Source organism: Sapajus apella, unplaced genomic scaffold (genome assembly GCF_009761245.1).
Source record: "Sapajus apella isolate SASKATOON/1434 unplaced genomic scaffold, GSC_monkey_1.0 scaffold12, whole genome shotgun sequence".
Taxonomy (NCBI): domain Eukaryota; kingdom Metazoa; phylum Chordata; class Mammalia; order Primates; family Cebidae; genus Sapajus; species Sapajus apella.
In genome coordinates this window covers 30,047,938-30,192,116 of record NW_022436952.1, presented here as the reverse complement: position 1 = coordinate 30,192,116, position 144,179 = coordinate 30,047,938, and the positions used below count along the sequence as shown (strand labels likewise).

The window sequence follows — 144,179 nt, the reverse complement described above, 5'->3', positions numbered from 1 at the left end:
GAGAAGTGCTCCTGCCTCATTCCTCAGACAATCTTCCTTTGGATGTCCACAAAGTCTGCTCCATCATCTCCGTCTGATTTTGGCTTAAATGTCATCCTTTTTGCTCCTCTCTGACCATTCTATTTTTATTTATTTTATTATTTTATTTTTTTAGATAGGGTCTTGCTCTGTCATCCAGGCTGGAGTGCAGTGGCAGCTCACCACAATCTCTGCCTCCCAGGTTCAAGCAATTCTCCCACCTCAGCCTCCCGAGTAGCTGGGATTACAGGTGTGTGCCACCACACCTGGCTAATTTTTGTATTTTTAATAGAAACAAGGTTTCCCCATGTTGGCCAGGCTGGTCTCAAACTCCTGACCTCAGGTGATCTGCCTGCCTCAGTCTCCCAAAGTGCTGAGATTACAGGCGTGAGCCACAGTGCCGGCCTGTCATCCATTTTGAAAGGGTATCTCTGACTACTGCGTTGAAAGTGAACTGGAATGAGGGGAGAAGGAACAAAAAGGCAAACACAGGGAGACCAACTGGGGGTAACTGCATTAATCGAGGCAGTGAAGGGTAAGGGGTGAGAGGTTGGGTCCCAGGTATTATTTTGAAAGAACAGCCAACAGGATTAGATTGGGATGGATGAGAAAATATTTAAAGATAACTCCAAACTTAGTGACCTATGTAACCAGTTCAGAATTGCTACTCATTGAGATGAGGAAGACAATAGGAGGAGGAGGTTTGTGGGTCAAGATCAAAATCAGAGCTTTGGACATTTACATTTGAGATGTCAATTAGACATCCAAGTGGAGAGGTTAAATAGTTAGATTATTTAAGTCTGAAGTTAGAAAAGGTACAGGCTGGAGACACAGGTTGAGGAGTCATTAGAGATTGATGGTATTGCAAGCTGTAAGACCATGATGGGTGCAGTAGCTCGTGCCTGTAATCCCAGCTCTTTGGGATGCTGAGGCGGGAGGATCACTTGTGGCCAGGGGTTTAAGACCAGCCTGGGCAACATAGGTAGACCTAGTCTCTACAAGAAATAAAAGTTTAAGCCGGGCGCAGTGGCTCACACCTGTAGTCCCAGCACTTTGGGAGGTTGAAGTGGGTGGATCACCTGAGGTCGGGAGTTCGAGATCAGCCTGACAAACATGGAGAAGCCCCATCTCTACTAAAAATACCAAATTAGCCAGGCATGGTAGTGCATGCCTGTATTCCCAGCTACTTGGAAGGTTGAGGCAGGAGAACTGCTTGAACCTGGGAGGCAGAAGTTGCAGTGAGCCGAGATGGCTCCAGCCTGGGCAACAAGAGCGAAACCCCATCTCAAAAAAAAAAATAAAAAAAAGAAGAAGAAGTAAAAGTTTACAAATTAGCTTAATAAGGTATACACCCACCTGCGATCCCAGCTCTTTGGGATGCTTAGGCAGGAGGATTTCTTTTCTTTTTTTCTTTTTTTCTTTTTTTTTTTTTTTTTTTTTTTTTTTTTTTTTTTTTTTTTTTGAGACGGAGTTTCGCTCCCGTTACCCAGGCTGGAGTGCAATGGCACGATCTCGGCTCACCGCAGCCTCCGCCTCCTGGGTTCTGGCAATTCTCCTGCCTCAGCCTCCTGAGTCGCTGGGATTACAGGCACGTGCCACCATGCCCAGCTGATTTTTTGTATTTTTAGTAGAGACGGGGTTTCACCATGTTGACCAGGATGGTCTCGATCTCTTGACCTTGTGATCCACCCGCCTCGGCCTCCCAAAGTGCTGGGATTACAGGCGTGAGCCACTGCGCCCGGCCCTCTTTTTTTCTTTTTAAATACAGGGTTTCACCATGTTGGTCAGGCTGGTCTTGAACTACTGACCTCAGGTGATCCGCCTGCCTTGGCCTCCAAAGTGCTTGGATTACAGGCATGAGCCACCACGCCCAGCCTGTCAGGAGGATTTCTTGAGCCCAGGAGTTCAAGACCAGCCTGGCCAACATAGCAAAACCTCATCTCTACAAAAACATTTTAAAAAGCCGGCGTGGTGGTATGTTCCTATAGTCCCAGCTACTTGGGAGGCTGTGGTGGGAGGATGACTTGAACCTGGGAGGTGGAGGCTGCAGTGAGCTGAGATCGCACCACTGCACTTTAGCCTGGATGACAGAAACAGAGCCAGACCTTGTCAAAAAAAAATGGAGGGAGGGAAGGAAGAAAGGAAGGAAAGGAGGAAGGAGGAGGGAGAAAGGGAGGGAGAGAAGGATTATAAGCAGTTGACAAATGCTTTCAGGTAGATTTTAAGAGATTTATTGGTTTTTGTCAGCTTTCTGTTTTACTGCAATTTGGGGGCTATCAATGTGCAATACTTGACAGGAAGTTCTAAGCAACCTCAAAATTTGTTCTAAAATAATGTGTTTGGTTAAAGTAAGATAATCAAGGGTTAAAAGTAGATCTCTGTGGGCTGGGTGCAGTGGTTCACACTGGTAGTAATCCCAGCACTTTGGGAGGCTGAGGCAGGTAGATCACTTTACATCAGGAGTTTGAGACCAGCCTGGCCAACACGGTGAAACCCCATTTTTATAAAAGAAAGAAAGAAAGAAAGTAGATCTCTGCCTATGCATGAACTTCAGCCTGGGTGTCACTCAGAGATTATTGGGGCCCAAACTTTTATGCACATTAGTAGATAATATTAACAAATCAATTTCATGCAAAAATCTAAGGAATTAGCCAGTAGATACAAAGTTGTCCCCAGAAAATCCATAGAGAATGAGTTCAAATTTCCCCCACTGAGACTAACTCTCCCCTATTATAGTAGCTCAGACTGTGTGCTAGTCTCATGGGCAGCTTTCTGGAAAAGGGTGCTAACTTATCCCAAATCTTCTAGTTTTTTTCTGAGTGAAATGAAAATGAAGGTGGGCAAGGTAAAATTCTAGTTAATAGGTCACTGTGTGCATTTATTAGCTGCACCCAATTTTGTATTGTACAAACACTAATATAAGGATCTTCCATTCTAGTGACTTTCTCAAAAGAGAAAGCCTAGGAGGGGAACAGCATTTTCTCCATCCTCAATATTCCCTCCCTCACGGATTTTTTTTTTTATATATATATACAGGGTCTCACTCTGTTGTCCAGGCTGGAGTGCAGTGGTGCAGTCATAGCTTACAACAGCCTCGACCTCCCAGGCTCAAGTGATTCTCCCACCTCAGCCTCCCAAGTAGCTGGGACCACAGGTGCACACCACCACACCTGGCTAATTTGTTTATTTTTTTTGTAGAGACAGGGTTTTACCATGTTACCCAGACTGGTCTTGAACTTCTGGGCTCAAGTGATCCTCCATCTTTGGCCTCCCAAAGTGCTGGGATTACAGCCATGAGTCACTGTGCCTTATTGATCAGTTATTCTTCTGAAATGCTAAATTAGTAATCAGAATCACTTTCTAGCTACAGTATGCATCGTTTTGCTTACACGAGTGTACCTGTGCTACTATGATTCTGGGTTGTCATTGCTTCATAAGAAATTACTGCAAACACTGAGTGGCACAAAACAATGACAACATTTATTTTGCTTATGAACTGCAATAAGCAAGGCTCAGTAGGAAGAGCTAATCTGTGCTACATTTAGTGTCAGCTGCAGTGGCCTGAAAGCTAGGGATTGGAATCCTCTGAAAGCTTCCTCGCTCACATGTCTGCCAGTCGGCTAAGACTTTAACTGGAGCTGTCAGTAAAAACAGCTAAGCCCACTGTGCTTCCTGTTTCCTCACCTAACCAAAGGTGAGCATCCTGAAAAGAGACGAGGGGAGAGAAGGGGGCTGGTGTAGGGGCAGGTAAGCTGTATCTCTTTTCTGACCTAGCCTCAGATATAACACAGTGTCACTTCTGCTGCATTTTAGTCATTGAAGTAGCCACAAAGTTCTGCCCAGTTTTTTTTTTTTTTTTTTTTTTTTTTTTGAGACGGAGTTTCGCTCTTGTTACCCAGGCAGGAGTGCGATGGCGCGATCTTGGCTCACCGCAACCTCCGCCTCCTGGGTTCAGGCAATTCTCCTGCCTCAGCCTCCCGAGTAGCCAGGACTACAGGCACGTGCCACCATGCCCAGCTAATTTTTTTTTGTATTTTTAGTAGAGACGGGATTTCACCATGTTGACCAGGATGGTCTTGATCTCTTGACCTCGTGATCCACCTGCCTCGGCCTCCCAAAGTGCTGGGATTACAAGCGTGAGCCACCGCGCCCGGCCTTCTGCCCAGTTTTAATGGGCAGCGAAATAATCTCCAGAAATGTCACGCCACACAGTCTGCCCTCTGGTTACAATTTAGAGTCCTCCCACTTGTCAGATGCATACACCGTTTCCTCTGAAACCGCCTTGAGGTCTAGGATTTCATCATCTAGATCAGGTCCAGGAGGACTAAGGCTCCTCAGGTGTGGTTCCTAAAATACAGTGCCTTTTGACTTGAACACCTGCTCTTAGTTAGTATACACTGAGTGTATTAAAGGAAAGGGGTTCATGGCCAGGTGCAGTGGCTCACGCCTATAATTCCAGCACTTTGGGAGGCCGAGGCGGCTGGATCACCTGAGGTCAGGAGTTGAAGACCAGCCTGGCCAACGTGGGGAAATCCCATCTCTACTAAAAATACAAAAATTAGCTGGACATGGTGGTGTGAGCCTGTAGTCCCAACTACTTGGGAGGCTGAGGCAGAAGAATCACTTGAATGGAGGCGGAAGTTGCAGTGAGCCAAGACTATGCCACGCAGTACAGCCTGGGTGACAGAGCGAGACTTGTCTCAAAAAAAAAAAAAAAAAAAAAAAGCAAAGGTGGTCATAATGTATTGAACTTACTTTTAAATGGTTCAGGGACAAACTATATATTTTTTCACACATATATATTTGAAGACTATATATACCTATAGAAACATGGGCTGGGAGCAGTGGCTCCCACCTGTAATCCCGGCACTTTGGGAGGCCAAGGTGGGAGTATCGATTGAGCCCAGGAGTTCAAGACCAGCCTGGGTAACATAGTGAGACTCTGTCTCTACAAAAAATGAAAAAATTAGCCAGGCATGGTGGCACATGCCTGTGGTCCCGGCTACTTGGGCAGCTGAAGTCAGAGGATTGCTTGAGCCTGGGAGATCAAGGCCATAGTGAGCCACGATCACATCACTGCACTCCAGCCTGGCTGACAGGGTGAGACCCTGCCTCAAAAAAAAAAAATGAGATAAAAAAAAAGAAAGAAAGAAAATAAAAGAAAAAAATATGCACACACACACACACACATATTTCTGGAGATTATTTCCCATTCCTTGAGCCTGGGCAGAACTGTGTGACTGCTTCAATGATGGAATGCAGCAGAAGTGACACTGTTACATTTGAGACTAAGTTTATATATGGAGAGAGGTGGAGGAGAGGGAGAGACAATGCAAGTAATAAAGCAAATTGAACAAATGTTAATAGGTGAATCTAAATAAAGGGTATTTGCAAGTGTTCTTTATACTATTCTTGTTTTTGTAACTTTCCTGTAAGCTTGAAATTATTTCCAAATAAAAGTTTTTTTAATGTGATGCATATGGAATAGGTCCTGAGCTTTAAATATTTTGATGTTTTTAATTCCAGAGCAAATCCCAACTTGATTTTTGTACTAACTCTTTAGTTCCTCCTTTGCCCAGATGTCTACAAGAAGACAGATCTCATTTCCTGAAAGAACTAGTTCTAGGAGAAACCCTATTTGAGAGAGGAGATTTGGCATAATGAGACTCAGCTTTTCAATGATCTTCGTATAACCTACCACACTAAAGGCATTTTGAAGCTATGTATGGTTTATAGGGAAATTGTAAAAGAATGCACCTCAGCCCCCTTGTAACAAAAGAGACTGGGATGAGCTGCCTTAAAGAATCATCATTGTGTTCCCAGAGTACAAATTCTAAAAATAGTGCCTGCTGAGAAACAACCTTCTCATCTTTCCTGTATGAAAAGTTCACTTAAATAGAAGGCAGGTCTTTTACTTACAGTGTCACAGTCTCCAAACAAATAAGGAGTAATCACGACTAAATGTCCCATTTTAGAAGCTGTTTGGATGGGCGTGATGACTCCTTGCCTGTAATTCTAGCACTTTGGGAGGCCAAGGCAGGCAGATCACTTGAGGTGAGGAATTGGAGACCAGGCTGGCCAAGATGGTGAAACCCTCATTTCTACTGAAAACACAAAAGTTAGCTGGTATGGTGGTGTGCATCTGTAGTCCAGCTACTCAGGAGGCTGAGGCACGAGAATTGCTTGAACCAGGGAGGTAGAGGTTGCAGTGAGCCAAGATATTGCACCACTGCACTCCAGCCTAGGCAACAGACCAAAACTCTGTCTTAGAAAAAATAAAATAAAAAAAAAAAGAAACTTTTTTTTTTTTTTAGACAGTCTTGTTGTGTTGCCCAGGCTGGAGTGCAATGGCGCAATCTCTGCTCACTGCAACCTCCTCTTCCTGGGTTCAAGCAACTCTCCTGTCTCAGCCTCCTGAGTACTGGGATTACAGGCACACACCACCATGCCCAGCTAATTTTTTGTATTTTAGTAGAGATAGGGTTTCACCATGTTGCCCACACTGGTCTCAAACCCCTGAGCACAAATAATCCACCCACCTCGACCCCTCAAAGTGCTAGGATTACAGGCATGAGCCACTGCACCCAGCTGAAGCTGTTAGTGTTTTTAAAATCATGTGGTTGAATTGATTGAGCCCAAGAATTCGAGACCAGCATAGGCAACATATCAAAACCCCATCTCTACAAAAATACAAAAATTAGCCAGGCACGGTGGCATGTGCCTGTAGGCCCAGCTGCTCAAGAGGGTAAGGTGGAAGGATCACCTGAGCCTGGGATGGTGGAGGCTGCAGTGAATCGTGATCACACCACTGCATTCCAGCCTGGGCAGCAGAGTGAGACCCTGTCTCAAAAAATAAAATAAATATTCTACTTGTGAACCCAAAAATAAATAAATAAATAAATAAAATAAGAGGCACCTTGGGGCCATTTAATAAATTCATTCATAACCATTGTGTATAGAATTTTATTCTTTCAAAGTTTATTATTTGGCTGGGCACAGAAGCTCACTCCTGTAATCCAGCACTTTAGGAGGCTAACATGGGAGGATTACTTGAGCCCAGGAGTTGAGACTAGCCTGGGCAACACGGTTAGACCTCCACCTCTCCAAAATTTCTTTTTAAAATTTAGCCATGTGTAGTGGTGCACACCCGTATTCTCAGCTACTTAGGAGGCTGAGGTGGGAGGATCACTTGAGCCCAGGAGGTCAAGGCTACAGAGAGCTGTGATGGTACCACTGTACTCCAGATAGTGCAAGGCCTTGTTAAAAAAAAAAAAAAAACTTATTATTCTGAAAAAAAAAAAATTTTTTTTTTGAGATGGAGTTTCGCTCTTGTTGCCCAAGCTGGAGTGCAAATGTGCAATCTTGGCTCACCACAATCTCGGCTCACCGCAACCTCTGCCTCCTGGGTTCAAGCGATTCCCCTGCCTCAGCCTCCTGAGTAGCTGGGACTACAGGCACGCGCCACCACGCCCAGCTAATTTTTGTATTTTTAGTAGAGACAGGGTTTCACCATGTTGACCCGGATGTTCTCGATCTCTTGACCTCGTGATCCACCCGCCTCGGCCTCCCAAAGTGCTGGGATTAGAGGTGTGAGCCACTGTGCCCAGCCAAAAAAAATTTTTTTTGAGACAGAGTCTTGCTCTTGTCGTCCAGGCGGAAGTGCAGTGGTGCCATCTTGGTGCTGAAGTGCAGTGGTGCCTCCACCTCCCAGGTTCAAGCAATTCTCCTGCCTCAGCCTCCCAAAGAGCTGAAACTATAGGCCCATGCCACCATGCCCGGCTAATTTTTGCAATTTTAGTAGCGATGGGAATTTACCATGTTGGTCAGTCTGGTCTCGAACTCCTGACCTCATGATCTGCCCTCCTCAGCCTCCCAAAGTGCTGGGATTACAGATGTGAGTCACCATGCCCAGCTTTTCTTTCTTTCTTTTCTTTTTTTTTGGTCAGGTTGATCAGTTGCTCAAAGACTAACATGCTAATCAAATTTCAGTGAAACAGAGGACTTTTGTTTCTGATAATGATGGAGTTTAAAGGGACCAGATTAACCCTCTGCCATACACCTAGGAAGCTAGAAAAAACATACAGAACAACTGTTTTCAGACATTGAATAACTGGCAGTGCAGAACTGACATCATTGAGAGAAAGAAAACAAATGAGATAAGTTCTGTGATCATCCTAGCTTTTTGCCTAGGGGTGCAATCTGGATCATAAAATCAGAACGTGTCAGAACGTGGCTCTCACTAAGGACAAACAGACTGGAGTTCCTGGAACTTAAGGCAGCTGGAAGTTGTTGTGCAAAATTCCCAAAAGGAAGAAGGTATGCAAAAACCTTGAGAAATCTGTATAGCATCTTGAGTCTTTGCTGAATATTAATATTTTTTAATTTTATTTATTTATTTATTTATTAAGATGGGGTTTCACCATGTTGGTCAGGCTGGTCTTGAACTCCCGACCTCAGGTGATCTGCCCGCCTTGGCCTCCAAAGTGCTTGGATTGCTGAATATTAAGGTAGGCGTAAGTAGAACTAAGTTTCTAGGAGGCTGAGCAAAGAACAATTGAAGAGATGTAACTGAACAATTCCCAGAGCTCATATAGAGCTAGGAAATATTCAAATTGGCCCAATTGGAGTAGAAATAACTTAGTGACCTCCCAAGATGTTCAGGAGAGACTGCAGCAGAGATAAACCTTACTAAAAGGTCTAAACTTAGTCTAGAGTAAAATATACTCTAGAACTGCTTAACGAGCTTAAAAACTGGACTCAAAAATATCAAACTAATCCAAAAGTAAGTTAACAACCTGGTACAACAAAGACCTATACTCTTTAAGGAAAGACTACAAAACACAGACGTTCAACAATGTGACATCCATATTAACCGGATGTGGTGGCATATGCTTGTAATCCCAGCTACTCGGGAGGTTGAAGCAGGAGAAGTGCTTGAACCCAGGAGGTGGAGGTTGCAGTGAGCTGAGATCGAGCCACTGCACTCCAGCCTGGGTGACAGAGCAAGATTTTGTCTGGAAAGAAAGAAAGAAAGAGGGAAAGAGAGAGAGAAAGAAACAGAGAGAGAGAGAGAGAGAGAGCAAGAGATGCCAGGCATACTGGCTCATGCCTGTAATCCCAGCACTTTGGGAGGCCGAGGAAGGCAGATCACCCAAGGTCAGGAGTTCAAGACCAGCCTGGCCAACATGGTGAAACCCTGTCTCTACTATAAATACAAAAATTAGCTGGGCATAGTGGTAGGTGCCTGTAGTCCCAGCTACTGGGAAGGCTGAGGCAGGAGACCTGCTTGAACCTGGGAGGCAGAGGTTGCAGTGAACCAAGATGGTGCCACTGCACTCCAGCCTGAGACACAGAGCAAGATTTCACCTCAAAATAAAAAAGAAAGAAAGAAAAAACAATACGACATCCTATGATCCAATCAAAAATTACTATTGATACCAAGAAGCGGGGGTGGGGGGGTGGAAACAAGAGAAAAATCAGGCAACAGAAATGGACGCAGAAATGACAGAGATGATGGAATTAGCAGACAAAAATGATAAAACAGGTATTATAACTGTATTTAAAGAAAAATATGATCATGAGGAAAGAAGATATAAAAAAAGAACCAAATGGAACTTCTAGTGGTGAAAAATACAGTATCTGAACTTGTAACCACATCATATCAATCTGACTCAACTTTTTTTTTTGAGACAGAGTCTCACTATGTCACCCAGACTGGAGTGTAGTGGCATGATCTTGGCTCACTGTAACCTCTGCCTCCCAGTTTCAAGCAATTTTCCTGCCTCAGCCTCCCAAGTAGCTGGGATTACAGGTGCATGCCACCATGCCTGGCTAGTGTTTGTATTTTTAGTAGAGATGGGTTTTCATGATGTTGGCCAGGCTGATCTCAAACTCTTGACCTCAAATGATCTGCCTGCCTTGGCCTCCCAAAGTGCTGGGATTATAGGCATGAGCCACTATGCCCAGCCAATCTGGCTCAAATTTTTTTTTTTTTTTTTTTTGAGATGGAGTTTCGCTCTTGTTACCCAGGCTGGAGTGCAATGGTGCAATCTCAGCTCACTGCAACCTCCGCCTCCTGGGTTCAAGCAATTCTCCTGCCTCAGCCTCCTGAGTAGCTGGGACTACAGGCTGTGCCACCATGCCCAGCCAATTTTTGTATTTTTAGTAGAGATGGGGCTTCACCATGTTGACCCGGATGGTCTCGATCTCTTGACCTCTGACCCACCTGCCTTGGCCTCCCAAAGTGCTGGGATTCTAGGCGTGAGCCACCGCACCCTTGGCTCAACTTTTATATAACAAAGTTGTGACTTTTCAGTTGCTATGGACTCCCCAGGTTGAAGGTTATGTAACCTGAGCATGCCCAGATGAAGCAAGCATGCAATGATAGAGGGAATCTAAGTGCTCAGATCAAGGAGCAGAGACTGAACTAAGTGGACACCACTTAGTTTGATCTAGGATACAATCAGAGAAAACTCTGGCATTACCCCATGCCGGGATCCAGTCAGATCATGCCTTCTGGTATCACCTCACTGCAAGATCCAATCAGATCCAACCTCATTACCCTATGCTTTTAAAACATGACCCAAGCCCCTGCTTGGGGAGACAGAGTTGAGCATTTCCTCCTGTTTATTTGCCAGTTGACTCACAGTAAAACTGTTCTCAAAAACCAGTACCATAGTACTGGCCTCTATGCACATCAGGCAGTAACAAAATGAAAAATTCAACATGGCAGCTGGCTTACCCCAGAGCAAGCAGAGGGAAAAAAAAGAGGATAACCTAATGTATTAGTTTTCTATTGCAGTAATAAATTACCACAAGCTTAGTGGCTTTGAAACCACCTTTGCAAAAATTATGAGTGAGATAAATCTGACATAGAAAAACTATGACAGTGAAAAAAAGAAATCTGACCTAACTGACTCCATTTTGCTTCCTATCTCCAAGCTGCCCTTGCTCATTTCTGGGCATAAGCCAAACTAACCGTGGGAGGAATTTATAGTTTGAAAGAGGGGTGTCCAATCTTTTGGCTTCCCTGGGTCACATTGGAAGAAGAATTGTCTTGGACCACACATAAAATACACTAACACTAACAATAGCTCGTGAGCTTAAAAGAGAGTCCCAAAAAAATCCTCAATATTTTAAGAAAGTTTATGAATTTGTGTTGGACCGCATTCAAAGCTGTTCTGGGCTATATGCAGCCCTGTGGGTCACAGGTTGGACAAGCTTGGCTTAAAACAAAGATGATAGCCCCTTCCCAAAACTAACAGTCTCCTTGTTCAGGGACTAAAACTGCCTTTGAAAAACTAACAAACTAGCTACCAAGTTAAAATTATGGGTTAGATGTCATGTAGCCAGAGGGTACAAGATTTGTAATCTTCCCAATTGCTCCTATAGATAACATCACTATTATAAAATCTAAGATTGATGTTTGATGTATTTTCCAGACCTGCATTCTGATGGGCTATTTGGTCTTGTAACTCCCATTAACATATATGAAGAAACTGGCTTATCTGGTTTTGTAACCCCCACCCAGAAACCGACTCAGGGCAGGAAGACAGCTTTGACCACCTATGATTTCATCCCTGACCCAACGAATCAGCATTCCCCATTCCCTAATCTCCTGCCCGCCAAACTATCCTTTAAAACCCTAGACTCTGAGCTCTAGGGAAGGCCGATTGGAGCAGTCATTCCTGTCCTTCTTGGCTAACCCTACGATGATTAAACTCTTTCTCTACTGCAATACCACTGTCTCAGAGAATTTTTATCTGTGCAACAGACAAAAAGACCCTGGGGTGGGCTTAAAACAACACAAATTTTTTATTATTATTACTTTAGAAACAGAGTCTCACTCTGTAACCTAGGCTGAGTACAGTGGTGCAATCATAGCTTACTGTAGCCTCAATCTCCTGGGCTCAAGTAGCCCTCCTACCTCAGCCTCCTGAGAACTGGGACTACAAGTATGTGTCACCATGCCTAGCTAATTTTTAAAAAATTTGTGTAGAGACATGGTCTTATTATGTTGCACAGGCTAGTCGTGAACTCCTGGCCTCAAGCAATCTTCCTGCCTTGGCCTCCCAAAGTGTTGGGAATATAGGTGTGAAACACTGCATCCAGCCCAAACTTATCATCTTATACTTCTGTACGTCAGAAGTCTGACATGACCATTACGTTGTAAGGAGACTCAAGAAACCCTATGGAGAGGTCCAGTTCATGAATAACTGAAGCCTTCTGCAGACAACCAGCACTAAATTGCCAGACTTGCAAATGAACCATGCTGGAAGTGGATCTCCCAGCCTCAGTCCAGTCTTCAGATGACTGCAGCCCTGGCTGACATCTTGACTGCAGGTTCATAAGAAATATTGAGTCAGAATCACCAAGCTAAGCCACTGCTGGATTCATTTGTCCCACCGAAATTGTGTGAGATAATAAATATTTATTGTCTTAAACCATTAAGTTTAAAACAATATCTCTCTTAGCAGTAGATAACTAACACAAGTCTCTTCAGCAAATACTGCTAGAACAGCTGGATAGCCATATGTTAAAAAACAAAACTGAAGGCCGGGCGCGGTGGCTCACGCCTGTAATCCCAGCACTTTGGGAGGCCAAGGCAGGTGGGTCACGAGGTCAAGAGATCGAGACCATCCTGGTCAACATGGTGAAACCCCGTCTCTACTAAAAATACAAAAAAATTAGCTGGGCATGGTGGCGCATGCCTGTAATCCCAGCTACTCAGGAGGCTGAGGCAGGAGAATTGCCTGAACCCAGGAGGCGGAGGTTGTGGTGAGCCGAGATCGCGCCATTGCACTCCAGCCTGGGTAACAAGAGCGAAACTCCGTCTCAAAAAAAAAAAAAAAGAAAGAATGAATATACAACATCATGGAGGAATCTCAAATACACTATGCTCAGCAAAAGAAGTTAAATAGGAAACAGTCCATCCTGTATGATCTGTTCATATGAAACTGTAGAAAAGATTACTCCAGTCCAGGGTGATGAAAGCAGACCAATGGTTGCCTGGGGCTGGGGTTGGGGTGGGGGTCAGGAGGGTGAGTGGGAGGAGTGAAGATTGGGAAAGGACAAATGGAACTTGCAGGGTATGACAGAAATGTTCTGTATATCGATTGTGGTTATATAAGGGTGTATTTGTTAAAACTCAACTTTACACTTAAAATGAGTTATCATTATTATTATTTGAGACAGGGTCTTGCTCTGACACCCAGGCTGGAGTGCAGCGGCGTGATCTTGGCTCACTGTAACCTCTGCCTCCCAGGTTTAGGCGATTTTTCCACCTCAGTCTCCTGAGTAGCTGGGATTACAGGCATACGCTATGACATTCGGATAATTTTTGTATTTGTATTTGTATTTTTTAAATTTATTTATTTTTGAGACAGTCTCACTCTGTCGCCCAGGCTAGAGTGCAATGGTGGGATCTCGACTCACTGCAACTTCTGCCTCCTGAGCTCAAGTGATTCTTGTACCTCAGCCTCCCCAGTAGCTAGAATTATAGTCGCTCACCACCATACCCGCTAATTTTTAATTTTTACTAGAAAAGGTTTACGCCATGTTGGCCAGGCTGGTCTCCAACTCCTGACCTCAGGTGATCCACCTGCCTCAGCCTCCCAAAGTGCTGGGATTACAGGTATGAGCCACTGCGCCTGCCCAATATTTGTATTTTTAGTAGAGACGGGATTTCTCCATGTTGGCCAGGCAGGTCTCAAATTCCTGATGTCAAGTGATCCATCTGCCTCAGCATCCCAAAGTGCTGGGATTACAGGCATGAGCCACCATGCTTGGCCTTTTTTCTTCTTTTCTTTTGAGATGGTCAGTCGCTGTCACTCAGGCTGGAATGCAGTGGCCCAATCACAGCTCACTGCAGCCTTGATCTCAGCCTTTCATGTAGCTAGGACTACAGGCACATGCCACCATGCGCAGCTAATTTTTTAAGATTTTGTAGACACAAGGTCTTGCATTTAATGTAATTTAATATTTAATAATGCCTGTGTTTAGCAACAGCTGGCAAAATTGCAAAAACTTAATAATCAGCTCTGACGAGCCAGTTAGAGCCAGCTCCAGCACAATGTCGGAGAGTCTGTAGTTTACCTGACTGGACCCAACAAGCCCAACCTGGAATTCAAGCTCACCACACCAGTATTTTCCAAATTTGCCTGATAATGATAATTACGAAACTACTGATTCCCACGCCAGGTGTGGTGGCTCATGCCTGTAATCCCAGCACTTTAGGAGGCCAAGACAGAGCATATTGCTTGAACCCAGGAGTTCGAGACCAGCCTGGGCAACATGGTGAAATCCCATCTCTACAAAAAATACAAAAATTAGCCAGGTATGCAATGTGAATCTATAGTCCAGTCCCAGCTACTGGTGGAGAATGGGGGAGGTGAGGGAATAGGGGCAGGTGGCTGAGGCAGGAAGATCACTTGAGTCCGAGAGGTCAAGGCTTCAGTAAGCTATGATTGCACCACTGCACCCCAGCTTGGGTGACAGAGTGATACTCTGTCTTCAAAAAAATAATTATTATTATTTTCAGACCTTCTTGGGATATTCTGATTCTGAAGGTCTAATGCAAGGTGATTTTTCTCAGTCTGAAAAACTCTGATACTAGTCTCCACTCCCACCAAATCTGGGACTGAAGGGAGGGAGTCGGGTATAAACACGGTACCCTAGAAGAAAGGTGGTGAGATTGAGTCCTTTGGGGAGAAATTGCTGCAAAATTTGAAATGCATTTTTTTGCTCTCCAAAATAATTCCCAGCTCCAACATTCATTGACTCTACAGTTCTTTCCTGCTCATCTCCCTGAATTCTGTCTTAGCAAAGAAAACTTTCCAGAAAGAGCCAAGAGGAAATCATTAGGCCCAGCAATCTGACATGATCACAGACGCTTGCATATCATTAGACTATTTAGAAACATGCTCTAAAGTTCTGAGGTTGCCATTCTGCAGTGTTATTTTGATACCCTGACAAGATATTTTTAGAGCACATGAAGCCCAAATTAAAACATTGCTACAGGGAAAAAAAAGTGAAATCCAACCAGGGGTCTAATAAATGGAAAACTACAGTAAATATCAGAAAAGAGTGAAGAAAACAATACAAAACAGTTTTGAGAACTATTTTTGGAGAAGCAGGAGTTGGAGAGCTGCTCATGACCTACGCGCAGAGATGTGTCTGTATCCTGCCGGTGGGGGAGGGAAAAGCCTTATCCCTGTGTTATAGAACTGAACTGGGGTCCACTCACCTAGCCCAGCAAAAAGAATGCTGATGTCAGGACAGCAGTGAAACAAAGTGAGGACTTTATTGCGAGGTGCCAAGCAAGGAGAGTTGGAAGCTCATGCTTTAAGACCTGACCTCCCTTGGCCGGGTGCGGTAGCTCAAGCCTGTAATCCCAGCACTTTGGGAGGCCGAGGCGGGTGGATCACGAGGTTCAGAGATCGAGACCATCCTGGTCAACATGGTGAAACCCCGTCTCTACTAAAAATACAAAAAATTAGCTGGGCATGGTGGCACGTGCCTGTAATCCTAGCTACTCAGGAGGTTGAGGCAGGAGAATTGCCTGAACCCAGGAGGCGGAGGTTGCGGTGAGCTGAGATCGCGCCATTGCACTCCAGCCTGGGTAACAAGGGCGAAACTCCGTCCCCCCCACCAAAAAAAAAAAAAAAAAAAAGACCTGACCTCCCAGATGGCTTACAGGTAAGGGGTTTTAAAGGCAGACAGACGGATGTTATAGGCAAAGCCATAAATCAGTATAAGGAGGCTATATGTTACTTTGCTTTAAAAAGGAAGGGAGGACAGGTGGACTCAAAAAATTTTTGATTTGTGATTGGTTAAGAAGGCAAAGCGTTTGTCTAAAACCTTGGGATCAGCAGAAAAGAATGTTACCTCTGGTTCATGAGTGTGACCTTCTCCAGGACCTTCAGGAAGAGATTTTAAACAAAGAATGGGTGGTTGAAGTTCAGTTCTCTGTTCCCCCTTATCTGAGGTCTCTGTGCCAGCAGAGCTGGATGGGGGTCTGGGTTTCTGAAAAACAACTCAGGGACATATATTAAGATGTTATCGGCCAGGCACAGTGGCTCATGCTTGTAATCCCAGCACTTTGGGAGGCCAAGGTGGGCAGATCACTTGAAGTGAGGAGTTCGAGATCAGCCTGGCTAACATGGCAAAACCTCATCTCTACTAAAAATACAAAAATTAGCCAAGCATGGTGGTGTGTGCCTGTATTACCAGCTACTTGGGTGGCTGAGGCAGGAGAATCACTTGAACCTGAGAGGCAGAGGTTATAGTGAGCTGAGATCATGCCACTGCACTCTGGCTGGGGTGACAGAGCAAGACAAGATGTTATCTTTAGTTTCTATAGGGAATAAAATATCTCCTCACTCTAACTTCCTTCGTTATTATTTTAAACTACTATTACCCTTTTGTTCATCAAGTTGTTCATCTACTTCTATGGGCTAGCTAGGTGCCTCCTGGAATTTCCCTTGAAGGAACTCCAGATTTTTCTTTGTCTTTTCTTTTTTTTTTCTTTTGAGATGGAGTCTTGCTCTGTCCCCCAGGCTGGAGTGCAGTGGTGCAATCTTGGCTTACAGCAACCTCCTCCTCCTGGGTTCAAGCAATAATTCTCCTGCCTCAGCCTCCTGAGTAGCTGGGATTACAGGAATAAATTTAAAACAAAGAATGGGTGGTTGGAGTTCATTTCTCTGTGTATAGTCCTCTAGAAAAAAAAATACATTTTTCTTCATTTTCACGCCTGGGGAGGAGGGTGACCAGCAGGTCCCTAAGAAGGGTCCTTGCTCAGTCTCACCTGCAGCCTGTCTTGGCAGGTCCTGATGCCTGGTATTCGTACAAGAGAAGACTCCTGTCTACTGGTAAGGGTTGGATGTAGGCTGCTGGCAGTGAAGACAGGACTTCACTGTACACTGTCAAAGATCTTACTGGCCTTCTGTTTACTCCCTGGTTCCTTGGCTTGGGCCTGGAATATGGGTAGGTGGGCTTTAAGCCCCCTTGCCTTCTTCGTCTGCCTTTTTTCTCTCAAGACCAGCCCTGTTTCTGGTGTTTGTCACAGTGTTTCCATTTGAAGGCTTCCATGGGTTAAACATCCATCTAACCTCCAAAATCACTGCTGAGAAGGTCCAAATGCTTAGGTTATCCTTGTTAGATCCTTAGTTCCTAACATCTTTGGGGCGAGATCTCTTTGATGAGTCTTTGCATACAATTCACTGGATAGCGCTTCAAGAGTTTCTTAATCACCTTGGTGGATTAAGACAGTGTTTTAGGGCCGGGCGCGGTGGCTCAAGCCTGTAATCCCAGCACTTTGGGAGGCCGAGGCGGGTGGATCACAAGGTCAAGAGATCAAGACCATCCTGGTCAACAACTATTCTTAGATCATACGGAGACCTATAGGCTTCTCATCCTTCTATGTTGTTCCAACCGATTAGCCCCATGGTAGCCTCTCTGGTCTAATCTCCCTTTTCCTTCCTTCTCTAGTCTGATTTCCATGGTTTATCATTTCAACTGCTCACTCAGGAGCATGTTGACCTCCCTTGCATCCCTTCCTTCATCAACCTGGATATGGAAAGTAGAAAAGTTTCTTTTCAAAGTTTCCTTGTTAAAAAATAAATTTGCTAGGCCGGGCACGGTGGCTCACGCCTGTAATCCCAGCACTTTGGGAGGCCGAGGCGGGTGGATCACAAGGTCAAGAGATCGCGATCATCCTGGTCAAAATGGTGAAACCCCGTCTCTACTAAAAATACAAAAAATTAGCTGGGCATGGTGGCGCGTGCCTGTAGTCCCAGCTGCTCAGGAGGCTGAGGCAGGAGAATTGCCTGAACCCAGGAGGCGGAGGTTGTGGTGAGCCAAGATCGCGCCATTGCACTCCAGCCTGGGTAACAAGAGCGAAACTCCGTCTCAAAAAAAAAAAAAAAAAAAAAAAAAGACAGTGTCTTAGGTATGATTCAGATCCAGGTGGCCTTGGAGTAGGGACACCTTGCCTCAGCTGGGAGCTGCTGGCATGCTCTGCAGACCCAGCAGTCTGGCTATGACAGGGATTTCCATGGCCTTCCTTTTCTTGGAGTCTTTATACAATTCTAATTGGATAATTTAGAGCAAGATCGAAAAGCCTCTTTCAGCAATTTTAAGATATGCTTGGGTTTCTTATCAAGAAAAGAGGGTAGAGGAGAGAGCTCTTTATACAAGAATTCTGTATCACTGTTTAACCCAGAGAAAGAGATGGGCAGATTTCATATCTATGAGGGGAAGTGTAAGCAGTAGATGCTAAGAGTTATATCCTATGTATGCTTAATTCAGGACATACAATAAGAATTTCGTGAGTTCCATCACATGTACTGTGAGATGGGGGTAAAGCATGATGATTATGAAATGGGTCTTTGCCATCAAAGACCATGCCAGCCTGCATAAAGTAGAGGATGGACAAATTAACAACCCACAAACCCCCACCTGCCAGATGCCTAAAGTACATGGCACATATTTGGATTTTTTTTTAAAATGTGGTAGAGGGATGACTTTGCTGAATGACTTGACTTGCCCTATAGAGTCACTTTATGCTAACCAATGGAATTTTGAAGAATGCTCCCAAAGGCAATAGATTTTTGTTTTTTCTTAGCTAATGTTGAGCCATTATTCCTGGCTGCTGTTAGGTTCAGTTATCTCTTCAGCTACTCCCCATGGTTGATAATAAAACCATTATGGGAATAGGGCAGTCATCCAAAGCCTAGGGCTTGCTGAAAGCTCTGGCAGGGAAAATGGTAGCTTGGGATGAGGGAACAGAAAGGCACCTCTAAGCTTTGAGGTTCTAACACTTATTTCTTCCTTCTGAATTGAATCGGGGAGATATATATACACACATGCACACATACACATATATTCATGCATTATATATCTATGTATGTATCCAATTCCTTTTTTTTTTTTGAGATAGAGTCTCAATCTGTTGCCCAGGTTGGCGTACGGTGGCTCGATCTCAGCTCACTGCAACCTCCCACTCCTGGGTTCAAATTTTCCTGCCTCGGTCTCCTGAGTAGCTGTGATTACAGGCTTGTACCACCATGCCCAGCTAATTTTTAAATTTTTTATTTTTAGTAGAGACGGGGTTTCACCACATTGGCCAGGATGGTCTCGATCTCCTGACCTCTTCTTCCACCCAACTTGGCCTCCCAAAGTACTGGGATTATAGGTGTGAACCTTTCTTTTTTTTTTTCTTTTTTTACTATTAACTTTATCTTTTTTGAATGCTACTCCGTCTTCTCAGAATTGTGTTCTGTCACCAAAAGCAGTTTCAACAAAAGCAAAAACTGACAAATGGGATCTAATGAAAGAGCTTTTGCAGAGCAAAATAAATGATCAATAAACAGACAACCTACAGAATGGGAGAAAATTTTTGCAAACTATGCATTCTACAAAGATCTAATATCCAGCATCTATAAGGAAGTTAAACAAATTTACAAGAAAAAAAAACCCAAAACAGGCCGGGTGCTGTGGCTCACACGTGTAATCTCAGCTCTTGGGGAGGCAGAGGCGGGAGGATAGCTTGAGCCCAGGAGTTCGAGACCTGCCTGGGCAATACAGTGAGACCCCGTTCTCCACAAAAAGGAAAAAAAAAACATTAAAAAGTCATCAAAGGACATGAACAGACACTTTTCAAAAGAAAACATACATGCAACCAATAAGCATATGAAATAAAAGCTCAACATCACTGGTCATTAAAGAAATGCAAACCAAAACCACAATGAGATACCACCTCACGCCAGTCAGAATGGTGATTATTAAAAAGTCAAAAAATAACAAACGCTGGCAAGGTTGCAAAGAAAAAGAAACACTTCTGTGCTCGCTTCAGCAGCACATATACTAAAAATTGGAATGATACAGAGAAGATTAGCATGGCCCCTGCGCAAGGATGACACGCAAATTCGTGAAGCGTTCCATATTTAAATTTAAAAAAAAAAGAAAGAAAGAAACACTTCTACCCTGTTGGTGGAAGTGTAAATTAGTTCAACCATGACGGAAAGCAGTGTGGTGAATCCTCAGAGCTAAAAAGAGAACTACCATTTAACTCAGTAATCCTGTTCCTGGATATATATACCCAAGGAATATAAATCATTCTACCATAAAGACACATGCACTTGTATGTTCGTTGCAGCATTATTCACAATAGCAAAGACATGGAATCAACCTAAATGCTCATCAATGGTAGACTGGATAAAGAAAGTGTGGTATATATCCATCATGGAATACTATGCAGCCATAAAAAAGAATGAGATAAGGCCGGGCGTGGTGGCTCAAGCCTGTAATCCCAGCACTTTGGGAGGCGAAGGCAGGTGGATCACGAGGTCAAGAGATCGAGACCATCCTGGTCAACATGGTGAAACCCCGTCTCTACTAAAACTACAAAACATTAGCTGGGCATGGTGGTGCGTGCCTGTAATCCCAGATACTCAGGAGGCTGAGGCAGGAGAATTGCCTGAACCCGGGAGGCGGAGGTTGCGGTGAGCCGAGATCGCGCCATTGCACTCCAGCCTGGGTAACAAGAGTGAAACTCCATCTCAAAAAAAAAAAAAATGAGATAATGCCGTTTGCAGGAACACTAATGGAGCTGAAGGCCATTATCCTTAGAAAACTAACAAAGGAGGCCGGACATGGTGGCTCACACCTGTAATCCCAGCACTTTGGGAGGCCAAGACCGGTGGATCATGAGATCAGTATTCGAGACCAGCCTGACCAACATGGTGAAACCCCATATCTAAAAAAAAAAAGTAAAAATGCTAACATAGGAACAGAAAACCAAATACTGCATGTTCTCAGTTATAAGTGGGAGCTAAATGATGAGAACACATCAACACATACAGGGGAACAACACACACCAGGGCCTATCGGAGGGTGGAGGGCGAGAGGAGGGAGAGGATCAGGAAAAATAACTAATGGGTACTAGGCTTAATATCTGGGTGACAAAATAATCTGTGCAATAAACCCCTATGACACAAGTTTATCTATATAAAACCGCAAGTGTAGCCTTGAATTTAAGCTTAAAAAATTATTATTATTATTATTATTTTGAGACAGAGTCTTTCTGTTGCCCAGGCTGGAGTGTAGTGGCATGATCTCAGCTCACTGCAACCTCCGCCTCCTAGGTTCAAGTGATTCTCCTGCCTCAGCCTCCTGAGTAGTTGGGACTACAGGCACGTGCCACCACACCTGGCTAATTTTTGTATTTTTAGTAGAGACAGGGTTTAGCCATATTGGCCAGGCTGATCTCGAACTCCTAACCTCAGGTGATTCACCCTGGCCTGGTGAGGTTGAACTCCTAACCTCAAAGCGCCTGGCCGAATTATGTTGTTTTTAAACTTAGCATTATATAATGTTTTTAATGATGTTATTTCATCCTTATGAATATATTTTTTTAAAAAGATTCTTTCCTGACTGTAAAAGTGAAGCATATTTATTATTTTTAAAATACAGATAATACATGAAGAAAGTGAAAAATTACCTTTGATATTTTGAAGTGTATCCTTCAAGATTTTTTCTATGCATACATAAATATATATGTACAAAAATGTAATCATACCATACATGGTTTTAGTCCCTGTTTTCCATGTCAATAAACGGATATTTAGCAGCATATTTAATGTTTTTATGAATATATAGCATTTTTATATATTCTATTAGTGACGTTGCAATTGTTTCCAAAAGTCACTATTCTGTCTTCATCATCTTCTCTCCTTAGGACTAACTCCTACAAGTAGAATTGGTGAGTCACAGAGAATGCACATTTAAATACTTTAAAATACACTGTTTACCAATCTCACTCCCAGTAGAAATGTATGTAAGGTTCCTTTCCCCTTGCTCTAGCCAATATAATTATCCTTCTTAATACTCACAAAATAATCCAGAATTAATGCTCTGCAAACAGACCTTCCAGTTTGGAGGCAGAGAAGTGGAAGGTTTATTCCTCCTCTCAAAAAAAAAAAAAAAAAAAAAAAGGTTGCTGAACATGCTAGAGTAGAGAACAAGTTAAAAAGTTTCGGGACTCAAAGGGCTCCTCCAAAGCCCCGGGCCTCCCGGCTACCCGCCCTGAAGCCGCTACGCCCCGGTCCTGGGCCCGGGGTGGCCGCTGGGTGGCAAGGGGAAGCCCGGGCCGACGGCGGTTCCAGCGCACTGCCGCCCAGGCAGGCGAAGAAGAGGGCCACACTGGGTGGGGACAACAGGGCCCCGGTCCCAGAGGGCACGAAGGAAGGTCAGGGAGAGGGAATTCAGAGTTAGAAGGGGTGGATCGAGTGAGAAACTGCGGCGGCAACGGTCTCTCGCCGCCAGGACCCCGCCGTGCGCCGCCAGGGACGCGAGCGGGCGCTGCTGCCGCGTCAGGGGCAAAGGTCCCGGGGTCCCCCGAGCGCCTCCCGGCGGACTCAGGCGGCATCCGGACTCCTCCCACCGCGTTTCCCCCGTCCGCCTCGGGTCCCTGGAGGGTTGGCCGGTGGGAAGAGCCTGGGTGACGGGACTTTCGCCGACACCCCGCGCCCAGCCTGGTGGCTGCGCACCGAGGGCGTCGACGGGACCGTCCGCGTCTCAGCCCGTCCTCTGTGAGGCGGGGCCGCGGCGGTACCTGCCCCAGGGAAGGCCGCGCGGAGGGTTAATGAGTCCCTAGGCGCTGGCAGGGATCTCTGTACACCCTCAAAACACACCCCATCCGGTACCTAGCACCCAGTACCGAGGGCCTATTAACAACTTCCCGGAGGCCGCAGGGGCAGTGCGGTCTCGCTGTGTCCTCCTCCCTCTCAGCGCTCCCGAGGCCTCTGTCCCGAATCAGAAAAGCATCTTACAAACCCTGTGCCTCCTCTCGGGGAGCCCCCCCACGGCGTAACCCAGCAGGGAGGAATGGCACACGTGAAGGAAAATGCGTTCAAAAGCCTTACCAGGAGGTGTCAGAATCAGCAGCATCTGACAGCACTCTTGGGAGAAAGGACGCCAGCCCCTCCTGGCCAGCTGTGCGCTCTGCCAAAGCCCTGGCTCGACCCCGCACATCTCTGTTGCCTACTCCAGATCCCAGTTGGAGGAGCCGGCTGTGGCCACCCCTAAGAATGAGGTGATGGGAGCGGTGGGGGGCTGGGCTCTGTGTTGGTAGTTGCCATGGTTTTGCTCCGAGTTCTGAGCCAACCTGCCCACTCCCTGAGACGCCCAGGTCACAGAAGCAGTAGGTCAGAAGCCAGAGGGGACGTGAGGAGTGCCACTCTGGAGCCTACCGGCACACCTGTTGAGATGGAGGCCTCAGATGGGCAAGGGGGTGAAGGGGACAAGCCACTGGAGAAGGTGAAGTGGGGTGTGAGGGAGGGAGGGAAGGAAGGAAGGAGGGTCCCGGAGGGGCTGGTTTTGGAAAGCAGAGAACATGAAATTCAGGAAAGAAGACAACAATGGTAGGGTACCTGAGGCAGCAAGAGGCCTAAAGCACAAGAATGTTCATTCATTTAGACGTTTGTGCCTAAACTGCCTTCCTGGTGAGATGATGGGGAAGAGGTGGCATCTCATTGTTGGTTATGAAGACTTGAGAGTATGTATGCGTATGTACACGTGGCCTGTGTGTGTGGCTGTGTGGTGTGTGTGCTGTGTTTGGGGGAGTTGACCTGTCAAGAGTCCTGTGTCTCTAGGACCTGGAGAAGCCTGTGTCACATCTCCTCTCCCTGCACTCTTTCCCTTTCCCCTGGCCTTTCCCTTCAGACTGGTCTGGACATGGATCTTCCTTGTTCTCCCCGAACACAGACCAGAATTCATACTTTTCTGAGCGGCTTTTGAAAGGTGAGGCGCAAATCCAGTTCTGACTCCTAGTGTTATTTCACCAGTCACTTTGTCCATTGCTTTTCAGCTTGCTTGCTTTCTCTCTCTGTCTGTCTCTCTCTCTCTCTTTCTTTCCAGGGTCTTGCTCTGTCACCCAGGCTGGAGTGCAGTGGCTCAACCTTGGCTCACCACAGCCTCTGCCTCCTGGGTTCCAGCAATTCTCCCGCTCCAGCCTCCCAAGTAGATGGGATTACAGGCACGCACGACCACGCTTAGCTGATTTTTTTGTATTTTTGGTAGAAATTGGGTTTTGCCATGTTGGCCATGCTGGTCTTGAATTTCTGGGCTGAAGTAATCCCCCCAGCTCAGCCTTCCAGAGTGCTGGGATTACAGGAATGAGCCACCGCGCCCGGCCTAATTCCCAGCTTTGTTTGTCGCACTTTTGCAGTCAAAGGTTCTTTCTGGTCATCACCAGCGTCCACTTTTTTTGAATGCTCATTAGAAGCACGGTTTATTAGTCCATTTTGCATTCTTATAGAGGAATACCTGAGAGCAGACAATTTATAAAGAAAAAAGGTTTATTTGGCTCACAGTTCTGCAGGCAATACACAAAGCATGGTACCAGAATCTGCTTCTGGTGAAGGCCTCAGGAAGCTTACAAGTATGGCAGATGAAGGGGGAGCAGGCTTGTCACTTGGTAAGAGAGCAAGCAAGAGAGAGAGGAGGACGTAGCAGGCTTGTTACCACTCAGCTCTCACATTAACTGACAGAGTGAAAATTTGCCTAGTTAGGGCAGGGAGGGAACCAAGCCCATTCATGAAGGATCCACCCCCATAACCCAAACACCTCCCACCAGACCCCACCTCCAACACTGGGGATCGCATTTCAATATGAGATTTGGAGGGGACACACATCAGGCTGGGCCCATTTCTTTGCATCCCTAGCCTTTAGCATTATGTCACGTGATATGCTAAAGGTGGGCAGATCACTTGATGTCAGGAGTTTGAGACCAGCCTGGCCAACAGGGTGAAATCCCGTCTCTACTAAAAATACAAAAATTAGCCAGATGTGGTAGTGCACGCCTGTAATCCCAGCTGTGCAGGAGGCTGAGGCAGGAGAATTACTTGAACCCAGGAGGCGAGGTTGCAGTGAGCTGAGATCCCACTACTATACTCCAGCCTGAGTGATAGAGTGAAACTCTGTCTCATAAAAAAAAATAAAGAATTCCACAGACCCTGTTACAAAATGATATTCCTTTAACTGCTCTGTAGATAACAGCTCAAACATTATAAAGCATTAAGTTTTCTCTTTAAAATACTATGTCTGCTCCTACACACCAGTAAAACTACAGATGCCACATGGTCTAAAGAACCCTTCAAAAACCTAATTCACCAAAGAATACAGTTTCCACATCCTCATAATTTCATCCCCCTGATGTTGAACTATCAATGACCCCAGTTTTTTCAGTCCCTCCCTCTCCATGATCTCCTTAAAAACCCCAGTTCAGAACTCCTTCAGGAGGGGTCTCTTTCCATCTCCTCACTGAGCACCCAACGATCAATAATATCTCTCTCACAGTGATGTGATCTTGGCTCACTACAACCTTCACCTCCTGGGCACAAGCAATCCTCCCACCTCAGCCTCTTGAGTAGCTGGGACCACAGTGCACGCCACCATGGCCGGTAATTTTTATATATTTTTTGTAGAGACAAGGTCTCACTATATTGCCCAGGCTGGTCTGCTGCAACTTTTGTTGTCTTCATATATTGGACTGTGACTGTCCAGCAGGCATATAAACCTGTTGGTCATATAACATCTAACCTGACAGAATTTGTGGGACAATAAAGTGCGCTAATGTTTACCAGGTGCTTTGCAAAGTTACCTAGTAGAATATGCTATGATTATTATAAAAGAAAGAGGTAGAATATTCTAGGTTTTCTAAGCAGAGATTTTCAGAGATGAGTTTCTTTGCCCAAGCCTCACTCACATCAGTGCTGGGTCCAGAAGGTCAGAGGGCGATGGAGAAGGGCTTTGGCTGCCATTTGGGCCAGTCATTGCCCAGAACCGCCCCCAGGAGTAACGGTCCAAGCCCCTGGCTGAGTGTCCCCTGCCTCCTCCCAGGTGACAAATGCACCCTGCCTAGAGACGAGCTCCAGCGCCAGCCCGGCCAGAGACTCACTCCTGCGCCATGCCAAGGGCCTGGATCAGGACACCTTCAAAATTGTGAGTAAAGGGCCTGCCTGGAACCCTGTCCCCTTTACCCCATTGGCCAGGAAGGCTGAGTCAAGAAATGGCGGGCCTCAGACCCACAGTGCATTGCTCCACTTTCTTACTCTTGGGAAGGACGTGGGGTGAGAGGTGCACCGGAGCCACCTCCTGAAACGCGCAGCACCTTGCCACTGAAGGCTGTGGCCACACGGGTCTGCTGGATACCTGGGACGGCCCATCTGCCTCTTCTTTTCTCCCACGGCCCCTCACCTCACCTGTTGCCTCCTCAGTGTAAAGAATACCTAAGACCACTGAAGAAGTTCCTGCGAAAGTTGCACCTGCCCGGGGACCTTCCCCAGAAGAAGAAGCTCAAGTACATGAAGCAGAGCCTTGTGGTCCTAGGGGACCACATCAACACCTTTCTGCAGCATTACTGCCGAGCCTGGGAAATCAAACACTGGAGAAAGTAGGGCAGCCTCTTTGCTCCCCATACTACTCCTGGGAAACCCCCGCTCCATTCAAGGGGACACCTTAGTCGATCCCCCAGTCCTTCATCTTTATGTGGAGGAGTCAGGAGCATGGAGGAGTGGAGAGAGCTCCTAGTCATTCAGGGCAGGCCTGATGGCATCTTGGCTCTGATTGAGTAACTGGCTGCAGGTGCTGAACACCAGGACAGGATATTCAAGTTCCGGCAGATCTCCACCCCTCCATCCCCCCAACCCCAAACCCTGAAGGGGCATGTGGCCCATATTCTCCTGGGTGGGTCCTGCCCCAGAGACAGATGCTGGAGGGAGAAAGCACTGTGCTCCACCTCCCCAGCCTGGGGCCTCTCTCTTGCAGGATGCTCTGGCGGTTCGTCTCCCTCTTCTCAGAGCTGGAAGCAAAGCAGCTTTGCCGACTTTACAAATACACCAAGAACAACCAGCCGGCCAAGTTCCTGGTAAGGCACAGGACAGTTCTGCCTGGACACAGCTGAGGATTGGTTGGTATGTCCTTAGACTTTGGGGAAGGCCTGGGACTGACACATCCAGAGCCTCTCTGCTCCTTCCCAGGGCACACTGCCAGGGCAAGACTCTGCTGCTCAACCTTTACCCCTGCCCTGGGCAGAGTGAGCTGAAGAGGCTGAGGCTCAGCATCAAGCTCTCCGTATGTATTTGATCCAAGGCAGGCGAGCCTTCAAACTGGGGCTTAGCCCGGAAGAGTTCTTGGTTTTGCCCAGGAAAGAATCCAAGGGTGAGCCAGAGGTATTAAACAGCAGCTTGTACGGCAGCGGCCATGTAGAGGAGCAGCAGAGGTACTGCTCCTGGCGGAGCGCGGCTGCCCTGCAGGCAGTGTGCCCAGAGTAGCAGCTCAGGGGCAGTTCTCTGCTCAGACTTAGCCCCACTTTTAATTACATGCAAATTATGGGGTGGTTATTCAGAATTTATTAGAAAAAGGGTGGTACTTCTGGGTTGTTGCCATGGAAAGGGGTCGCAACTTCCAAGTGTTACTATGGCAGTGCCAAACTGACCTGGCATTGGTAGGCACGTCTTAGAGAGGTGCTTTCACCTCTTCCCTGTTTCAGCTAGTCTTTTTTTTCCCCCCAGCCTAGACTTTTTTCTTTTAATAGCAGTTTAAAGTTTACAGAAAAACTAAGCGGAAAGAAGCCGGGTGCGGTGGCTCACGCCTGTAATCCCAGCACTTTGGGAGGCCGAGGCAGGCAGATCACCAGGTCAAGAGATTGAGACCATCCTGGCCAACATGGTGAAACCCCTGTCTCTACTAAAAATACAAAAATTAGCTGGGTGTAGTGGCGCATGCCTGTAGTCCCAGCTACTCAGGAGGCTGAGGCAGGAGAATCGCTTGAACCCGGGAATCAGAGGTTGCAGTGAGGTGAGATTGCACCACTGCACTCCAGCCTGGGCAACAGAGTGAGATTCCATCTCAAAAAAAAAAAAAAAAAAGAAAGTATAGAGTTCTCATCTACTCTTCCCTTCTCCCCATTTTCCTAAACATTAGCATCTTGCATTAGAGTGGTACCTTTGTTATAACTGATGATCTAATATTGATACACTATTATTAGCTAAAGTCCACAGTTCACAGTAGGGCACACGCTTCATGTTGTATAGGCTATATATAGGTTTTGCCAAATGTATGATGACACGTATCTACCATTACAGTATAATATGGAAGAGTTCCATATACATGTCCTCATACACTGTATCATATGGTCCTAAAACCCCCTATGCTCCATCTATTTGTCCCTGCCCTCCTGCTCCCACCCCCCTGGCAACCACTGATCTTAGGTTCACTGTCTCTGTAGTTTTGCTTTCTCAGAATGTCATATAGTTGGGGTCATACAATATGTAGCCTTTTCAGATTCATATCAATGAACTTTTCATACTAGGTTTCATCAGAATCCATTGGCTTTAGGAGGTCCCTGAGGTCAAAATATTGCAGGGACTCCTGGGGGTTTACAAAGCACATTTTGAGAACCACCGGTCCAGAGTAATAATCATAGATAAAACAGTTATAAAGGCATTCTATGTGCCAGGCACTTTGTGTTCCTTCAAGTAATATTCAAAAGTAACCATAAGTGGTAATTAGAATTATTGTCTGCAGCAAGTAAGGTAATTTGTCGCAGTCCTTATACCAAGTAGGAAGGAAGAGGCCAGGTTCAGCCTCCAACAGCTGGGATGAGAGCTGAGCTCTAACCACTCCTTCCTGTCACATTCAGGCAGGGTGGCTGGAACCAGGCCCCCGCCTCTGCATCTACTTCTTCCTCTGAGCATGTAATGACTGGATCATTTCAGTGATCTCTTTTCTGATTGCAAGGAGCTGCCACTCAACTGATTTCTAGATTCCTGAATTTCACTGCCCTGAATTTTTTTTTTTCCAAGACAGTTGTGCTCTTGTCCCCCAGGTTGGAGTGCAGTAGCGTGATCTCAGCTCACTGCAACCTCCACTTCCCAGGTTCAAGCGATTCTCCTGCCTCAGCCTGAGTAGCTGGGATTACAGGCAAGCACCACCACACCAGGCTAATTTTTGTGTTTTTAGTAGAGACAGGATTTCACCATGTTGGCCAGGCTGGTCTCAAACTCCTGACCTCAAGTGATCTGCCCACCTCAGCCTCCCGAAGGACTACAGGCATGAGCCACTGTGCCCGGCTGAAAAATTTATATTATATATATATACACATATAGTCTTTGAATTTTAATGTCAAAATTCAGGCTCTCAATTTTATGAAAATTTTATTTTTTTAAACAGACTCAAAGCTTACAAAGGCTCCCAATTTAATTTTTGCTAAGTTAGGTCTTTAAAACAAATGTTTCGCTGCAAACAAACCTGTAAGACACTGCAATTCCAAAAAGAGATGGAAGATTTGATCTCAAAATAAAGGACAACCCAAGAAGACACCATTGGCAGCTTGCCTCCATGTCCTCAAGGTCCTTTCTCTTCCACATCTGTGATTCCTACCCCATCCTTTTGGTTAGGGAAGTGTGAGGGGCAGCCAGATCTCAGGATTTCTCAACAAATGCAGGGCCGGGACTCTAAGGTTCAGGTCCCCCTCTCCTAACACTCTCCTTAACACGGAGGCTCCATGGCAGGTGGCATTGTACCCCTTGGATGCACCAGAGAGATCCTTGCTGGCTGACCAGGAAGACAGTCTGCCCAAGCTCTGTGATGCCTGGGGGCTGCGTGGCGACATCAGCAGCGTGAAGGAGCGGCTGTCCAAGATGCAGGCCCCAGCTCAAGGGAGTTCCCTGCCTGGGGAGCAGACATCCCAGGACCATGTCGAGAGAGGTAATGCCCATTTGCTGTTGGGGTGATGCCAGGGCCCACGGATTTGTGAGTGGTGTCTGGGTGTTTCCCAAGAGTAGACTCAAGCAGCCAGGAGCCTCTGCCTGGAGCCTGACAAGTTCCTCTTCCCTCCTTTCTATCTTCACCCTGCCTTTTCCTTCCGGTCCATCTTTTCTTCTCCTTCTCCACTTTCTCTTTTCTTTTTAGTTCTCCTCTTCACCAGGTGTGCTCATTATAGAAAGGTTTTTATTTTATTTTATTTTATTTATTTACTTGAGATGAAGTCTCGCTCTGTCGCCAGGGCTGGAGTACAGTGGTGAAATCTCGGCTCACTGCAACCTCTGACTCCTGGGTTCAAGCGATTCTCCTGCCTCAGACTCCTGAGTAGCTGGGATTACAGGTGCCTGCCACCTCGCCCAGCTAATTTTTGTATTTTTAGTAGAGACGGGGTTTCACTGTGTTGCCCAGGCTGGTCTTAACTCCTAAGCTCAGGCAATCCACACACCTCAGCCTCCCAAACTGCTGGGATTACCAGGTGTGAGGCACTGCACCTGGCCTTTATTTTATTATTATTTTTTAGGTTTGGCTTGTTTGTTTGTTTGAGATGAAGTCTCACTGTCACCCAGGCTGGAGTGCAGTAGCTCGATCTTGGCTCACTGCAACCTCCGCCTTCCAGGTTCAAGTGAGTACTGGGTACTGCCTCAGCCTCCCAAGTAGCTGGTATTACAGGTGTGTACCACCATGCCCAGCTTTTGTACTTTTAGTAGTGGGTGGGGGGTCTTGCCATGTTGGCCCAAACTCCTGACCTCAAGTGATCTGCCCACCTTGGCCTCCCGAAGTGCTGGGATTACAGATGTGAGCCACTAAGTCCGGCCGGTCCTGTTTAAATTGAGGATGTAAACATACAAGAGAATGAAGACCAATCCACAACTAAGATGCTCTGGGCCAAGCAGTTCATGACTCAGATGAGGAATGTGAGCTCTGGGCTTCTGGAATGGTTTCTCTTTGTACCAGGGACTTTGTATCTATTAATTTCACTCAACCCCTTTATCATCCTGATGAGATAGGTGGTATTACCTCCCTTTTACAAACAGCTGTCTGAGGCCACAGGGCAAAGGATGTATCAACCAAGACAAGCTGCCTGGAGGGGGTAAATTTGGGACAGGCTTTAAAGAAAAGGATAAGGATGTGGATGAAGGAAAGGAGGGAAGTGGAAAGAAAGTGCAGAGGTGAAGGGCAGCCAGTAGATGACCTGGGTTTGGTGGTGAATGGAAGAGCAGGTTGGAGAGATGCAAGGAGGGAAGTAACAGGAGAAAGCCTTGGACGATGGGTTTTCATGCACTTATTAAAATTAATAACGTTTTTATTAGTATAAATATAAACAGAAAATTTGATTATACAGATAAGCAAAAATAAGGAAATATAAACATCACATTGTCATCATCACTATTAAATTTCCAAATCTTTTAAATGTGTGTGTGTATATATATATGTATGTATGTATATACATATATATATATATATATATTTTTTTTTTTTTTTTTTTTTGAGACAGAGTCTCGCTGTGTCTCCAGGCTGGAGTGCAGTAGTGTGATCTGGGCTCACTGCAACCTCCACCTCCCAGGTTCAAGCGATTCTTCTGCCTCAGCCACCCCAGTAGCTAGGACTACAGGCTCACACCACCATGCCCAGGTAATTTTTGTATTTTTAGTAGAGACAGGGGTTTCACCATGTTGGCCAGGATAGCCTTGACCTCGTGATCCACCTGCCTTGGCCTCCCAAAGTGCTGGGATTACAAGCATGAGCCATTGCGCCCAGTCATAAATATATATATATATATATATATATATTTTATTTTCTATTGAGATGGAGTTTTGCTCTTGTTGCCCAGACAGGAGTGTAAGGGCATGATCTTGGCTCGCAGAACCTCCGCCTCCCAGGTTCAGGCAATTTTCCTGCCTCAGCCTCTCAAGTAGCTAGGATTACAGGCACCTGCCACCATGCCTGGCTAATTTTGTACTTCTAGTAGAGACGGGTTTCGCCATGTTGGTCAGGCTGGTCTCAAACTCATGACCTCAAGTGAGCCGCCCATCTTGGTCTCCCAAAGTGCTGTGATTACAGGCTTGAGCCACCACTCCTGGCCTAAATATATATATTTTAAATAAAATGAGATCATGCTGTACATGAGATTTTGATTTGGAGTTGCTTTTTTTTTTGAAATGGAGTTTCACTCTTGTTGCCAGGTTGGAGTGCAATGGCACAATCTCAGCTCACTGCAACCTCTGCCTCCTGGGTTCAAGTGATTCTCCTGTCTCAGTCTCCTGAGTAGCTAGGATTGGGGCACATGCTACCATGCCTGGCTAAGTTTTGTATTTTTAGTAGAGACAAGGTTTCATCATATTGGTCAGGCTGGTCTCGAACTCCTGACCTCAGGTAATCCATCTGCCTCGGCCTCCCAGAATGCTGGGGTTACAAAGCCACAGTGCCCCGCCTGGAGTTGCTTAGAGTTAATGGTATCAACCTTTCTTTTTTCTTTTTCTTTTTTTTTGAGATGGGTTTTTCAGTCCTGGCACCTACGCTGGAGTGCAGTGGCTTGATCTCAGCTCACTGCAACCTCCACCTGCTGGTTCAAGCGATTCACTTGCCTCAGGCTCCCAAGTAACTGGGACTACAGATGCACACCACCGTGCCTGGGTAATTTTTTTTATTTTTTGTAGAGACGGAGTTTTGCCATGTTGCCCAGCCTGCTCTCGGACACCTGGGTTCAAGAGATCCACCCGCCTCTGCCTCTCAAAGTGCAGGGATTACAGGCATGAGCCACCATGCCTTGTCCCAGATCAGCATTTCCACATCAATATTTTCATTTCGTCTAATAGGCGGACCAAATACTTTGTATTCAAATTTTCCCAACAGCCAAAGATAACTTTTGCACTGGCTTCTCAAACTATGCATTTCACCTGGTCAAGTCTCTTAAATCTTTAAACCTAAGCTAAGAAAGTTCTTTTTTTTCCATCCCTGACCTGCTGAAAAGATGAGGCCATTATCCAGCAGTTCTCCTTCCTGATTTATTCCCTGTTGCTTCTTTTGACATCTTTTAGCTTTTTCCTCTATAAACAGGACTTGAAAGTCTTCATGGGTTCATGTTTTTGGCTAGGCTACATAAGAGATGAGGTTATGTTCTTCCCATTATTACCTGACAAAGCACAAAAGATCTCATTGACCCACAGGAATGGGCTAAGATGAGTCACCAAGTCCGTCCTTGTAATGAAAATAAATACGTGGTGTTTCTTTGGCACTATGTTCATAAAGTCAGTTATTTAATTATTTATTTTTATTTATTTTTTTGAGACAGAGTCTCACTCTGTGGCCCAGGCTGGAGTGCAGTGCTGCGATCTCAGCTCACTGCAACCTTGGCCTCCCTGGTTCAAGCGATTCTGCTGCCTCAGCCTCCCAAGTAGCTGAGATTACAGGCGTGTGCCAACACGCCTGGCTAGTTTTTGTATTTTTAGTAGAGATGGGGTTTCACCATGTTGGCCAGGTGGGTCTTGAACTCCTGACCTCAAGTGATCCACCTACCTCAGCTTCCCAAAGTGCTGGAATTACAGGCATGAGCCACTGTGCCTGACCATAAAGTTAATTTTTTTTTTTTGGAACGGAGTTTCGCTCTTGTTACCCAGGCTGGAGTGCAGTGGCGCGATCTCGGCTCACCGCAACCTCCGCCTCTTGGGCTGAGGCAATTCTCCTGTCTCAGCCTCCTGAGTAGCTGGGATTACAGGCACGCGCCACCATGCCCGGCTAATTTTTTGTATTTTTAGTAGAGACGGGGTTTCACCGTGTTGACCAGGATGGTCTCAATCTCTTGACCTCGTGATCCACCCGCCTCGGCCTCCCAAAGTGCTGGGATTACAGGCTTGAGCCACCACGCCCGGCCCAAAGTTAATTTTTAATTAAAACTTGGCAGTGGGGTTTGTAAACAGTATTGGGAATTGGGTCATGAGGCCTGAGACAGGAGTAAGGAAGAATCAGAGACTGGACCCAGAGGTCAAGGAAACTTGGGTTTTGCCCTGACTCTTCCCCTAACTTTCTGTAAGATCTGGGCAGGTTGTTGTTTTACACTATACCTAAACTGGGGACAATGCCATCTCTCTACAGGGTTTCTGTGAGAAAAGACCAAGTGATATATAGGTTGGAAATAATATAAGATTTTGCTATTCTTCCTCTCTGCCCCTACCACACCCCCCATATATTACAGACTGAAATACCTACTATTTGTGATGTCATTGGGACTGTCTCTGACCTTCCATTTTTCAGATTCTTTAAGGAAACTTTCTCAAACATCAAAACTCAAGAGAAGGAGGATGACGGAAGTCCCAGAAACTCCAGAGACTAACCCATAAGAAGATCTGCTGGGACAAAAGGCCAGTTCACCCTGGCTCTCAGAGCATGGGGAATGGGGACCAAAAAGGGGAAAGAAGAAAATTATCCTTATCAAAAGGATGCTCAGGTCTTAATTAGAAATCAATGAGGTGGGAAATAAACATTCTTATGACAGTTCTACTTTACTTGACTAACAGTCATTATTTTTAATTTGTTTAAAAAATACTTGCCAGCCACCTTCTAAGCGGCAGGTGCCCACATAAGCATAGATGAAGAAGATATGGTCACTTATGTCAAGGACCACCACAGTCGAGTGGGGCAGACACAGAAAAGACATGACGGCAGGGTAAATACAGGTGACTGGGGCAGGCCTCAGAGGAGGTAACAAAGCAGCTGGGTGTTTGCCAGGGGAGCACACAGGTGGGGAGGGAGGGAGCCTGGGGTCAGAGAATGGCAAGCCTGGCAGCCTACCTGCAACGTCTGGGCTTCATTCTGTCGGTAGCTTGGGATGGGTAGTAGCAAAGGAGGTATCGAGCGGTGGAATAAATGGGTTGATGAGGGCATTGGGGAGATGCTGTGGTCACTGTGAGCAAGGTGCATGGAAGACAGCGAGGCTAGAGGCAGGAGACCAAAGAGGAAACAACACCGACTGTCTTAGCTAACATGGTGGCTCGAGCCAGCAGTCACAAATCCGCAACCTGTGCACTAAAGTAAGGCCACCAATGTGTTTTGTTTGTCCCTGGTCATGTTCTACTTGTTTAAACATTTTAAGGCCAGGCATGGTGGCTGATGCCTGTAATCCCGGCACTTTGGGAGGCTGAGGTGGGAGGATCCTTTGAATGCAGGAGTTTCAGACTGGCCAGGGCGACATGGCAAAACCCCATCTCTACAAAAAAATTAGCTGGTCACAGTGGCACACATCTGTAGTTCCAGCTACTCAGGATGCTGAGGTGGGAGAATCACTTGAAGCCATGTGTTAGTCTTTTCTCACACTGCTGATACATACCCCAGACTGGGTAATTTATAAAGGAAAGAGGTTTAATTGACTCACAGTTCCACGTGGCTGGGGAGGCCTCATAATCTTGGCAGAAGGCAAATGAGGGCAAAGTCACATCTTACATGGCAACAGGCAAGACAACGTGTGGAGGGGAACTCCCCTTTGTAAAACCAACCAATCTCATGAGACTTATTCACTACCATGAAAATGGCACAGAAAAAAACCTACCCCTATTGATTCAGTTACCGCCCACTGGGTCCCTCCTACAGCATGTGGGGATTATTACAATTAGAGGTGAGATTTGGGTGGGGACACAGAACCAGACTATATCATTTGGCCCCAGCCCTTTCCAAATCTCATGTCTTCACATTTCAAAACCAATCATGCCTTCACAATAGTTCCCCAAAGTCTTAACTCATTTCAGCATTAACCCAAAAGTCCAAGTCCAAAGTCTCATCTGAGACAAGGCAAGTCTCTTTCACCTATGAACCTGTAAAATCAAAAGCAAGTTAGTTACTTCCTAGATACAATGGGGTGCAGGCATTGGGTAAATAAACCCATTCCCAGTGGGAGAAACTGGGCAAAATGAAGAGGCTACACGCCCCATGCAAGTCTGAAATCCTATAGGACAGTCAAATATTAAAGTTCCAAAATGATCTCCTTTGACTCTACGTCTCACATCCGGGTTATGCTGATGTAACAGGTAGGTTCCCATGGTCTTAGGCAGCTCTGGCCCTGTGGCTTTGCAGGATACAGCCTCACTCTTGGCTGCTTTCACAGGCATTGAATTTATGCAGCTTTTCTAGGTGCACAGTGAGCTGTTGGTGGATCTACCATTCTGGGGTCTGGAGGGCAGTGGCCCTCTTCTGACAGCTCCACTTGGCAGTGCCCCAGTGGGAATTCTGTGTGGAGTCTCCCATCCTACATTTCCCCTCCACACTGCCCTAGCAGAGGTTCCCCATGAAGGCTCCACCCCTGCTGCACACCTCTGCCTGGACATTCAAGCATTTCCATACATCCTCTGAAATCTAAGTGGAAGTTTCCAAACCTCAACTCTTGACTTCTGGTACCTACAGGCTTAACACCATGTGGAAGCCGCCAAGGCCTGGGGCTTGTACCTTCTGAAGCTATGGCCCAAGCTGTACCCTTTAGCCACACTGGAGCAACTGGGATGCAGGGCATCAAATCCTGAGGCTGCACACAGCAGGGGAGCCCCAGACCTGTCTCAGGAAAACATGTTTTTCTCCTAGACCTCTGGGCCTGAGAAGGGAGGGCTTCCAAGAAGGTCTCTGACATGCCCTGGAGACATTTTCCCCATTGTCTTGGGGGTTAGCATTTGGCTCCTCCTTACTTATGCCAATTTCTGCTGCCAGCTTGAATTTCTCCCCAGAAAATGAGTTTTTCTTTTCTATCACACAATCAGGCTTCAAATTTTGTGAACTTTTATGCTCTGCTTCCCTTTTACATGTAAGTTCTAATTCCAAACCATATTGTTGTGAATACATTAAAACTGAATGCTTTTAACAGCACCCAAATTACCTTCTGAATGCTTTACAGCTTAGAAATTTCTTCTGCCAGATGCCCTAAATCATCTCTCTCAAGTTCAAAGTTCCACAAATCTCTAGGGCAGGGGCATTTGCCGCAGGGGAAAATGTCTCTTTGCTGAAGCATAACAAGAGTCACCTTGCTCCAGTTCCCAACAAGTTGCTCATCTCCATCTGAGACTACCTCAATCTGGACTTCATTTTCCATACCACTATCAGCATTTTGGTCAAAGTCATTCAAAAGTATCTAGGAAGTTCTAAACTCTCTCACATTTTTCTATCTTCTTCTGAGCCCTCCAAACTGTTCCAACCTCTGTCTGTTACCCAGTTCCAATGTCGCTTCCACATTTTCAGCAGCACCCCACTACCCAATACCAATTTACTCTATTAGTCTGCTCTCATGCTGCTAATAAAGATATACCAGAGACTGGGTAATTTATAAAGGAAAGAGATTTAATTGACTCACAGTTCCACATGGCTGGGGAGGCCTCACAATCATGCCAAAGGTGAATGAGGAGTAAAGAAAGTCATGTCTTTCATGGCAGTAGGCAAGAGAGTATATGCAGGGGAACTCCCCTTTATAAAACCATCAGATTTCATGAGACTTATTCACTATCACGAGAACAGCATAGAAAAAACCCACCCCCATGATTCAATTACTTCCCACTGCGTCCCTCCCACAACATGTGGGGATTATTACAATTAGAGGTGAGATTTGGCTAGGGATATGAAGTTAAACCATGTCAACTTGGTGGGGGTAGAGGTTGCAGTGAGCCGAGATTTCACCACTGCACTCCAGCCTGGGCAACAGAGCAAGACTCTGTCTCAATTAAAAAAAAGAAAGGAAGGAAAGAAGGAAAGAAAGAAGGAAGGAAAGACAGAAAGAAAAAAGAAAGAAAGAAAGAAAGAAGAAAGAAAGAGAAAGAAAGAAAGAGAAACATTTAAAAAATTAGTTGCCAATATTAGAACTTGGTATATCTCACATTAAAAATAACAGATTTCTGGTTTCTTGTAAAAACTGCCCACACTTGGACCTGCATTTGCACATGACGACGGGCTTGGGCTGAGAAGGAGCTGTGTAGGCTTCACAGATATGCTTTCCCATTCACCGCAGTTCGCACCCCTCCCTGTTGCCTTCCACATTGTCCCTCTTCACTCATTTAGATCCCCTTTGTGACCCTTGTAGCCTCTGTAACCTGCTACCCCTGGAGTACAAAAAGGCAATGGAAAGTGTGCAGAAAAGGGAGAATAGTAATGTATGAGATTATAGAAAATGGGCAGTTTCTGGTGACAGATGCGGGAGATAAGAAAGGGAGGAGGGAGGGGAGGGAAGATGGTGCATTGTTTCCAGCTAGAAAGACCAGGTAGATGATAGTCATTTCTAGGAGGGTCCAATCATTTCCCCAAAACACAAATGACATGCTTGCCAGGGCTCTGCCTAAGGCAGCAGCATAGAGGGCGCAGGGCTGGCCTGGAGCAGGAGACGCCAGGGCAGATCTGTGTGATCCTTCTCCCTCCCTCCCTCAGTTTGTGTTCAGAAGTATCGTCATAGACTTACAATGCTAAAATGAGTGTCAAACTAGTCTCGAAGAACAAGTTCAGGGAAGCATGAAGGGGGGAAGTGGGGAGGAAGCACCATTTCCTTCTTCCTTATAATCATCACCTCTAGAAGTGGCAAGAGAAGGCACAGGCCCGGGGCCAGCCTGGCTTGCCTAGACCCTGATAGTTTTGTCAAAGCAGGGAGGATTTCAGAGAGAAGGAAGCCAGGCTGGAGGATGTCCATGGTGACTATGGGCTCTCCAATGTTTTCTACTCCTGAGAGATTTCACTGACAAGTGAAATGTGGCCGTTTTGGGAACAGTCCAAAACACCAAGTGTCCCCAGTAGGCCAGGCAGCACTGCCACCTAGAGAAATTATGGGACACGACAGCCTTGTTCTTTCAACTAGCGTGTGCAAACCCACCAGCGTGGGCAGAAGATGAAGAGAAGGGGGCCAGGGGTGCGATTACCAACCATGAGAACAATCGGAACGCCTAAAGGTGAAAATGGGCAACAAGTGAGGCTTGGTTTTGAAGCTTTCTTTTTTTTTTTTTTTTTTTTTTTTTTTAACCTTAGACAGAGTCTTGCTCTGTCACCCAGGCTGGAGTGCAAAGGTCCAGTCTCAGCTCACTGCAACCTCTGCCTTCCGGGATCAAGTGATTCTACTGCCTCAGCCTCCCAAGGAGCTGGACTTACAGGTGTGCGCCACCACACCCGGATAATTTTTCTATTTTTAGTAGAGACAGGGTTTCACCATGTTGTCCAGGCTGGTCTCAAACTCCGCCCACCTCGGCCTCCCAAAGTGCTGGGATTACAGGCATGAGTCACCACACCCGGTCATTTTTTTTTTTTTTTTTTTAAGAGATGAGGTCTCACTCTGTTGCCCAGGCTGGAGTGCAGTGGCATGATTACAGCTCGCTGCAGCCTCAAACTCCTAGTCTCAAGCGATTCTCCTATCTCCGCCTTCCAAATAACTGAGATTCCAAGCATGACCCAACGCACCTCATGACTTTTCCTACTTTTAAATGGAAAAGTCTCCTAACGGCGAATGTAGTGCCTGACTACTGCCTGACCCACTCCCACCCCAGTTTCTCAGGAGTCAAGCAAAGTTTCCTCTTTATAATAATGATCACAAATGCATGTAACTCAGGAGAAATGGCAGAGTTTTACATCCATTCTCATTGGATTTTTGTGTCAAACTTGTGAGGGAAACTCCTTCTCCCCATTACAAAGAAAACAGGCTAGCGCTGGGTTCGGTGGCTCACACCTGTAATCCCAGCACTCTAAGAGGCGAGGCAGGCGGATCACTTGAGGTCAGGAGTTCGAGACCAGCCTGGCCAACATGGCAAAATCCCGTCTCTATTAAAAATACAAAAATTGTGCATTCAGAGACTTTATCCTGCAAGATTGAAAAAAAAAAGAAAAAAAAATACAAAAATTGGCCAACTTGGAGGCGTATGCTTGTAATAATCCCAGCTACTCAGGAGGCTGAGGCAGGAGGATTGTTTGAACCCAGGAGTTTGAAACCAGCCTGGACAACAGTGAGACCCTGTCTCAAAAACAAAACAAAAACACACACCTCATGACTACGTGAAACAGGAGGCAACATCTGGATCATTCTTAGCTCATAGAAAGAAATAACCTGTCATTATGTAACAGGAAAGAAAAATACTCAAACTATTTAAATAGCAGCAAGAGTGAAAAAGCCTGATTCTGTACTTGGAAAGAATTTAAATGCAAATCAACTTTCACTTGTTACACCAAAGATCTAATTCAGAAATAAATTACACCAGAGGTTTTTGAAGGTACTTTCTGAAAGTGATCATTCACAGATTTTTATTTCAAACTTTATGCATCCTATTTAACTGCTTATGCAAAGTAAAGCCTCTGATTTTTAAAAGAATTGTGGTAAGATACACACAAAATTTGCCATCTGAACTTTTTTTTTTTTGAGATGGAGTCTTGCTCTGTTGCCCAGGCTGGAGTGCAGTGGCACATTCTCGGCTCACTGCACCCTCCACCTCCCAGGTTCTAGCAATTCTCCTATCTCAGCCTCTCAAGTAGCTGGGACTACAGGCATGCACCACCACACCAGGCTAAGTTTTGTATTTTTAGTAGAGATGGGTTTCACTATATTGGTCAGGCTGGTCTCGAACTCCTGACCTGTCAGGTGATCCACCCACCTCAGTCTCCCAAAGTGCTGGGATTACAGGCATGAGCCACTGCACCTGGCCCCATCTGAATCATTTTATGTGTAAAATTCACTAGTATTGATTTTCACAGCGTTGTGAAACCAATCTTCAGAACTTTTGCATCATGCAAAACACAAACTCTAGATCCATTAGGCCAGTGGTCCCCAACCTTTTTGGCACCAGGGGCTGGCTTTGTGGAAGACAATTTTTTCACAGATTGGGATCGGGGGGAGGTAGGGTGGTTTTGAGATGATTCAAGTATATTACATTTTTAAAAATTGAGATAGGGTCACACTGTGTCACCCAGGCTGGGGTGCAGTGGCACAATCATGTCTCGCTGCAGCCTCAACCTCCTCCCAGGCTCGTGACCCTTCCACCTCAGCCTCCTGAGTAGATGGGACCACAGGCATGGACCACTGCACCCAGCTACTTGTTTGTATTTTTTTGCAGAGATGAAGTTTTGCCATGTTCAGGTATTGAACTCTTGAGCTCAAGCTATCTGCCTGCCTTGGCCTCGTAGAGTGCTGAGATTACAGGTGTGAGCCACTGTGCCTGGACTCAAGCACATTATATTTACTGTGCACTTTATTTCTATTACTATTACATTGTAATATATAATGAAATAATTATACAACTCACCATAATGTAGAATCAATAGGAGCCCTGAACTTGTTTTCCTGTAACTACATGGTTTCATCTAGGGGTGATGTGAGATGGTGACAAATCATTAGGCATTAGATTTCATAAGAAGTGACTAACCTAGACCCCTCCGGTGTGCAGTTTAGGGTTCACCTAATGCTGCCACTGATCTGACAGAAGGTGGAACTCAGGCAAGTGAGCCCACCCACTGCTCACCTCCTGCCATGTGGCTCGGTGCCTAACAGGCCACTAACCTGTACCAGTCCATGGCCCGGGGGTTGGGTACACCTGCATTAGGTAACTACTCTCCATTTTCCCCTACCCCCAGCTCCTGGCAACCTCTATCCTATTTTTTTTTTTTTTGACAGAGTCTTGCTTTGTCACCCAGGCTAGAGTGCAATGATGTGATCTCGGCTCACTGCAACCTCCACCTCCCAGGTTAAAGCAATTCTTCTGCCTCAGCTTCCTGAGTAACTGGGACTACAGATAAGCGCCATCATGTTAATTTAATTTGGCTAATTTTTGTATTTTTGGTAGAGATGGGGTTTCACCATGCTGGTCTCAAATTTGACCTTGTGACCTGCCTGCCTCAGTCTCCCAAAGTGCTGGGATTACAGGCATGAGCCACCACGCCCCATCCCTACTTTCTGCTTCTATGAATTTGACTACTCTAGATGCATCATATAGTAGAATCATACTTTGTGACTGTCTTATTTCACTTAGCATGTCTTCAAGTTTTGTCCATGTTATACATTATGTCAGAATTTTCTATATTCTTATGGATAATATTCCACTGTATGTATATGCTATATTTATCTTTTTTGTTGTTTTCTTAGCATTCTTGGAGTATCTCTCTCTCTATATATATACATATATATATATATTTTTTTGAGACAGTGTCTTGCTCTGTTGCCCAGGCTGGAGTGCAGTGGCACGATCTTGGCTCACTGCAACCTCCGCCACCCAGGTTCAGGCAATTCTCCTGCCTCAGCCTCCGGAGTAGCTGGGATTACAGGCATGCACCACTGTTCAGAAATGTTTATGAATATTGATGTTGAGGAACGTTGTTTATGAATATTGTTTGAATGCTGAGTGTATGATAGAATATATTGTTTGCGAGGAAGAACGATGGCAAGGAAAACCTAGCAGCAGCAACCCCAAGTAGAAGACTACTTGGGGCATTCCAAAGTGGCAGGACAATGTATAAATATCATGCTAAAACAAATCCTTAAGATATCTGACCCTGCCCCCGTGGCTCCCTCATGGAGAATACTTTTTAGGTTGTTTGTGATCAGTGGTAAGTGGGCACCAGCTGACTACTTGGTGTTTTGTGTTATGAGAAAATATCAATCACCTGTTTGTTAATAATGATCACCTGTTCAGAGAGACTAACTGCGTGGGTCAGAGTCTACTCGGGGCCTTCAGCCTGGAATGCTGTCAGCTCCTGAGACTCTTAGTTCGAAGGCTGCTGAACCCCTGGATAGACCCACTATATGGATGTCTGTCTCTCATTTCCTTCAGCACCGCCTGGATGGGGGTCTCTATGGCCGAGCTGGTACTTGGTAAGCCACCACGCCCAGCCATATTTATTTGTGACAGGGTCTCACTCTGTCATCCAGGCTGGTGTGCGGCGTGGTGTGATCATGGCTCACTGCAGCCTCAACCTCCTGGGCTCAAGCAATCCTCCCACCTCAGTCTCCTGAGTAGGTGGGACTACAGGTGTGTGCCACCATGCTAATTATTTCTTTTGTATTTTTTGTAAAGACAGGGTTTCACCTTGTTGCCCAGGCGGGTCTCAAACTCCTGGGCTCAAACAATCTTTCTCTGTTGGCCAGCCTCCTAAAGTATTAGGAATACGCACGTGAGCCACCATGCCTGGCCTGCCTTATTTACCTGTTCATGCATTGATAGACATTTGGGTTGCTTCCGCCTTTGGCTATTGTGAATAATGCTGCTACATGGGTATATAAGTATCTGTTCAAGAACCTTTCTTTTGGATCTATACCCAGAAGTTGAATTGCTGGATCACAGAGTAATTGTGTTTTTAATTTTTTGAGCACAGGTCATACTGGTTTTCATGGCAGATGTAGCATTTTACATTCCTGCCAACAGTGCACATAGGGCTCTCATTTCTGCACATCCTTGCCAACACTTTTCTGTAACAGCCATCCTAACAGGCATTTGTCTATAGAAATGTGTGTTTAAAGTTACTTAGTGTAGTTTGCTAACACACTCAGGACAGTATCTCTCAGGGTAAACTGTTGTTTCTTGAAAAAATACACAAATCAGTAAAGTTTACAAGTTGGAAATAGTCTTAATACTGTAAGTTATATGGCCACATGGTAATTGCTTTAACAGAGCTCTGACTAAAATGTTGCATTAGTACCAAGTGGCAATACAAACTTTAAAGGAAAGGTTTCCTTGATCTTTGAGCCTGACAGGTAAGACTATCCAGGAAATGGCATTCCACAGAGAAAAGGAAATAGCATGTTCAGAGGCTCAAAGTTACGAAGATAAAAAAAGAAAATTTTTTTTTAATTTTTTTTTTTTTTTTTTTTTGAGACGGAGTTTCGCTCTTGTTACCCAGGCTGGAGTGCAATGGCGCGATCTCGGCTCACCGCAACCTCCGCCTCCCGGGTTCAGGCAATTCTCCTGCCTCAGCCTCCTGAGTAGCTGGGATTACAGGCACACGCCACCATGCCCAGCTGATTTTTTGTATTTTTAGTAGAGACGGGGTTTCACCATGTTGACCAGGATGGTCTCGATCTCTTGACCTCGTGATCCACCCGCCTCGGCCTCCCAAAGTGCTGGGATTACAGGCTTGAGCCACCGCGCCCGGCAAAAAAAGAAATATTTTAAAATCCAGTATCACTGAATGTGGCAGGCAATGAAGCTGATGCTGACTATATTCCAAGTGATGGGATTTTGTCTACAATATCTTCTTCCTAATCTTTAAAAATTAAATCTTCATTTCCTGTAACTGGTTTTTGAGTACTTCAGATTTATGCTGTTTCATGGTGAAGTTTTTTAAAGACCTAATTTGACCCCCTTATTCATGTGAGGAAATAAAACACAAAGAGGGTTGGAATGACGTAACTCAGAATCTTCTAGTTCAGAGACAGAGCTGGAACTGAAACTCCAATCTAGGGTTTTCTTCACTATTCCCAGCAGAACTTTACCAGGTCTCCTCATTCATCTCCAGCCTTTAGAGTGAGAGTATTCTTAAAAAAATGGTATGCTTTTGTAAAGACTAAAAAATCCCTTTGCATTGATGCAGTGCTTTGTCTTTTTCAAAGTGCTTTTCATCAGCACAATCTCCAGATGTTACCATGTTCCTCCTCTGCCACACATCTTAATTTTCTTGAACAAGGGCACTTTTGTTCTAGTTCCGACAGTTTCTCTCACACTGTTCTCTAATAAAAACAGTCTGCAAAGCTTAATCCCAACGAAAAGCAATCAAAACCAAATTGGAAACAGATACACTATGAATGCAGGAACACTATATTTATTAGGTCAATAATTCATTTTTAGCAATACAAGTACAGAATATATCACAATGCTGGTTACAAACATACTTAGTATGGTTTAATAGTTACAAATAACGGTGGGCACTACAAGTTGGTGAGAATGATATGAAAGGTCATCCTGACACAATGAAGAACTGTCTTCAAAAATCTAATGACCTTAGATATTTCTATAGAAATTATTGTGGCACTACTAGTGGGGATTTTCATGTAAAGATTGTTAGTGTTTTGCTTTTAACTGTTCCATTAAGAACTTTTTATTTTGAGTCTATGAAACTGAAATCCCCTGTTGCTTAATAAAGTATAAAAATAGTACTGACCTGGTAATATTTAGTAAAATGTAGCATTCATTCACATCATAAAAGTAAAACTAAACTGAAAAGTTTTAGTTACCATGGCAACATATCTTCCCATAAAAGGAATATACAGAAATGAGTAATGTTACACAAATGGTACCTGCAATGGTTATTTAGTGATCCAACACTTAACTGTGCACCACAAACCAAGTTTTCTAGATATCTATATATAGCATATATTTTTAATCTTAAATTTTACTCTTGAAAAACATGTGCACGTCAACAAACTCACTAAGGCCACTCATGCTATAGATACCTAGGACTGCAGTTAAAGAATAGTATTATGCAATAAATCCTAAAGCACACTCCTTCTGATTATCAACAGGGTAAAACCAGTTTTCTGCCTAAAACATTCCTGAGATTTATGGACAAAAGAACTAGTGTTGAAGCTGGAGATTAATCCAAATGTCATATTAACAACAAGAAAAGAATTTCCTAGCTGGGCGTGGTGGCGGGTGCCTGTAATCCCAGCTACTCAGGAGGCTGAGGCAGAATTGCTTGAACCGGGGAGGTGGAGGCTGCAGTGAGCCAAGGCAGTGCCATTGCACTCCAGCCTGGGCAACAAGAGTGAAAATCTGTTTTAAAAAAAAAAAAAAAAAAAAAAAAATTTCCTGGCAACTAAGATCCTCCACAGCCAAGAGGCGAAATACACGTTCACTTTTAAAGCAAACATAAAACTCTAAAAAAATCTGTACTTATAAATTAGTGTTTTTCCAGTAGTAACTTTGCCACTCAGAAAAAATAAAAGGAAGCAGCAAGGCTACAGAAATTTGTGTTTTTATGTTTTACGAAAAACATAAAAAAATGGCAGTTAATGATACCTGTTATGAGCAAATCATTATTTCTATGTATAAAGTTTTGGCCAAAGGTTTCAATCATGTTTCGGCATGAGTTTACTGCAGTTTTTGGTCTGCACTATTAGGGGGCAGCCAGATGACACCCTCATTATTTCTAAGATTGCAGCCTCTGTACTTAATTTTCACAAAATTATAAACTCTTCCTAACAGACTAGGACCCAAGGTCTTTCTCAAATCCTTTATTTTCACAAATGAAAAAATACCTAGGCAGGGGTTACTACAAAGCAATAGTGAATCAATTTTTAACCAAGCAGAGACAGAGATTTGATGGCAATAAGGGTCTCAATCCCTCGGGCAAAGTCATCTTTAAGGACTCTAAAGATTACACTCTAAAAATCCCAATTGGCTCTAATAAATGGAATGCAGGCATGAATGGCGACCTGAGTGACACATGCGAGTGCAGACAGAGCTCCCTGATGCACCCAACTTGAGTAGCACCAAACCTTAGGAAAAGACTGAGTAGAAGAGAAGAGTCAGAAGAGGATGAGATCAAAGGCCCTCATTTAACATGACTTTGCTGAACCTCCAGAAAAACCTTTAAGTTGGCCAGGGCTTCCTTACACACCTCACCATATGTAAAAAGTCTGTGCAAGGTAACTTATTGTAAGACAAATTTTATTCTTTTCTTCGAGATTTTTTTTAAAAACCACATATCATAGTGGCACACATCTTTCTAACTTGTCCTAAACATCCCTACTAAAAGGATGAATCTTAAAGTTATAAGGTATTACTCTGCATTAGAACCAGAAATAATAGCATATTAAGTCAGATCCCTAACCAAAAGTTTTCTTAAGCTAGAGTGTATGCATTAAAGTATGTGGATTTACAAAAAAACAAACAAACAAACAAAAAACATTAAAGCAGTGGTGATAAGGAGAAACTGCCAATAACGATGTTTCAGAAAAACACAACTGGCTGCCAATTGACATTACCACCCTGTGATCCTAGGCTTCTAAACACCATGTTGTTTTATTACTGAGTGTGAGCTGAGTTCAAACTGAGTTAGGGACAATGAGGCTGTAAGTCATTTGTTTATTTTTATCCTAGGAAATGCTGTATGTGCACAAAACCAAAAAATACAGATTGAAAAAAAAAAAAAAACTTCATATGGAAACGTTTCAAAATATTTATTAAAAAACAATTTACCATGACATTCCTATACCACAAACATACCACTGGATTCTAAATAACCAATAAAACCATACAAAGCCTATCCTGAAAAGATCTTTGGAGGTATTAAATATATAGGCCCATGAGGATAGAGCTGAGTAACTTAAAAATGTTAGTCCCTGGTCACAAAGACTATTTGGTAATTAATAAAGAAGTGCCTCTTGGCATTAGACTGCAATTAACTGAGGGCCGGGGAGTGGGAGCAGCTTCATAAACTGCAAGTTTCCAAATTTTAAAAAGAAAATAATTCAATTTGAAGAATAAACCAGGTTTCTAAATCACACAGTTATCATCTTAGGGTGTGGGCATGCTTCATCTCTTTCAATACATCCCCCAACTAATCTCCTCCTAGGGACTTAAATGCACTGGCTTATAACTAATAGGACTGCAAATAACAGCTTCAAACAAGGTTGGGAAGTTCAAAAAAGTGCTTAAAATATTAATAAAATTTGAAATCTACAATGAATTTTTCTGTACTCAAGATCAATGTGGCAGACAGTTTAGATTTTTTCCCCTCTCACCCAACATGCATTTTAAAAGAAAACTAAAATTCAACACACATCCATTCACCCACAGACTACTCCAAGCATTAGCTAGGAGCAACATCTTTAACAGCCAAGTCATGAACCCCTGAAAATAGGGGGGGAACCCAGATTCTTAACTATAGAAGCGTTAGGCTACTACAGTAAGAATTGAGGTAACAGCAAAATACCTTTTTGTTTCTTGAATTGCTACATGTCACAAATTCTTAAATGTATTACCTCATTATTAAATAACCCGACTGGCTTAAAAAAAATCAAATCAAATCCCAATAAACAGAAAGTCAAGTTAGTGAAATCGTATTATTAGGGGATCTTTCCATTTGACTCCTAGATTTCAAATGAAATGACCTAGTTGTATTACTACTATTTACCATAAAAACAGAAGATTTTCTAAGACTTAGGTTTGGGCATTCGTTTTCATTAATCTCCATAAATCATACAGTAACCTAACATTTTCATCTGAACATGAACCATTTCATGACTCACAGCCAATATACTTGTTAACTGCATTGATTATTAGGGCACCATTTAAAATGAGGGGGATGGCTGCAGCTGACATTTATAGACTTGCTTATGGCACTGCCATCTGTGTACTTTGACTAAAAATATGCCATTGAAATTGCCAAACTTCCCTAATTGGTATCTATTACATGAATATAAGTTTTGCATTATCCTTTTTCATCATATATCTAAATAAAATCATTCTGATAAAAGTATACTTAGGGTCTAAAACAATAATCTAAAACCTCTGGTCCAAATAATCACCTTCTACATTAGGCTGGTCCTTTTTAGATCCTCCTGGTCCTGTTAGCAAATGCCATCAGAGCATCTTGCACTGTTGTACCAAAAATCCAGTAATGATCTGTAAGTAATAGTCAGTATTCCTGGTCTATCAGATTTTCTATTACTTACAGATCAACACTGGTCCAGTTCAGATGAATCTGACAGTCCTTTCCTTGTAATACAGAGTGGTTGTATCCACTTCTCTGGGCAAGGTAGCCAAACATAAGTTGGGATGTCCCTCTTTTATCAGTACTTGTGTTAACTTTTCTATACTGCATATAAAGATTTTCACAATAAAATTCCTTTACACTACAGTATTGAATACCTCCACATGGAAGAATTACATATTAAAAAGTTGTTAAAATCATCCTTACATAATAAGAATGCAACTCTTTTAAACTCTTAAATAGTTTTATTTAGGGGTATGTTTTATTCTTTCAGGCTTTCTGCAAAATGAATTTTTTAAAAACAAAAACAAAAAAAGATTTCCTGTTGTTTGTTCTACTAGGTTGAAAATGTGGGCCAGACTACTTACACATGCGGTACATGCTGAATGTAACTGAATAAACGCTTATTCCTACAGACACTCTGCAAGATAGGGATCACCCAAAATAGGGTCTTCAATGGACTGGACCAGTGTTTCAATGCAAATTCCAGCCCCCCAAAACAACATGGTTTTGATTTCACAGTATGAATTCCCTGGAATCTGGGAAAAGGTAATTGGTTAACTGAGGTCCTCCCTCAGCAGCTCGGTCCCTCAACATTCTGAGAAATCAGGAAGGACTGCACCACTTCTTCAGTGGACTGGGGGCTGGTGTTGACATCTTCAAGAGCATCTGTCACTGAATACTGCCGATCTCGCAACCGGTTCCAGTTAGACAGAACATTGTGATATTCAAACACTTTTTCGTAATTTCCAATGGAGTTGTAAAGTTTAATAAGACCTCGATAATCATATTCTAGTCCACTGTAGCCTTCACCAAAAAGTTTCTTCCCTGAAAGTAACAAAAAAAAAAAAAAAAAAAAAAAAAAAAAAGCAAGCAAGCACAAATAATGAGATAACAAGCAATTTCTACAACAAGAACACAAGTTCAATTCTTCAAACAGGGTGGCTTAGGTTTATTCCCCCAAAAAGAATAGATATAATTCTTGTATCAGCATCCCCCAAATCAGTCCCACCTATGAGCTTTCACTAAGACTTTAAAAAAATTTTTCTCTTGTCTAAAGAAGTTGGCCAGATTAGAACAGAATTATAAAAAATCATGGTTTGAAGGAACTGTTTTAAAGAGATCTCAAAGAAGAATGGCAGCATCTCCAACAATAGGAAAATACACAGGCCCAAGGCTATTCACTGCAACAGTATTTGTAATTACAAATTAACAGAAACAAATGAAAACACAGAACCAGTTTAATCAACTGGATATCTTCACTCAATGGCATACTTTGTAGCTGCAAACTGAGGGGGAAACTCTGGGCTCTCTACAAAGTGTTATGAAGCAACTGATGGTATGTATGTTGTTCAGATTTAAAAAAGTAAAATACCAAACAGTATCTATAGTATGCTATCTTTTTTGTATGATAGGGAAAATAAGAAAATATTTATTTGCTCATTGTGCAAAAAGATACACAAAAACAGTAAACCAGAAACTAATGAGACTGGTTATCCATAGTGAGTGGGTGGGAACTGGGTAGAAGAAATCAGAGAAAATTACATGTCTCTGAGCGTTATCTATCTGTACAGTTCTGATTACAGAAAATTAATATTTCACATACTCAAAAAAATTAACAAACAAAGATGGATGCAGGCAAAAATTTAACATGATAAATAAGCCTAATTGTTTTGCAAAAGAATAACATAACTGGCCAGGTGTGGTGGCTCACGCCTGTAATCCCAGCATTTTGGGAGGCCGAGGTGGGCAGATCACGAGGTCAGGAGTTCGAGACCATCCTGGCCAACATGGTGAAACCTCATCTCTACTAAGATAAAAAAAGAAAAAAAAAAAAAGAAAAAAAAAAAAAAAGAGAGAGCGGGAGAGAAAAATTAAAAAATAAAAATAAAAAAAAAATATTAGCCAGGCATGGCGGCATCCGCCTGAGTCCCAGCTTCTTGGGAGGCTGAGGCAGAGGAATCACCTGAACCCAGGAGGCAGAGGTTGCAGTAGGCTGAGATCACACCACAGCACTCCAGCCTGGCAACCGAGTGAGACTCTGTCTCAAAAAAAAAAGAAAGAAGAAGGAAAAAATAACATAACCACATTGAAGGAAGGGGTTGTAAATAACCCCAACTAACTCTTGAACCCTGTATTGTGAACATATACTACCTTCAGACTAAAGAAAAAGGAAAACTGTAAAGAAATATTGAACGCTAAATAGGTTTGTTTTTCACAGCGGTATGGATTAGCAATTCTGAAACTACGTGCACTTGAGGAATGAGCAAGTCAGTCAATATATTACGGATAATAGGGAACCCACATGTATATGGATAAATGATTACAGGCATAATCACGCTTGAGCCACCGTGCCCAGCTGAAAAGATTTCTTAAACAGAATACAAAAAGTACTATTCACAAAAGAAAATACTGATGCATCTGATTACATTAAGAACCAGCCAGGCGCAGTGGCTCATGCCTGTATGCCTGCAATCCCAGTACTTTGGGAGGCTGAGGTAGGAGAATCACTTGAGCTCAGGAACTTGAGATCAGCCTGGGCCAACATTGTGAGACCTCGTCATATTGAAATAAAAAAAATTCGTCAGGTGTGCTGGCACACGTCTGTAGTCCCAGCTACTTAGGGGGCTGCGGCAGGAGGATGACTTGAGCCCAGGAGGTTGAGGCTGCAGTGAGCCCTGATCTGTACAGAATAAGATCCTGTCTCAAAAAAAAAAAAAAATTAAGAACTTTTGTTTTATAAAAGGCTCCATTAGGAAACCAGCAATACAGTAAGAGAAGATATCTACAGTGCATGTGACCAATGAAGGGTCTGTCAGATTCATATCATATAAAGAATTTCTATAAGTCAATAAGAAAATGACAAGACAAATCAATATAAAAAATGGGTAAGAGTTTTAACAGGAACTTCATAAGATGATGGCCATGGCTTTTTATTTTGATTTTGCAGTAGTCCTGAAATGGAAATCCAAATGTTCCAAATGTTTATTAACAGTGGAATGGTCTCAGATGTAATGGTTTCAAACAAATAAAAACATTTAAAAAAGAAAAAAAACAAAACAGTGGAATGGATGACATCCTAATCAAACACATGGCAGTGATATGCAACATCACAGATTTCACCATTAATGTTCACCAATAAGCCAGACACATAAAAACATACATTGTATAACTTAATCAAGTTCAAAAACAGGTAAACCTGATCCATGATGTTAAAGTTAGGAGAAGGTAGGGGGAGAAATGAGTGGGTAGTAATTGCACAAACAGTTTAAAATAACTACTTTTGCCTACACATGACACTCTACTGTCACACCTCTTACTACTGACTTCAATATCAAAAAAAAGCACCTTTAGCAAAATGTTCCAGATGATTTTTGGGTGGTTCCTGAATATCCTTAGCAACTTATCCCATTTAAGTCTATTTTATTTTATATTTTACTATTTATTTTATTTTTCTGAGGTGGAGTCTTGTTCTGTCGCCCAGGCTGGACTGCAGTGGCGCAATCCCAGCTCACGGCAGCCTCTACCTCCCAGGTTCAAGTGATTCTCCTCTGCTTCAGCCTCCTGAGTAGCTGGGACTTATGCTTGGCTTTCCTTTTTTTTTTTTTTTTTTGTATTTTTTAGTAGAAATGGGGTTTCACCATACTAGCCAGGCTGGTCTCCAACTCCTGACCTCAAGTGATCCACCAATCTTGGCCTCCCAAAGTGCTGGAATTACAGGTATGAGCCAGTGCACCCAGCTCCATTTAAGCCTTTAATAACATTTTCCTTATACAACATATAAGACATGCTGACATGTTGATTTGTAATCAACTGACTAAAGAGAATTTAAATGTAACATACCAATTGCTATAGATCGCAAATAAAGTTTCTCAGCATTTTCATACTGATTCATGTCATAATTATATAAAGAAGCCAGATGTCCCACTGAAAGGGCTACTTCATAATCTTCTTGACCAAGAAGTTGTTCTTTAATCTGAATTGCTTTGATGTGCATTTCTTCAGCTTCCTGAAAAACAATTATGCTGAATCAATCATTATACTTTTTCTCATCTTAACAGTTCTTACTCAATGAGCAAGATTGATCTAAATGCCAAAGACATCTTATGAATGCCATGAGGTAATCAGATCAAAGAACACACTATGTTATTCCAAAAATTGCCTATGGGAAGCATTACAGATTTTTGGAAACTGCAGATAAACTGATGACAGCAATATTATCCTATGCCAAAAGTAGCAAGTGAAAACTTACCCTGGTAAGAAAAAATTGTTAGAAGAAATTAACAGCAAAGAAGAAATTTGCAAAATTAATTATAAGAAACTATTAGGAGAAATTAACAAAATATTCTAAAATAAAAATTACTTCCCTTGGGTAACACAGTTAACAGTCCAAATTTTAGTTGGACCTTCTTTACAAGCTCTATCTCATAATATGTTAATTTACATGGGCATACACGTCGTTTCAGTTTTTGGAATTTCGACAATTTTTATTTCCCTCAACAAACTAAACTCAAGCGAATTGAGGAATATAAAAGGTCTGCTTTTCAGGTAAGGCAGACCTCTCACTCATTCCTTGCTGTGATCCCAAAATTAATAATATTAAGACTGTATAGGCTGGATGCAGTGGCTCATGCCTGTAATCCCAACCGTTTGGAAGATCGAGGCAGGCAGATTGTTTGAGCCCAGGAGTTCGAGATCAGTCTGCGCAATACGGCAAGACCCTGTCTCTACAAACAATACAAAAATTAGCTGGCGTGGTGGTGTGTGCCTGTACTCCCAGCAACTTGGTAGGCTGAGGTGAAAAGATCACCTGAGCCCAGGAAGGTTGAGGCTGCAGTGAGCCGTGATCACACCACTGTACTGTACAGCCTGGGTAACAGACTAAGACCTTACATTAAAAAAAAAAAAGGGGGCGGGCGCAGTGGCTCAAGCCTGTAATCCCAGCACTTTGGGAGGCCGAGGCGGGTGGATCACGAGGTCAAGAGATCGAGACCATCCTGGTCAGCATGGTGAAACCCCGTCTCTACTAAAAATACAAAAAATTAGCTGGGCATGGTGGCACGTGCCTGTAATCCCAGTGACTCAGGAGGCTGAGGCAGGAGAATTGCCTGAACCCAGGAGGCAGAGGTTGCAGTGAGCCGAGATCGTGCCATTGCACTCCAGCCTGGGTAACAAGAGCGAAACTCCGTCTCAAAAAAAAAAAAAAAGGAATTTATAACTCAAAATTCTAAAAGACATTAAAGTTAGTCATATTTATTGCTATGATTAATAATAGTTGTTGCAATATCTGACACTTCTTGTATACCTACCATGTGCCAGGCATTCTGCTAAGAGCTATATGTACGTACTATATACTAAGAATTATATATCAATAATTATATACTAAGAACTATGTTTGAAGTCAAGTATAGCAATCATATTTGTCTTTTTAAAAATTTTTTTCTTATCTCAAGCACTACTTTTGTATAGTAATCTTTTTTTTGAGACGAAGTCTCACTCTGTCACCCAAGTTGGAGTGCAGATCTTGGCTCACTACAATCTCCACTTCCTAAGTTCAAGCAATTCTACTGTCTCAGCCTCCCAAGTAGCTGAGACAACAGGTGCATGCTACCACACCTGGCTAATTTTTTGTATTTTTAGTAGAGATGGGGTTTCACCATGTTGGCCAGGCTAGTCTTGAACTTCTGACCTCAAGTGATCCGCCCGCCTCGGCCTCCCAAAGTGCTGTGATTACAGATGTGAGCCACTGCGCCTGGCCTCGTACATTAATCCTTTTGGTTTGACATGTTTCCTAATTGTTCATGGTCTTGATTTTTTTTTTTTTTTTGAAACAGGCTCTCACTCTGTCACCTAGGCTGGAGTGCAGTGGTGTGGTCATAGCTCACTGCAGCCTCAACCTTTTGGGCTCATTCTCTTGCCTCAGCCTCTGGAAAAGCTGGGACTACAGGTGTAAGCCACCATGTCTGGCTAATTTTTTGTTTTTTGTAGAGACAGAATTTCCCTATATTGACCAGGCTAGTCTTGAACTCCTGCTTTAGGTGTTACTCCTACTCTGGCCTCTGAAAATGCTGGAATTACAGGCTTAAGCCACTGTGTCTGGCCCATGGTCCTGATATTTATATTTTGACTATTTTTTGTTTGTTTTAGAGATAGGGTCTCACATTGTCACCTAGGCCAGAGTGCATGATTATAGCCACTGCATGGGCTCAAGCCATCCTCCTGCCTTAGTCTTCCAAGTAGCTAGAAAGACAGGCAAGTGCCAACACACCTAATTTTTGTAGAGACAGGGTCTCCCTATGTTGCCCAGGCTGGTCTGAAACTCCTGGTCTTAAGGGACCCTCCCATCTCGGCTTCCCAAAGTGCCAGGATTATAGGAATGAGCCACTGTGCTTGGCCTCTGTTGTTTTATACTGGCTATTTTCTCAGCTTCTTTGTGGAAAAAGGTCGGTATATAATTTATTTCAGCTTACTTAAGATTTATTATTTAAGTTTCTGCTTCATTACTTAAGATTAAGAGAGAGGGGCCAGGCGCGGTGGCTCAAGCCTGTAATCCCAGCACTGTGGGAGGCCGAGGCGGGTGGATCACGAGGTCAAGAGATCGAGACCATCCTGGTCAACATGGTGAAACCCCGTCTCTACTAAAACTACAAAAAATTAGCTGGGCATGGTGGCGCGTGCCTGTAATCCCAGCAACTCAGGAGGCTGGGGCAGGAGAATTGCCTGAACCCGGGAGGTGGAGGTTGCGGTGAGCCGAGATCGCGCCATTGCACTCCAGCCTGGGTAACAAGAGCGAAACTCCGTCTCAAAAAAAAAAAAAAAAAAAAAGAGAGAGAAAAACATAGTAAAACATGTTTCTACCTTAAATTTTCTCATTGACTGATAAAGTCTTCCAAGGTTTCCATAGTGCTTTGCAGTCTGTACGTTAAATTCCCCAAAAGCTTTTTTAGCTAGTTGGAGTGAAGACAGGTGCAAATCATGAGCTTCTTGAAGTAGCCTCTGCTCAGTTTCCTTATTATGACAGTCAATTGCAATCTCCTCTAAAATAAGTGCTAAATAAAGAAGGCAATAAATTAGTGTACTTCAAAACCCATCTACCAAAGCTAATCAGAACATCTAAACTTAAGTAATATAAATGTTTACTGAATACATTTATATGTGATTATGGTTTGGAACTGGTCAAGATGAAAGAATTCCACTTTCACAAAAAAGTACACTTTTTGGCAGTCATTCTATTTTGCACAGTATAATAAATTCAAATTTAAGAAAAACAATGGTATAAACTATTTTGCAGAATCAGCTTCTATTTTAATAGACTGTTATACTTTGCTGATGTGAATTTGTTTTTTAAATTAAATCCAAGGACAAGGCAAGTTTTTAAAAGTTATGAAACTGTGTCAAGGAGTACCTTAGCACTTTGAACATTTTGAAACCACACTTTATAAAACATAACCTTTAACCAAACACAGCTAAAACAACTGGTTTCCTCCTACTCATCTGACCAACCACATCATGCAAGAAGACATTTCAATTTCAAAGCTGCATTCAAGACTTTCAAACTCCATCTAAAGTCTTAAGAATATACATGTTCTTTTACCAGATAATTTGATTTCTTGGAAAACTGTCTATGTACACAAAGGTAAGAAAAAGAGATTTATTTCACTGTAGCATTTTTAAAAAAGAAAAGGTTAAAAACAATTATAAGAGTCAAATAATAATGGTAAGGTTAAATACATTAGAAAAAAGGACATATGTAGAGACATGAAAACATGTTTGTAATATATTAAGTGAAACAATCAATTATAAAACTAAAAAAATCATTCATTTAGTTATCTTATTTGAAGTAAGAGAAGTCTAAAATAATATTCACCAAAATGTTGATTGAGGATTGGTGGGATTTTAAGGTAATTTATTTTTTCTCTTTTCTATCTAATTTTTTAACTTCTGACATTAACCATGCATTACTTGTATTAACTTAAAAAATGCAAACCTAGAGAGAGGAAAAACTCAGTTCCAGAATTAAGGTAGAACATATCCCACATGCACGGAATTACCACATAGGTGACCCAATTATGTTAGCAAAATAAATGCATTACCTGAGAAAGCCTTGGTGGTAATCAGAAGGAAAGTTAAAATAAGAAATGGAAGATAGGGGTATTTGGCAAGAGCCTTGCAACATTCAGGGTAACATGATATGAAGCTCAGGATAAGAATCCTGTACTACAAAGCTGAAGCTATGAAACCCATCTTCTATCCATGTTGTGTGGAAACATTTGTGTTATTCTTCCATGCAATCCTCAAAAAAAACCTAATGCATGCATGATTGAATTACAAAAGGGAGAGAGAAAAGAAAGAAATTCTGGCTTTTAACAATTTTTTTTTTTTTTTTTTGGAGACAAGAGTCTCATTCTATAGCCCAGGCTGGAGTGCAGTGGCATGATCTCTGCTCACTGCAACTTCCGCCTCCTGGGTTCAAGCAATTCTCCTACCTCAGCCTCCCAAGTAGCTGGGATTATAGGTGCCTGCCACCATGCCCAGCTAATTTTTATATTTTTAGTAGAGACAGGGTTTTACCATGCTGGCCAGGCTGGTCTCAAACTTCTGACCCTCAGGTGATCCACGTGCCTTGGCCTCCCAAAGTGCTGGGATTACAGGCATAAGCTACCATGCCCAGCCTATTAACAATGTTTTATGAGAGATGCAAACAGTCTTTCATTATGAACTACTGGAAATCCTTAAGTAGACTTGTGGTAAAATCGCTATTTAGTAATATGTAGACACAGTCAATCCTGTGAGAAAATCCTCCAACCCTCTGAGAAAATAAACAAATACCCCTATTTTATAGCATGTATCATCTACTTAAAAATATCTGAGACTAGATTGCAAAGGATACCTTTCACCCTCTTTGAAGAAGCCAAAAGAAGATGATCTTCAGGTAGGATGTGGGTAATGATACCAATAGCTCTTTCTGCATGAAATCTGTAATACAGATAAATATAGTCTGGCATTTCTTTTTAGTTACAAATGATTTAGGAATTTTAAAAATCACAGTCTGTAATATAATATTGATAGAAAGTATTTCTAGAACTATCTGTGGTAAAGGTCCAGCTTTTTGTTTTAAATTTCCAAACTGTTGTAGACTGAACTTTTAATATCCAACAGAGACTCCCATTTCCCTCAGAAAGAGGAAGTCTGTATTACAGCCTACAAGACTCTACATGATCTTTCAGCCTGCTACTTCCCTGACCTCATCTCCTGCCATTCTCATACCAATTCTCTCCTTCCCCTTTAGCCACATAGGCCTAGCAATTTCCTGAACATGTGGAGCATGTTCTCACCCTGGCTTTACCTCTCTGCAATGCTCTTCCCCTGAACATTCTCATGGTTCGCTCCTCACTGAACAGGTCTTTCCAGAACAAACCATATAAAAGGACCTAAAAAAATTTACCATTGGCTGGGTGCAGTGGCGCATGACTGTAATTCCTGCACTTTGGGAGGCTGAGGTGGGTGGATCACTTGAGGTCAGGAGTTTGAGACCAGCCTGGCCAACATGGTGAAACCTCAACTCTACTAAAAAAAATACAAAAATTAGCTGGGTGTGGTAGCACACACCTGTAATCCCAGCTACTCGGGAGGCTGAGGCAGGAGAATTGCTTGAACCCAAAAGGCAGAAGTCACAATGAGCTGAGACCGCGCCATTACACACCAGCCTGGGTGACAGAGACTGTCTCAAAAAAAAAAAAAAAAAAAAAAAAAAAAAACCTCATCACTCTCTCATATCTTACCCTACTTTATTCTTCTTTACAACATGTATTCTTCCCTGAACAAGTTTGGTTGTTTATGGCCCATATCACCAAACAGAAGGTAAGCTATTTCCCTGTTTTATTGTCAGCTCCTTTCAGACAATTCCAAGCCTCTTCGCTCCCATCTTCCAGGTAACCACTAGTTTTCTCAAATCTGTCTTCCAATTTATCTTCTCTTTTGTTGTAACTAATCTGCTGTTTAACTTGTCTGCTGACGTTTTTTGTTGTTGTTTTTTTGGGTTTTTTTTTGAGACAGGATCCCGCTCTGTCCTCCAGGCTGCAGTACAGTGGTGCAATGGTGCAATCATGGCTCACCGCAGCCTCAAACTCCTGGGCTCAGGTGATCCTCCTACCTCAGCCTCCCAGACACCTAGGTTTACAGGCGTACACTGCCATGCCCACCTAATATTTTGTATTTTTTTGTAAAGATGGGGATCTGCTATGTGGCCCAGGCTGGTCTCAAACAACTGGGCTCAAATGATCCACGCACCTTGGCCTCCGAAAGTGCTGGGAGTACAGGCGTGGGCCACCATGCTTGGCTTGTCTGCTGAGTTTTAGTGTCAATGACCATTTCCATTTCTAGCCATTTGTTTTATTTTTATAACAACTCAAGATATAATTAGCATACGACACAATTCACCCATTTAACATGTACAATTCAATGGTTTTTAGTGTATTCACATAGTATGCCAATCACCAAAATCAATTTTACAACATTTTCATAATCCCATAAAGAAACCTATGCCCATTAGCAGTCACTCTCCATTTCCCTCCAACTCCCCAGCCTAGATAACATCAATTTATTTTCTGTCTCTATGAATTTGCCTATTCTGGACATACCACATAAATGAAATCATACAATATGTGATCCTCTGTGACTTTCACTGAGCACAGTGTTTTCAAGGTTCATCCATGTTGTAGCATAAATCATTTGTTTTATTTTAAAATCTGTTCTTTTCCAGCCAGATGTGGTGGCTCACATCTGCAGTCTCAGCACTTTAGGACGCCTAGGTGGGCAGATCACTTGAAGTCAGAAGATCGAGACCAGTCTGGCCAACATGGTAAAACCCCATCTCTACTAAAAACACAAAAATTAGCCAGGCATGGTGGTGTGTGCCTGTAATTCCAGATACGCAGATGGCTGAGACAGAAGAATTCCTTGAACCTGGGAGGTGGAGGTTGCAGTGAACCCTCACACCACTGTACTCCAGCCTGGGCAACAGAGTGAGACTATGTCTCAAAAAAAAAAAAAAAAAAAAAAAACAACAAAAAAAAAAACAAGCCCATTCTTTACTGTCCTCCAAAATATTCTCGATTCTTTCTTCTATGTTAGGGTCAGCAAACTTTTTCTGTAGAGGGCCAGATAGTAAATATTTTAGGCTGTGTCAGCCACACATTCTCTATTGCAACTATTGAACTCTGCTGCTATAGTGTGAAAGAAGCTATAGAAAACACATGAATGAATGAGCATGGCTATGTTCCAGTAAAACTTAAAACTTTAATTTATTTGCAGGTCTAGTTCACCAACCTATTTTGTATCTTTAATTATATAAAGAACACATACTTTATAGCACCAACCAAAATAAAGTTCTGTTAACTGAAGTTTTCAGGATTCTAATCCTGTTCATTACGTCTGTTGACTCAGAGATTATTCACTTATGTTTTGCAATTTTTTTTTTCTTTTTCTGAAACGGAGTCTTACTGTGTCGCCCAGTAAGTGCAGTGGCGCAATCTTGGCTCACTGTAACCTCCACCTCCTGGGTTCAAGTGACTCTCCTGCCTCAGCCTACCGAGTAACTGAGACTATAGGCGTGTGCCACAAGGCCTGGCTAATTTTTTGCATTTTTAGTAGAGATGGGGTTTCACCGTGCTAGCCAGGATGGTCTTGATCTCCTGACCTCATGATATGCCCGCCTCGGCCTCCCAAAGTGCTGGGATTACAGGTGTAAGTTACCACCCAGCCATGTTTTGTGATTTTTAATGGTGAGTTCATTTTAGGTGAAGCTTTGTCTATTAAATGTCTGTATAGCTTGGGTTGACAGATAAGTATTTCCAAGTTTTGTATTTTCTCTCACAAGGAATTCCAGAAGAACCAGCAGCCCCAAAGTGCTTTTCAGTATTTTTCTGTTTGGAGGTTAGAATGCATTATCCCTAAACTCAAGAGTGGTATAGGTATAGAATCATAAGTTTTGTGAGGCTTCTTTTTGGGTTCAACTGTGACCCCAAGCTCAGATAGCCAACTTTCCCTGACAGCTATTAATTAGATAGACGTCCACCTGTCCTTTCCCTGGGGTTGTAGTCTTGACTTTGCTTGTGAGGGTTTCAGTTCTAACTCCCAGCCTCCTATAGGCTGTTTCTTAGACCAAGGTTACAGAAATCTCTAAACTTTCCCACCATCCCAAAGCAGTTATACCACAGGCCACGCTTAACTAACCCTTTGAATTCTACTGTCCATTATTGGCCCTCGAGGGATGTCCCCCTCACTTTTGCAAGCTCAGTTATACATTTAAAAAGATGACTGTTATATTTTATTCAGTATTTCTACGTGTTCTGATCAGGAAGTCTTTAGGTTATTAGTTTGCTACTGTATTACTCAAAAATTATTGAAGGAAATACTCAAAAGATAAGTCACATTCTCCATGAAAATATACAAGTCTCAATATTAAATCACATAAAGGCTAAATTAATAACCTATAAATTATGATTTTATTTATTTATTTTTGGATATACGGTCTCACTCTGTTGCCCAGGCTGGAACGCAGTGGTGTGAATATGGCTTACTGCATCCTTGACCCCTTGAGCTCAAGCAATTCTCTTGCCTCAGCCTCCAGAGCAGCTGGGACCACAGGCATGCACCAAAACATCCAGCTAATTTTTTTTTTTTTTTTTTTGAGACAGAGTTTTGCTCTTGTTGCCCAGGCTGGAGTGCAATGGTACAATCTTGGCTCACCACAACCTCTGCCTCCTGGGTTCAAGCAATTCTCCTGCCTCCTGAGTAGCTAGGATTACAGGCATGTGCCACCATGCCCGGCTAATTTTGTATTTTTAGTAGAGATGAGGTTTCTCCATGTTGGTCAGGCTGATCTCGAACTCCCAACCTCAGGTGATCCGCCCACCTCAGCCTCCCAAAGTGCTGGGATTACAGGCATGAGCCACCGCACCCGGCCACATCCAGTTAATTTTTAAAATTTTCTGAGTAGACAGCGTCTCAAATCCTTGGGCTCAAGCAATCTTTCCACCTCAGCCTCCTACGGTTCTGCACCTGACAAATGGTATGATTTTAAATGACTTCAAGAACATTTTAGGCATTCTGTTAAAGTTCCAGGAAGACAAATTCCATCTATAAAGTACATCAAGTACTATTATTAATATTATAATAGTTCCCTAATAGGAAAAAACAAAACAAAAACAGTATTTCCTCCTTCAGAGAAAAGCAATGTGGAACTTACAGTGCATTGTCAAATTTCCCAGAGCTATACTGGTGGACATAAGAAGAGTAAGCCAAATCTTCATGAGCTGTTGCTACATGGATATTTTTGCCACCAAACACTGACTGTCGAATGTCAAGGGCTGCCTGAAAGAATCATAAAAATATTTGTCAATACTGTAGAAAATACCACCTAGTTAAATTAAACATCCTAGTAATTTAAATATATATTCTATATACCTAACACCATAAAATTTAGAAGGCAAAGAAGTCCTGCTGTATTTAAATCTCAGAACATGAAAATCACCTAGAAGGCCTGAATTTCTGAAGACAGAGTTTGACTTAAAATGCAATGGTTTAATAATAATAATCATTCCTATGTCTTGATTCTCAAGACATAGGGAATGTTTTTCTCTATGTCCTTTTTCAAAAGTGAACCTTAAAATCAAGTATGCCTTATCTAGAGCAATGGCATAATACATCATTTACTGACAATGAGTTGGAAAGGCCTAAAACAATTATTATCAGCCATCCTTGTTAGTACGAAGGCAGCTTTAGTGACATCTGCTAAATCAACAACAAAGACAATCCATTACATGAGTAAATAAAAAATGGAAAACTACTCCCAAATATGAGCTTGCAACCCAACAATTCCTTTTCTGAATGATTCTCTTTAATTTCCAAAGCATTAACGTCTATGTCTTCTAGGTAATACTTAATAAAATAATGATGCAGCCTATATTGGTGGGCGGGGTTGGTGTCAAAGAGTCATTTTTAGAGGGTGATTTATATACCACAAACAAATACAAGTCAGCAAGTCAATATAGGTTGAAAGAAAAAAAGGGTAACCATTAACATACCTGATAAATTGCAACAGACTGACAGATATTATCTACATTGAGTAAGTAGAACCCATAATCTAGCAGTGTATCAGAATATTTTGGATGTTTGGATCCAAAATGATCCCTATAGAAAGAAATAAAATTATTAGGATATAAAGTATACAGACAATTTAAAAAGATATTTTTAATAATAATCACCTACCGTGCCAAATACACTGCATGTTTAATTAACTGTTCTGCCTTCTTAAATTCACGTTTTACTACACAAGCCTAAAGATAAAGTGAAAAACTGTTAACTCTCAAACAGTTCATTAGTGTGCTAAAATAAGTGGGGTTTATATATTCTGGCTATAATAGTTAATAAGAAAAAACCCTCCAAACTTAAATACGAAGGTTCTACTTGTAATTTCTTTCCTTCCAAGTACTTAAAAATTCTATTATAAACAGATCTGTATATAAGCTGGGAAAATTATAAAGTTTAAAATTTTGACAGTCTTCTTGGTACAAATCTGTCATAACAAAGTTACCTTACAAAGCTGGTATACTCCCATCTTTCCCTATTATTAAAATAAAACAATGGGGGCAGAATTTACCACAGTATTTTCTAAGGTCCTTACATCCCAGTCCTGTGGTGGCATTCAACAATCTTTTGTCATTTTCATTTAATAATTTTTAAATGCATAGAATTTCAAGTTTTCCTATTATTTCTTTTCTTAAGAGATAAGGTTTTATGTTGCCAGGCTGGACCTGAACTCCTGGCTACAGGCATGTGCCATTGTGCACAGCTGCCAATTATTTCTTAAAATATTTTGAACCATGAGTACAGCTAGTCATTTTTTAAAACTCTAAATACAATTTGCATATAGAAATATACCTTGCATAAATATTATGCTGTCTTGACATTAAATGAATATTCAATTATTTCAATTAATTAAAAAATAAGAATATCCCTGTTCTAGCTCTGATAACTTGAATATTTATGCTGTTTACTTAATCTAAAAATGACTTAATAAATTTCACAGAAATCTTGGACTCTCCCAGATCCATAAGTTTGGAATCTCCTAGTTGAATTTCCATAAGTAAAATCAATCAAAATGAAATATTAAAATCTGAGCAACATCTGGGTAGAAGAGTATATCTGAAAAGTGCATTAGTGTTTTAGGGCCTCACTGCACCAAAGCAGTAGTTTTAAAATACTACTAAATGTCCTGCAAAAATGCAGGCCAAGTGTGGTGGCTCACAACTGTAATCCTAGCACTTTTGGAGTGCTAGCTTGGGAGGATCACTTGAGATCAGCCTGGCAACATAGTGAGATCTTGTCTCTATTTAAAATAAAATAAAAATTTTAAAGATTTAATGCATTTATTTACAGAATAAGAAAAATAGAGAAAAATCAAGTAAGGACTGCCTAGCAGGTCAATCTCTTTGTCACAGGATTGCAGTCTTATTTATTTATTTATTTTTTTTTTAAGACGGAGTTTCACTCATGTTACCCAGGCTGGAGTGCAATGGCGCAATCTCGGCTCACTGCAACCTCCGCCTCCTGGGTTCAGGCAATTCTCCTGCCTCAGCCTCCTGAGTAGCTGGGATTACAGGCACGCACCACCATGCCCAGCTAATTTTTTGTATTTTTAGTAGAGACGGGGTTTCACCATGTTGACCAGGATGGTCTCGATCTCTTGACCTCGTGATCCACCCGCCTCGGCCTCCCAAAGTGCTGGGATTACAGGCTTGAGCCACCGCGCCCGGCCAGGATTGCAGTCTTACAGCAATCAAAGTCTTACAGTCAACAAAGCAAGCTGCCTTGTGTGAGACTGCAATCCTATGACAAAGAGATTTAACACCAGGCTCTCCTTTAGCAGAATAGTGACCAAAGTTTACAGTATTTTGGCATAAGGAATTCAGGTTGCTATGAATATTTAAGAAAAACAAAAACAAACTCAAGCCAGGATAGCACCCAAATACTACTTTGATCGGTACTTTAATATGCTAAAACAATTGTCAAAATGTATTATTTCACTGGTTTTCTTAAAGAAAAATTAGCTAAAAATCTATGTGTGATAGTTTTAGTTAGAAACCAGATTTCTAAAAATGAGTACAGAAGCTTATAAAACAGATCTACGTGTATGGACTGTACAAATAGCTAAAATGTTAAGTAATAGGTTAATTAAAAGAAACTTGAAGCCTGATAAATCCTATAATTCATTGAATAATTTTAACATTACGTTTACCTTAGAAGCCTGTCTTAAAACATCCACCACAACTTTCACTGGTAAGCCTGCTGTAATTTCTTTCATTGCCTCAATGCACCATTTGTATGCCTAAAAAAAATCATTATTTATAGAAGAGACACAACTGTGGTAAATCAAATGGACAATATTTAACAAAATGACTGAAAAAAATTTTCTATAAGCTTTCAAGTACTTAAGAATACACACAAAATTTACAGTTAAATTTTCTGAGGCTAAACTTTCTTCAAAAGTATAAACCTGTTATATTATTTTTATTCTTAATATCTATAGCTTGTCTGAATCAGACCTTGTGGATACTTGACATATTTTCAGGAAATCAGAGGCATGTTCTCTCTTGACCAGGAGCCTTTGCACATACTGTTCCCTCTGCCTTCCCTCTTCCTTTAACCCCTTAAAACTCATCTGTCTTTCAGGTTTCAGCCCTAGACAACTTTTTGTATACTTTACATCCTCCTACTATAACATTTATTATTATTATTTTATTTATTTATTTTTTTTGAGACAGAGTTTCGCTGTTGTTGCCCAGACTGGAGTGCAATGGCACGATCTCAGCTCACTGCAACCTCCGCCTCCTGGGTTCATGCAATTCTCCTGCCTCAGCCTCCTGAGTAGCTGGGACTACAGGCACGCACCATCATGCCCAGTTAATTTTTGTATTTTTAGTAGAGACAGGGTTTCACCTTGTTGACCAGGATGGTCTCGATCTCTTGACCTCGTGATCCACCCGCCTCAGCCTCCCAAAGTGCTGGGATTATAAGCGTGAGCCACTGAGCCTGGCCAACATTTATTATTTTATATCTGAATTGTCTGTTTAGTTGAGTGCTTACTTTGTCCCAGCTACTGTCCAAAGTATTTTATGTGCATTAACACATTAACCTGACACAACAGTCCTAAAAGATACGTACTATTATGGGAAACTGAGGTATAGAGAGGTTAAGTGGCAGGCAATGTGCTAGTATTTAGGTATGAAGTGGGAAACAAAACAAAAAATGTCCTTCCTCTCCTGGTGCTTAGTGGAAGAAATAAAAAAGGCAAAATAAATTATCTTAGACTGGGTGTGGTGGTGCATACCTGTAATCCCAGCACTTTGAGAGACTGAAGTGGGAGGACTGCTTCAGCTCAGGAGTTAGAAACCAACCTGGGTTACCACATAGTGAGACTCTATCTCTATCAAAAGTGAAAAAAATTAGCTGGGTGTAGTGATATGCACCTGTAATTCCAGCTACTTGGTGGGGCCAAGGTGGAGGCTGTGGTGAGCCAAGATCATGCCACTGCACTCCAGCCTTGATGGAGTAAGATGCTGTCTCAAACAAACAAATAAACAAAAAAAGACAAGTGTGGCCATATGATTTCTTTCGGCAATTAAAATATGAGAAGTGAAACATGCCTTTTCTGGAAGAAAAGTCCAAGAGCTAGCAGTACTTCTCCATGAAGCTTCTGTCCCTGTGCCCAGGCTGGTAATGTTCTAGATAGGTATGTTCCACATAGACCCCAAAACCATACTGGGTCTTGATCAAAGTACAGATATAATGTTAACAACAGCCACAGCCATCTGAAGACAGGGATATATTATGAGCTGGAAAGAAACTTACTTGTTTTTTTTTTTTTTTGAGACAGAGTTTTGCTCATTACCCAGGCTGGAGTGCAATGGTGCGATCTCGGCTCACTGCAACCTCCGCCTCCTGGGTACAGGCAATTCTCCTGCCTCAGCCTCCTCAGTAGCTGGGATTACAGGCACGTGCTACCATGCCCAGCTAATTTTTTGTATTTTTAGTAGAGACGGGGTTTCACCATGTTGACCAGGATGGTCTCGATCTCTTGACCTCGTGATCCACCCGCCTCAGCCTCCCAAAGTGCTGGGATTACTGGGGTTGATATAACCTCTGCATAGCCTAGCCTAGCCTAACACAAGAACATGGTGCTAATTCATCAAACTATGTCCTTAAGATTTGTGTACTTTTCTGTAAATGACAGTGAAAAGCTTATTTATTACTAAAAGATTAAACTGTCAAAAATTATCCAAGACTTCTACATTCCTCATGAATGTGCTGAGAGTTGCAAATACATGAATAAGACATAGTATAAACCCGTAAATCCAAATGCAGAAAGAAAATAACTGTCAGGTTGGGCATGGTGGCTCAAGCCTGTAATCCCAGCACTTTAGGAAACTGAGGAAGGTGGATCACTTGAGCCCAGGAGTTTGAGTTCAGCACAGGCAACATGGTGAAAACCTGTCTCTACCAAAGAAGACAGAAAAAGTAGGCAGGTGTGGTGATGTGTGCCTGTAGTCTCAGCTACTTGGGAGGCTGAGGTGGGAGAATTGTCTGAGCCCTGGAGTAGAGATTGTGGTGAGCCGAGATTGTGCCACTACACTCCAGCCTGGGAGACAAAGCAAGACCCTGTCTCAAAAACTACAATAAGAAGCCCATCCAATTTAGACAGATAGTTTTGGTTAAATCAAAAGAAAAACAACAAAGAAAGGGCTCTAAATTATACATTTATATATTTGAAATCCATCTCACAAATACTCCTTTTGTCTGATTTCACTTTTCTTTTATTTGAGACAGAGCCTCACTTGGTCATCCAAGCTTAAGTACAGTGGTATAAACAGGGTTCACTACAGCCTCAACCTACTGGGCTCAAGGGATCCTTCTGCCTCAGCCTCCCATGTAGGATGTGACCATCGCAGGCAAGTGCTACACACCTGGCTAATTTTTTGTAGAGGCAGGGTCTCACTTGCCCAGGCTGGCCCCAAGCTCCTGGGATTACAGGTATGAGCTATGGTGCCCAGCTTGTCTGATTTAAATTTTCCATTACAAATGTGTACTGCCTTAAACCTAATATGTAAAAATGAGATCTGTAAGAAAAATAAGAAAAGACTATTTGATTTACCCTCTGTTTTTATAAGTACTTATTGGTCACAATGATATGTACCTTAAAACACTTACCTCATCATAGTGACTTTTTGCAAACAGGAGTGCACACAGTTCTCCATAGAGTGCAGCTTTATTTGCTTGCTGGCCATGTTTTGATAGTTTATCCATATATGTCTGAGCTAATTTAAATGTTTCTTCACCCAAATGATATTTGCAGTTTCCATTTCGCACATGAAGCAATCTATAAAACACAAATAACATTTCTCTGTTTTTGATATTTCCAGCTTGGTAGACCTCTTACCAATCACCTAAATGACTTAAGGTAATTAAATGTAATTACTAGGCAGTATCTGAAAATAAGTGTGTGGCCCAAATTGGAGTTGACCTCATGCCCAAAAAAGAAGTACATGCTCTTTCCTGAAAGCTTCCTATAAGTAATCTCATCACTGTTGATTCCTTATCTTCTCTAAATATTGAATATATTTTGTGTACTCAGCATGTGCTGCATCTAAAAAAATGACATTCACTCCTTTTGTTCCACGTCCACAAGTAATATAGCCCCAGTATAAGAAACTTGGAAAATAATGAAGAAAATAAAATAAACATAAAATACCTTCTATTCTTATTCTTAATTTTAGTATAGTCTGTGTAACACTTGATTGGTTACTACTTATTTCATGATGTTTCATAAATGTTCATTTTTGTTTCTTTCCAAATAAGACAAATTTAATGAAAATAGCAATAGTGTCAAGTATTTATTTTTAAATCTTTATCCTCCATAGCGGAAATACAGAGTTCTTTACAGTTACTTTACAAAGTAACTGTACAACCATGCCGACTATTTAATGATATGACAAAATAGTACAATACTTTAGAGATCACACTGGTATTGATAGCAATAGACTGTATATCTATACAGACTGTACAAAGATAGGCAAATAGTGTTGGGAATGGACAAATTATTTATTTATTTATTTATTTATTTATTAAATGCTAACTAGAACATTATGTTCATGTATCAAGCCAATACAATTTTCTGAAAATGCTCAGTCTGAGAAGGAACAAAGGTATAAAAACTATTTAAAAGAAAACCAAGGATGGAGAGGTTAGGAAGTATTCTTCAGGAGCATCAAATCAACAGATATATGAAATTTATTTTTTCCATTTATACCATAAATATTAAAAGATTAACAACCCATAATGAGAAAAATTCAGACAATCTTTTAATCTTGTATAGTCAGGGAAACAGATTAACTTTAAAAGAACCAGGACTAATCACTAAAGTGATGAATACTATACAACAGCAGTTTGTATCCTCCTAACACATACCATACAGTTATCTGCAAAATCTATTACTGTAAGAGGCTTACGTTCTAGTGGTGAGAAGGGTATTAGCATAAGCAGACAAATATACAAATAAGTAAGACTTTCATTTAAGGATAAATGCTACAAAGATGATAAAAAGTAGGGTAATATATCAAAAGATTCTTAAAGGAGGTGTTTAGGGTAGATAGGGAAGAATTCTCCTGAGGTGAAAACATTTAAGTTGATACCTAAATGATGACACTGGAGCCAGCCATGTAAAAATCTGGTGGGGAAGCATGTTCCAAAACAGAAGAAATAGCCCCTGAGTAAGGATGGGGGGAAATTCTGGCACAGGCAAAGGAATAGAAAGAAGGCCAATTCATCTAGACTATTGTGAATAAATAGTTATGTAAAGAGAAATGACAAGGGGGGAGATAATCAAGATTTTATTGCACCTCGCTGGACAAGGAAAGGAGTTTCGGTTCCAACAGTAAGGGAGGTGATTTGACTTATGCTCTAGAACGCTACCAAATTTCCTGAGATGTCAGAAATGTTCAATGCTGTGTTGCTCAATTTGGTAACCACTAGCCACAGTGGCTGAGTATTAGAAATGTGCCTAGTGTGACCCAGGCACATTTTACTTTTAATTAATTTAAGTTTAATTAATTTAAACTTAATCACATATGGTTAATGGCTACCATATGGAACAATGCAATGCTATCAAGAACGCTCTGGCCACAGTGTGGAGAACGGATTATAGCAAAGCCAAGAGTGGAAGCAAAGCAACTAAGGCAGAAAATACTGTAATGGAACAGAAAAAAAAGTCCTTGAGAAAAAAAGGATTAGTATTTAAAACACAGATTTGATGGCCAAATGGCTGAAAGAGAAAAAAATGAGAAAACCATAGGTTGAAAATTTAGAGAATGAAAAGAACAGTGCTTACTTCTCATTTCCACAATACTAAGAATTTCCTTCCTATAAGACCTTCACTGTAGTAAGTATTCTCCTGAAATAACAATCTGTGGATATTATTTAGTAATTGGCACATGATGAGGTAACAAAATAAACACCATGCCAGAAAGGCACAGCTTGATATTTTCTCCAGTCCCTGCTGAATGTCTATTTAAACAAAAGGGCAAATTAAACATATGGAGACTCTTCAGGTCTGGATGTTCATCTGGGCTGACATTAAGCAGTACACTAAATCCAAGGAACTTTTGGTCCAACTTATTATGGTCTAATTTTATCCCAACATTCTGCCTAAGGAAAAGGCAGCCTCTCAAAATGTGGCACTGCCATGTAAGCACAGTATTTTACTTTCTTAATAACATAAAATCATGTCTACCTGATCAACACCTATTGTCAAGGGCAATTACTATTTGATTGAACTATTCATTGTTTAAAATGAAAAATATACAAATGTAGAAGTCATTAGTTTACTACTATATTTACCATTAAGACTGAATATGACTAGTTAAGAGCCTCATCAGCCAGACATGACAAAAGTAAAATACACTGAAAATGAACCTAAAGGAAAATAGTTTCTCTCCTTCTTTTAAGTGTCTTTTTCTAGAACCAGTTTAAATTTTTGGAAATAAGTGAGAGCTTGAAAGAAGTGAGCTGCATAATGAAAATAAAGACCAGTATGGGTTTTAAAATATTTTTTATTATGGTGAAATATATATAAAACTTTGCCATATGAGCCATTTTTAAGTTTATAATTTATAATTATAATTATAAATTATAATTATAATTTATAATTCAGTGGCATTAATTATATTCACTATGTCAAGCAACCATCAATACTATCCACTTCCAAAACTTCTTCATCACCCCAAAGGGAAATTCTATAAGCATTAAGCAATAGCTTCCCCTTTTGCCTTACCCCTAAGTCCCTGGTAACCTTTAATCTGCTTTCTGTCTCTATAAATGTGCCTATTTTAGATATTTCATGTAAGTGGAACCACACAATATTTGTCCTTTTATGTCTAACTTATTTCACTTAGGATAAAATTTTCAAGGTTCATCCATGTTGTAGCATATATCAAAACTGAGGGAATCACTGTATGAATATGTATGTAAATGCCAAATTTTGTGTGTCTACTATCTGTTGATGGATACCTGGACTGTTTCCATCTTTTGACTTGTGAAAAATTCTGCTATAAACACTAGTACACAAATAACTTTTGATTCCCTGCTTTCAATGCTTTTAGGCATATACCTCCGAGTGAAATTGCTGAGTCATACGGTAATTCTATGTTTAGCTTTTTGACAAACTGCGAAACTGTACTCCACAGCAGCTGCACCATTTTACACTCCCAGCAACAGTGCACAAACTTTCCAATTTCTTTTTTTTCAAATGCTCTCTCAGCAGAATCACTCGATTTCTTCTCATCCTTGCCAACACTTATTTTCTGTTGTTTTTACTTTTTTAATTGTACCCATCTTGGTAGGAATAAAGCGGTACCTCGTTATGTTTTATTTGTATTTCCCTAATGCCAAATGACACTGAGCATCTTTTCATATGCTTACTAGCCATTTATATATTCCTTGGGAAAATGTCTATTCAAGTCCTTTGCCCATTTTTTATTTTATTTTATTTTTTGAGACAGAGACTCACTCTGTCACCCAGGCTGGAGTGCAGTGGTGTGGATCAAGCTCACTACAGCCATGATTTCCTAGGCTTAAGGGATCCTCCCACCTTGGCCTCCTAAGCAGCTGAGACTATAGGCCTGCATCACCACACCTAGCTGATCTTTTTAAAAATTTTTAATAGAGAAAAGGTCTTGCCATGTAGCTCAGGTTGGTCTCAAACTCCTGGGCTCAAGAAATCCTTCTGCCTCAGCTTCCCAAAGTGCTGGGATTACAGGTGTGACCCACCATATCCAGCCTGCTCTTTATTTTATTAATTATTTTTTGACTTATAGTTTTGCTTTTGTTGCCCAGGCTGGAATGCAGTGGCACGATTGGCTCACTGCAACCTCTGCCTCCTAGGTTCAAGTGATTCTCCTGCCTCAACCTCTGAAGTATCTGGGATTACAGGTACCCGCCACCATGCCTAGCTAATTTTCGTATTTTTAGTAGAGATGGGGTTTCACCATGTTGGCCAGGCTAGATTCTATTTTTTTTGAGATGAAGTCCTGCTCTGTCGCCGAGGCTGGAGTGCAGTGGCACAGTATCAGTTCACTGCAACTCCTGCCTCCTGGGTTCAAGTGATTCCCCTCCTCAACCTCCGGAGTAGCTGGGATTACAGGTGTGCGCCACCATGTGCGCGCGCGCGTGTGTGTGTGTGTGTGTGTGTGTCTGTCTGTCTATTTTTTTTAGTAGAGACAGAGTTTTACCATGTTGGCCAGACTGGTCTCGAACTCCTGACCTCATCTGATTTGCCTGCCTCGAACTCCCAAAGTGCTGGAATTACAGGTGTGAACCACCACACACAGCTTCATTTTTAAATTGTTTGTAGTTCTTGATATATTCTGGATACTAGAACCTTATCTGACGTATGATTTGCAAATATTTTCTCCCATTCCATAGGTTGTCTTTTTACTTTCTTGACGTTTTGTGATGTACAGAAGTTTTTTATTTTGATTAAGTCCAACAAATCAATAGTTTTACTTATTCCTTTCCAATATTGATGCTTTTTGTTTTTCCTGTCTAATTTCTTCTGCTAAGGCTTCTAGTACAATGTTGAATACCCCTAGTGAAAGCAGGCATCCATGTCTTGTTCAGATCCTATGGAGGAAGCTTTCAGTCTTTCACTATAGAGCATGACGTTAAATGCAGGTTTTTCATAGATACTTTTTATCATATTGAGGAAGTTCCTTTCTATTCCTAGCTTTCTAGGAATTCTTTTTTTTTAATTTTTTTTTTTTTTATCATGAAAAGGTGTTAGATTTTGCCAAATGTCTTTTCTGTGTCAACCAAGATGACTGGGTTTTTCTTTTTCTTTTTTCCCTTTATCCTATTAACATGGTGTATCACATTGATGTTCTTATGCTGAACCACCCTTGCATTCCTGGGATAAATCTCACTTGGTCATAGTGTAAAATCCTTTTAATATTCTATTAGATTTGATTTGCTAGTATTTTATTGAGGATTTTTACATCCATATTTGTAAGGAACACTGGTCTGACATTGTCTTTTCTTTGATATCATTTTTTGGTCTTTGGTATTAGGGTAATGTTGGTCTTTTAAAATGAGTTGGCTCGGTGCAGTGGCTCACACCTGTAATCCTAGCACTTTGGGAGGCCAAGGTGGGTGGATCACCTGAGGTCAGGAGTTTGAGACCAGCCTGGCCAACATGGGGAAACCCCGTCTCTACTAAAAACACAAAAATTAGCCAGGCCTGGTGGTGGGCGCCTGTAATCCCAGCTACTCAGGAGGCTGAGGCAGGAGAATCACTTAAACCTGGGAGGTGCAGGTTGCAGTGTGCTGAGATCATGTCACTGCACTCCAGCCTCAGCGAACGAGTAAGACTGTCTCAAAAATAAAATAAATAAAATGAAAATGAAAATGAAAATAAAAATGAGTTAAGAAGTGTTTCTTCCTCTGCAATTTCCTGGAAGAGTTTAAGAACTAGTGTTATTCTTTAAATGTTTGATAGAATTCACTAGTAAAGTCTTCTGGTCCTGGACTTTGTTGGAAGGTTCTTGATTATGGATTTAATTTGTTTACTTGTTATAGGTCTTGCAAGAGTTTCTATTTCTTCTTGGGGCATTTAGGTAATTTGTACATTTCTAGGAGATTTGTCAATTTTATCTATTATTACCTAATTTGTTGGTGTTCAACTGTTCATAGGAGTCTCCTTAAATCCTTTTATTTGTGGAAGATTGCTAGCAATGTTCCAAGTCCCATTTCTGATTTTAGTTATCTGAGTCTTCTTTTTTTCTTTATTAGTCTGGTATGGTTTTAATTTCAAGTCAGGGAGGACCATCACTATGAGTGTGCTGCTTCTGCTAGAGAATGTAGAATCTGTACCTGATACCTCAAACCATGGCAGTAATCTTAAAAGCAATGGAGAGCTAGCCAAAGAAAAGATGAACAGATGGTATGAACCTAGTTCATTAATAACCTCTATATATTCAGAATTAACCTACCCTGGAGGCACTTAACATTGTACTGATTATCTTTTTATCAAAGCTTTTGTATTTTTAAGGTGCACTGCTTATGTTGGTGGCTCCAATCTTATCTGCTACACATAGGTTTATGATCTTTTTGTGAATTATACATTCTATTATCAATATCCCTTTCCAATCAACTTACAGTTTTAATCCTGAATTCTTCCTTATTGTCAGTATTATTGTTTTGGGGTGTTAGTGTTTATTGTTAGCATTATTGTTTTTCTTTTTATGATATAGCACTAGCTTTTATTTTTTAACCCTCTTGGCAACTGCCATCCTTAGGTAGGAGAATTGAGCCCATTTACATGATGATAATTATATTTGGTCTAACCTTTTCATCTTATTTAACATTTGTCATAATCAGTTATTTCCTCTATTCTCTTTGCTTATGATCTAGCTTGGTCAAGTTTCCAATTATTCTCACCCATATGTGTACCACCTAGTACGGAAGTTTTAACACATTTTTCCATTACACAAGGCATTTAAATACCCAGCTCTAGCACTGATAATGTTTGAACATTAAATAATGATGCCCTTTCCTACTCTACCTACAAAGATCAGAACTTTATAACACTTTTACTTTTCCATTCTCCCAAATGTTTATTTTACTCTATTTTTTTTAGAGATGGGGTTTCTCCATGTTGGTCAGGCTGGTCTCAAACTCCTGACCCTGTGATCCACCCACCTTGGCCTCCGAAAGTGCTGAGATTAGAGGTGTGAGCTACCGTGCCCGGCCCCAAATGTATATTTTTAAAATAGGCTATACGTCTATTAAAAAATAACCTGAATGTAAGGTGAACCTCCATTTTCCATCTAACAATATTTTTACCAACTCATATATATCATGTTTTAGGGATATATGTGATAACATTAAAATACCTATAATTTATATTTAAGGCCAGGTGTGGTGATTATGCCTATAATCCCAGTGCTTTGGGAGGCCAAGGCAGGAGGATCACTTGAGCCCAGGAGTTTGAGACCAGCCTGGGCAACATCCTGAGGTCTTGTTTCTATTAAAAACAGAAAGAACAAAAATTTATAACATTTAAATCTTTCCTTATACATACATATTTAAAATCTAAATTAAATTTCCAAAAATCGCTTTTCCTCTTCACAATTTGCTTTATTCAAATTATTCACATGTACCTTAAACATAGTTATTTCTTCAGTCATCTGAAAGTTTTTATCTTTTAAATAAATAAATCCTTCTTTGGAATGACAGTTTTTTAGAGTAAAACATTTTCACTTATTTGAAAACCACTACTTCTGAACTTCTGATGTCACCAGAAATTTAATCCAAAGTTACCAGTAACCATCTGCAAAGCATTAGGACTGCTGGGCTTTTCAATTTCTTCTATGTCAAGTAGTCATGCACGATCTCCACAAGTGAACTACTCACTCCATCACTTTTCAAAGTAATCTTTAAAAAGCCAGTTAATAAAATTATCCAACTCTTCAAACTATAAGGTCATGACCTCCAAAATAATTCTAAATCTGTTAAATTTCATTACTTTTTTTTCTTTTTTTGAGACCATTTCACTCTTGTCACTCAGGCTGGAGTGCAATGGTGTGATCTTGCATCACTGCAATCTCTGCCTGCCAGGTACAAGCAATTCTCCTGCCTCAGCCTCCTGAAGTAGCTGGGATTACAGGCGCCCACCACCATGCCTAGCTAATTTGTTTGTATTTTTAGTAAAGATGGGGTTTCACCATGTTGGCTAGGCTGCTCTTGCTCAGGTGATCCATCCACCTTGGCCTCCCAAAGTGCTGGGATCAACAGGCATGAGCCACTGTGTCCAGCTAGTCTTCCTATTCTTAAGGAAGATTTGAAAAAGGAATTCCAAGGGGAGGTGACAAGAGCTTAGATGTTACTGCTAATGCTAATTTTTTGTATTTTTAGTAGAGATGGGGTTTTCCATGTTGGCCAGGCTGGTCTTGAAATCCTGAACTCAAACGATCTGCCCACCTTGGCCTCCCAAAGTGCTGGGATTACAGGCGTGAGCCACCGCGCTTGGCCTCATTACTTCTTTAGAAAGAAAATTTTGCTAGGTGGTCTCTATAAGCTTCCTGGCATTAACACTAACTGAAGCTTCAGGTTAACATTTCTTTCCTAAATACTACTTTGTTGTTTAAAATACAGGTTGACTATCCTTATTTGAAATGTGTGAGACCAATCATGTTTCAAATGTCAAATTTTTGGATTAGGAACACTAAACCTGTAACAGATTCAACATGGTAACTAAAAATTTTTGTTTTTTGTAATTTCTAAAATTTCTTTTTCATCTCTGGTTTGAAAAAAATCCTCATTTAAGGCCTATTACAAATTCTCAATTTGTTCTTCATTCTCTTTCTACTCCATTTACATGTGAGACATATATTACAATATTCATTATTTGCCACTGTTTCTATATCATCTTCCCCTACCTTGGAATTTGTTATTATAAATATAAGAATTTTTTTTAAAGTTTCCAAATTTTATTTTAAAATAAAATAAAGACAGTCTCATTATATTGCCCAGGCTGGGCTCAAGCAGTCCTCCTGTCATGACCCCCTCCAAGTTCCAGGATTACAGGCATGAGGTACCATGCCTGGCCAGAACTTATATTTGGTTAAAGAAGTTCTTTGATTATTTCCCTCAGATAAGGTACATGGAGGTATACTGGGTCTTTATATATTTGAAAATTATTTATTTGCCCTTAAAACTGGTGAGGTACAGTATTTTCTCTCAGTAACTGAGATACTGCTACTTCCTTCTAGCTTCTAATTTCTTTCTTTTTTTTTTTTTTTTTGATGATACAACTAGATATTTAATATTAAGGAATTATTCATTTTACATGTCATAAAGGTATTATGGCTTAAAAAGTCATCATTTTAGAGATACTGAATTATTTATGAAGTGATATAATACTTGAGATTTTCTATAAAACAATGCAATGAGGGAGGCAAAATTGTGAATTTACACGACAGCAAAGTGTAGATAAAACAAGTGGGCCACGTGTTCGCAATTGTGGGAACCAAATAACAGGATGTTCTGCTTTTCCATATGTTGTTTTTTTTTTAATAATTTTTTTTTTTAAGATGGGGTTTCACCATGTTGGTCAGGCTGGTCTTGAATTCCTGACCTCAGGTGATCCACCCACCTTGGCCTCCAAAGTGCTTGGATTACAGGCGTGAGCCACTACACCCGGCCTCCTCTAGCTTCTAATTTCTATTTATATTTGGATTTCAGGAAATTCAACTGCCCAGGGTTCTCTTTCAATCCACATTCAAGTCTACATACACACACACACACACACACACACACACACACACACACACACACCCCCACACCTAACCCCACTCCACCATCCAGTAGTTCAAAAAGTTCTTATCATTTTCAAAAAAACTACTAACGTAATATATGTAAATGGTTTAAAAACATAATAAATAGTAGAAAAGCATTTAAAATAAAATGCAAAGTTTGTTCTGCCCAACTCTGACAAGCCCAAAGGCAATCTCTGTTCTCTTATCTGGAGGTTCTAGAGAATTATTGACCTCAGACAAACCATGCTCTGGATTAACTCACTCCATGGAAAAAAACTGAAAAGGGGGTTGGGGGTGTGATTTTAAGTTTGTCATCCCCCAATAACAGACCAATTCAGTAACTGTGGTTATTTCTGAGCAGCAGGGTTATAGGCAACAATTTTCTTCCTTATTACTTTCTGTATTTTCTAGATGTGTTTGGCCACAGACATGTATAAGCAAGAAAAACAAAGCTATTAAAATAGAAAATGAATAAATGGAAATAGGCAGGGTCCTCAAAGAATACAAAGGACTGAAAAATGGTATCAGGTTTAACTACTTTCTATTAAGAAGGGCTATGAAGGTTCTCTGACCTTTGTTCTATAATGTTCTGATGCTGGCCCCAGATTAGAAATTGGTTTTGTGACATTAAATTGAAAAACATACTTTTATTCTTGCATCAGGCTCAAAGCCCCTGGGATTGGCCAAAGGATTTGGTTAGTATCTGCTCTGCAAAACAGTTCTTTTCCAATTCAATTAAACACGTGGTCAATTAATACCCCAAGTTTCTCTATGCCTTAAAAAAAAGCTAAGTCATAAAATTTTAATCTTTTCAAACAATACTTAGATGAAAAAAATTATTATATAAATTATATTAAATATCCCAAATTTCCCTCTGCCTTAAAAAAATAAGCTAAGTCATAAAATTTTAATCTTTTCAAATAATACTAAGTAGATGAAAAAATGAATTATATATAAATTATATTAAATACACCTGTAATGACCAATAATTTGGCAAGGTTAGTTGAGATGTAGTTTCGCTCTTGTTGCCCAGGCTGGAGTACAATGGTGCAACCTCCGCCTCCTGGGTTCACGCAATTCTTCTGCCTCAGCCTCCTGAGTAGCTGGGATTACAGGCAGGTACCACCACGCCCGGCTAATTTTGTATATTTAGTAGAGATGGGGTTTCTCCATGTTGGTCAGGCTGCTCTCGAACTCCTGACCTCAGGCGATCCGCCCGCCTCGGTCTCCCAAAGTGCTGGGATTATAGGCATAAGCCACCACGCCCAGCAGCAAGGTTAGTTAAATAGAGGCAAATTTTATTTTGAAATTTCAAATTCATAAAGACAAAATATCCTGGTATACAGGCAGTGAGTTGGCATTATAAATGGCTTTGTTCCTTGGCCCAGACAATATTCTAGTTTCACATGTGCTTGCTGAAAGGAAGCCAGTTCTGAATTGTTAATTATTCTTTTTATTTATTTAAAAATTTTTTATAGAAATGGGGTCTTGCTGGTCTCCAATTCTTAAGCTCAAGCAATCCTCAAATCTTGGCCTCCCAAAGTGCTGGGATTATAGGTGTGAGCCACTGCACCCAGCCAGTTATCAGAAATGATCCAATATTCCTCATGTTTTCTTCCTTAATGTAGATCCATAAATTCATTTATGCACAATTAAAAATGTTTTGCTTCTCAGACTATATTAAACAGATTAGAAGTTATGTAGAATGTGTTTCAGTCTCCAGTTTAAAAGACAGGTAATCAAAGAGATAGGGTTAGACTTCTGGGAAGGCAATTTTTTTCTGATTTAAAAAAGCAGACTCAGCTGGCATGCACTTTTTGCCCTCCCCTCTTCTCACTGCCTATTAACACTTGCTATACCCATAATGATGTGAGCTACTTGCTAAAGATGACAAACTAGGAAGGAGAGAAGGAGACTGACTTGTCTTGTGAGGAAACTAAACCTTTTGGTAAGGCTAAAGCCAAATTTACACAGGAGCCTTAAAATCAGAAGAAACACAGGTAATTGGATGAACTAAATCTGAATATGTGAATAAAAACACTAAAGCATATACAAAAAAGAAAGTGCTTTATCTTTTGGTCAAGGCTGCTATAGTGAATCATCTAAGATAAAATCACACAAAATGCCTTTTCTGTTCTAAATTAACCAGTTTATATATACAGAAATATGTAACTAACCTCCCAAATCCCATATGGGATAATCTAGTCAAATACAGAATAGGCAGAAGGAGGGGAAAAAGAGAGATTATTTTTGAGTACTATAAATTATAAGGCTAAATACCAGTCTTTTTATAGTTTCTGTACACAAATATTCCTATAATTTATCATACACTTCTAAAGTAGATGTGGGAAATTATCATAACCTTCTAAAATATTATTTATAATTAAGATTGCATATTGCAGCCGGGCGTGGTGGCTCACGCCTGTAATCCCAGCACTTTGGGAGGCCGAGGCGGGTGGATCACGAGGTCAAGAGATCGAGACCATCCTGGTCAACATGGTGAAACCCCGTCTCTACTAAAACTACAAAAAATCAGCTGGGCATGGTGGCGCGTGCCTGTAATCCCAGCTACTCAGGAGGCTGAGGCAGGAGAATTGCCTGAACCCAGGAGGCGGAGGTTGCGGTGAGCCGAGATTGAGCCATTGCACTCCAGCCTGGGTAACAAGAGTGAAACTCTGTCTCAAAAAAAAAAAAAAAAAATTGCATATTGCAAAATTAACTTCACAATTTGAATGCCCATGTGACATAGATAAACCTTGTACAAAAAAGGACAATGACAGCCTCAAAAGACTGAAATTCAACTGGAAAAAAAAAGAGTTTTACTCAATTTTAGCTTAAATCAACAGTAATCTGGCTGGGTGTGATGGCTCATGCCTGCAATCCCAGCACTTTGGGAGGCCCAGGCAGGAGGAGTGTTTGAGCCCAGGAGTTGGAGACCAGCCTGGACAACACAGCAAAACCCCATCTCTAATAAAAATAAAGTAAAAAAAATATATTTTAAAAACCCCAAAACAAAAATACAATAGTTTTATAAAAGACTACTCTAGGTTTGAAGGGATTCAGATTTAATTAACTCATCTAAAAATACCTAGAAATATGTAACTTAATTCCATACAAATAGAAGATTGTATATTCAATAAACTGATTGGACTTAACTTAGGATAAAGAATTTCTGTTGTTTAATTTTTTGACTTTATTTTTATTTTCTTTTAGTTTTACATAAAAAATTCTTTTTAAGAAATGCCAAATGAAATTGGGGGACAAAGAGAAAACCTGTATGAAAATAGCTAAAGGTAAATGTAACACATGCAAACAAAAATAAGGACAATAAAGCAGTTACTTTTAGATTTGCTTGACTTTAAGAATATCTGTAAAAAAGTAATAAATATAAATGTATCTTCAAAGAAAAGTTTTTCACAAGCAAAGCACTAATCTTGTTATGCACAATTATGGAAATATAAACAAAGCAGGGGTACAAAAGTAACACCCAAGAAAAAGTACATTTCTGGAGTTTCCTAGCATTCAGTGCCTACCATAGTTCCTAGCACTAATAACTATTCAATAAATACTTCTTGAATGAATAAATAAGCACTATGACAAAGCAAAAAGATATATAGAAACACATTCTGGGCCAGGTGTGTGGCTCAAGCCTGTAATCCCTGCACTCTGGGAGGCCAAGGCAGGTGGATCACCTGAGGTCAGGAGTTTGAGCCAGCCTGACCAACATAGTGAAACCCCATCTCTACTAAAAATACAAAAAATTAGCCGGGCATGGTGGTGCATGCCTGTAATCCCAGCTACTCTGGAGGCTGATACAAGAGAGTAACTTGAACCCAGGAGGTGGAGGTTGCAGTGAGCCAAGACTGAGCCACTGTACTCCAGCCTGGGTGACAGAGCGAGATACCATTTCAAAAAAAAAAAACAAAACACATTCTGGTTTATAATACACAAATCTAACCTAAATTGCCTATAGCAGATTAACTATTTTAGAGATGAGAAAGAGGAGGCCAGAGTAGCAAAACTATCACATATAAATATCATCTCAGAGAGTTACTAAAATGTTGGCATATACTTAGAAGAGCTAAAACTATAAAAGCTACTAAATTCCATTATAGCATGTAATTACAGGATATGTTCCAACTTACCTCACACAACATTCTACTGCACGAAACCAATGAAGCATCTCATCGTGTAGAGTACATAACTGAAGGCAGGACAGAAAAACTTTCTCAGCATCACTGTACCAGCCTGCATCTGAAAGGAAGCCACCTAAAAAACAAGAAATATCATTTGATAAATAGCCTGAAAGCTGAAATGACATGCTGACAGTGAATACTGCCTAAATTTAAAAAAACCCCATGATATTAAAGTCTTGTGTTTAGCACAGATATGAATTCTAAGATTTTTATAAAAAGATTTTAAACTAGGGGAATGAGGATTAAGGTTAAGACCTTGAATAGGAAGTCAAAAGTTTCGACTCTCTAAGAATACTCACTCCATGGCCTAAGAGTTGTAATTTTCCAGCTAATGAGCTAACTAAATTATTTTACTATTTTCATCTTGCAGTGTACATATAACTTTAGCATCTCCCAATATGAAATCCCAAAGAAGATAAATCTGAATATACTTAATCTTCTTAGTAAGCAGCACATAATGGAGGATATACAGATAAAAAAGACTGTGATGCTTAATTATCTTATTTTTTTTTTAAGCAAGAAATTACTGTTCTGGATATTATTTACTCAGAATATTATCTTTTTGAGGAATTTCACCCCTAAAAATGACTAACATTTAATACACTGTTACTACACCGTGTAAAACACCTTGTATTGTGGTAACTGCTCTACATGAACTCACTCATTTAACTTTCATAACACACCTTCAACTTAAATAACTGCCCCAATTTAATAGATGAAAAAACTTGAGTCACAGAAAAACCAACACTTATAATTCAGCAAGTGAAAAGATTCAAATCCATACAATCTGACTTCAGAGGCTAAGTCTGTAGTCCCTATACTACATTAGTTGTTAAGGAATAATTTCTTGCTGCTATTCAGGATTAGTTACAATAACCAGAAAACACAAGGTAACATACCATCATGGTATGTTCTAAAACACATTTTTTTGCACATTAAAAAAAATCTCTGAAATTATTTGAGACCAGCCCGGGTGATATGGCAAAACCCTGTCTCTACAAAAGATACAAAAGCCAGCCATGTGTGGTGGCAAGTGCCTGTAGTCCCAGCTACTCAGGAGGCTGGGATGGGAGAATGGCTTTAGCCTGGGAGGCAGAGGTCATACCACTGCACTCCAGCCTGTGCAACAGAGCCAGACTCCATCTCAAAAACAAAAAAACCTCTGAAAGTAGCGTACATGATAAAACTGATGGTAATATTACAGTAATTGGCTGCATTTTTTTTTCTTGGTACACAAAAAAATATGGTGTGTCTCAATAGTATTAATGTCTGAGTCAACAAAATACTGTATTTTGCTTAGATTCACATTTTATATTTAATTAAATCTACATGTAATTAAGCAATTTTTAAAATTAATTGGAGAGAAAGAACTGTGCTTTAGAACTTTGTAGGTTCCTCACCAAGTTGAGCAGAATAATGAGATTATTCATATTCACACTAAGCAAAATTCTATTTATCATCCCAGCATATAGTGTATTGGGTTGGTTATTAGAATATTTTCTTTCAGCTTCAAATTCACTCTACTAGAGTATGTTTGAGGATGCTGAGCAAGGACTCTGCAAACCACATTTCTCCTTTGCTAGCTGGCATCCTGTTAGGCTCAGCCAATAGGAGGCAATGGAGAAAGGGCTGCAAGACTCCAAGAGCAAAGGACAATTTCCTTCCTGTTTGTGTTAGTGAGGTTCCTGCTGACAAAAACACCCCAGGGTTTGCTTCTTTACTCTGGTAGTAGTTCATTCCATTAAGTAATAGTCAATACCAGTTGCAGTTTTCCAATGCTTGCAAAACCAGTTTCACAGCACTCCATCAAACACCAACAACAATCACCTAGATTGTCCCTCCTAGAGGTCTAGCTAGACCCATGGCCCTCTTTTCAGACCTCTGAGGCACCAGCAACAGCCTAACAGCATCTCAGCTTTATAGGGCAAACCCCTACAATTTCTAACTTTTAATTCCAACCTCTTCCCTTGGTTCCCCAAGTCATAGGTATGGTAGCCAGTTTTCACAATACTCTACTGTTGTGTCCCTAATACTCTACTGTTCCCTTTTTGCCTTTTTAGTTTTCTAACATCTGGTTAAAAATGATTTGTATTAGGCCAGATACAGTGGCTCATGCCTGTAATTCCAGCACTTTTGGAGGCTGAGGTGGAAGGATCAATTGAGGCCAAAAGTTCAAGACCAGCCTGGGTAACATGGCGAGACCCTGTCTCTTAAATAAACAAATATTCTTTATATTGAATTATATCTCTTGAACTTAGATGGATTTTGAAAATATTATGCTAAATAAAATAAAATAAGGCAGTCACAGAGACCATGTATTTTTTTTTTTTCCACCAAGATGGAGTCTTGCTCTGCCACCCAGGGTAGAGTGCAGTGGCCTAATCTTGGCCACTTTGCAACCTCTGCCTTCCGTGTTCAGCAATTCTCCCGCCTCAGCCTCCCGAGTAGCCGGAATTACAGGCTCATGCCACTGTGTCCAGCTAATTTTTTTGTATTTTTGGTAGAGATGGGGTTTCACCATGTTGACCAGGCTGTTCTCACACTCCTGACCTCGTGATACACCTGCCTCGGTCTCCCGAAGTGCTGGAATTACAGGCGTTGAGCCACTGCACCCAGCCAAAGACCATATATTTCAAGAGTCCATTTATATAAAATGTCCAGAACAGGCAAATCTAGAGAGATAGAAAATGAATGATGTTTGCCTGGTGTTGGAGGGAAATAGAAGTGAGTGCTAATGGGTACTGTTTTCTTTTTGGGGTGGTAATAATGCTCTAAACTTATTGTGGTGATATATGCAGAACACTTCTGGTATGACTTTTTTCACTCTCTGGGTAATTTCAGGATTAAGACTGATAACTATAAGTTTGCCACGACTTGGTTCTCTGTCCAAGGTAACTGTCTATCAGGGTCATTACAATGGCCAGATTGGCATAAGTAAATGTGGAGATGACTGAGGACCTCAATGAACACTAGACTTCCTTTCATCTTCTTTGATACTAAATTTCTCTCATGCACACATTTTTACATGATCATCTAGAACTAAAGGGGTATCATCCTTAACATCAGTCAAGATCACAAGTTTTTAGAGACTTTCTTTGGACAATTCTTTGTTGCTACTGACATTTCTAAGACTAAAAAATAAATGCTGAGGGTCCCTTTCAAAAAAATATGTTCTGAAGTTCCTTCAGCAAGCTATCTTTGACTACTACAAAGAATGATTCTAAGATTAAAGAAAAGAGGCCAGGTGTGGTGGCTCACGCCTGTAATCCCAGCACTTTGGGAGGCTGAGGTGGACGGATCACCTGAGATCAGGAAATTGAGACCAGCCTGGCCAACATGGTGAAACCCTGTTTCTACTAAAAATACAAAAATTTGCTGGGCATGGTGGTGCACGCCTGTAGTCCCAGCTACCCAGGAGGTTGAGGCAAGAGAATTACTTGAACCCAGAAGGCAGAGATTGCAGTTAGCTGAGATCGTGCCACTACACTCCAGGCTGGGCGACAGAATGAGCCTGTCTCAAAGAAAAAAAAAAACGATTATAAGAAAATGACTATTAAAATTTGCTGGGAAAGCTGTGTATGTATATGTGTGTATACTTGTAAGACAGAAAACACACAGCACATGCATACAGTAATGGGAGAAGTTAAAATAAAAAATAGGGCTGGGTGCAGTGGCTCACAGTTGTAATCCCAGCACTTTTGGTGGCCAAGGTGGGTAGACCACTTGAGGCCAGGAGTTCAAGACCAGCCTGGCCAATATGGTGAAACCCCGTCTCTACTAAAAATACAAAAATTAGTTGGGCGTGGTGGCGCATGCCTGTAATCCCAGCTACTTGGGCGGCTGAGGCAAAAGAATTGCTTAAACCCAGGAGGCGGGGGTTGCAGTGAGCCAAAATGACACCATTGCACTCCAGCCTGGGTGACAGAGTCAGACTCCATCTCATAAAAACAAACAAAAATCACCCCCCAAAACAAAAGTAGTTTGTGGTGATCAAATAGTACTGCATCCTGATAGTGATGGTGGTTATATGACTCTTTACATGAATCAACCGCACAGACACATACGCACAAAAATGAGTGCACGTAAAAACTGGTGAAAACTAAATAGGGCCAGGAGTCTAGTTAATGGTATAACACCAGTGTCAATTTCTTGGTTTTGATATTGACCCACAGTTATATAATATGTGACCACTGGGGGAAGCTGGAGGAATGGTTCAAAGAATTCTGGGTACTCTTCTGCAGCTTCCTATGAATCTAGTCACTTCAAAAAAAATTTGTTTAATAAAGAAAAAAAGAGCAAAGTGTAGTGGCTGATGCCTGTAATTCCAGTAGTATGGGAGGAATGCTTGAGCCCAGGAGTTCAAGATCAGCCTGGAAAACATAGCAAGACCTTGTCTCAACAAAAATAAAACAGCTGGATGTGGTGGCACATGCCTGTTGTCCTAGCTACTTGGGAAGCTGAGGCACAAAGACTGCTTGAGCCCCAGAGTTTGAAGTTACAGTGAGCTATGATTGTTGATATGGCTGGACTGTCCCCACCAAATCTCATCTTGAATTATAGCTCCCATAATTCCCATGTTTTATAGGAGGGACCTGGTGGGAGAGAATTAACTCATAGGGATGGTCTCGTCAATACTGTTCTCACGGTAGTGAATAAGACTCACAAGATCTGGTATTTTATAAGGGGTTTCCCCTTTCAGTTGGCTCTTTCTCTTTTGCCTGCTGCCATGTAAGATGTGCCTTTCATCTTCCACCATGATTATGAGGCCTCCTCAGCCACATGAAACTGTGAGTCCATTAAGCCTCCTTTTTCTTTATAAATTATCCAGTCTCAGGTATGTCTTTATCAGCAGCATGAAAATGAACTAATATAGGAAATTGGTACCAGTAGAGAGGGGAGCTGCTATAAAGATACCTGAAAACGTGGAAGCGACTTTGGAACTGGGTAACAGGTAAAGTTTGGAAGTTTGGAGGGCCCAGAAGACAGAAAAATGTGGGAAAGTTTGGAACTTCCTAGAGACTTCTTCATTTTCTTTGACCAAAATGCTGATAATGACATGGACAGTGAAATCCAGCTGAGGTGGTCTCAGATGGAGATGAGGAACTTGTTGGAAACTGAAGTAAAGGTGACTCTTGCTATGTTTTAGCCAAGAGACTGGTGACATTTTGTCCCTGCCTCAGAGATTTGTGGAACTCTGAACTTGGGGTATCTGGCAGAAGAAATTTCTAATCAGCAAAGCATTTAAGAGGTGACCTGGGTGCTGTTAAAAGCTTTACTTATTTACTACTTATTGAAACAAAGTTTCGCTCTTTTGCCCATGCTGGAGTGCAATGGTGCGATTTCGGCTCACTGTAACCTCCATTTCCCAGGTTCAAAAGATTCTCCTGCCTCAGTCTCCCAAGCAGCTGGGACTACAGGCACTTGCCACTATACCTAATTTTTGTATTTTTTAGTAGAGACAGGGTTTCACCATGTTGGCCAGGCTGGTCTCAAACTCCTGACCTCATGATCTACCTGCCTCAGCCTTCCAAAGTTCTGGGATTACAGGTGTGAACCACCATGCCAGGCCCTTGTTTTATTTATTTTTATTTTTTGAGATGAAGTCTCGCTTTGTCACCCAGTGCAGTGAGGCGATCTCAGCAGTGCAGTGGGGCGTTATCAACTTACTGCAACTTCCACTTTTCAGGTTCAAGTGATTCTCCCGCCTCAGCCAGCCTCCTGAGTAGCTGAGATTACAGGCTCCCACCACCATGCCTAGCTAGTTTTTGTATTTTTAGTAGAGACAGGGTTTCACCATGTTGGCCAGGCTGGTCTTGAACTCCTGATATCAAGTAATCCACCCGTCTCAGCCTCCCAAACTGCTGGGATTAGAGGCATGAACCACTGCGCTTGGCCAGCATTCAGTTTTGTTTTTTTTAATGGAGTCTCACTCTGTTGCCAGGCTGGAGTGCAGTAGTGCGATCTCAGCTCACTGCCACCTCCACCTCCTGGGTTCAAGCGATTCTCCTGCCTCAGCCTCCTCAGTAGCTGGGACTACAGGCATGGGCCACCATACCCAGCTAATTTTTGTATTTTTAGTAGGGACAGGGTTTCACCATGTTGGCCAGGATGGTCTCAATCTCTTGACCTGGTGATCAGCCTTCCAAAGTGCTGGGATTCAGTTTTAAAAGGAAAAAAAGAGCACAAAAATTTGGAAAATCTGTAGTCTGAGGAAGCGACAGAAAAGAAAACCCCATTTTTGGAGGAGAAATGTAAGCTGGCTACAGAAATTCACATAATGTTAATCTCAAAGACAAGGGAGAAAATGTCTCCAGGGCATTTCAGAGACCTCTGTGGCAGCCCCTCTTATCATAGGCCCAGAGACCTAGGAGGAAAAAAATGCTTTTGTGGTTTTGTGGACTGAGCCCAGGGCCCCCCGATGCATGCAGCCTAGGGACTTGGTCCCCTGTATTCCAGCTGCTCTAGCCGTAGTTAAAAGGGACCAAAGTACAGCTCAGACCATAGTTTCAGAGGGTGCAAGTCCCAAGCCTTGGCAGCTCCCAGGTGGTGTTGAGCCTGTGGTTACACAGAAGTCAAGAACTGACATTGGGAACCTCTGCCTAGATTTCAGAATGTATGGAAATGCCTGGATGTCCAGGAAGAAATTTGCTACAGGGTGGAGCCCTCATGAAAAACCTCTGTTAGGGCAGTGTGGAAGGGAAATGTTGGGTTGAAGCCCTTACACAGAGTCCCCACTGGGGTACTGCCTACTGGAGCTCCTACTGGGGTCACTGTCCTCCATATCCCAGAATGGTAGATCCACTGAAAGCTTGCACCGTGTGCCTGAAAAGCCACAGATACTCAATGCTGGCCTGTGAAAACACCTGAGAGGGGGTGAAGCTGCCCAAGACCATGGGAACCTACCTCTTCCATCAGCATGACCTGGATGGGAGACATGGAGTCAAAAGAGATCATTTTGGAGCTTTAAGATGTGATTGCTCTGCTGGATTTCAGATTTGCATGGGGCCGTTAGCCCCTTCATTTTAGCCAATTTCTCCCATTTGGAATCACTGTATTTATCCAATGCCTGTACCCCCACTGTAACTAGGAAATAAACTAACTTGCTTTTGATTTTACAGGCTCATAGGCAGAAGGGACTTGTCTTGTCTCAGATGAGACTTTGGACTGTGGACCTTTGAGTTAATGCTGAAATAACACTCTGAGGAACTGTTGGGAAGGCATGATTGGTATCAGAATGTGAGTACATGAGATTTTGGAGGGGCCAGGGGAAGAATGATATGATTTAGCTGTGTCCCCACCCAAATCTCATCTTGTAGTTCCCATAATTCCCAGGTTGTGGGAGGGACCAGTGAAAGATAACTGAAACATCGAGGTGGTTCCCCCATACTGTTTCATGCCATTCATACATATTTCATGCTAGCAAATAAGTCTCACAAGAGCTGATGGCTTTATAAGGGGTTTCCCCTTTCATCTGGCTCTCATTCTCTCATCTGCCACCATGTAAGATGTGCCTTTCACCTTCTGCCATCATTGTGAGGCCTCCCCAGTCATGTGGAACTATGAGTCCATTAAACCTCCTTTTGCTTTATAAATCACCAAGTCTTGGGTATGTCTTTATTAGGAGAATGAAAACGAACTAATGCAATTGTGCCACTGCACTCTAGGCTGGGTGACAGAGTGAGACCCTGTCTCAAAATAAAATAATAAAACAAGATAACAAAAAAGGTAGCAAAAACTTTAATATGCAATTGCCTGAAACATGCTTATCTATACAGATATATGAAAACCATATAAAATTTTATACAAACATTTAACAGATTTTTCTACATGTATAGCACACAAAACTTTTCTCTACTTTTATATTTATCATTTATTTATTTATTTTTAAAATTTATTTTAGAGGTGAGGTCTCACTATGTAGCCCAGCCTGGTTTTGAACTCCTGGGCTCAAGTGATCCTCCCACCTCAGTCTTCAAAAGTGCTAGGATTACAGGTGAGAGCCACCATACCCAGCCTTTTTTTTTTTTTCCTTTTCTGAGACAGAGTCTCCCTGTCGCCCAGGCTGAAGTGCAGTGGCACAATCTAGGCTCACTGCAACCTCTGCACCCCAGGTTCAAGTGATTCTCCTGTCTCAGCCTCCTGAGTAGCTGGGATTACTGACATGTGTCACCATACTCAACTAAGTTTTGTATTTTTAGTAGAGATGGGATTTCGCCATGTTGGCCAGGCTGGTCTCAAACTCCTGACCTCAAGTGATCCACCAGCCTCAGTACCCCAAAGTACTAGGAATTATAGGCATGAGCCACCGCACCCGGTCCTACCATGTATTTTTAAGGTCTCACTATGTTGCTTTTACATTTGTTTTCACTATCCTCATAACATCCCCATGAGGAAATAAAGAGTAATCCTCATTTTAGAGATGGGAAAACTATGGCTCCAAAAGGATGAAGTTCCCTGCCACAGCCTACAGTATGTAGATGAAAGAGGCTGGTGGCAGCATGACATGGTAGAAAAATAAGTACTTTAGAATCACACAGACAAAGGATTCTAAACTTAGCTCTACTAGCTATGTGACTTGAGCCGGTTACTCAACTTTTCTGAGTCTGTTTCCTCATTTGTAAAATGCTATTAATACCAACACTTAGTTAGAATGTCATAAGGATTTAGAAAGATACTATCCAAATATATAGTATAGTGCTTTGGCACAGAGTTAAACGGTTCTGATGTTCTTCTCATAATCTTCTTATGTAGACTTTGGAAAAATCCTGGAAGAATTCTGTGTTAGCAGGTTTAATTCTGAGTCCATCACAGGACAAAACACTTCTGCTTTACCATTACTTACCTAAAACAAAGCCAACCTGAATGGCTTTTTCTTTTACTGCAGCATCTGATTCTGCTATATAAGAGCACCGCCTACTGAATGAGTAGGCCAAGACTGAAGCAACTTTAACACCATGATCCATCAAAGCCTGAAAACAATGATGAAGCAAATGTCTGTAAGAAAAGAAAAAGTTTATTTTATAGAGGTAATTTATTTTTCTCCTTTTAGAAAGTGCTGCTTCTCTTTTCTTTTAAATAATAGCACCATTATTTTCCAGGATGGAATAAGATAAAAAGCATTTTGCCTTACCAATTATGAGGCCAGAATTCAAAATTTAGCCTAATATCTTTACTCAGTGGATGACTGAGTGATCCTACAATATTCAGGAAAAGTACACAACGTGTAACTCGATGACAAGGAATGATGACTCTTTTAAAATTGGCTCTAAAAACCAAATTATAATCCACAATAAAAAGGTACATAACCTAATTATTAAAAGGTAATGAAGATATGAACAGCTATTTCACCACAAAAGATATACAAATGCCAATAAACACAAAATAAGAAGTCCAACATCATTAATGATTAGGGAAATGCAAATCAAAATCATGATAACACTTTAAGCCCAATAGAATTTAAAAATTTATTTATTTATTTATTTATTTATGTTCTAGAGACAAGGGTGCTCTGTCACCCGGACTGCAGAGAAGTGGCATGACCACAGCTCACTATAGCCTTGAACTCCTGGTCTCAATTAAGATCTTCCTGCTTCAGCCTCCAGAGTAGCTGGGACTATGGACACCCATCACTACGTCCTGCTATAATTTTTTTGAAGTGGTCACATGGTTAAAAAAAAAACAAAAAAAAACAAAAACGGGAACTCTCATACATTGGTGGTGGGAATATAAAATGGTATGGCTGCTGCAAAAAACAATTTAGTGGTTCCTCAAAAAGTTAAACAGGGTTATCATATTATACAACCTAGGTATATACTCAAGAGAATTGAGACTACATACATACAAAATATTGTTGAACCACATTCACAGCAGCATTATTCATGATAGTCAAAAGGTGGAAACAACTCAAACGTTCATCAATAGATGACTGGATAAGCAAAATGCAGTATTATCCTTACAATGGGAAAGTATTCAGCCATAAAAAAAAAAAGTAGTACTGATGCAAGCAACAACATGAATGAACCTTGAAAATGTTATGCTAAGTGAAAGTGTCAGTCACAAAAGACCATATAAGACTCCATTTATATAAAATATCTAGAATAGACAAATCCATAGAAACAGAAAGTAGATTAATGGTCACCCAGTAACTGAGAAAATAGAGTAACTGTTAACTGAGGAAATGGTAAGCCAGAGTAAGAGGAAATGGAGTGACTGTTAATGATTTCTTTTTGTGGTGATCAAATTTTCTAGAATTAGATAGTGGTGATGGTTGCAAAATCTTGTGAATAGCTGAACGGTAGCATTTAAACTGGTGAATTTTACAGTGTGTGAATTGTTTCAATAGAAAAAAAACTTTTAAACAAAATTGTAAACAACAAAGTCACCGATTTGGATAAAGGAAAAAAAGGTCAATTTACATGCTTTTAGTTTCACAAATACATAAAACACTTACCAAAGGATTTGGACTTGGTGAAAGACAACCTAAGAGATGAAAGAGAGGTATTCCACTAAATCTTTACAACAGCCATGTTTAAAACTACCTAGAGAGATTCAAATCCCCGAAAGCTAACCTTTCCTTAGAGTCAGGAATATTTGTAAAAGTTTTTCTAGTCTTCTTTTACCAAAATGATAAGTTCTCATTTATTAGTTTTTCTTACAGACTAATCAACTAATCAAGAAGTCTCTCTATAGTCTTAGTACACAGGCCACATTTCAAAGTTATCCTTAAACCCTGAAATCATGCTATTTGCTTACTTGTTTATTTACTTATTTATTTATTTATTTTTAAGACAGAGTCTCACTCTGTCGCCCAGGCTAGAGTGCAGTGGCACGATTTCAGCTCAGCACAACCTCTCCGTCCCAGGTTCAAGAGATTCTCCTCCCTCAGTTTCCCAAGTAGCTGGGATTACAGGCGCCCACCATCACACCTGGCTAATTTTTGCATTTTTAGTAGAGACAAGGTTGTACAGTGTTGGCCAGGCTGAACTCCTGATCTCCAGTGATCCACCCGCCTTGGCCTCCCAAAGTGCTGGGATTACAGGAGTAAGCCATGGTGCCCAGCCAACTTACTTGTTTATTATCTTATCATACCTCTCTAAAATACAAACTCCATGAGGAAGGGACCTTGTGGATCATATTCACTGCTATGGCCCCAGGATCTAAAACAGTATCTGGAAAATGTACTAAATATACACAATGGTCTACTATTCAGACATAAAAAAGAATGAGATCCTTGCCGAGCGTGGTGGCTTACACCTGTAATCCCAGCCCTTTGGGAGGCTGAGGTGGGCAGATCACCTGAGGTCAGGAGTTCGAGACCAGCCTGACCAACATGGAGAAACCCTGTCTCTACTAAAAATACAAAATTAGCCAGGCGTGGTGGTACATGCCTGTAATCCCAGCTACTCGGGAGGCTGAAGCAGGAGAATCGCTTGAACCTAGGAGGTGGCAGTTGCAGTGAGCTGAGATCACGCTACTGCACTCCAGCGTGGGCAACAAGAGTGAAACTCTGTCTCAAACAAACAAACAAAAAACAAAGAATGAGATCCCATCATCTGCAATAACATGGATGGAACTATATGGTAGGTAAAATAAAGTCAGCCAAGGAAAGAATAACTTTGCATGTAGTCACTTATTTGCGGGAGCTAAAAATTAAAATAATTGCATTCATGGAGATAGGAGGATGGTTACCAGAGGCTGAGAAGGGTAATTGGGGAGAAGAGAGCAAATGAAGACCGTTAATGGGTATAAAAAAATAGAATGAATAAAATCTAGTATTTGCTAACACAACAGGATTATAGTAAAAAAATAATTCTACATCTTAATAACTAAAAGAATATAACTGAATTGTCTGTAACACAAAGGATAAATGCTTGAGGTGACAAATACCTCATTTACCTTGATGTGATTATTACACATTGCATGCTTGTATCAAAGTATCTTATGTAACCCATAAATTTATGCACCTAAGTACCTCTGAAAACATAAAAATATAAAAATAAAACAAAACAGTACCTGAAGCATATTAAACACTCAACAAGTATTTATTTAATCTGTTGAATAAATGCCAACAACTTTGTAAGATTCTTATTAGAGATCAGCAGTATTTTGTGAAGCTATACTAATATTTTCCTAGAAATTCGGGTTAGGAAAGAAAATGGCAGTTAAACTTAGTGAAGAACACTAAAGAGAACAGCAAGTAGGTCAGGCATGGTGGCTCACACCTGTAATCCCAGCAATCTGGGAGGCCAAAGCAGATGGATGGCTTGAGCTCAGGAGTTTGACAGCAGCGTGGGCAACATGGCAAAACCCCGTCTCTACTAAACACCACAAAAAATTAGCCAGGTGTGGTGGTGCATGCCTGTATTCCCAGCGACTCGGGAGGTTGAAGTAGGAGAATCACCTGAGCCCTGGAAGTCAAGGCTACAGTGAGCCATGATCTTGCCACCGTATTCCAGGATGGGTAATGAAAGTGAGACCCTGTCTCAAAAAAAAAAAAGACAACAGCAAGTACAATGAAAAAAGCCAGATCTGTAGCTACTTCTATATGATGATATTTACAACAGGAAGATGAATTCAATCTCTCTTTTTTTGAACTCAAAAAGCTAAACTGCCAAAATGTTAACTTTCCAAAGGGGATACAAGCAGGCAGAACAAATTATCTTCTCTTTGTCACCAAGCTGCTGTTTGGGGCTGTATAATTACCGCCACAGTATTTTTACTACATTCTCTACGATGCTGGCAGACTCCCTGAGTTGTCTAAAATTGTTTCAAATTCTACTTCTAGGTATGTATCTATAGATATGCATACATATGTTCACTAAAAAACATTTACAAGAATGTTCAGGGCAGCATTAGATATAATAGCTAAAAACTGGAAAGAGCCCAAATGTCCATCAACAATAGAATAAATAATAATATATTCATATAATAAAACACCACATATACACAGCAGTGAGAATGAACACACTGTAATTGCACTTAAGTGATTCTCATAAAACAATACTGGGGGGTAAAAAAGCCAGACATGAAAGGGCACAAACTGCATAATTTTATTTAATATGTTCTAAAATAAATAAAATGAATCTAGTGGTTACCCTAGGGTAGGGGAAGTAGTGACTGGAAAAAAGTGTAAGACAGGGGTTCTGGTAACAAGTGCAAATAAACATAATTCATAGTGAAATAATACCAGGCATATAGAAAAACCAATTGAAACAATTTCTCAATGAAACAATTTTATAGATTTATATTGGTTCTACACTTATGAGGCAAAATTATTTTACCCATTCTAAATTTTCTGATATAATCAGATTAATGAAATAATTTCTAAACCACATAAGACATTAGCCAAAAATAAATGTAACTTCAGGGGGGAGGGGAGGGTGGGGAGGGATAACATGGGGAGAAATGCACCTAAAGTTAAATAAATCTTAAAAAAAAAAAAGAGCTGTAGAGGAGTTTTTAAAAAAAGTAACTTAAAAATGGATTTGGCTGGGCACGGTGGCTCATGCCTGTAATCCCAGCACTCTGGGAGGCCAAGGTAAGCAGATCATGAGGCCAAGAGATCAAGACCATCCTGGCCAACATGGTGAAACCCCATCTCTACTAAAAATACAAAAATTAGCCAGGCGTGGTGGCACGTGCCTGTAATCCCAGCTACTTAGGAGGCTGAGGCAGGAGAATTGCTTGAACCTAGGAGGTGGAGGTTGCAGTGAGCCGAGATTGTGTCACTGCACTCTAGCCTGGCAACAGAGTGAGACTCTGTATCAAAAAAAAAAAAAAAGAATTTATATTTATGTCCGAGCACTTCGGAAGACTGAGGCAAGAGGATCACTTGAGCCCCAGGAGTTCGAGACCAGCCTGGGCAACCTAGAGAGGCCTTATCTTCACTAAAAATAAAAAAAATTAGTTGGGTGTAGTAGCATGTGCCTATAGCCCCAGCTACTCAGGAGGCTGAGGTGGGAGGATGGCTTTAAGCCAAGGAGAGTTTGAGTTTGCAGTGGGCTATGAACATGCCATTGAACTCCAACCTAAGCAACAGAGCAAGACTATGTCTCAAAAAAAATGAAGTATGGAAAACAGTATGACAGTTCCTCAAAAAAATTGGAAACAGGAGTTGGGTGCAATGGCATAGCACCTGTAGTCCCAGCTAGCAGGGAGGCTGAGAACGGAGAATCCCTTGAGCCCAGGAGTTTGAGGCCAGCCTGTACAATATAGTGAAACTAAGTCTCTTAAAAAATAAATTAAAAAAAATAGAATTACCATATAATCCAGCAATTCAACTTCTGGGTATATAACCAAAATAACCGACGGCAGGGACTTCAAAAGTCATTTCTATACTCATGTTCACAGCAGTATTATTCACACTAGCCAAAAGGTAGAAAGAACCCAAATATCCATTGACATGACAAATGAATAAACAAAATGTGGTATATGCACACAATGGAATATAATATAGCCACAAAAAGAAATGAAATTCTGACTTGTACTACAACATAGATAACCCTTAAAAACATTATGCTAAATCAGGGTGGATGTAGTGGCTCATGCCTGTAATCCCAGCACTTTGGGAGGCCGAGGCAGGCAGATCACTTGAGGTTGGGAGTTTGAGATCAGCCTGACCAACATGGAAAAACCCTGTCTCTAATAAAAATACAAAATTAGCCAGGCATGGTGGCACATGTCTGTAATCCCAGTTACTGGGGAGGCTGGGGCAGGAAAATCACTTGAACCCGGGAGGTGGAGGTTGCGAAACTCCATCTCAAAAAAAAAAAATTATGCTAAATGAAATACAACACACACAAAAAGGATAAACATTATAGGATTCCACTTATATGGGATATCAGAGCAGTCAAACTCATCTCAAGTACAATGGCAGCTGCACAGGGTAAGGGGAGGAGGGAATGGGGAATTACTATTTAACGGGTAAGGAGTTTTTGTTTAGGGTAATGAAAAAGTTCTGGAAATGAATGGTGCTGATGGTTGCACAATGTGAATATACTTAATGCCATTGAATTTGGTTAAAATGGTAAACTTTATGTGACGTATATTTTACCACAATTTTTTAAAAAAGAATTTACCTTTTATCCAAAGCTCTCAGTACTTTAGCAAAAACTTCCAATTCACAAAATTCACTGCCCAGTTGACATAAGCGTCCCTGCTGGTAAAGCTGAAATAAAAAACAAGTAATTATGATTTTAAAATTCTACGATTTATTTTTACTTTAATCATATTTGATAAATGTAATTTGATTTATTTCAGGAAAGATGCTTAAAAGAAATGTAACACTAACAAATTTCTACAATTCATATAAAAATATTTTAATAGTTGTATATAATCGTTACAAACTGTTATTTGTAAACCACCTAAAACAGTACATGGAACATGGTAAGTACTACAGAGTACTGTATAATTATGTATTTATTAAATATAGATAAAAACCATTAAAGAAATGTTAACCAGTTAACTTTTTTACTTAAACCTGGAGAGTCAATGTAAAGTTATCAAAATAATGGCAAAGGTAATGTCCAGAAAACAGAGCTGCTCAATATGACCACCTCAAAAATCTCAGTTCAATCTTGAGTATAACATTTCAAAAACACACCAATAGGTGAGTATGTCTATAGTAATGCAGAATGGAAGGATTTCTAATCACGTCATAATGGTTTATACATTCTAACATTTTAGAACTGCTATTTAAAATAACATTTTAAGGGTGAGTGCTGTGGCTTGAGCCTGTAATTCCAGCTAATGGAGGTGGAGGAGGGAAATTGCTTGAGGATGGGGCAGGAGAATCACCTGAACTCAGGAGACAGAGGTTGCAGTGAGCCAAGATCACAACACTGCACTCCAACCTGAGTGACAGAGTGAAACTGTCTCAAAAAAAACAAAACAAAACAAAAACAAAAACAAGTTATAATACTACTTTGCCTAAAAACAAAATTTTATGTATTTTACAATTCACTGTAATCCTTTAATGACTGAAAATTGGTGCATCCTACTAAATGAGATTTAAAAACAGAACTTAGAAAAATTGTTGCCTTAGTTTGAAAATATGTCCTATTAACAAATACTGGCAGTTTCTATATTCAGCTGTTTAATTTTTCTTTTTTTCTTTTTTCTTTTTTAAGATGGAGTCTTGCTCCATTGCCAGGCTGGAGTGCAGTGGCACTATCTCTGCTTACTGCCTCCCAGGTTCAAGTAATTGGCCTCCCAAAGTGCTGGGATTACAGGCATCAGCCACTGTGCCTGGCCTTTCTTTTTTTTTTTTTTTTTTTCTCCCTGAGAGACAGTCTCACCTTTGTCTCACAAGCTGGAGGGCAGTGGCATGATCATGGCTCAATGAAGCCTCAATCTCCATCTTGGGCTCAAGCAATCCGCCCACCTCAGCCCCAGATAGTAGCTAGTACTACAGGTATGCACAACCATGCCTGGGTAATTTTTCTATTTTTTTGTAGAGACGGGGTCATACTATGTTGCCTAGCATGGTCTATGAACTCTTGGGCTTAAGCAATACTCCGGCCCAGGCCTCCCAAAGTGCTGGTATTACAGGCCTAAGCCACTGCCCCCAGCTTTGATGCCTGCCTATCTTTCTGACCTAATCTTTTACTACTGTTTCTCCCTGTCCCCTATATTCCTGCTACCTTAGCTTTCTTACAGCTCATAACTTTTGGACACATATGCTACTACCTCTACATGAAGCACTGGTAACATGATTCTTTGCCTGGTTAGTTTATAACTCATCCAAATCCTCTCAACTACTGTTACTTCCTCACAGAGACCTTCCTCTGACTCGGCAATCTAAATTCTGTGTCCTGTTAAACTTTTTCATGACACGCTGTTTTTTTTTTTTTTTTTTTTTTTTTTTTTTTTACCTCCATGGTAGCATTAAGACATTCAGGCATTCACTTAAGCAGTCATTTCTTAAACATATTATTCCATCACATTCAACCTTCTATGAGGTGACCATAGTCACCACTATATTCCCAATACCTAGCACAGTGCCTAGTACATTCAATATCTTTTTTAAAAAAAATATATGTTCTTTCCTCTCTTTTCAAAAATTTTAGATTTGGGGGTACATGTGCAGGTCTGTTACATGAATATATTGCATAATACTGGGGTGTGGGCTTCAAGTAAATTTTCTTCCCTCCCTCCCTCCCTCCCTCCCTCCTTCCTTCCCTTCTTTCTGCAGGTTTGTTACATGGATATATTGCATAATGCTGGGGTGTAATCTTCAATTGAACCTTTCTTTCTTTTTTTTTGTTTTGAGACAGCGTCTCATTCTGTTACCCAGGCTAGAGTGCAGTGGCACAATCTTGGCTCACTGCAACCTCCACCTTCCGGGTTCAAGTAGTTCTTGTGCCTCAGTCTTCCAAGTAGCTGGGATTACAGGCGTGCACCACCATGCAACGCTAACTTTTATATTTTTAGTAGAGATGGGGTTTTTCCATGTCGGCCAGGCTGGTCTAGAACTCCTGGCCTCAAGTGAGCTGCCCACCTCAGCCTCCTGAAGTGCTGGGATTAGAGGCATGAGTTACCATGCCTGGTCCCATTAAATATTTTCTAAATCAGTAATCCAAATTGGTACTTACCTACTTTAGATGGAATTCAGAACCTCAGAAGACACAAAAAAATTCAAGACATAGTCTCTACTCTAAATCAACACTAAATAAATGATTTAGTATTGTTATTACAGTACATCTTTATTTACTGAAATTGTCCAGGTTAATCTGGTTGGTAACTTTGACACTTTGGGAAAAAGCTCATTTCCACACTGTTTACTACTGCCTCTCCAATCAGACTGTAAGCACCTTTCATTTTCATTTTTTTGAGACAGGGTCTCACTGTCACCATGGCTGGAGTGCAGTGGTGTGATCATAGTTCACTGCAGCCTCCAACTCCTGGGCTCAAGAGAGTCTCCTATCTCAACTTTCCAAGTAGACACATGCTGCTACACCCAGCCAACCTGTTTCTTTTTCTTTCCTTCTTTCTTTTTTGGAGACCGTCTCACTCTGTTGCTCAGGCTGCAGTGCAGCAGCGCAATCCCAGCTCACTGCAGCCTCTGCTTCCTGGACTCAAGAGATGCTCCAGCCTCAGCCTCTGGAGTAGCTGGGACGACAGGTTCGAGTCACCAATACCTGGTTGATTTTTGCATTATTTTGTAGAACTGTTGTTCTCTAACCTCAAAAAATTTAGAATCTTTCAAAAGACAAAAAAAAAACCTTCACAGATTACACAACAAAGGTAGACCAACTGCTTTAAGAACACAAATAAAATATCTACTCCAAGAACTTCAGATGTAGAGAAATTGCTAGTAACATTTCCAGCAATATGGCAGATAGCACTGACAAAGACACTAGCCTTTCAACGCTTTTTCGAACATACAAAGGCTGGATATTAAAAAAAAAAAAAAAATCACAAAATAACTTTTGGATAAACAGCTAAACTGAAACCAAGCATAAAAACTCCAGAGTTGCCAAAAATTAAGAAAATACAAACTTGAAAGTAGCTAGGAAAGAAGAAAAAGAGTAGTTTATAACTCTGAATGGTTTCAAGCTAGAGTATCAAAGTCCAGAAAGGAGCTGAGGCAGTATATCCTGTAAGCAAAGAGACCTGGAGATTAACTACCTGCCTAAAGAAGTCTACAACATCTCCCTCTAGCCTTAGCAAGTCTCCTATGAAAAACTGAAACCTCCAGCCCAGGACATACATGGGTACCTGGTCCAAATTCATACTACCTAGATGATTTACAGACCCCAAACTCAGAATATGGCATTAAAAAGGTCTGAAACCAGTGAAACTCATGAAGTCCCCAGACAGACACAAACACACCCAGGTCTTTCTGAGGGGAGATGAAAATGCTATATATACTGATCAGCAAAATTTAGACTTCAGGAAACTCTGTAGAGTTTGCAGGACAAAGGAATGTGTTTCTTCAACAAATAAGTTGCACAGAAAAGAAACAGAAGGAAAGGTAAACTATAGATCAAGAGAGACTCAAGAGGTATATCAACAAAATGTTAACATGTGAAATTTACCTGATCCAAACAAGCAAACTATAAAAATATACACATTTGAGGCCAGACATGGTGGCTCATGCCTGTAATCCCAGAATTTTGGGAGGCCAAGGCAGGTGGATCATGAGGTCAGGAGTTCGAGACCAACCTGGCCAGCATGGTGAAACCCTGTCTCTACTAAAAATACAAAAATTAGCCAGGCATGATGGCACATGCCTGTAACCCCAGCTACTCAGGAGGCTAAGGCAGGAGAATTGCTGGAACCTGGGAGGCAGAGGTTGCAGTGAGCCAAGATCATGCCACTGCATTCCAGCCTAGGTGACAGAACAAGACTCCATCTCAGAAAAAAAAAAAAAAAAAAAATACACATTTGAAACAACTGAAAATTTGAAGAGTGGCTGTATATTTAAGAACATTAAAGAATTATTATTCATTTTCCTTAGGTGTTATAATACTATGGTTACTAAAATATGTATAGTCGAAATTATCTGATGGCTAGATTTGCTTCCCAACACTACACGAAAGGGGAAAGTGAAGGCAAGAATAGATTCAGTAACAAGACTGGCCAAGAACTGATAACTGTTAAAGCTAGGTGGCAGACATATAGGAATCTATTATTCTATTCTATTTTTGTACGTATTTAATTTTCTAAAACAGAAAAATCTTGTAAATGTATCCTTTACCTTTAACATAAAAGAAGAATATGTTTCATTTAATAAATGTGTTATCTTCACTTACATGATTCTGAAGGCTGGCACGGGTGCTCACACCTGTAATCCCAGCAATTTGGCAAGCCAAGATGAGAGGATTGCTTGAGACCAGGAGTTCGAGACCAGCAAGGGCAACGTAGCAAGACCTCCGTCTCCACAAAATAAATAAAAATTTAGCCAGACGTGGTCATACATACCTGTAGTCCCAACTACTTGGGCAGCTGAGGTGGAAGGATCACTTGAGCCCCAAAGGTTGAGGCTGTAATGAGTCATGATTATACCACTGCGCTCCTGCCTGGACAACACAGCAAAATCCTGCCTCAAAAACAATTTTAAAAAGTAAAAAACTCATCTGAGGTTGGGTGTGGTGGCTCACACCTGTAATTCCAGGACTCTGGGAGGCCAAGGTGGGAGGACTGCTTGAGCCCAGGAGTTTGAGGCCAGCCTGGACAATGTAGGGAGACCCCATCTCTACAAAAAACAACAACAAAAACAAAAAAAACAAACAGCCAAGCGTGGTGACATGTGCCTGTGGTCCCAGGTACTTGGGAGGCTGAGATGGGAGGATCACCTGAGCCTGGGAGGTTGAGGCTGCAGTGAGCCATAACCGTACCAGTATACTACAGCCTGGGTGACAAAGTGAGATCTTGTCCCTGGGGAAAAAATTCATCTGTACTCTGAAAAAATTATAGACCAGGTGCAGTGGCTCATGCCTGTAATCCCAGCTACTCGGAAGGCAGAGGCAGGAGAATCGCTTGAACCCAGGAGGCGGTGCGGTAGTTTCGGTGAGCCAAGATCGCCCCACTGCACTTCAGCCTGGGCAACAAGAGCAAAACTCCATCTCAAAAAAAAAAAAAAAAAAAAGTTATATTAGAACATTGACATTCCTTTTCTTTGTACTTTATACCATACATTTAATGTCCTTTATCTGTTGTTGATTACAGTGTCATTTCAGAAAATACTTTACTAAAACTTAAATATGCTGTCCATTTATGATGATGATGTCACTAGTTCAATCATACATGAAACAAGAAATTAAGAGTTTTCTTTCCTCCAATGATTAAAAGAATGAACTGTGTATTTACCCAGATTCTCCTACTATATACTTCACTTTATAGGTCAATGGCATAATTGTCAAGATAGTATAATTGTGTTAAAGGTAGGAGATGTTACCATAGTACAAATGGAAGTTCAAAACAAAAATCTAGCTAGATGTTAAGGCGTAGCCAGCAATAACCAATCAGACATAACATAATATATACCAGCATTCTCTGTATTTGGGATAAGTTTCTCAGCTTCTCTTCTTGAAGCTTTACTACCAATATGCGGGGAAAATCAAAGTGTACCTATGAGGCAGAAGAAGAGGTCAGTATAGCTATAAGAAAAGATGTTCTGGCCAGGCATGGTGGCTCACGTTTGTAATCCCAGCACCTTGGGAGGCGAAGGTGGGCCGATCACGAGGTCAAGAGATTGAAACCATCCTGGCCAACATGGTGAAACCCCCTCTCTATTAAAAAATACAAAAATTAGCTGGGCATGGTGGCGTGCGCCTATAGTCAGCTACTAGAGAGGCTGAGGCAGGAGAATTGCTTGAACCTGGGAGGTGGAGGTTGTAGTGAGCCAAGATCACGCCACTGCACTCCAGCCTGGCACCTGGTGACAAAGCAAGACTCTGTCTCAAAAAAAAAAAAAAAAAAAAGAAAACACATTCTGCCTCTATAAGAAAACTCATTCTGTATTCTAGATAACCAACTGTAAAACATTTGTTTCCTCTGATTTCAGAATTTATGTTTTTAAGAACATTAGAAAACGTAGGGAATTTCAAAAAAGAATTGCTCAATTTTACCATCTACATAGAAAAATCACTGTCAACATAATGGCACACTTTTCAGTCTCCTTTTCTTATTGATTTGCAAGAGTTTGGAATATGCTTAACAAACTTTAATCCTCTATTATATAATATATATATTTTTTCCCACTACACATTTTTAAATTTTTTAACTTGGTTCTAAGAACTGTTCTGGGGATTCTGATTAAATTTACACTGAACATATAGATTTTGGGAAGAGTTACATATTTAAAACCCCAAATCTTCCAATCTAGGAACAAAATATTGTCTCTTCTACATTTATTGAAGACTTCTGGGTGTCTTTTTGGATTTACTCCTTGGGGTGTTTTATTATTTTGAATCAGATATAATCTTTCCTATACTGCGTATAGAAAAATTGAAATTTTAATTATAAATGTGTAATCAGCTCCTTTACTGCTATAGTTTTTCAGTTGACTTTGCCGATTTTTACTAATTCTAATTGTACTGGTTCGCACTTCAAGAATGTTGAATACAGCTGGGAGCAGTGGCTCATGCCTGTAATCCCAGCAACTTGGGAGGTCAAGGTGGGCGGATCATGAAGTCAAGCGTTTGAGACCTGCCTGGCCAACATAGTGAAATCCCATCTCTACTAAAAATACAAAAATTAGCCAGATGTAGTGACACACGCCTGTAGTTTCAGCTACTTGGGAGGCTGAAGCAGGAGAATTGTTTGAACCCAGGAGGTGGACGTTGCAGTGAGCTGAGACTGCACCATTGCACTCCAGCCTGGGCAGAAGACTCATCTCAGGGGAAAAAAAAAGTGCTGAAAACATAGTATACAGTTTCAGAAATAAGTCTGAAAGTCTTTACTTAAAAAAAAAAAAATTGGGTGTTTTTTTTTTTGCTGTGGGGGTCTATTCGAAAGGGAATGCTACATGGATGTGTCTTGGCGTGAGACAGTGCTATTCTGTGGGTGCTATAACAGCTTCCGGCAGAGCCTGGGTGTTGATGTCCTGCCCCGATGCCATGCAGCGTCTGAAGCCCAGCGAGCTCAGGAGGTGTCTGGAGGAATTGCAGCATTTGCTACAGCAACCTCATCAGCCCACCAAGACAGCAATGCAAGTGGCTAAGAGGGTAAGCATTCGACTTCCCCCTGAAGTAAATCAAATATTGTAAATAAGAAATTTGTCATACAAAATCACAACTGAATCAATGTATGACATATTTGGCAAATACGGAACTATTCATCAGATCAGAGTGGGGAACACACCTGAAACTAGAGGAACAGCTTATGCGGTCTATGAAGAAACCTTTGTTGCCAAGAATGCCTGTGATCACCTATTGGGAGTCAATGTTTGTAACAGGTAACTTGTGGTTTTGTACTACAATGCTGACAAGGCATTTCAGAAGATGGACACAAAGGAGGAGGAGGAACAGTTGAAGCTTCTCAAGGAGAAATATGGTATCAACACAGATCCACCAAAATAAATGTTGTTTTCTACATTTTTATTTTAAGGCTGGGCACAGTGGCTCACGTCTATAATCCTAGCACTTTGGGAGGCTGAGACGGGTGGATCACCTGAGGTCAGGAGTTCAAGACCAGCCTGGCCAACATGGCAAAACCCCGTTTCTACTAAAAATACAAAAAATTAGCCAGGCATGGTGGCACACACCTGTAATCCTAGCTACTCAGGAGGCTGAGGCAGGAGAATCACTTGAACCCGGGAGGCGGAGGTTGCAGTGAGTCAAGAGCATGCCATTGCACTCCAGCTTGGGCAACAAGAGCATAACTTCATCTCAAAAATAAAATAAAATAAAATAAAGCAAAGCATACATGTACAAAGTAAAAAGCAACTGCTATCCTACTCCTTAAGTAAACACCATTAAAATTTTGTTTTGTGGCCAGGTGTGGTGGCTCATGCCTGTAATCCCAGCACTTTGGGAGGACGAGGCGGGCGGATCACAAAGTCAGGAGATTGAAACCATCCTGGCCAACATGGTGAAGCCTGTCTCCACTAATAAATACAAAAATTAGCTGGATGCGGTGGCGCACGCCTGTAGTCCCAGCTACTTGGGAGGATGAGGCAGGAGAATTGCTTGAACCCGGGAGACGGCGGTTGCAGTGAGCCGAGATCACGCCACTGCACTCCAGCCTGGTACCTGGCAATAGAGCAAGACTCTGTCTCAAAAAAAATTCTTTTTTTTTGTTTTTTTCCCCTATATTCTTCTTTCAATGCAAACACATAAATATACATATATTTTCCCCACATTAAGGAAAAAAAAGCAAAAATGGCCAGGAACAGTGGCTCACACCTATAATCCCAACACTTTGGAAGGCTGAGGCAGGAATATCACTTGAACCCAGGAGTTCAACACCGGCCTGAACCATGTGGCAAAACCTCATCTTTGGAAAAAATACAAAAATTAGCTGGGCATGGCAGTACACAACTGTAAGTCCCAGCTATTAGGGAGAATCACTTGAGCCTAGGAGGTGGAGGCTGCAGTGAGTGGTGATTGTACTTCTGCATTCCAGCCTAAGTAAAAGAGCGAGATCCTGTCTCAAAATAAACAAACAAAAAACCCACAATGGAGGCTAGGCAAGGTGGCTCATACCTATAATGCCAGCACTTTGGGAAGTCAAGGCAGGAAGAACGCCTAAGGCCAGGAATTCAAGACCAGCCTGGGCAACATAGTCAGACCCCATTTCTTTCTTTCTTTTTTTTTGTTTTTAGTAGTCACTTATTGATTAAGTTTTCTGTCTTATATGGGTGTGGCTGGTGGTGCCACAAAACAATTTAATTAGTAATGTCAAGGATCACTGATCACACATCACCATAACACCATAACATATATAGTAATAATGAAAAAAATTGAAATATCACAAGAATTACCAAAACGTGACATAGAGATAAGCGAACACATGCTTTTGAGAAAATGGCACCAATACACTTGCTATAAACCTCCTTCTTCTTCCTCCTCCTCTTCTCTCTCTCTTTTTTTTTTTTAGACAGAGTTTCAGTCTTGCTGCCCAGGCTGCAGTGCAATGGCATGATCTTGGCTCACCGCAACCTCTGCCTCCTGGGTTCAAGTAATTCTCAGCCTCCCAAGTAGCTGGGATTACAGGCATGCACCACCACACCCAGTTAATTTTGTATATTTAGTAGAGACAGGGTTTCTCCGTGTTAGTTAGGCTGGTCTTGAACTCCAGATCTCAGGTGATCTGACCACCTCAGCCTTGCAAAGTGCTGCAATTACAGGTGTGAGCCACTGTGCCCAGCCTCTCTATTTTTTTTTTTTTTTTTTTTTTTTTAAGAGACAAGGTCTCACTCTGTCACGCAGGCTGGAGTGCAGTGGCATGGAGTGATCATAGCTCACTGCAGCTTTGAACTCCCAGCTCATGTGATCCTAAGGTTACCGTATACCTTAGGCCCAGTTTCCAGTTTCTTCCATTGTTAACATCTTACATTAGTGTGGTATGTTTGCTACAATTAATGCACAAATACTGATACATCATTATTAACTAAAGTCCATAGTTTATTCAGATTTCTTAGTTTACCTAATGTCATTTTTGTATTCTAGGACCCCCTCCAAGAAAGCCCCTTACATTTAGTTGTCACGTCTCTTTGGGATTTTCATGGTTGTGACAGTTTCTGAGACTTTCTGTGACCTTGACAGGATTTTTTTTTTTTTTTTTTTTGACAGAGTCTCACTCTGTCACCCAGGCTGGAGTGCAGTGGTGTGATCTTGGTTCGCTACAACCTCTGCCAGCTGGGTTCAAGTGATTCTCCTGCCTCAGCCTCCCGAATAGCTGGGATTACAGGCGCCTGCCACTGCGCCTGGCTAATTTTTATATTTTTAGTAGAGACAGGGTTTCACCATATTGGCCAGGATAGTCTTGAACTCCTGACCTCAGGTGATCCACCAGCCTCGGCCTCCAAAAGTGCTGGGATTACAGGCATGAGCCACCACACCTGGCTTATTTTAAATTTTTTTAATCAAAGTATAATATTCGTACAGAAGAGTACACAACTCATATTTTAAATGTGAAGCTTGTTAAATTCTCACTTGTAATCAGCATCCAGATCATAAAAAAGTACAACCAAAATCTCAGAAGCCTCACCTCTGTACCTGCATCATCACTACTGTGCAAGGATAGGGTCTCCTAACTTCCAACACCTAAATTTTGCCTGTTTTGAACTTCATATAAATGGGAATATATTATACACCCACAATTTCCAAACTGTGCACCAAGATACCATGGGGCACTACAAGATATTCTTAATTTGAGAGAAGCAACATTCAACATCTGCATTTGTTGCATCTGCAACTGTTGCAACTACTAGATTGGTATACTACATTGCTTTCAATGACATCTTTATGAAGCTGTGTTTTCAGTGGTTGCTGTGATAACAGAGTAATACGCAAAAGTCAATAAGGAACATAAGTTGAGGCTGGACGCAGTGGCTCATGCCTGTAATCCCAGCACTTTGGGAGGCTGAGGCAGGCAATCACTTGAGGTCAGGAGTCTGAAACCAGCCTAGCCATGATGAAACTCGGTCTCTACTGAAAATGTAAAAAATTAACCAGGTGTGTGGTGCGCACCTGTAATCCCAGCTACTGAGGAGGCTGAGGCAGAGGTTGCAGTGAGCAGAGATCATGACACCGCTCTCCAGCTTGGGCGACAGAGTGAGACTCCATCTCAAAAAAAAAAAATAAAAAAACAAGAGCTGAGAGTGGTGGTACCCAGTCTGATTCCAAGGTCTGAGATGCTGTACACTGCCCAACAAACAAACATCCCATTAGTTAATGTGGTTGTCTAAGAATGAAAGTTTTTTTCTTTCAATACTTGTTTTAAAAAACAGATCTTAAGTTGTTAGGACATAAACAATATGAAGTTTTTTTGGATCTCATTACTTAATAAACAGAACTGTCAGGTATTTCTTTTAGCCTGGGGTTGCTATGAACCAAACGTTACAAAGCAAGAAAGTTTAGGAACCTCTGGTATACATTCCTGTGACTGCTTTATTTCACTCAGTATCATTTGCAAGAGTTATTAATATTATTTCAAGCAGTTGCTGTTCATTCATTTTCATTGCATAATATTCTACTATATGATTATCCCACTATGTATTAATATTAATTCTTCTATTGATGGGAATTTGGACAATTTCCACTTTGGGGCTATTATGAATAGTGGAGCTATGAACATTCATAAGCATATATATCTTGAAGTAGCATAACTGGCTTACCGGGTGTGTTTACGTTCAGTTTTGACAGATAATGCTACTTTTCCAAAATGGCATTATCAACTTACATTCCCACTAACAATGTATGAGAGTTTTTTTATTTTTCCATATCCTTGTTTACATTTTCATTTTGTCACTGTGAGGGGTGTACAGTAAAACAGTACTTCTCTGAAGAGAAAATAAGGTTGAGTTACTTTCTAAATGTTTGACTAGCCCTTTGAATATTCTCTTTTGGGATGCCTATTTAAGTTCTCTTCATTAAAAACAAAACAAAACAAAAAACAAAAACGACCAAAAGAAAAAAAAAACCTAAGTATTTTTCTCTGCTATTTTTTTTTTAAAGACATAGTCTCACTGTGTTGCCAGCCCAGAGTCCAATAGAGCAATCTCAGCTCACTGCAACCTCCACCTCCCAGGTTCATGCAATTTTCCTGCCTCAGCCTCCCAAATAGTTGGGATTACAAATGCCTGCCACCATGTCCAGCTAATTTTTTTTATTTTTAGTGGAGATGGGGTTTCACCAGACTTGTCTCAAACTCCTGACCTCAAGTGATCCACCTGCCTCAGCCTCCCAAAGTGATGGGATTACAGGCGTGAGCCACAGTGCCTGGATTTTTCTCTATTATTAATGTGTAATTCTTTAGGTATACGATGAGTCCTTTGTCAGATACAGGTACTGCAAACATATTCTCCCACTCTGTGGCTTGATTTTTCACTTGCTTAATGATATCTTTTGATGACATATTCTTGATCTTAATATAGCACCAACTTTTCACACTTTATATTTACCTACTTTGAGATCCTAATTAATCTTTGCTGACATAAAGAAATTTTTTTTCTAAAATGTGGTTTTGTTTTTACACATTTAGATGAGCAATTTATCTGGAAATGACTTTTGTGTGTGGTGTGAGGTAAAGTCAAGATACTTTTTTCCCTGATACAGAAATTAATTGACCAATACCATTAATTTGACTTTCCTTTCCCTATCATAGTGCTGTATCACCTTTATCATAATGTTGATCATAGCATATGTATCAGGCAGTTTCTGGACTGTCCATTTTCACCCACTGGTCTATTTGTCAATCCATGTGCCAATATCATATTATCTTAACTGTTACAGCTAGGTAACAATTAAGTTTAATTCCTCCAGATTTTCTTTCTTCATCATCATGATTCTCTTGCACATGGCTTCATCTTGCATTTGTATTTGTATTTCAGTTGAGTATCCATTAATGTTCATTGGCCATTCATATTTCCTCTTCTGTAAGCTGGCTGTTCAGGTTTTCAGGACATGAATTAGTTGCCTTAGCTGTCTTTCTCAAACTGATTAGAATTAGATTTTTCTGTATTAGAAAACATGCCCTTCATCTGTCAAATGCTGTCATTTGCAAAGTGTTTTTTTAAAGTGTGCTAACAATTTCTTTCTTTCCTTTTTTTTTTGAGACAGTCTCGTTTTGTCTGCAGTGCAATAGCATGATCTTGGCTCACAGCAACCTCCGCATCCTGGGCTCATGCAATCCTCCCACCTCAGCCTCCCAAGTAACTGAAACTACAAGTGTATGCCACCATGCCTGGCTAATTTTTTATTATTTTTTGGTAGAGACAGCATTTTGCCATGTTACCTAGGCTAGTCTTGAACTCCCAGGGTTGGGCAATCTACCTGCGTCAGCCTCTCCAAGTGCTGGGATTATAGGCATGACCTACCATCCCCACCCTGTACGTGTTTGTGAGAGACAGAGTCTTACTCTGCCAGGCTGACAGTGGAGTGAAAAGATCACCACTCACTGCAACCTTGAACCTCCCAGGCCCAAGTGATCCTCCTGAATAGCTGGGACCATGGGCACATACCACCGTGCCTGGCTAAGTTTTAATTTTTTTGTAGAGACAGGGTCTCCCTATGTTGCCCAGGCAGGTCTAGAACTCTTAGCTTCAAGCCATCCTCCCAGCTTGACCTCCCAAAGTTCTCAGATTACAGGAGTGAGCCACTGCTCCTGGCTCTCTACTTTTTAATGCATTCCAACACATCAATTTCTTTTTTTCCTTCTAGGTTTTGGTTTCATTCTTAGAAAAGCCTTCTTCATGCCAAGATGGCATTCCAGTGTTGGCAAGATGATAAGACAAGAGGTAAAGATAGATTTTAACATTATTTTTACATTACTTTTTTTCCTTTGAGACAAGTTCTCACTGTGTTGCCCAGGCTAGCGTGCGATGGCACAATCACAGGTCATTGAGTGGCCTTGACTTTCCAAGCTTCAAATGATCCTTCCACCTCAACCTCTCAAGCAACTGGGACCACAGACATGCACCACCAAGCCTGAATAATTTTTTTTTTTTTTTTTTGTAAGGACAGCATCTCACTATGTTGCCCAGGCTGGTGTTGAACTCTTGGGCTCAAGCAATTCTCCTGCCTTGTTCTCCCAAAGTGCTGGGATTACAGGTGTGAGCCACTGCTCCTGGTCACTTACTTTTATAGTGTTTGACATTTTCATAATTTGCACATTAACTTAAAAGTAATTTTTTAGGCCAGGCACAGTGACTCACACCTGTAATCCTAACACTTTGGGAGGCCGAGGTGGGAAGACTGCTTGAGGCTAGGGTTCAAGACCAGTTTGGGGAACAAAGCGAGATATGATTGGTCTCTATGAAAAAAAAATTTTAAGATATTTTTGCTACTTATCTCCCACAAGAAGGAGAAAAAAAATTTTTTAATTAACTAGGTATGGTGGCATACACCTGTAAGTTCTAGCTACTCGGGAGGATGAGGCAGGAGGATCACTTGGGGTCAGGAGTTCAAGGCTGCAGTAAGCTATGATTATGCCACTGCACTACAGCCTGGGAGACAGAGGGAGGCCTTGTCTCTTAAAAAAGAAAGAAAAACAATTTCTCTAAAGAAGAAATTTCAGTCATTTCCCATTCCAAAATATTGATCCAATAACTTCTTCTGATACTTTTATAATTTCAGTAGCCAAATTTAATCTTTTTTTTTGTTTTGAGACAAGGTCTCACCCTGTCATCCAGGCTAGAGTATGGTGGTGCAATGACAGCTCACTACAACCTCAGCCTCCTGGGCTCAAGCAATCCTACTGCCTCATGCTCCTGAGTAGCTGAGACTATAGGCATGCAACACCACACACAGCTAATTTTTTCTTTTTTGTAGAGATGGGATCTCGCTATGTTACCAGGCTGGTCTCAAACTCCTGGACTCAAGCAAAATCCTCCCACCATGGCCTCCAAAGTGCTGAGATTACAGACAGGAGCCACCATGCTTGGCCATCAGTTTTCTGAGAATTTTAAAATTCTCAGAAAACTGAATGTTGGTTCAAGCTGTATATAGCTATACAAATACAGAGAAAAAGAAAAAAATTAACTTTCATCCTAAATCAGAACCTAATTAGTATGGCTTTCAGCATGATATTTATTTTTATTTTGTTTTTTCTTTTCAGCATGATACTTTAAATAATTTTTTAAAAAATCATTAAGGAGGCTGGGTGCAGTGGCTCACTCCTGTAATCCTAGCACTTTGGGAAGCAAAGGCTGGCAGATCACCTAAGGTCACGAGTTCAAGACCAGCCTAGCTAACATGGTGAAACCCCCATCTCTACTAAAAATGTAAAAATTAGCTGGGCGTGGTGGCAGGTGCCAGGTACTCGAGAGGCTGAGGCAGGAGAATCACTTGAACCCGCGAGGCAGAGGTTGCAGTGAGCCGAGATTGTGCCACTGCACTACAGCCTGGGCAACAGAGTGAGACTGTTTTTTAAAAAAAATCAAGATTGTGAATATAATAAATAGAACACATTACTGAAACACTTCACCTAGGTAAAGCTTAACTGTATGGCATACTTTGTATTTGGAACAAAACACAAAACAGACCTTCAGCAGTTAAAAAAAGAAGATCATAAACTTCATTTTACTAAAGAGATGGAGTCTCACCATATTGCCCCGGCCAGTCTTGAACTCTTGGACTCAAGAGACCCTCCCAGCTCAGCCTCCCAAACTGCTGGGATTATAGGTGTAAGCTATCATGCCTGACCATAAACTTCATTCTTTAGAATAAGAATGCAGCCGCCTGTCTATTTTCTTTCACTCTGTATAGAGTTCTACAACTTTTTTTTAAAGAGACGAGGTCTCACTGTGTTGCCCCGGCTGAAGTGCAGTATTCACAGGCACAACGACAGCTAGCACACTACAACCTCCAACTTTTGGGCTCAAACCATCCTCCTGCCTCAGATTCCTTGGTAGCTAGGATGGGACTACAGGCATGTATCGCTGCATCTGGCTTACAATTCTTTCACTTCATCTTATCCACTTTTATACCAAAACGGTTGGAGAGAAAACTTTCAGAATCCAAGCCACTACAATCACATGCCACCTAACATTTTGGTCAACAACCAACTGGCATATACAAAGGTGGTCCCATAAGATTACAATAGAACTGAAAAGTTCTTATTGTCTAGTGACATTGCAGTCCAATTACTTTATTTCTTTAACAGTAATTTAGAGTAGTCTAAGTATACGCTGTTTATAACATCTACAGTAGTATACAGTGATATCCTAGGCCTTCACATTCACTCACCACCTACTCACTGACTTACCAAAGCAACTTTCAGTCCTAAAACCTCCATTTATGTTAAGTGCCCCATACAGGTGTACCATTTCTTATCTTTTATACTGTATTTTTACTGTAACTTTTCTATGTTTAGATCAAGCTTTCCCAACGCACAGCCAGTGGGCCCCATGTGGCCCACGACAGCTTTCAGTTACACTTTTTGTTTTTCCTTTTTGTGAAGAATGGGGTCTCGCTATCTCACCCAGGCAGGTCTCAAACTCCTGGGCTCAAGCTATCTTCCTGTCTCTGTCTCCAGAAGAGCTGTGATTACAGGCATGAGCCATCACACCTGGCCCTGAGGATGTCTTTGAATGCAACCCAACAGAAATTCATAAACTTTCTTAAAACATTATGAGATTTTTTTTTCCTTTTTCTTTCCCCTCAGCTTATCAGCTATCGTTAGTGTATTTTACGTGTGGCCCAAGACAATTTGTCTTCTTCCAACATGGCCCAGGAAAGCCAAAAGATTGGACACCCCTGGTTTAGATACACACATACTTACTACTATGTTATAACTGCCTACAGTACTCAGTAAAGCAACAACACTGTACAAGTTTGTAGCCTAACAGCAACAGGCTATCCCATATAACCTGGGTGTGCAGTAGACTTTACCATCTAGGCTTACATATCTAGGCTTGTGTAAGTATACTCTCTGATGTTCCCGATGTTCCCACAAGCATGAAATCGCCTAACAATGCATTTCTCAGAACCTATCCCTGTCATTAAGCAACACATGACTGTATTTTGTAGGGTACTGATTTTTATTGACCTGTCAATTCTTTGACATATTTTTAGTCACCTTTCCTTCTCATATATCTCAGTAGCCATTCCCAACTTCTATTTAGACTTCCTACATAAAAGCTACCAATCCTACCACTTACCCTCAGCAAATGAACTCACCTCCTAATTCGTTACAATCGTTCTTACAAACTTATCTATATTAATGACTTGTTTTGAGGTAGGGTCTCCCTTTGTTGCCCAGGCTGGAGTGCAGTGGCACAATCAAAGTTTACTGCCTGCTCTGACCTCCTGGACTTAAACAATCCTCTCACCTCAGCCTCCAAGTAGCTGGGATGACAGGCATGCACCATCATACCTGGATAATTTTTTCTATTTTTTTGTAGAGACGGGGTCTCACTATGTTGCCTAGGCTGGTCTTGAACTCCTGGGCTCAAGTGATCCTCCTGCTTCAGCCTTCCAAGTGTTGGGATTACAGGTGTGAGTCCCGTGCCTTTATATCTTTCCCCGCGCCTTTATATCTTTAATTATTTCCTTCTGATCTTAGAAGAAAAGTTCTTTCCCCAACTCCAGTATAAGGATAATACCTTAATTTAGGTATGGTGAAGGAGGAAAGACCAAAAATGGGCAAGACTCATCAACTCATGGTCCTGCTCAGGGACCTTGCTCCATAACTTATTTCCCATCTCACTTGGATATTCAAGCTCACTCTCTTGGTTCTGCCATTCAGCCAACAAATATATTCTAATGTCTTCCATTCTTTACAAAAAAAAAAAAAAAAAAGAAAGAAAGAAAAAATACTTCATATTTTACCCTATTTATCAACTCCTCTCTCCCTTCCCTGCCTATGGAGCAGTCAACATTCCTACTTCTTTACCTTCCATTCATTTCATAGCCCCATCTCCTAATGCTTTATGACTGTGCCTTTAACTGAAGCTATTACAAAAATTAACACAGTCATACTGTACTACACCAAACAAGCAGAATGGGGAAATTTATGATTCTACAAATACTACAGTTTTGTCTATGACTATGCCTACTGATGAAAATTTGGACTGCAAGAGAGATGTGGTGATGAGTTTCTCCTTGGCTTCAAAGTGGAGAAAAATGAAAACTGTAAATAGTAAAGCTTCCTAAAATTTTCACAAGTTGGGCAGAGGATTAGTGTATTATATTTATGTGCGCAATTATACTGCTTTAAAAAGTTTCTCCAGCCTGGGCAATATAGCAAGACCTCGTCTATACTAAAAATAAATAAATAAATAAAAATTAGCTAGGTGTGGGTGGCATGAACCTGTAGTCCCAGCTACTCAGGAGGCTGAGATGGGAAGGCTGCTTAAACCCAGGTGTTCAAGGTTGCAGTGAGCTATGATCACCACTGCACTCAAGCCTGGGCAACAGAACAAGATCTTGTCTCCACACAAAAAAAGTTTCTTATACTTATGTGTTAATACAGTGTTTAAAAGGAAGAAAAGCCAGGTGTGGCGGCACATGCCTGTAGTCTCAGCTACTCAGTAGGCTGAGGCAGGAGGATAGCTTGAGTCCAGGAGCTCAAGACCCCAAGTCTGGGCAAAATAGCAAGACCCCCATCTCTTTTTTTAATTTTAATAAAAAGAATAATTTCTTCTTATATCTCCACTAAAGACTAGAATAGATTCCTGGGATTGACTTTCACTCTACTTCTATGGAAGCTAATAAAAAATTAGTGTTATAATATCTTTCACGAAAATGATCTACTATCTTAAGATAGGTACTAAGTAAAAAAGCAAGGAACTCAGGAACTAAATATCAGGCTTAAGACCTTAATTAAATTACTTAACTTTCTCACCAATAAAGCAGGGTAATACTGTACTTCAGAAGTACAGTTTAATTCTGAAGATTAAACAAGATAACACATATAAAAGCACTTAACACAGTTACAGGCACATGTAATACTTCCTTCATCTTAGCACAGTGCCATACTCCCAATAAGCATACAACTATTAAGAAGCAAAAGTGTACTAAAAAGGGGCAATATTAAAGCTGTGTGAACTAAGTCAAACAGAAATTCTGACAAAAGCACCGTCTGTTCATACTAACAATCTTCAAATGAAAAGCTCCAATTAGAGGTGAAAGTTACTAGAAGACATTCAAGTATTTTGAGCAAATTCAACTAGTAAACACACTTTGATCATATTCCCAATAATTTCTTCTGAAGAGATTACATATGAGGTACAAGATTACATATGATTTAATAAAATGGACAGAGAGCACACACAAAATTGCAGTCTCCCAGGCTGAGAAAGACAAATCTAATTTGTTCTTCCTGCAGAGGAATTTATCTTAAATGAACAAAATTTCCTTAGATATACACAGAAGAAAATCAATGTATCAAAGGGATTAAGAATAAAGGAAGCTTTTTTCCTAAATCCAAAATAATAATATGCATGACCTAAATGAATCTTCTCCAAGTATTTAGGGGGGAACCTCCACTTTGTTAGAATTGGTGCAAAGGAGCTGGATTTAGCAGAATGCAGCCCATCAACTGCTAATTCTGAAAAAATATATACATATTCTAGGGGTGGAGAAAGCAGGCAATCTTCCCAATAAAACAACTGCCATAAACTGTACCTACATAAGAACGTACACATCTGTTAAAATATCAGTTTACACTGTTAAAGCCAAATTACAGATCAAGAGGAAGTATTTAAGATCTAAAAAATAAATTACGTTCTACTTCTGGTCGCATTTTGCATGGGCGGCTACTGGAGACTACGAGTTATGGACGCGGATTCAAGACAAGGAGGACTGAATAATAAATCCAGTGTTCACATTCAAATGTGGGGGAGAGAAGAGGCAGGCTCTGAGTTCATAAAGTTCTCCACACTCTGAAAATAGTGCAAAAATAGTCCACATCTAAGGACATTTACCCTTGAAACTCCTTGGAGAGTGGCTTGGAGACTTTCTGTTCAGATTTTTGAGAGGGAGCAATTTAAGAATGCTGCAAGATTGCAACTTTCAAACACAGGAACATAATTGAAAGTATTTTTTTTTTTTTATCTCTCCCTGTCCTCTTCAAACAGTTGATCAGCACTCCCATTTTCAAAAATTCCTAATTTAACTGCAAGCATAAATCTTTTCCTCTCCCACACAAAAAAATCAAAGCTTTAAAGAATATGAAAATCAAACACACAGATTATTTCCAATAATCCCTAACTCCTTCCCAATTGGGAAAAGAAAGGAGAAACGAAGGAACACGAGGCAAAAAACCAAAACACTAGGGGAAGGAAGGCGGTGATCTGAGAAAGTAGGAAGGGGTCGGGGGAGGAGCAGGGAAAAAAGTCTAGCTGATGCTGACACTTAATTGGAAGGGGAGGGTGGAAAATATCCTGAAGACACAGGCTAGAAGGAAAGGACTAGATGGGACAGGGGCGCGATAGAGGAAGTCCACGCAAAAGGCCTACCCAAGAGGGTCACTGTGTAAGAAGGCAACACCAAAAGGGGGCAAGACTCCTCAGGAAGATTATTTCAAGGCCCCAAAGCTTGAGACAGGGCATGGGGAGACAGGGTGCTTCTCAACTGGCAACGCGGACACCGCATCAGACGTTTCGGGAGGCAAGCCTACTGCGAGGGGTGAGGGGTTAACTGCGGGGGTTCGCAGACGTGGAAGGGGGTGCGGACCCCGGGGTTGCGGGCCGAGAGCAGAGAGCAGGCCCACGGCGCATACCTTGTAGTAAACATCGAACTGGATGTTCTCGGGCAAGGAGCGGATGTCTCGGCGGGAGCGGATGTAGTTGTCCACGACAGCGGAGATGGCGGTGTTATAGAGAGTCTCTGGGATCCACTCTAGTTCCACGGCCGCCATCTTCCTTCCCTCCTCCTCCGCCTCCTCCGCCTCCTCCTCCCGAAGGCCCCCGCCTCCCTCCGTAGCGAACCCCTCTGCGGCCCCGGAGGATTCGGAGGGGCGGTGGCAGCCACGCGGGCGCACGGCAGAAGGCACGGCTGCCCTGCCTCCGGGGGCGAACTGAGGGACGGCGGCAGCGGACGCAGCCCCGGGTAAAAAGTGGTACCGAGAACAGCGGCTGGCCAGGCCAAAGCCTCACATTCCCGGTTTGTGAGAAACCCAGGTTCCGTCCCACCGCCGATCTCTGCAGGGGCGGGGCTGCGTGTGAGGCGTCATGACGTAAGCGCACGCCGACGCGCCGAAGGGGAGGAATGCGGCAGGCGGAAAACTTAGGAAGAGCTGGATACCTCCCACGGAGAGCGTCGTTTCCTAGTGGCCCGGGAGTGGAGTGGCGTGGATAGGGGTAGACTTTTCACACAGGGGAGAAATTATTACACGATATTTGCACCCCCCGTTCCAAGTCACTCGGGCGCATCGGTTACTTCAGCAGTTTCTCTGCATCACGGACTCTTTTGAGGCTCAGGTAAAAGTTCGGATCATCTCCCCACAAACGAGCAAAATTATCTGTACATTGAAAATTATGCATTGAGAAAATTCACATTACTCTAGAATTAGACTGCAGTTCCCAACCCAAGTTAAGAACCCGCGGTGCAGGAACTAGGGGTGATGATGGAAGAGAGACTTACTTTTCTTTGTATAATTATTTGCACCGTTTTAACTTTTTGAGCATGTTTCTTTATCCAAATAAAATTTCCGAAAAAAGAAAACTCCTGTCCCAGAACTTAGTAGGAAGGCTAGCTTGATTATGTAATTACAAATAATAGTAAGAGAAAAAAGGCTAAGTGATGGCCGTGATAGGACTTAATTGTATTCCAATTCCCAGAGTTACGCACAGTGGCGGCTTCAGGGGATTGATTGTTGAATAATTGGAAGTACTTGTTTGAGCTTCTTTCCTTCCCAGCCTGAACATTTGCTGTTTATGTAACTTAATTTTCTACGTCTGCAATTTCAAGAATTTGATGTAACATCTTTCCGTTCTAGGAATTTAACATGGAAATTATTGGCCATAATGTTGGTGAGACTATCAAACTCATAGTCACTCTTACGATGTAAGTCCTGAAAATAATGTCAGCGATAATAATGTCCTCATTGACATTTACAGATAAAAGAAGCGGAAAGTTTTTTTCGGTTTACCCTTCACCTAGTACTTAACTGTTAAATGGTTAAATAATTCCACAAAAAAGAAACACACACTATCTTCTTCAGTCTATATAAATTCTTCCTCTGTAATCTATGAACAAAGGAAAACTGTGAATGGCCTCAAGATCAGATTGCCAGATTTAGCAAGTAAAAAAACACAAATGCCCAGTCACATCTTAATGTCAGATAAACAAATAGTTTTGAAATGTAAGTATGTTCCATGCAATAGTTTGGCCCATGCCTTCAGTTCAGTCAGCAAATCCTTCATCACTTCTTAGACGCTGGTGCTTTTGAAGCTCAGGATTCCTGCCCCACAAAAAAAGAATAATTATCTATTATCTCTACAACTATTACAGGAGACATGCTTATACTAAAAACTTATTTGTGACCAGCCTGAGCAACATAGCAAGACCGCCATCTCTACAAAAAAATTTAGAAATAGCCAGGTGTGGCGGCGTGCACCTGTAGTCCTAGCTACTCAGGAGACTGAGGCAGGAGGGTTACTTGAGCCCAGGATGTTGAGGCTGCAGTGAGCCATGATCATGCCACTGCACTCCAGCCTGGGTGACAGAATGAGACACTCTCTCAAAAAACAACAAAAAACTTTGTTGTTCATCTGAAATTCACATTTAACTGGACATCTGTATTTTATCCAGCTACCCTACCTCAAGGGATCCGTGAATCCCCTGAAATTGAATGCACATGTTATTGGACATTTTGGCTAAATCAGGACCTGTAGTAAGGTCCTGTAAAGAGGTAAATGTATGTCAGACACACATATTGATTGCTGTGTAAACCTTAAATGCTGAGTATATTAGTCCATTTACACACTGCTGATAAAGACATACCCAAGACTCGGCAATTTACTAAAGAAAGAGGTTTATTGGGCTTACAGTTCCTCATGGCTGAGGAGGACTCACAATCATGGGAGAGGGCAAGGAGGAGCAAGTCACATCTTATGTGAATGGCAGCAGGCAAAAAGAGGCAAGCGAAAGGGGTTTCTCCTTATAAAACCATGAAATCTTGTGAGACTTATTCACTACTATGAGAACAGTATGGGAGAAACCACACCCACGATTCAGTGATCTCCTACTGGTTCCCTCCCACAACACGTGGCAATTATTGGAGTACAATTCAAGATGAGATTTGGGTGGGGACACAGAGCCAAACCATATCACTGAGTTAGATATTAAAAAATGTATATAGTCATAAAGGGGACTCTGGATGAAAGGGCCTCTTGATCCCTTATTCACTGCTTTCAGATTGAAAGTTATTCAGATTTGTGTGATGGACTAGGAGGTCCTGACCAAGAGCAGATAAACTGCTAGAAAGGATAAGACCCCTGAGAAGGACTTAGTCCTGGCAGTATTCATCACCTTCTAATTGAAGAGCCCTTGGGCCCTAAATAACCAGCATAACCAGTATACCCAGGTACTACGTTGTGGACCTTAGGTGATCCTCTGAGACTTGCTGGCTTCAGGTGCCAGCATGGCCACAGAGGGGTAGAGCACCAAGTAGACCTTTGGAGTTCCTGATTCCAGGTCTTGACTCTTAAATGGCATTTCTGACCTGCCCTGGTCCAGAGTAGAGCCCACTGCCATGACAGGTGAGTCTCTGGCCAAACAGCTTTCACCACACACTGGCTGGAGAGCCCCTGGGCCCTTAGGAAACACTGGTGGTAGTCTGGCAAGTACTTCCCATGGCTTGTGGAGGTGGTGGCTATAGAGTGAGGCTAGTCTCCCTTTGGAAAGGAAAAGGAAGAGTAGGAAAGACTGTGTCTTATGGTTTGAGAGCCAACTCAGCTGCAGTACAATAGAACACCAGGTAGACTTCTAACATTTTTTACTCTAGTCCCTGACTCCTGGACAGTACGTCTGGATCTACCTAGGGCCTGGGGGAACTTGCCACCTTGAAGGGAAAGACACACACCTGGCTAGCTTTGCCACCTGCTAATTGTAGAGCCCCAGGGCCTTGAGTGAACATAGGCAATAGCCAGGGAGTGGTTACAGCAGGTCTTGGGTGAGACCCAATGCTATGCTGGCTTCAGCTCTAACCCAGTGCAGTCATAGTGGTGGTGGCCACAGGAGTACTTCTGTCACTCCACTCCCAGCTTTATGTGGCTCAGGACAAAGAGAAATTCCATTCGTTGGGGAGAAAGTAAGGTAAGAGAACAGGAGTCTCTGGTAATCCAGAGAATTTCTCCCAGATGCTGTCCTTGACCATCAAGGTGGTAAGAGTCTGCAAGAACTTCACAGAACTACAGTGTTACTGGGTTTAGAGTAAACTCCCCCTCCCCCCCACCAGCTCCAGGCAGCTCAGCACAGAGAGAGACTTTGTGTATTTAAGGAATGTAAGGGAAGAGAACAAGAGTTTCTGCCTGGTAATCCATGGAATTCCCTTGGATTTTACCCAAGAACACCAACGTGGTACCTCTACAAGTCTGCAAGAACACAGCATTACTGGGCTTGGGATACCCCCTAAAGCACATACAGCTTAGATCACAGCACTGAAGTCCTTTGAAATATCTGGAAAGCCTTCCCAAGAAGGACAAATACAAACAAGTCCAGACAGTGAAGACTATGATAATACCCAATCCTTCAATGCCCAGACACTAAAGAACATCTACTAGCATCAGTACCATCCAGGAAAACATAACTTAACCAAATGAACTAAAGAAGCCACTAGAGACCAATTCTGGAGAAACTGAATAAATGAACTTTCAGACAGAGAATGCAAAATAGCCCTGTTGAAGAAACTCAAAGGAATTCAAGATAGCAGAAAGGAATTCAGAATTCTATCAGATAAACTTAACAAATAAATTGAAATAATTAAAAAGAAGCAGAACTTCTGGAGCTGAAAAATGTAATTAGCATACTGAAGAAGGCATCAGAATCTTTTTTTGGAGACAAGGTCACACTCGGTTACCCAGGCTGGAGTGCAGTGACATGATGTCAGCTCACTGCAGCCTCAACCTCACAGGTTTAAGCAATCTTCCCACCTCAGTCCCTTGAGTCGCTAAGACTAAAGGTGTACACCACCATGCATGGCTTGTATTTTTTTGGAGAGATAGAGTTTTGCTGTGTTGTCCAGGCTGGTCTTGAACTCCTGGACTCAAGTGATCTTTCTGCCTCAGCCTCTCAGAGTTCTGGGATTACAGGTGTGAGGCACCACACCCAGCCCAGAGTCTTGTAATAGCAGAATTGTTCAAGCAGAAGAAAGAATTAGTGAGCCTGAGACCAGCTATTTGAAAATACACAGTCAGGCTGGGTGCAGTGGCTCATGCCTGTAATCCCAGCACTTTCTGGAGGCTGAGGTGGGCAGATCACCTGAGGTCAAGAGTTCAAGATCAGCCTGACCAACATGGAGAAAACCCGTCTCAACTAAAAATACAAAATTAGCTGGGCATGGTGGCACATGCCTGTAATCCCAGCTACTTGGAAGGCTGAGGCAGGAGAATTGCTTGAACCTGGGAGGCGGAGGTTGTAGTGAGCCGAGATCACGCCATTGCACTCCAGCCTGAACAACAAGAGCGAAACTACAACTCAAAAAAAAAAAAAAAAAAAGAAAAGAAAAAGAAAATACACAGAAGACACAAGAAGGAATAAAAAACAATGAAGCATGCCTACAAGATCTAGAAAATAGCCTCAGAAGGGCAAATCTAAGAGTTACTGACCTTACAGAGGAGGTGGAGAAAGAGATCAGGGTAGAAAGTTTGTTTAAAGAGATAATAACTGAGAATCCCCCAAACTTAGAGAAAGATATCAATATCCAAGTACAAGAAAGTTATAGAACCCCAAGCAGATTTAACCAAAAGAAGACTACTTAAGGCATTTAATAGTCAAACTCCCAAAGGTAGAGGATAAATAAAGGTTTCCCTGACAAAAGCTGAGGAATTTCAACACCAGACCTGTCCTTCAAGAAATGCTAAAGGGAGTACTTCAGTGAGAAAGAAAAAGACATAAATGAGCCATGAGAAATCATCTGAAGGTACAAAATCACTGGTAATAGTGATTTTGATAAAGATAATAGAAAAACACGGAACATTATAACACTATAACTGTGGTGTAGAAACTACTTATGCTAAGCAGAAAGACTAAAGGATGAACCAATAAAAAATAATAACTATGACAACTTTTCAAGACATAGACTATAAAATAAGATATAAATAGAAATAACAAAAGTTAAAAAACAGGGATGAAGTTAAGATGTAGAGTTTATTAGTTTCTTTTTGCTTGTTTGTTTATGAAAATAGTGTTGTTATCAGAGTAAAATAATGGTTTATAAGATAGTATTTTCAAGCCTCATGGTAGCCTGAAATCAAAAAACATACAATGGGTACACAAAAAATAAAAATAAACTAAATATTATCAGAGAAAATCACTTTCACTAGAAGAAGACACAGGAAGGAAAAGGAAGACCACAGAACAATTAGAAAAGAAATAAATGGACAGGAATAAGTTCTTATCAATAGTAACATTGAATGTAAATGGACTAAACTTTTCAATAGAAAGACACGGAGTGGCTGAATGGATGAAAAAACAAGACCCATTGATCTGTTGCCTATAAGAAACACACTACACCTGTAAAGACACACATAAACTAAAACTAAAAGGCTGGAAAAAGATATTCCATGCCAATGGAAACCAAAAAAAGAGCAGGACTAGTCAATGGGATATCATCTCACTCCAGTTAAAATGGCTTCTATCCAAAAGACAGATAATAACAAATGCTGGTGGCCGGGCGCGGTGGCTCAAGCCTGTAATCCCAGCACTTTGGGAGGCCGAGGCGGGTGGATCACAAGGTCAAGAGATCGAGACCATCCTGGTCAACATGGTGAAACCCCGTCTCTACTAAAAATACAAAAAATTAGCTGGGCATGGTGGCGCGTGCCTGTAATCCCAGCTACTCAGGAGGCTGAGGCAGGAGAATTGCCTGAACCCAGGAGGCGGAGGTTGCGGTGAGCCGAGATCGCGCCATTGCACTCCGGCCTGGGTAACAAGAAAGAAACTCCGTCTCAAAAAAAAAAAAAAAACAAATGCTGGCAAAGATGTGGAGGAAAGGAAACCCTCATACACCATTGGTGGGAATGTAAACTCGTACAACCACTTTGGAGAATCGTTTGGAGGTTCCTCAAAAAACTACAACTAGAGCTACCATATGATTCAGCAATCCCACTGCTGGGTGTAGAGCCAAAAGAAAGGAAATCAGTACTTCAAAGAGATACCTACACTCTCATGTTTGTTGCAGCAGTGTTCACAATAGCTAAGATTAGATTTGGAAGCAACCCAAGTGTTCATCAACAGATGAATGGATAAAGAAAATGGTGGTACATATACATAATGGAGTACTATTCAGCCTTAAAAAAAAAAAATCCAGGCACCGTGGCTCACACCTGTAATCCCAGCACTTTGGGAGGCTGAGGCAGGTGGATTATGAGGTCAAGAGATTGAGACTATCCTGGCCAACATGGTGAAACCCTGTCTCTACTTAAAATACAAAAATTAGCTGGGCATAGTGGCGTGGGCCTGTAGTCCCAGCTGCTTAGGAGGCTGAGGCAGGAGAATCGCCTGGACCTGGGAGGCAGAGGTTGCAGTGAGCAGAGACTGCACCACTGCTCTTCACCCTGGCAACAGAGTGAAACTCCATCTCAAAAAAAAAAAGGACCCTGTTATTTTTAACAACATGGATGGAACAGGAAATCATTATGTTAAGTGAAATAAGCCAGGCACAGGAAGACAAATATTACATGTTCTCACTTATTTGTGGGATCTAAAAATCAAAACAATTGAACTCATGGTCATAAAGTGTAAAAGGATAGTTATCGGAGGCTGGGAAGGGTAGTGGGGGGTTGGGAGGGAGATGGGGTTGTGGTTAAAGGCTACCAAAAAATAGAATAAAGCCTACTATTTGACAGCACAACAGGGTGACTATAATCAGTAATAACAATTGTACATTTTTAAATGACCAGAAGATTGTAATTGGATTGTTTGTAACACAGAGGATAAATGCTTGAGGAGATGAATACCCCATTTTCCACGATGTGATTATTTCACAGTGCATGCCTGTATCAAAACATCTCATGTACCTCATAAATACATACATCCACTATGTACCCACAAAAATTAAAAATTTAAATCTTTTTGGGCCAGGCACAGTGGCTCATACCTGTAATCCCAGCTACTTGGGAGAGAGGCAGGAGAATTGCTTGGGGAAGAAAAAAATATATATATATGACAATGTGTGTGTGTGTGTGTGTGTGAGTGTGTGTGTGTGTGTGTATGTATATATATATATATATATATATATTTTTTTTTTTTTTTTTTAAAGGATAAGGAACCAGATGTGGTGGCTCACGCTTGTAATCCTATCACTTTGGGAGGCTGAGGTGGGTGTATTGCTTGAGCTCAGGAGTTCAAAACAAGCCTGGGCAACATGATGAAACCTTGCCTCTACAAAAAAAAAAAATACAAAAATTAGCCAGGCATGGTGGCTTGCAGCTATAGACCTAGCTACTGGGGAGACTGAGGTAGGAGAATTGCTGGAGCCTGGGAGGCGGAGATTGCAGTGAGCCAAGACAGCACCCCTACACTTCAGCCTGGGCAAAAGAGCCAGACCCTGTCTCAAAAAAGTATAAGGTCCCTGAAAAACAATTCACCATGAGTGTTAGAGGAGTCAGGACCAATAGGCTGGCAGCTATACTAAAGGTCAAAGGTCAGAAAGGAAGCATAGGCTCTAGAATTAGAATCCATTTTCAGGGTTGGGCCCTCCAGAACTGGCTGACTAGAGAAACTAGTGGAAACTAGGTCATTTTTGTTGTGGACTGTCCACAACTAAGGGAAGAAAGGTCCTCCCTTGCACTCCAGAAAATCAATGAAGCTTACCGGAGTGGGGATTTGAACTTAGTTATTATACTATGCTGCTTTCCATGTTTTGGACTAGAACATAGAATCTGAGTTTCTAGTGGTCAGGAACAGAACATAAAGGGGCCTATATGTGATGCTAATGGCCTTGGACTTTGTCTTGGAACTGATAGGCAATCCTTAAATCATTGTAAACAGGAAAGTAAACAGATCAGATTTGTGTGTCAGAAAGAAGATGGCAATAATCTATGACCAGCATAGAGAACAGATCCAGAATCATGCTCTCCCAGCTCCAGAAGGGTAGAATACAAAAGAGGCCTAAACTGTTATGGCCGCCTATAACATTTTAGACAGAGGACCTTAGTATCACAAAACTACCCTTGCAGTCCACCAAATCCCCTTTAACCCTTGGCTTTTGGTAGCCTCAAATTTGGCAAGATGCCTTGCACCACACAAAGCTATCTGAGACATTAATCTTGTCCAGAAAGACCCTGAGAATCCTAAGAGACTGTGATGCACATTGTGATAACTTGTTTTTGGTTTTGTTCTTTGAGATGGAGTCTCACTCTGTCGCCCAGGCTGGAGTGCAGTGGCCTGATCTTAGCTCACTGCAACCTCCACCTTCCAGGTTCAAGCTATTCTCATGCCCTGGCCTCCCAAGTAGCTGGGATTACAGACATACACCATCACACCTGGCTAATTTTTGTATTTTTAGTAGGGTCAGTGTTTCACCATGTTGGGCAGGCTGGTCTCAAACTCCTGAATTCAGGTGATTCACCCTCCTTAGCCTCCCAAAATGCTAGGATTATAGGCATGAGCCACTGTCCCTGGCCCCTACTGTGATAACTTTTAAGCTGAAATTTCCTTAAGGATCCCTTCACTGAGATGAGATCTAAATATTTTCCCCTTCAATCTGGGTGGATTGTGACTGCTCCAACCAATGGAGTGTAGCAGAAGTGATGCTGCATGCCTTCTGAGGCTAGATCAGAAAAGGACACTCAAAGGTCACCTTGTTATCTATAATACTCACTCTTGGATTCCTAAGCTACCTTGTAAGAAGGTCAGCTACTCTGAGGCCACCATGCCCGGAATGATTTGATTATATATGTTTTGGTTTTCCTCCATGGTTCCTGACTCATAGCTCCTGTGACCCTTGTAATTTCCTCAGTGACTAGAGCAAAACGAGTATCTTTTGTGAAAATATTTGCCCTTTTGTCCTTGGTTTCTGAAACAGCTCAGGAACAGCTCCAGGGGATAAAGATGAAAGAGTTTTGTGTTGCTTATAACAAGCCCCTTGCAACCACACCTGAGCTTACGTTAATGAGTTGGTTTTTGGAAAGCTTCTAGATAACCACTGGATGGGGGTGCTGCTTGCCAAGGGAACCAACCAAACGTTCAGAGGGTTGGAACTCGTAGCCCTACCGTTCACCTCCAGGGAGGGAAAGGGGACTGAAGGCCATCAATGGCCAATGATTTAATCAGTTATGACTGTGTAATGGGGCCTCCATAAAAACCGGAAGGATTGAGTGCAGGGGGCTTCCAAGAAATTGAAGGAAAATACATCTAAAAGGTGATTCACTGCAACTTCATGAGGATGGAAGTTTTTGCTCTTGGGACCAGACCTCTTCACCCTATATATCTCTTAACTGGCTGTTCATTTTGTCAACCTAAAATAGTCAAAAGGATGAGAATCTGATGTATTTATTTATTTATTGAGACAGGGTCTTACTGTGTCATCCAGGGTGGAGTGCTCGAGCAGTCCTCCCACTTTGACATCCCAAAGCCCTAGGATTACAGGTGTAACCCACCTCACCCAGCCAGAGTCTGATTTAAAGAGAGTTTATTCAAGCACAAAGTTTGAGGACAGCCTCCTGGGAAACACAGATGCCAAAGGATGGAAGTCAGTGTTTTGCAAATGTAAAGTTTGGATCGTTTATATAGACAGAGATTGGGGAAGCTTAACAGAATTTCAACATCTTTCTATATAAGCCTCTTTCCCTGCCTCCCTCCTTCCCTCCCCGTCTCCCTCCCTGTCTCCCTCCAGGGTCTTATTTGTTATGTAGTCTGGAGTCCAATGGCGCAATCATAGCTCACTGCAGCTTCTAACTGCTGGGCTCAAGGGATCCTCTCACCTCAGCCTCCTGAGCACCTGGGATTACAGGTGCCAAACACTGCATCCAGCTCTATATAAGGCTTAATGCATAGTTACAACAATCTGATTAGTCAGGTGGTCTTTTTTTTCATGAAAGGTATATTTAACATTACACACTGAAGATGTGGCAGTCATGGGGTCTTTTGCGTCATCTGGTCTGTACCTCCTAAAAGGTACACAACAATAAAGGAGGTGGTTAATCTATAACAAAGATGAGTGAGTGGAAGGGGAGGAGCTGTGGTCTTGCTTAGTCATTTATAAAACAAGAACAGTGAGGAAGAGAGTTAATCTATAATCTAAGGAGCAGAACTTGCAAACATGCTATGTGACTCAGTCTCCAGGGCTTAACTTTTTCCTTGGCATAATAAATTTAGAAGGTCCTGTTTTTATTTTCTTTTACAATTTGTATCCTTTAAAATATCCTGGCTGGGCACGATGACTCCTGCCTGTAATTCTAGCACTTTGGGAGGCCTAGGAGGGCAGATCACTTGAGGTCAGGAGTTTGAGACTAGCCTGACCAACATGATGAAACCCCATCTCTACTAAAAAAAATTTAAAAATTAGCTGGGTGTGGTGGCAGGCACCTGAAATCCCAGCTACTTGGGAGGCTGTGGTAGGAAAATCGCTTGAACCTGGGAGGCGGAGGCTGCAGTGAGCCAAGATCATGGCACTGCACTTCAGCCTGGGCAAAAAGAGTGAGACTCTGTCTCAATTTAGAAAAAAATCCTTTTATAATAAACTTGTAAATGTAAGTAAGTGTTCCCCTGAGCTGTGAGCCACTCTAGCAAATTAATCAAACCCAAGAAGAGTGACATGGGAACCTTGATTTATAGCCAGTCGATCAGAAGCACAGGTAGAACAGGCTGGGGCTTGCAGTTGTTATTTGTTGGCATCAAAGTTGGGGGCAGTCTTGTGGGACTGAGCCCTCAACCTGTGGGGTCTGATGCTTTCTCCTCTGATGCTTTCTCCAAGTAGATAGTGTCTGAATTGAACTGGAGGATACCCAGCTGGTGTCTGCTGCAGAATTGATTGATTGCTTGATGTGTAGGGGGAAAAATCCACACAGCTGGTATCACAGGCATGTTGTGAGGGTATAGAAGGAGAAACTGAGTTTTTTTTTTTTTACTCATACATACCCTGACAAAGCCCAAGCCTAATGGAAGGCTACATGTAAGCGCTCTAGTCACAGCTCCAGACTACAGCCCTTGAGTCATCCCAGTCCAGCAAACAGTTTCAGTGAGGAACCTTCAGATGATTCCAACTGTAAGACATTTGAGTCACCCTTTATTTTGTCTCCCCAAACCTGCAGCTTGGGTCACCCCAAAAGTGGAGGCAAGAATATTCCCAAAAAGTGCCCAAACCATCTCAAGATGAGGCTGGTTGGGATTCACAAGAAAGAAGCACAAAATGCTAGGGTGGGCCGGGCGCGGTGGCTCAAGCCTGTAATCCCAGCACTTTGGGAGGCTGAGGCAGGTGGATCACGAGGTCAAGAGATCGAGACCATCCTGGTCAACATGGTGAAACCCCGTCTCTACTAAAAATACAAAACATTAGCTGGGCATCGTGGTGCGTGCCTGTAATCCCAGCTACTCAGGAGGCTGAGGCAGGAGAATTGCCTGAACCCAGGAGGCAGAGGTTGCGGTGAACCGAGATCGCGCCATTGCACTCCAGCCTGGGTAACATGAGTGAAACTCCATCTCAAAAAAAAAAAAAAAAAAAAAAATGCTAGGGTGATCAGTCCAAAGCATTTATTAGTGGAGCTTACATACAGAGTGTTGCAGCATATCCTCATGACAGGTGGCGAGAGAAAAAGAATGTTCTACCTGGGTATGTCTGCAGCAAAGGGGTCAAAGCATAGATTTTACATGAGAGTTTAAGGAATTTGACTCAGTGCTAGGGCCAGTTCTTTCTAGTAAACCTAAATACCTTTATCAGTGCCTGGGGATGTTCAAGGCCCCAGTTTGAATTCATGCTTACTGGGAAAAACATACAGGTGGGAGAGAATCAAGGCACTCTGATTTTTGGTCAGGACACAGAAAGTGGGGGAAACTGGGAGACCCTACACCTTCAGTCTTCCTAGATGAGGGCCCAGCATCATAGAGCCGAAACAAGCATCCCTGCTGTGCTCTGTTTGAAATCCTCACCCACAAAGTGTAATAAAATGGTTGTTCATTTATTGAGTTCCCAGGATCTCATTATCTTAGACTTCATAATAAACCTATTCCTTTTCAGAGATACATATCCCAAAGCATATGGATTCATTGAGGAAAATGATACTATTCAGGCTGGGTGCAGTGGCTTATGCCTGTAATCCTAGAACTTTGGGAGACTGAGGCGGGTGGATCATTTGAGGTCAGGAGTTGACCAGCTTAGCCAACATGGTGAGACCCTGTCTCTACTAAACATACAAAAATTAGCTGGTCATGGGGGCGCATGCCTGTAATCCTAGCTACTCGGGAGGCTGAGGCACGAGAATCCCTTGAACCTGAGAGGCAGAGGTTGCAGTGAGTAGAGATCACACCACTGCACTCTAGTCTGGATAACAGAGTGAGACTCTGTCTCACGAAAAGAAAATGATAGGATTTGTTGCCTATACTAGACAACTTTCATAATTTACAGACTATCACTCTGCTACATTTTTTAAGTGTGAACTGCCTAGTCACAGAGTGTCAAAATGGAGACAATGATTTTTTTTTCCTAAAACTGAAGTCTTTTTCAGAGCCCTCCAAGTCTAAAATGTGTGTATTCATTGCTCATCAAATAAATAGGGTCTTGTCATGGCACACCTAAGACACCACACATCATAAAAGCTAAATGAGCCTCGGCTCAGTGTTTCATGCCTGTAATCCCAGCACTTTGGGAGGCCGAGGCGGGCAGATCACGAGGTCAAGAGATCAAGACCAGCCTGGCCAACATGATGAAACCCCATCTCTACTGAAAATAACAAAAATTAGCTGGGCGTGGTGGCAGGTGCCTATAATCCCAGCTACCCGGGAGGCTGAGGCAGGAGAATTGCTTGAACTTGAACCTGGGAGACAGAGGTTGCAGTGAGCCAAGATCGAGCCATTGTGCTCCATCCTGGGCAACAGAGCAAGACTCTGTCTCAAAAAAAAAAAAACCTAAATGACTAGGTCATTTTGTAATGACCCATGTAACTTGAAACAACCACAGATCAGAGCAAGTCTTTGTCAACAACTTCTGGTCATCCGAGAAAACAATGTGGATAAGAAATCCAGCCTAGGCCAGGTGCGGTGGCTGACATCTGTAATCCCAGCACTTTGGGAGGCTGAGGTGGGCGGATCATGAGGTCAGGAGTTCGAGACCAGCCTGGCCAATGTGGTGAAAACCCATCTCTACTAAAAATATAAAAATCAGTCAGTCATGGTCGTGTGTGCCTGTGGTCCCAGCTACTCAGGAGGCTGAGGCAGAAGCATCACTTGAACCTCGAAGGCGGAGGTTGCAGTGAGCCAAGATAGCACTACTGCACTCCAGCCTGGGAGACAGAGCAAGACTCCATCTCAAAAAATGAAATTCAGCCTAATTCTTTTTTGTTTGTTTGTTTTGAGACAAGGTCTTTCTCTGTTGCCCAGACTGGAGTGCAGTATTGCCAGTACAGCTCACTGCAGCCTTGACCTGGGCTCAAGTGATCCTCCCACCTCATCGTCCTGAGTAGCTTGGACTACAGGCACATGATACCAGCCCAGCTAAATATATATATTTGTAGGCACAAGGTCTTGTCATGTTTTCCAGATTGATCTCAAACTCCTGGTCTCAAGCAGTCTGCCAGTTGCCCAAAGTGTTGGGATGACAGGTGTGAACCACCACAGCTGGCCTAAATCCAGCTTAATTCTCATCATCCCTCATCACCCATATCTGCAGAAAACTAAAGAGTTTTCTGAACATGTTCATAGTTACCATCCATCTTGTCTTGGCCCCTTTAAATTCACCCTACTTGTTAGACATATATCCTATGACCAAAATTAACCCAAACTGCTACCTGCTAGGCTGTTCCCTTGTTCTTGCTCTTTACTGTGTTTACTAACGTATACACCTCCCTGCTGTGTGCAGTTGCTCACCTGTAATCCCAGCATTTTGGGAGACTGAGGCAAAAGGATCACTTGAGCCCAAAAGTTGGAGACCAGCCTGGGCAACATGGCAAGACACAATATCTACAAAACTTTTTAAAAAAACATTAGGCAAGTGTGGTGAGGTGCACCCAGCTACTTAGCTGAGGCTGATGCAGGAAGGATTGCTTGAGCCCAGGAGGTCGGAGCTGCAGTGAACAGTGTTCACACCATTGCATTCCAGCCTGGGTGACAGAGTGAGAACCTGTCTCAAAAAAATCTTATCCCTGCTGGCTGCCATGGCACACACCTGTAATTGCACCACTTTGGGAGGCAGAGGAGAGGGGTATTGCTTCAGCTCCGGAGTTCAAGACCAGCTTGGACAACATGGTGAAACCCCATCTCTATCAAAAAAAATTACAAAAATTAAGGCCAGGTACGGTGGCTAACACCTGTAATCCCAGCACTTTGAGAGGCCGAGGCAGGTGGATCACCTGAGATCAGGAGTTTGAGACCAGCCTGGCCAACATGGTAAAACCCCATCTCAACTAAAAGTACAAAGATTAGCCGGGCATGATGGCAGGTGCCTGAAATCCCAGCTACTCAGGAGGCTGAGGTGGGAGAATCACTTGAACATGGGATGCAGAGGTTGCAGTGCGCCGAGATCGCACCGTTGCACTCCAGCATGGGTGACAAAGCGAGAAAAAAAAAATATTGACTGGGCATGGTGGCATACCTGTAGTCTCAGCTACTTGCTTGGGAGGGTGAGATGGGAGGATCACCTGAGCCCAGGAGTTCAAGGCTACAGTGAGCGGTGATTCCACCACTGCACTGCAGCCTAGGTGACAGACAAGACATGTCTTAAAAAAAAAAAAAAAAAAAAAACCCAGGCCAGGCATGGTGGCTCATGCCTGTAATCCCAGCACTTTGGGAGCCCAAGGAGGGTGGATCACTTAACACCAGAAGTTTGAGACCAGCCTGGCCAACATGCTGAAATTCGACTCCATTAAAAATACGAAAATTAGCCAGGTGTGGTTATGCATACCTGTAATCCCAGCTACTCAGGAGGGTGAGGCAAGAGAATCGCTTGAACTTGGGAGTCAAAGGTTGCAGAGAGCTGAAATTGTACCACTGCACTCCAGCCTAGGCAACAGAACAAGACTCCATCTCCAAAAAAAAAAAAAAACCAAAAAAAAGAAAAAACATCATCCCTATTTGACCCTAAGAAGCAAAACAAAGTATATCCTCTGATAAGCCAGTCCTTATTTTGAAGAAGCCCACCTGAGGCTGAAGCAGGAGGATTGCAAGAGTGTGGCAGGTCAGACTGTGCACACACAATCTGCCTACTCGCCTTGACAATCTGAAGTAGAAACCCAGAATAGAAGGACTGACTAGTTTTGGATTCGTGCTGCCAAGGCTGGTTTAATGTATGGAATAAAGGCTTAAGGATAGTATATGGAAAGACAGATATGTAACCAATGATAATTCATTGTGAAAAGTCTGTGATAGGGTTTGCACAAAATCTTATGGGAACACAGAGGAGGAGATAATGACTTGGTTTGGGTTGTAATAATGCTGTAACAGTTCCAATATAGGTCAATGCTCAAGTATTTTTAGTTGCAATGAAGCTCATAGGAAAATAACACTGGAACACATTTACTTGAGCAATTATAAGTGGGTTCATTTTCTTTCTTTTTTTTTTAAACATGGGCTCATTTTCACCTTGACATTGCACTTAGTAAAAAGTTCTAGAATCTTTTCTAATTATCAGAATGTATAAAATACATAGAAGTTTGTGAATCAAAGTTGTGGTTCCTGGCTGGATGTAGCCACTCACACCTGTAATCTCAACACTTTGGGAGGCCAAGGTGGCTGGATTGCTTGAACTCAGGAGTTTGAGACCAGCCTGGGCAACGTGGTGAAACCCCATCTCTATGAAAAATTTTAAAAATTTAGCCAAGCATGGTGGTGTGCACTTGCGGTCCCAGCTACTTGGGAGGCTGAGGGGAAGATCCTTTGAACCTGGGAGGCAGAGATTGCCATGAGCCAAGATCACACCACTGCACTCCAGCCTAGGTGACACAGTGAGTCCTTGTCTAAAAAAAAAAAAATATATATATATATATATACACATACACATATATATATATATAGTTCTTTATTTGTGACAGTTAAAGGTTATAGCTTTTTCAATGACATAGAAAATAGCAAAGATCATGGATCAGGAAAAAATTTTAAAAGCAGGGGCTTGGCCTGGTGGCTTATGCCTGTACTCTCAACACTTTGGGAGACTGAGATAGGAGGATCGCTTGAGGCCAGGAGTTCAAAATGAGCTTGGCCAACATAGTGATATCCTATCTCTACAAAAGAAAAATTAAAAAAAATTAGCCAGGCATGGTAGTGTGCATCTGTAGTCCCAGCTACTTGGAAGTCTGAGGCAGGAGGATTGCTTGGGCCTAGGAGTTCAGGGTTACAGTGAGCCATGATTGTGGCACTGCATTCCAGCTTCGGCAGCAGAATGAGACTGTCTTAAAAGAAAAGAAAGAAAAGAAAAAATAGGAACTAGGAAAACTATAGGCAATATAATATAGTCATATAATAATGACAACTCTTGAGCCATCTGATAGAAATACCATTATCCTGAGTGATCCCATATACCTCCAAGCTCCCACCAAACATTTTAGTTACAATGTGCAAATGACACATTTTTAACTTAGAATACAAGATATATGGTAAGGCTATCTACTGAGCCTAACAAATACTGAGGAATTTGGGTCCAGTTTTTTGTTCATTAAGGCTGATGTATCTATAAGTTGTTCAGGCAGCTATGGCCCCAGCTACTCTGGAAGCTGGACTGAGGTGGGATTTCTTGAGCTGAGGTGTTTTAATCCAGCCTGGGAAACATAGCAAGACCCCCATCCATCTCTTAAAAAAAAAAATATATATATATATATATATGTATATGTATATATATGTGTGTGTACACATCTCTTAAAAAAAATATATATATGTGTATATGTATATACACATATATATATGTACACACACATATATATATGTGTGTGTACACACATATAGTGTATAATATGTTATACATAATATATATAAAGTATGTATACATATGCACACACATATATTCAGGAAGACATGGGAAAAATCTTTAAGACCAGGGAAAATAATGTGATAATTGTTGATGATAGGTAAAGATAAGAGTATAGTATATCGAAAGAGAAAGAATGTTGCTATGGTTTGAATGTTTGTCCCCTCTAAACTCATGTTGAAACTTAGTCTGGGCACAATGGCTCATGCCTGTAATACCGGCACTTTGGAAGGCCGAGGTGAGAGGATCTCTTGAGCCCAGGAGTTCAAGAGCAGCCTAGGCAACATAGTGAGACCCTGTCTCTACAAAAAATTTTTAAAAATTGCTGAGTATGATGGCACAAACCTGTTGTCCCAGCTACTTGGAAGCCTGAGGTAAGAGAATCATTCGAGCCCAAGAGCTTGCAGCTGCAGTGAGCTGTGATCATGCCACTGCACTCTAGCCTGAACGATAGAGTGACCCTGTCTCAACAGAAAAAAAAAGAATCTTAATTCATAGTGTAACAGTGTTGGGAAGTGGGGGCCTTTAGAAGGTGATTAGGTCATGAAGGCTCTGTCCTCATGAATAGATTAATCTACTCAGGTATTAATTGATTAATGAATTATGATGGGAGTGGGTTAGTTATCATGAGAGTGGGTCTGTTATAAAAAGCCACAGTGGCTCTCTCTCCTGAGCTCCCTAGCCATGTGATGCCCTATGCTGCCTTAGGACTCTGCAGAGAGCCCCCCCAGCAGAAGACCCTCACCAGATGTAGCCTTCAACCTTGGACTTCCCAGCCTCCAGAGCTGACAAAGTAAATTTTCCTTATAAATTACCCCATCTCAGATATTAAGTTGTAGCAACAGAAAATGGACTAGGACAAATGTGTAATTCAAGAGAAAAGAAAAAGAGATCACATAATAATCTGTCCCCTTAGGGTCTCTTATAGTGATATGTTATAATTTAACATAGCATAATATACAGTAGTCCTTCCCTTATCTCCTATTTTTCTTTCTGCAGTTTCAGTTACAGTCAATTGGGGCCCAAAAATATTAAATGGAAAATTCCAGAAATAAATTCGTAAGTTTTAAATTGCCCATCATTCTGAGTAGTGTGAAAAAAAAAAATTTAATTCTCCATTCTGTTCTGTCCTGCCCAGGACGTGAATCGTCTTTTTTGTACAATATATCTACACTGTATACACTACATACCCATTATTGTATAAGAAAAAATATACTATATATAGGATTTGATGCTATCTGAGGTTTCAGGCATCCACTGGGAGTCTTGGAATGTATCTACCAAAGCAAAGGGGGGACTACTATATATAGATGCCTTACCACCCGAACTGGTTCATAAGCATTTTTTTTTTTTTTTTGAGATGAAGCCTCACTCTGTCACCCAGGCTGGAGTGCAGTAGTACGATCTCAGCCTCCTGGGCTCAAGCAATTCTCCTCAGTCTCCTGAGTAGCTAGGTTACTGGCATGCACCACCATCCCCAGTTAATTTTTGTATTTTTAGTAGAGATGGGGTTTCACCATGTTGGGCTGGTCTTGAACTCCTGACGTCAGGTGATCGCCCAAAGTGCTGGGATTACAGGTGTGAGCCACTGCACCCAGCCCTCATAAGCATCTTGAGGACAGAAACATAAATATTATGTATTTCAGGTACCAGGCATACTGCAGATATAGGATGAGTATTTAAAAATTGGATGAAAAGGAAAGATCTTTTCTACTTTCTCTAGGGGGAAAAGGACATTTTCTACTAGATTTATGTAGGTGTTTGCTGCATTGCAAAACATTTACTTTCTTTAAAACCCAAAGTAGAAAAACATACACTTTAAAATATTTTTTTCCTGCTGGGTGTTGTGGTGCACAACAGTAGTCCCAGCTACTCAGGAAGCTGAGACGGGAGGATCACTTGAGCCCAGGAGGTTGAGACTCTAGTGAGTTATGATCGCACTTGTGAATAGCCATTGTACTCTGGCTTGGGTAACACAGCAAGATCCTGTTTCAAAAAAAAAAAAAAAAAAAAAGACCAAAAAAAAAGAAATGTTCTTTTTTAAAAAAACTGTGCTATAACATAAAATGTACAATTTTAACCTTTTTTTTTTCTTTTTTTTTTGGGATGGCGTCTCGCTCTGTCCCCAGGCTGGAGTGCAGTGGTGCAATCTCAGCTCACTGCAACCTCCACCTCCCAGGTTCAAGCGATTCTCCTGCCTCAGCCTCCCGAGTGGCTGAGACTACAGGTGCCCGCCACCATGCCCAGCTAATTTTTGTATTTGGAGTAGAGACAGGGTTTCACCACGTTGGCCAGGATGGGCTCGATCTCTTGACCTCGTGATCCGCCTGCCTTGGCCTCCCAAAGTGCTGGGATTACAGGCGTAAGTCACCACGTCCAGCCCATTTTAACCAGTTTTAAATGTACAATTCATGGGCATTAAGTATGTTTACAATGTTGTACAACTCTCACCACTATCTATTTCCAGAAAAATTTCATCATCCCAAACAAAGTCTGTACCTATTAAACAGTAAGTCCCCATTCCCCTGTCCCCACAGTCAGGCCCTGGCAACCAGCTTTCTACTGTCTGTCTCTAAATTTGCCTATTTTAGGTACCTAATATAGTGGAATTATACATTATTTGCCCTTTTGTGTCTGGCTTATTTCACCTATCATAATGTTTTCAAGTTCATTCATGTTGTAGCATGTATCAGAATTGCATTCCTTTTTAAGGCTTGATAATATTCCATTGTACGTACATAACACATTTCATTTATTCATTCATCTGTCAATGGACGTTTGGGTTATTTCCACCTTTTGGCAAATGTGAATAATGCTGCAGTGAACATCAGTGTACAGTATTTGTTTGTGTCCCTGTTTTTAATTCTTCAGGAATATATCCAGGAGTAGAATTGCTACACCATATAGTAATTCTATGTTTAACTTTTTGAGGAACTGCCCAACTGTTTTCCACAGCATGTGCACCATTTTATATTCCATCTAGCAATGCACAAGGTTTCCAGGTTCTCAGCATCCTCGCCAACACTTGTTATTTTCCTTTTTTAAAATAATAGTCAATCTGGCTGGGCACGATGGCTCATGCCTATAATCCCAGCATTTTGGGAGGCCAAGGCAGGTAGATCACTTGAAGTCAGAAGTTTGAGACCAGCCTGGCCAACATGGTGAAACCTTGTCTCTACTAAAAATACAAAAATTAGCCGGGTGTGTTGGCGAGCGCCTATAATCCCAGCTGCTTGGAAGGCTGAAACAAGGAGAGTTGCTTGAACCCTGGAGGTGGAGGTTGAAGTGAGCCAAGAACATGCTAGCCTGGGTGACAGAGGAAGACTCCATCCCCCACCCCCCCTAAAAAAAAGAAAGAAAAGAAAAAATAGCTGGATGTGGTGGCTCACGCCTATAATCCCAGCACTTTGGGAGGCTGAGGCGGGGTAGTGGAGGGTTGTAACTTGAGGTCAGGAGTTCAAAACCAGCCTGGCTAACACGACGAAACCCCTTCTCTACTAAAAATACAAAAATTAGCCAGGCATATTGGTGCAAACCTGTAATCCCAGCTATTCAGAAGGATGAGGCAGGGGAATTGCTGGAACCCAGGAAGCAGAGGTTGCAATAAACTGAGATCAGGCCACTGCACTGCAGCATGGGCAACAGAGCAAGACTCTGTCTCAAAATAAATAATTAATTAAATAAAATAATGTCATTCGAATGGGTGTAAAGTGGTATTAAAATATTTTTGTAGTCAGGTGCTGTGGCTCATGCCTGTAATCCCAGCACTTTGAGAGGCCGATGAGAGAGGATCGCTTGAGCCCCGAAGTTCAGGGCAGCAGTGAGCTAGAATGACACCATTGTACTCCAGCCTGGGCATCTAGGCAACAGAGATTCTGTCTCTTAAAAAAAAGGCTGGGTAGTGGTTCACAATCACTTGAACCTAGTAGTTTAAGACCAGTGTAGGCAACATAGTGAGACCCTGTCTGTACAAAAATAGAAAATAAAATTAAACATTAGCCAGTTGTGATAGTGCATGCCTATGATCCCAGCTACTTGGAAGGCTGAGGTAAGAGGATCGCTTGAGCCTGGGAGGTCAATACTATACTTGTGAGTCATGATTGCACCACTGCACTTCAGCCAAGGTGAAAGAGCAAAACTCTTGTCTTTAATTAATTAATTAAAATAAAGTTAAAAATTTTTGTTTCACAAAATCCACAGAGGGGTGAGCTAGCCTGATAAGAAAAGCATATTAAGTTTAGAGTTGAAGACACTAAAGTTATATTGGAAAATGTTCAGGCAAACATATCAGAAGCCTTAAAAATGTTTAATTCCAACTGGTTTTATAGATGTTTTCTCACATCTTCAAATAGATTATAAGGATGTTTATACAGTTTGTTTATATGGTAAATACCAGTCTTTTTGTTTGTTTGTTTGTTTGTTTGAGTCAGGGTCTCACTCTGTTGTCTAAGCTGGAGTGCAGTGGCACAATCACAGCCCAGTGTAGCCTCCCTGGGCTCAGATGATCCTCCCACCTCAGCCTCCTGAGGAGCTGGGACCACGGGTGTGTGCCACCATGCCCAACTAACATAACCATTTTAATATGTGAACTGAAGGTACTCTGCAACCCTTCCCCCACATTGAGGCAGCAGCTATTGTGGTTCTATGTTTACTTCTTTTAAGTGAGAGGGCACAGAAGAGAGAAACAGGAGCCTTTTGTTTAAAAGTCTAGCCCTGAAGGGAAATAGAAAGAGCTAATATGCATAGACACTGCAGTAGATTTGGGAGCAACTTGATGAACAGAGCTTCCACATCCCTTATACAAGCCAGTCTGCCTGGAGAGGAGAAAGGAAAAGGAGGGAAAACCCAAAGTAGAAAGTACCCTGCAGTCCCCTCCCCACTCCACCACTGTCTCCACCCATAGATCCCAGAGTAGGAATCCAAAACTAAAGATCTGTGGCATCTTCCTATTTTCACAGGAAGATTTGAGAAATGCAGTAGGAACCCAAAATGGAACAGCTGCCTGATATGCCCAGGCTGATGGGCCTTAGACAACATCTCCAGGCCCCCCAGCATGATATGGGAGTCTTACAATGATGCTCCTGAATTATCTGGTGGTAACCAGCATCGTGAAGTGTTTTGGGTAACTCAATAGTTGCTCAGAAAAACAGAATGATTTCTGTGTATCTGGGAACTTCAGGCAGCCTCCCAGAACTGGTCACTAACAGCGTGTCACAAGGGTTGACAATTCCAAGTTGCCCTGGAGAAAGGACAGAGAAATTTGCCTCTCAAGAAGTTCTATGATCCAGAAGGAGGAAAGCATAGAAGTGATGGGCACAGACCATGGCCATGGGTGAAATAGACATTGGCCATTTTGCAGATGCTGATCACTAGCAGGATGAAACAGCTGTAAGCATTTTTTGGTCCTTGGATCACATGACTCAAAATTAAAATTCCAGGGATAGAAAGGCTGATTGGCTCTCTTGGTCACATGTCCACTTTTGGCCAGAAGACAGGTCAATATAATTGTTCACCAAAACTACATCAGCTAGAAAAAGGGTAACAACCTAAGAAAACAATCAGATGATGTTACCAAAAGACGGGATCAGGAATGTCTGGCAAGCAAAAACTACAGATGTCTGAATTCACCACATGGACTCACAGTGTCAAAGATATAATAGTTTGTTGGGTCTTTTTTCCCCTGAAAACTATCTGCAAGTAAAGATATGATAGTGGTTTTGTTTTGTTTGTTTTGTTTTGTTTTGTCTGAGACAGAGCTTTGCTCTTGTTGCCCAGCCTGGAGTGCAATGGCATAATCTCGGCAACCTCCGCCTCCCAGGTTCAAGCAATTCTATTGCCCCAGCCTCCCAAGTAGCTGGGATTACAGGTGTGCACCACTACACCCGGCTAATTTTGTATTTTTTTAGTAGAGACAGGGTTTCACCATGTTGGTCAGGCTGGTCCTGAAGTTCTGATCTCAAGTGATCCACCCACCTTGGCTTCCCAAAGTGTTGGGATTGTAGCCATGAGTCACTGTGCCTGGCCAGTTTTTTTTTTTTTTTTAATCAATTTTTTTTTTCTTTTTTAGACAGGGTCTCACTCTGTCTCCTAGGCTAGAATATAGTGGCATGATCCTAGTTCACTATAATCTCCAACTCCTGGGCGTAAGCAATCCTCTGCCTTAGCCTCCTGAGTAGCTGGGACTACAGGTGCAGTGCATAGCACCATGCCTGGCTATAAAAAATTCAACTTTTAAGGCAAAATTTACATACAATAAAAGTCATACATATTCAGTGTACACATGGATGACTTTTGACAGATGTAGGCATGTATGTAACCACCACCCCCAGTTAAGGAGGACATTCCCATCTCCCAAGAAGTTCCCTGGTGCTCCTGTGTAGTTAGTTGTCACAAGTCACAAATGCTCCAGCCCAGGCAACTATTGTGTGATTTCTATTGTGTGGTACTATTGGTTAGTTTTGCCTGTTGTAGACTTTTGTATAAATGGGTAATGGTCTAATATTTTTAATATTCCATTTTATTTCCTATTAGCTTCTTAGTTGTGGGTACATATATATATATGATCAGATTCTATATATAGAGATACATGTATCTAGATGAATCATCTTTGTATATAGACAGATGGAGAATCTGATCGCTTTTCACCACTCACCACTGCTATTGCTACCACCGTGGTCCAATCCATCATCATCTCTCATCCAAATGACTGATATAGGCTCCTCAAATGGGTCGCTGCATTCATCCTTGTCATTCCTTTGCTCAAAACCCTGCAATGGCTTCCCTATTTCACTCAAAGTAAAGACAACAGTGCCTCCCATGGCCAAGAAGACTCCACACAATCTGAAGATCCCCCAGCTCCCTCTCACCTCTCTGACTGGATTTCCTACTGGTCTCCTCCACTCTATTCCAGCCACAGTGGGCACCTTGCTCTTCTGTTCCCTCTGCTTGGAGCACTCTTCCCACAGATGCCTTAACTATTAACTTTCTCACCTCTTTCAAGTCTCAGCTCAGACAATAACTTTTCAGTAGACCTTCCCTGATCACCTTAAGTAGCATAACTACTTGACCTCCAACCCATTTACTCCTAATCTTCTCCTTTCTCTGCTTTACTTTTTCCCATAGTACTTACCATTTTCTAACATGCCACATAAGTTAGTAATTATTATGTTTATATTATTGCCTCTCCTCCTCCTATTAATAGAATGTAAGTTCCACAGTGGTAGGGATTTCTGTTCGTTTTGTTCACTGTTTTATCTCCAGTGACCAGAACAGTTTCTAGCACATAGCAGGTGCTCAATAAATATTTGTTGAGTTGAATAAATAGGATATGTTTAGATCCCCGCTGATATTTAAATATCAGGTTTACTGATACTGTTTAGATTATTGGCTCTTCTGTCAGTAACCTAATATGTAGATAATATCGGTCTATGTACATTTTTCCAAGTAGAGATCATCTATGGAAAATTCTCAATGCACAAGCCCCTCTTTTAAAATACCAAAATGAAATAATCCCAAACTTTAACAAGTTGTCTATACTGTTGATTCTTTCTTCCAAGCCTTTCATCTCAGCCTCATGGAAATCACTTGAAGACTAAGGTGTGAAAGGGGTTTCTCTTTAGTTTTTAGTAGCAAGATGAAAATTTTCTTCTCCTTGAATCATTTCACCAGAAAGTTGGAGAAATGGAAGTAGAATGTGTGTAATTTGTTCACCACCTTTGGCCAATTCAACATCTATTCTGTATTAATATTTTTACAAAACAGTATTTAAACTATTCTTGACTTCTAGTTTCAGTGGTGTGAACAACTGAGCTTTTCTGCCAAAAATACCTCTTTGCCAAACTCCATTATAACAACAGTGTAAGTATTTTTTTTAAAGACATAAACCAATAAGAATAAAGAAAACAAGGCCAGGCACAGTGGCTCACACCTGTAATCCCAGCACTCTGGGAGGCTGAGGTGGGTGGATCATGAAGTCAGGAGTTCAAGACCAGCCTGGTCAACATAGGGAAACCCCGTCTCTACTAAAAATACAAAAATTAGCCAGGTGTGGTGGCGTGCACCTGTAGTCCCAGCTACTTGAGAGACTGAGGCAGGAGAATCACTTCAGCCAGGGAGGCAGAGGTTACAGTGAGCTGAGACCACCCCACTGCACTCCAGCCTAGGCAACAGAGTGAGACTCTGTCTCAAAAAAAAGAATAAAGAAAACAAGTTCACAGGTTCTTCAAATTAGAAAAACTAATGAAGAAAACCAGAATAGAGGCAACAGCAACATAATTTTGTCAATAGGAATGGGTATTAACTAACTTAGTAGATCCAGGACACCACGAACTTAAGCCAGGAATGGATAAAAGAGACAATCTTATTTATGTCACAGAACTTGAGGTACTCCTCTCACCTTCAGCCTTTTTCCTGCCTCAGCTCCCAAAATGATCACAACTAGGTCAGTACCATCTAGGCAGGTGAAGAGGCTTCCCTAGGGACTCTTAATAACCGGAAAGGGCTAAAGAAATTGACATAAGGTGTTCTTCAAAACAGCTGGGTCAGGTTAACGGTTAGTGAAGGCCACAGTCAACATGCCCCACCCACATATAAAACCCGGAGGCAGCTCAATATTAAATAAGAGCACTCAGCCAAGAATCACCAGGCATTAGTCAGTAGCAGCTAATGTAAAACAGTGACCAAAACACACAGCAAAAAGCAACCTGGAGGAAATCTATATAAGGGAGAAGAAAGCAAACAAACTATAGTACTCAAATCTTCACAGATATTTCATCCATTAAACAAGAATAAGATGAAATTATAAAAGGGAACATTTAAATTCTAAATTTTAGAAAGCAAAAGAGCTCTTGGGAATTAAAAATATGATCACAGACATTAAAAACTCAATAGTAGTTTTGGAAGTCAAAGTTGAGGAGATTTACCAGCCTTGGCAACATAGAGACATTGTCGCTACTAAAAATAAAAATAAATTAGCTATGTGTGGTGGCACTTGCCTGCAGTCCCAGCTACTGGGAGGCTGAGGCGAGAGGATTGCTTGAGTCCAGGAGTTCAGGCTTGCAGTGAGCTATGATGGTGTCACTGCACTCCAGCCTGGGCAACATGTCGAAACCCTATCTCTGCAAAAAATAGGAAAAAATTAGTCAAATGTAGAGGCATGTGTCCGTAGTCCCAGCTACTTGCGAAGCTGAGGTGGCAGGATCAC

General features: G+C 41.6%; 2 protein-coding genes, 1 long non-coding RNA gene, 1 other non-coding gene and 1 pseudogene across 5 annotated transcripts; 4 read left to right on the top strand and 1 right to left on the bottom strand.

Moving 5' to 3' along the window:
• Nucleotides 1–19,857: 19,857 nt before the first annotated feature.
• Nucleotides 19,858–19,965, top strand: LOC116553633. Its single transcript, XR_004269853.1, has one exon. It is a non-coding gene; the product is annotated as a U6 spliceosomal RNA (small nuclear RNA).
• Nucleotides 19,966–23,195: 3,230 nt separating this feature from the next.
• Nucleotides 23,196–34,346, top strand: CUNH17orf64 (chromosome unknown C17orf64 homolog). The gene is made up of 6 exons (XM_032280741.1): nucleotides 23,196–23,334; nucleotides 25,918–26,019; nucleotides 26,295–26,470; nucleotides 26,845–26,944; nucleotides 29,592–29,787; nucleotides 34,096–34,346. Exons 1-6 carry the CDS (start codon nucleotides 23,284–23,286, stop codon nucleotides 34,179–34,181), a joined length of 711 nt encoding a protein of 236 aa, XP_032136632.1. The 5' UTR covers nucleotides 23,196–23,283; the 3' UTR covers nucleotides 34,182–34,346.
• Nucleotides 34,347–44,557: 10,211 nt separating this feature from the next.
• On the bottom strand, nucleotides 44,558–117,863 carry APPBP2 (amyloid beta precursor protein binding protein 2). Of its 2 annotated transcripts, XM_032280740.1 has the most exons (14): nucleotides 117,425–117,569; nucleotides 96,670–96,758; nucleotides 92,043–92,071; nucleotides 90,435–90,586; nucleotides 81,542–81,665; nucleotides 67,741–67,909; nucleotides 64,772–64,861; nucleotides 62,743–62,810; nucleotides 62,559–62,664; nucleotides 61,721–61,845; nucleotides 57,362–57,447; nucleotides 55,330–55,520; nucleotides 52,315–52,480; nucleotides 44,558–49,299 (listed from the first exon to the last, which is right to left on the bottom strand). In XM_032280740.1, exons 4-14 carry the CDS (start codon nucleotides 90,553–90,555, stop codon nucleotides 49,046–49,048), a joined length of 1,500 nt encoding a protein of 499 aa, XP_032136631.1. In that variant the 5' UTR covers nucleotides 90,556–90,586; nucleotides 92,043–92,071; nucleotides 96,670–96,758; nucleotides 117,425–117,569; the 3' UTR covers nucleotides 44,558–49,045. The 2 variants fall into 2 exon arrangements, with proteins under 2 accessions (XP_032136631.1, XP_032136630.1); XM_032280739.1 differs by lacking the exon at nucleotides 92,043–92,071 and having other exon boundaries at nucleotides 117,425–117,863.
• LOC116552498 lies at nucleotides 104,155–104,660 on the top strand (annotated as a pseudogene).
• On the top strand, nucleotides 113,863–122,059 carry LOC116553331. The gene is made up of 3 exons (XR_004269706.1): nucleotides 113,863–113,987; nucleotides 117,169–117,175; nucleotides 121,892–122,059. It is a non-coding gene; the product is annotated as an uncharacterized LOC116553331 (long non-coding RNA).
• Nucleotides 122,060–144,179: the final 22,120 nt, after the last annotated feature.

Coding starts and splice junctions, on each gene's coding strand:
- CUNH17orf64 (XM_032280741.1), top strand. CDS start 23,284: ATGGAGGCCTCAGATGGGCAAGGGGGTGAAGGGGACAAGCCACTGGAG. Junction 26,020..26,294: donor ATCAGGACACCTTCAAAATT/GTGAGTAAAGGG, acceptor TTGCCTCCTCAG/TGTAAAGAATACCTAAGACC. Junction 26,471..26,844: donor GAAATCAAACACTGGAGAAA/GTAGGGCAGCCT, acceptor TCTCTCTTGCAG/GATGCTCTGGCGGTTCGTCT.
- APPBP2 (XM_032280739.1), bottom strand. CDS start 117,562: ATGGCGGCCGTGGAACTAGAGTGGATCCCAGAGACTCTCTATAACACC. Junction 64,862..67,740: donor CAAAAAGTCACTATGATGAG/GTAAGTGTTTTA, acceptor GATTTTTTTTAG/GCATACAAATGGTGCATTGA. Junction 61,846..62,558: donor AGTCTGTTGCAATTTATCAG/GTATGTTAATGG, acceptor TGATTCTTTCAG/GCAGCCCTTGACATTCGACA.